The sequence below is a fragment of the Hibiscus syriacus genome, unplaced genomic scaffold (assembly GCF_006381635.1).
Source record: "Hibiscus syriacus cultivar Baekdansim isolate YM2019G1 unplaced genomic scaffold, ASM638163v2 tig00112206_pilon, whole genome shotgun sequence".
In the NCBI taxonomy this organism is placed as follows: domain Eukaryota; kingdom Viridiplantae; phylum Streptophyta; class Magnoliopsida; order Malvales; family Malvaceae; genus Hibiscus; species Hibiscus syriacus.
The window spans coordinates 1,962,095-2,106,273 of NW_024063267.1; the positions used below are offsets into that span (position 1 = coordinate 1,962,095).

Consider the following 144,179-nt stretch of genomic DNA (forward strand, 5'->3'; position numbering starts at 1 on the left):
CCAACAAAATGAGAGCGAAAATGATATGCTCGTAAAGGCTCAAATCTCACCAAATTGTTTCATGCATTGAGCTAATCACATTTCAACCAACAAAGGCATGGAATATCACAAAAGCACAAACTTGATCACAATTCATGCTATTCGCTATCAAGAATATCCTAACCTAAACAATTATGTGTTCCCAAACAAGCATAGCATTCCAAAAATTTTCCACAAGACAAAGACAATCAATGAAATTTTCGACAAATCCAACCAACACATACTAACATCGAAACATAAAGACAAGCAAAAGGGAAATTCAATCCTACAGTCTACTCCCCCTCACTAAAAGCGTTTTACCTCAAAACGAAAAATTAAAGTGAAAGAAAAGGAATAGAGTACTCCTCGGATTTCATGTCGGTTTTGCTAACATGCGTCGTTTTAATGAAACAGTGCACACGACTGAAAAAAATTAGCACTACTCAGTAGTCTCCAAAATTAGCACTATTCGAATCATAATTTTGTAAATCTTCGTTGTTCAAGTTTGAATAAAAAAATTTGATTCCTGTAAATAAAAATAAAATAAAATAAAACATGCTCGATTGAAATGAAAATAAAAATAAAAATTTAACGGAAAAACAATGGGTTGCCTCCCATGAAGCGCTTTTGTTTAACTTCGTTGGCTCGACGACCTGATTCAGACTACAAATTCCGTGACAGATACTTCCACTTCATTCGTTTTTTCCAACTAAGAAATTCTTTATGAGAAATTCAAAAATTCTCAGAAAGATTTCTTCGGATTTTTCCCAAATTAAGAATCTTGTTGAAAAGAATGGCCGTTAAAACATCTTTTTTATCATCCGATTCCTTGCATAAATCATCAACAAAGTTAGATTCATCATCAACAGGTTTAATAACGCCAACAAAATTAATACTATGCACGTTATCCGGATATCTCATTGCTTTATAAAAATCAAATTTTAAGATCTCACCGTCGAACTCCATAGTAAGAATACCGCTTCGAACATCAATTTTTGCATTTGTCATGCTCAGAAAGGGACGACCGAGGAGGATTTGTTGGCTAGCTGAAGTGTAACTCTCGTCTCTTTCAAAGGCTCAGTGGAAATTAAATTATAGATGGAGAGAGGCATTAAGTTGATAGAGGCACTTAGATCGCACATAGCTCGCTTGATTTTAACTTCACCAATTTTACAAGGTATTGAAAACATACATTGGTCTTTATATTTCGGTGGAAGTGGTCGTTGGAAAACTGCTGAGACGTTTGCACCTAAATCCATTTTCTCGACTCTGGTAAACTTCCTTTTAGTCGTACAAAGATTCTTCAAAAACCGGCAATACCTTGGAACTTTCCGAATAACCTCAAGAAGAAGTATATTAACTTTCACCTTCTGAAGAACGTCTAATATTTCCTTTTCCTCGATTTTTCTATCCTTTTTTACTAACCTCGATGGAAAGGGCGGTGGCACGTCATAGGGAGATAGCGTCAGATCGTCTATTTGTTCTTTATCATTCTCTTTCTGGGATCATGCGTCAACTGTTTCTTCTTCTCTTTTGGTGTTCGAAGTTTCTTCTTTCTTCTGGGATCTTGCTCTTACTTCCTTTGGGTTTGGTTGTTCAATAATTGTACAGCTTCAGAGGGTGATGGCGCTAACTTTCTCTATTGGATTCGGCTCAGTTTGTGATGGTAGCCTCATTTATGACTCTAATCTCCCTACGACTTGAGTCAGTTGACTTATCTGTTTGTCCATCTCTTGGAAGTGGGCTTTAGTTCGAGTCTGGAATTTTTCCTGGGATAGTGCTAACCTCTCGAAAATCGATTCTAATGATGACTTATGCGGCTGTTGTGGTGGTGGAGGTCTCGATTGATAGCCTTAATTCGGTCTCAGGTTCTGAGCATAACTGAAGTTCTGATGATCCCTCCATCTTGGGTTGTATGTATTACCGTAAGGATTATAAGCTCTTTGAGGAAGTCCCAGAAAGTTTCCGACTGCGTTAACTTGAGCTGTTGCGTCGTCTTGAATTAGTGGACAACCGTCTGTTGGATGATCAGGTAATGCACATATTCCATATAATCGGTTTTGTCATGTCTTTCCTGCAACAAGAGAGTTTACGACTTCAGTTAACTTGTCTATTTTATTTTCTAAGGAATATGAACTTATCTCATGAACCCTTCGAGAAGGTTCATTGTTTGTGCAAAATTGTTGGGAATTTGTGGCCATCGTCGATATTAAGTCTCTAGCCTCAGTAGGAGTCATATTCACCAAGGCTTCATCGCTGGCAGCGTCGATCATCTTCATTTACAGGGAAGATAATCCTTCATAAAAGTATTGAAGGAGTGTTTGTTCGGTTAACCCATGTTGTGGGCAACTAGAACATAACTTCTTAAACCACTCCCAATAGTCGTAAAGTGACTCTCCATCAAGCTTTTTGATTTCAAGTATTCTCCTTCGTAGTTCACTTACTTTTGCTGCAGGGAAAAACCTGTCAAGAAAAAGACGAGTCATTTGAGCCCATGTAGTAACAGAATTAGGAGGAAGATAAAATAACCACTCCTTAGCCGAAGAAAAAAGAAAAGCTCTAAGTTTTATTTGGTCTTCGGTTACTCCCTGTGGTCTCATGCTGGAGCAGACCATATGAAATTCCTTGAGATGTTTGTGTGGATCTTCGTTCCGCAATCCGCAGAATGTAGGGAGAAGATGAATAAGGCTAGTTTTCAATTGGTACGAAGTTTCACCTTGAGGGAAATCTAAGCAAAAAGGCTCTTGTTCAGTGGGTGTCGCGGCTAACTCACGGATAGTAGGATCGGCAATCAGAATTGTATTAACGGATTCACCTGAGTTTGATTCTTCTTCTGGATTCGTTTGTTATCTCCTTCTTTCCCGAAGTGTCTATGTGTGGAGTCTTCTAGCTTTGGCTTCAATCTTCGGGTAGTACTCCACTAATTCTCCCGGATTAGACCTGGTCATAAATAAAAAAATAAACAAACAATAGTAACTTTGGCGAAGTCCTCAGCAACAACGCCAATTTGACAACTGTCGTTTCGGTGTCAAAATAAATTACTTATTCTCAATCAATAAAGGAAATGCGTAGTGAAGAGAAGTAAGGGTCGATTCCACAGGGACTTAGAAAATTATAAATTTCTATCTGATTTATTTATACCAGGCGTGAAACAGTACAAATGGGGGGATTTTGGTAAGAAAATATTAAAATAATAAAAATGATTAAATAAGTAAAAGCAATTAAAGTAAAAATAAGAAGAGGAAGATTGTGAATAAATACAGTAGAAATAGCCTCAAGCTTCGCTTTGACTCAATTTTCTTATGATCATCGAATAAGATTTTCTCTTCGGGATTCACGTCGGTTACTTTGTCTACAAGGGCTATCCCCGTGACTCTATCTTGTATACCGAATACTCAAGACAATCTTTGATTCCGGCTTCGGTAATTGATTCTAACAATATCATTTATCGTAGATAAATTATCATTTAAGTTCGTGGCATCCGACTCAAATATTCCAATTCGTGTCTGTTGCTATTCCTCCCGGTCAACTTTGGAGAGCCAAACAGATAAGAAAACAGAAATGAACCAACATTCTTGTTTTCTGGATATCTGTTTTTTACTTTTTCTAGGCCGGTTTGGTTCGGCTTTTCCTTATTTCTTTCTAAACCTGCTCTCCACTTTCTTTGGTTTCATCATTCCTATTATTACTTTTACTGTCAAATGACAGAAGGGTACTAGTTATTACACTCAAATTGACCTTTTCTCATTTTCATTTTCTTCTTGCTTTTCCCTGCTCATTTTCTTCTTGGTTAAAACATCTCCCTGGTATGATTTTCCGTACAAAACTATGCATGCATGCATACACAGGTATGATTGATATGTATTATGCATGTGCATGCAAAGCCTGCTATGATTGATAAGTATTATGCATGCAAAGCCTGCTATGATTGATAAGTATTATGTATGCAAAGCCTGCTATGTCTTTACATACTATATTATAATTAAAACCTTGATAACAACATCAATTGAAGCCATTCTTTCAACTGATCTGAATTAAAACACGACAGCACCGTGCCTTGGAACCGTAAGAGCATAAAAAGATGCCGGTCTTGATCGCAGGTTTCCAGGTAAAAAACAATGATGATGAGTTAGATTAGATTTTATTAGATTAGAAAGATCAGAAACAACAATGCGCATGTTGTGGCTAAACAGAACAGATGATAAGAGAAGATTAGAAAGGGATGGGCCTAAACTTCCACGCCTTTGCATGGACTTGCGAGTTGGGGGGGGGGGGGGGGGGTTGTCGCCGGTCCCACTCTCCTGGCTGCGCGTGCTTAGGAGACCTTAATCAATCTTCTTAATTCCCATCATTGTCTTCATATTAATTTGATACATATTAATTTTTAACTTCAAAAGCCTAATTTTATTATTATACAATATATAAATTAAAATTAAATATTTTTATATTCTAAAATATGAACAATTAATCTTGTAAATATGTAAGTGTTATAATCTTATGTGGTCAATAGTAAGTTACAGTAATATAATTATTTACTTTTATTATTTTAGGTATTAAGAATAATATTTCAAAATAAAAATGAAGTGATCTAATGAATTTAAATTTTAATAAATTGAATTTTATGAAAAGTCAATTTTCTTTTATTTGTTGTGTCAATATAATAATTTATATTTTTATATAAGTTTCAACTTAAATTATAGATATAATTTTCTAATTTCAAATTTAATTTGATGATGTTTTGTAAAAAATATTGTGAAATATATAATTATTTACTAATTTTAATTTTAATTTAAACATATTTATCAAAATATGGAATAAAATTTAGCTCATAATTCAAAAATAAATATTTTAATATATCAAAAATATTTAATTTTAATTAATCTAAATTCTAACATATATTTTATAGTAAAAATAAAAAATCTAATTTAATGGATTAAGTAAGAGATAAAAAATTAAAGATTAAAAAAATAAAAGAATTATTTTTAGCTTTTAGCTCACATTATTAACAAATATAACCTAAATAATCTACTATCCTATATAAACTAATATCATTAGGCTTTCTAATTATGGGACTAGTATTTATCAAATTATATTCTTGGACCGTATAATTTTATTTTTAAAAATATTTTTATAGTGTATTTTTTAAATGTGTTTTGTAGAAAATTGTAACCTTAGCCCCTTGAAGAAAGGAATTATTAAATTTATTAAGAATTCCAGTATATAAAATCTTAAAATGATATATAAAAATTCCTTTGCATACTGACAGAAACCATTGAACCAGTGAACAAATCCCTGTCGGTTTCAAACGGTTCAATTCGCCGGGCACATATTTTAAAACAAAATAAATGAAGAAGCGTAACGTCTTTCCAAAGAAAAGTCTGTACAACGGGAGAATTGCAATTAAAAATTGAAAAGAAGGGCACCAAACCAAGCACACCGTCGGGATAAGCGATAGGAAAGTGGTGGGAAAGCACAAGCATCGAATCATAACACTCTCCCATCACCAAAAACGTGCTCCTCTCAACTTCAAATACGTATATAATATATATGGCCTGTATTTTACATTCGATAGTAGGACTAGCAAGCAACAAACGCGGTTTTTAACGACTATCAACCATATGGTGATGCACAAGTCAACCTGGAAAACAAATTAAAAAAACGTGTTACAATTTGACAAATCATGAAATTAAAGGAAATGTTTGTAAGCAGTTATTGGGACACGTGGCTTCTCTATTCAATGCCCTTCTTTTGTCACCTTTCGGTGCATTCTTTTAGTTAATGTAAAATTTCAAAATGTTAAGTGTATGCTCTCGGTGGAAGTACTTTAATTATTTGCCGACACCGACTCTTTGCATTTTCAATGTGCTTAACTATTACTATACTTTTTAATATATTTAATAATTCAAATTAAGTAAATATAATTTTCAATTAAAAGTTAAGATGAAAAGAAGTCTTATTTATCCAAATATCACCATTTAAAAATTAAAAGTGTTTCGATAAACTTTTCTATATGATTTTTATTTTTTATATTTACATTATATCATGATAGATCTATACTATATTCTATTATTGAATTTTATGTAATTAAAATTTAATACAAATTATATTATACTATATTATTAAATCTCATTTAATTAAAATTTAATATTATATGAGATATGATATAATCTAATCTTTATATAAATTTAAGATAGTTAAATAAATAAAAATAAATTAAAAAAATAAAAATTTACATTATATAGATGTATCTCAACTGTAGATATTTGGTATTTGGGTTAAAAGCCCCGTAAAATAAATATTTGGTAATTTGTGATCCATATGTATATCCATTTAACCTCCATAAGCTGTAGAGAGAGGGGAAAGTTACCTCTCCTTGCGCTTTTCCAGAAACCGCTGCAAAGACTTCCTCCGGGCAATTGGTAAATCTGCATAGAAATCCAAGCACAATCACTTACTTCGGCATAGATTTTATAAGATTGGAAATATTAGTAGTTTCCACACGAATTTAGCTAGTTCAACATGCAAAAAAGGAGGAAAGTAAGCAGACACTGACCTTCATCAAGAGTTTCAAGAAGCTGCCGTTGTTGATCGCTTGAAGGAGTTGCCACTTCTGAGTCTATTGATTCAACTTTCTTTGAGACTCCTTCAACTGCGAGTTTTAAGATGCTCTCCGCCTATTCAAAATTTTATAGACACGTTAATGCCATTGATTTTTACGGATAATTAATTTTGTATATTTTTTCAAAGATTTTAAATGAAATGATTCTATACAATGATCATTGTTAAACATACCTTATCACGAGGTAGATTGAAAACGGAGACCGTTCCATTGTAGAAAATGGTCAAGGGAGCTGTTTCAGGACCATTCTCAGATGCAGCCCTGAATAAAAGAGGATTCACACTTTTCACGTCATAAATTCGAAGCTGAAACCCGTTTCATGAAGAACAAGATTATATAGAAATTAAGGAACTCGTTGAGTACCTGGGGGCAGAGTTAAGAAGAGGTAAAGCTGAAAAAAGAGACTGAGTTTCCTTAGGACTCGAAGGGACCGAAGCAGATTTGTTAGACTCAATCTGATCCTGACTCGGCGGGTTCGTCAAACCAGAGGCAATCACTGATTTGATAACCTCCGGATTCATCTTCGAAATGGCGCCTTGAAGACCTATAGAAAATTAATCACAAAAGTTTTTCAAACATTCAAGATTCATCCACCAAGAAAAAAAGAGAGAAGTAGATTTAAACGTACCTCGGAAGCTTCGACGGCGATCGAGGAATTTCTGAAACTGAGATTTGCAGGGGTTCTCTTTCTCCATGCCGAAGAAATCAAGCTCAACGCTAGCTCTCGACATACTGGTTTACTTGAAATGAGAAGACAAATTTTTCTTTTTTGTTCTGTTTATTGGATGAGTGTCGTGAAGAAAACGTTTATAAAAGGCGAGGAAGATGACAAAGTTGAATATGAAGAGGCGGAGAGCGGCAGGAGGGAAAAGGCTATAAATAATAATAATAAAGAAATAGCGACACGACTTCCACGTGCTATATGTGTCACCCTTTAAAGGCCAACCATACGACTGTTATAGCATAGTAAAAAGTGAAAGATTACTTTCCTAAATATCACCAAAAGTAAATTAGTCATTGAATTAATATCATCAATGACACATATTTATACATACATAGACATATATCATATGACAGTGACGTGCCTATGTATATAAATATTTTCTTTAATCATCCTATATGTTTAAAATCATATATCTAAATACTTAAAGAAAACTTATATATAAATAATTTTTCATTTTAGAATCTTACTGTCAAAATATTTTTTTTAGTTGATAAAAAAAAATCTTGAACTTAATTAAACTCATATCAACATGACAATAAAAATAAAATTCAAGATCTCAATCTGATTAAATTCAACATATGTCTTTAATAGCTCCAAAAAATTGTTGGACATGAAATTTTTAAGTTTATATATTCAAACATTGAATTTTAATGTTTAAATATAAATGTTTAAATACTTATTTAATAAGTGATTAAAGAATGTTCGTACACACTATTGTCGCCATTGACCAATTCATATCGTGAATGCCATTCTTTTAGATAACATTCATATAATTTTTCATATATTTTAATTTATTTTTCACATGATAATAATATTATGCATTCAACTCCAAAAGCGGCTTGTTCCATTTATGAATTTTCTTTAAAGAGCTCTTGGTAGAGTACAAGGTTCTTAATCTGACTATTTGACATAACTGACACCAATTTTCTTTAATATTCCCTTTCTGACACCGTTTGACCAATATTTCCCGAAGTAGCACCATTTCTGCTGAGCTGGCGAAAGGCGCGTCCCCGGGGACGCGCTTTACCCGTGTTTTCGTTGAGTTGGATGCCACGTGTGGAAGGCGCATCCCCGAGGACGCGCCTTTCGCCAACTCGACTGCCACGTGTGGAAAGCGCATCCCCGATGACGCACATTCCATTAAATGCCATAAATGCCCCCCATCCGTTTTCCCTAACTACCCCTCCTCCTCCTCTATATAAACCCCTCAACCCTCACTCATTCTTCACACCAAAATCATATTCTCCTCTCTTATATAACTCAAATTCTCCAACTATTTGAGTTTTAAATTTGTTATTAGTGGTAAGAAATTTATTTTTATGTTAGTATTTTTTTAAATAGTTATTATATTTTATATTAATATATTTATGTAAATATTATTTTTTTATTAAAATAATATTTATATAATTATTATTTATTAAGAATTATTAAATTTTTTTTGCTAATTATATTGTTTTGTCTACAGTTATAATGGAAAACGAAATGCTGTTGCGATTGGATATTGATCATATCTCCAGACATTTTAGCGATATTGTAATATTTTTTATAATTAATGTTAATATTTAAATTTATTTTTATTTTAAAGTTATTATGAATTTATATTAATTTTTATTTTTTATAATGTATATTATTTAGGATACTGATCATATTTTAGAGACTTTTATTAAAAATTCACGTATACCGACACCAGAACGTATTTTGCCATATTTGGCTTCTGCTGGGTTCGGGTATATTGCAATAATTATAGGCGGTTGCAAACTCGAACATGTCCTAATTTCTGCACTAATTGAGAGGTGGAGGCCTGAGACACACACTTTTCACATTCCATGTGGAGAGGCCACAATTACATTGGAGGATGTCTCTATGCATATGGGGCTTCCCGTCGACGGAAATATGATGTGTGGTATGGCGGATGGTGATTGGCAATCAATGTGCATTGATTATCTTGGAGCTGCTCCGCCAGAGTTTAATGGAGGTAGAATAACTTTATCTTGGTTGAAAGCTAATTTTGAGGTTTTAAATGAAAATGCTTCAGAGGATCAAGCAAAGGCATGTGCTCGGGCATATATTCTACGAATAATTGGAGGAATATTGATGCCCGACAAATCTCGCAACCAGGTGCATTGTATGTGGTTACGGTATCTGATCGATTTTGATGAAGCTGGAAGATATAGTTGGGGCGTTGCAGTTTTGGCATTTCTCTTTAGAGAAATGTGTCGGGCGACGAATTATAAGAAAACTGCTATCGGTGGATGTCTTCTGCTTCTACAATCATGGGCGTGGTTCCGCATGCCTTTCTTATGCCCGATCGTGAATGAACCATACGTATTCCCCTTATTGTTGAGGTAATTTTCGAACTAAATTTTGATTTAAATATTTTCAATTAAATAGGGTTATATTTAGTTTATATTATAATTCATAGGTGGTCAATGAAAAGAAAGGACCATAAAAGTATACCTACTGGGTTAGAGGAAATTCGTTTACTTATTGATACGAAAGCTGGGTCTGAGGTATGTTTTTAAATTTGTTTAATTATTAATATTTTAATTTAAAATGCTAGATATAATTAGAATATTTTATTTATTTGAATTATATATTTATATTTCAGTTTCAGTGGATACCTTATGCGAGCGATGAAGTGAAAGCTTGCATCCCACCCCACCTTAGTGGGTCATTAGAGGTATGGATATCGGTTATACCTCTTATATGTTATGCTATTATTGAGTGGCATCTAGTCGATCGCGTGCTCCGTCAGTATGGTTGTACGCAATATATTCCTGGAGCACCTAGGAATTTAGACGACGTGCATAACATAGATAGACGAGGAAAGAAAGATGTTAACTGGGTGGTGAGACACAGAGATTGGATTGCGCTTTGGGAGAACCGATATACACTGTTGGCCCCTCGACAATATTACGCTGAAACTGGTCATATGGTTACGGATAACTATATGGACTGGTTTAATGAAAATGGGAAGCCGTTTCTACTTTCGGCGGAAGCATGAGGGGTTAACATTCCTAGGCGCCGAGAAAGACGTCAACCGTCTCAATATCATCGTCCCCCGACGCGTGGACGGAGAGAAGGCGCTACCGGTTCTGCATCAGTCCCACCAAAACATCCTTATTCGTCGATGCCGCAGAGGTACATGCCCAGCCATCCACTTCATATGCCAAGCCCACCAGTTTATATGCCATCTCCGCAGGGTTATATTCCGAGCCCGCAGGGTTATATTCCGAGCCCGCAGGGTTACATTCCTAGCCCGCCAGGTTACATGCCTAGCCCGCAGGGTTTTATACCATATGGAGGTGCATATACGACTATGTTTAATGATCCAGCATATGGTTCATATGCATCTTATTTGGCTGGTGGTGCTTCTCCGCAGACACCTCAATCTCCATCTGGATCACAGACATCGATGCCAATGGTTCCACAGTTTTCACAGTTCCCGGGGAGCGGTGGGATTGTTACTAGCACTCCTCCAGGGTCGTTATTTTATACAGGCCCTTCAGCCCCTTCAGCGTCATCTACACCAAATGAAGAAAATGCTGCTGATGATGATAGTGAAGATGAGGAGACTGAAGAACAAGTTCCACGAAGAAATCCTCCACGAAATAGACAACCACCGCCATGTGGAACTCATTCGAGAAGACGACATCGGTGATCCAGTTGTATTTAATGTTATTTAAATAATTATATTTCAGAATTTTATGTAATTTGGTTATGTTATTTAAATGTTTCATGGTTGTTACATACATATTTTTAATGTTATTTGTTATTAACATTTAACATTAAATGTTTGATAAATGTTTTTAAAATACAAATTATATTATTCGAAATTTAAAATAAAAATAAAAATAATATTATTCGAAATTTAAATTTAAAATATAAATTATAGTATTCGAAATTTAACATTAAATTTCAACTTAATATTCCAATTGTATTCGAAATTAAAAGTTATATTCCAATTATAGTTCACAATACTTAAATTGAAATTAAATTTATCCATACATATGATTTTATCATTAACATATATATTAAAACGTATACATTAAAATCAACTTATGTTGAGTTAATCGATCGACGGAATCGGGCAATAGGGGGTGAATTGGCAATTTATTCAATGTCACATTTCAATGCTCATTCCATACAATTTCAATGTCACAATCAACTTATCACTTCACATTTATTCAATTTATCCATAACATTTTATCTAATTTATTCAAACTTCACATAACGTTTTAATTTAAGTTATTCTTAACTTGCTGAACTTTCAAAAGAAGTTAAATTTTGGTTATAATTTACCTGATTTACTGATATATCTAGTGCCCCCGAGGGACATGAGTGACATAATAGGGCAATGATAACATATTCTCTGACAAAATAATGGAAGGCGCGCCCCCAGGAACGCGCCTTCATGTGAATAGTGAAATAATAGGTACTGATATATCTAGTGTCCCCGAGGGACATGAGTGACATAATAGGGCAATAATAACATATTCTCTGACAAAATAATGGAAGGCGCGCTCCCGGGAACGCGCCTTCATGTGAATAGTGAAATAATAGGTACTGATATATCTAGTGTCCCCGAGGGACATGAGTGACATAATAGGGCAATGATAACATATTCTCTGACAAAATAATGGAAGGCGCGCCCCCGGGAACGCGCCTTCATATGAATAGTAAAATAATAGGTACTGATATATCTAGTGTCCCCGAGGGACATGAGTGACATAATAGGGCAATGATAACATATTCTCTGACAAAATAATGGAAGGCGCCCCCCCCCGGGAACGCGCCTTCATGTGAATAGTACTCCGATTATAGACACTATTATATGCAACATATTATAAACTTTCAAAACAAACTTCAGTTCACAAGCTTTCAAATTCTCAAATTCCCAAACTCTAAATTCTCAAATTCTCTGAAAATGAGTCGTCTTTCTGCTGTTGTTTTGTATGATGGAGAAATTAAGGAAGCTGAAGAGGGGGTTATTTTTGAGTCAGATCATTATATCCCCTTAACCTTGAAGAGAAACATCACAATTGAGGAGTTAATCACAAAAATTTTGTTAAAGATTCGTGTAGCAGGCCAGAGAAGACTATCTTCACTTTAGTACAGATTTCCTACTGAACTTTTTCCGCTCACGTATACATCATTTCAGCTTTCAAACGATGATGATATTTCTATGATGGTTGATGCTCATATGGGGAGTTCACAATCTCTTATTGAAATGTATGCCACTTTTATTGAGGTTCGTGCAACTCGTGGTCTCTCATATTCCTCTCACTTTGGCATTGCATATCAAACTGATCAAGTTGATAACCCGACACAACTGATCTGTAATGATTTCACATCATTAATGGCGGATCCAACGCCAGATACCATGCCATCAAGTTCAATAGGAAGGCATTCATCTGCAACTTCTTATGATCTCAACCCTCGTGGCTTCACCAATAATCCATATGGCAACATCTCTTCTACTTCAAGGGGCAGACATTCATCTGCCAATGTTTTCGACTTACATATGGAAATGCCAACGAGACGACAGTCTATTCACATCCCACATGATACAATGGCCTCAAGTTCAAGGGGAGGACACGCAAGCGGGAACTTATTTGACCTCGACATTAGATTATCGGAGGAACCCTCATCTCCACAAGAAGAACCTCTTCGGGAGCCAGGTGCAGATGGTGCTAAAACGGGATTATTCGTTGAACCTGACTCACCACAGTTTAACGTACATTCTGATGATGACGAGGATGACGTTCCGATAAATACAACACCAGCCGAACTTCCTGCACATATGTATGAGGCTGATTATGATGCAATGTATGAGCCTGAATTTCCAGATCTTCCTGATGTTGGCAACTATGGACTTCAATCATTAGTCAATGACGGTAATTTACATATTGGAATGGAGTTCGCATCGAAGGAGGAAGCAATGATGGCAATAAAGAGTTACAATATTCGTAACTCAGTTAAGTCCCGAGTTGATCGATCTAACACGGAGAAATATGTCTGCTACTGCGTCCAACGTGACAACGGATGTCAATGGATGGTCCGTGTATCAAAGAGGAAGAGGAAGAACAACTTATGGGAACTAACCAGATACAATGGTCCTCATACATGTTGTGCAACATGTATAAACCAGGATCATCCCAACTTGGACTCCAACATTATTTGTCAAGCAATCATGCCCATTGAGAAGCAAAGCTCTCATATAGCTGTTGCAGTGTTGATTTCTGCTATACAGTCATAATATGGGTACACTGTCTCATATAAAAAAGAATGGTTGGCAAAACAGAATGTCATTTGCAAACTTCATGGCGAATGGGATTCCTCTTACAACGAGCTGCCCAGTTGGTTTCATGTTGTGCAAAGACTTAATCCCGGGACAATTGTTGAGTTCGAAACTCAACATCATTACGTGAATGATTGAATGGTTCACGATCGCTGCCAATTTTACCGTGTCTTTTGGACTTACCCTCAGTGTATTAATGCAGTCAAGTACTGTAAACCAGTTGTCCAAATTGATGGTACTTTCTTGTATGAGAAATACAAGCAAGTTTTATTATTGGTTGTGGTTCAAGATGGAAACCGTAATATTCTTCCTGTTGCGTTTGCCCTCGTTCAAGGAGAAGACACTGAGTCTTGGGTTTTTTTTCTTAAAAATTTACGTTTACAAGTTGTCACCAGGGAACGAGTATGCATTATTTCAGACCGAGGAGCCGGGATAAAAGCAGCAATGGACTCTTTGGGTATAATGTATAGACCTCCACATGTTCAACATCGTTATTGTGTCCGTCATATTGCTGCAAACTATTACGGAAAATACAAGAAGAACGATGAACGTCAGTTAGTCGTGCGGATGGGTATGTTACTTTTTCCCAATTTTTCTATCAATTTCTTATTACTTATTTATACTTCATATTAACTATTACATATTCCTAATGGCTTAGGTTATGAACTCTTACCTCAAAGGTTTGAGTCGATGCTACAAGAGCTGTTTGGCAAAAATAAGAAGGGGTGCGAGTACATTATGGACATCAGCAAAGAAATGTGGACAAATGCATATGGCGGGGGGGGGGTATCGCTATGGTCATATGACAACAAACTTGGCTGAAGCAATAAATTCAACCTTAAATGGGGCGCGCCATTTACCAGTCACGGCGTTGGTTAAAACGACTTATTTTCGTTTGGGTCAACTCTTTGCAAAGCTCGGTGGACAAGCTCTTACTTGGATGCAAAACGGACATATTTACCACCCAAGACTAGTAGTTGATTTATAGAAAAAAATGGCTGCATCAAATGGGATGTTAGTTACAAATTTTTCTCGCACCCGTGAATTGTTTCGTGTAACCGAAATGCCACGTCCGCTGCAAGGGATTGAAGCTAACTCTTTCAGAGTTAATCTGCAAGAGAGGTGGTGCGATTGTGGTTTCTTTCAAGCACTCAAATATCCATGCTCTCATGTCATTGCTGCTTGCTCACATTCGCATTTGGACTACAAAAATTATGTTGATCCCGTATACCAACTTTCACAAGTATTCAAGGTATATGAATTTGAGTTTCCGCCCATAGGAAACGAAAGAGACCCAAATGATATTCAAACTTGGCTTACAATTGTACCAGATCCATTGCTATTGAGGGACTCAGGTCGTCCAAAATCTACTATAATACATTGTGATATGGATATTCGGGAGAAGTCAACAGAACAAAAACGATGTGGGCATTGTAGAAACATCGGGCACAATAGAAAAAAATGTCCAGCTCTGTTATCATCATATAACCGTTAACTCTTATGTAATTAATATTGTATTTAAATGAATGTTTTTGTTTCTAATAATTTAATGTTATTGCATTTATATAATTTGTCAATGTATGTACACCTAAATAATTTTTTTTAACTTTTAAATACATAAATATTTTTAATATATTTATTTAATATAATAATTAATATTATTAGTTATAATTTTTTTAAAATATAATAATAATTTCACCTTCTAAGTAGAGAAAAATATTAAATTAAACAAATTAAAAGTTATTAAAAATTTATGTATACGATGACACATTTCATGTTCTGATTGGAGGATTAAATTTATTAAATTAAATTTTCAATAAGACTAATTTCATAAAATATGTAAGTCTTGAAGATTAAATATGTAATTATACTAATTTATTAACTTATGCATCAATATTTTCGTTAAATATTGATATGAGATGACTACATTGATAACATTTAAATAATTAACTGATAAAATTAATAGATCGATAGTCAAAATCAAAAATAATAATATAACCATATGTGTAATATTATAATTTCATACATTTTTCCTATAGCTACAATAAAGTCAAAATTGGTTTTCATATATTGTTATATCATATTAATGTAGATAATTCACTCCACCTTTAACACACATTAACAAAATACATTTGATAATTCTTACATTATAATCGAAACATTTTACATAATATATTATTAATTTATAATAATAATAAAAATAAAATATTTATTATTAAACAAAATACGTGGCAGTCGAGCTGGCGAAAGGCGCGTCCCCGGGGATGCGCCTTCCACACGTGGCATCCAACTCAGCAAAAACACGGGTAAAGCGCGTCCCCGGGGACGCGCCTTTCGCCAGCTCAGCAGAAAGGGTGTTACTTCGGGAAATATTGGTCAAACGGTGTCAGAAAGGGAATATTAAAGAAAATTGGTGCCAGTTATGTCAAATAGCCTCTTAATCTTGGGGTTATGGGATCGAGTCCCACGGAAGGCATTTCATAATTTGGAGGTCTCCTACGAAAACTGCTATTAACTTAACGTTGTGAGCAGCCTACTATCCTACCTCCTCTTACCTCATTACATATGAGAATAAGGGTCAACTAATTATGTTGATTTCTCTCTCATTGGTAATAAGCACATCTTATCTCGTCGTTTCTGACGTTTAAATAATTACATCTGTGATTTCTAAAAGTAAAAAGCATTTTCCAAGTATTTACCATGTAATTAGAAAGGTGATGATGTGCCAAGTCCGGGCCATTGCTTGCATGTGTTTCATTTATTCATCGTGATGGACGTGGACCTAATATGATGTGATTGGAGGATCAAACTGAGATATGCAATTTGTAGCATATTTGACAGCTACTTAAATTACGACTTATAGTAGGCAGGTCCCAACCTTGTTTACACGTTTTCTTTTCTGCTTTGTTTATTTTTCAAATGTTTTAACGTTTCCCACTTTGATAAGTTCTTCTTCCTTAATTCTCATCTAGAAATTACACATTATATCTTAGTCTTGAACTCATATTGTAATATCAATTGAATAAAGATTGTATTTTATTTTATATTCGTAGAAATAATCGATGTTGGAACCCAATCTCGCTCTAAAAGTATATTTAATCAGGCACGAAGGAAATAAATTGTAACGTTTTCGTAATGTTTATCGCTTCAGATTTGTTAGCAGTGTAATTGAACTTTCCTTTATTATTACATTTAATAGAGTGTGCCGCTTCCAATGTTCCATCAAACCAGTGGTTGGTGAACAGCAGTTGAAGCAAATTGGGGTTTCACATTTTACACGTGGGATTAATTAGATTAGATTAGATTTCAACCTAACCCTCAATCCGTTAAAGCATTAGATGCACGCCGCCGGAAACATTGATTGCATCTTTAACTCGGCGCACTCGGGTTAGGTTCAATTATACCGAGGAGCTTAACCCTTGACCCCCAATTTGGTATAACTGTAATTTGATCCTTTCGAATATTATAAAAGTACAATTTGATCATCCAAAAATTATAATTCATATTTGATCAGACGATTCAACTGTGGATCACATCATAATTTTGAGTTAATGATCGGTTGTTTTGATGGAAAAGTGAGGGAAGGAAAATAAATGATCAAATTTTACCATTCGTCCCTACAAGTTGATAAAATTTTATTTTATACTTCTAGATCTCTCATGTGTGGAGACTCGAGAGAATTAAAAAGAAATGAAGGACGTAAATTAAAATTGGTCAAATTAGGGAATTAGGTAAACAAATATAGGTGCATGAAGAGGGCGTACTTTGTAATGGGCAAAGTCAAAGCAAATGGGTAGCCAGGTAAATAGGGTGTAGGACTGTGATTTGGTACAGTGATCATAATTAAAAAAAACCAACGTAAAATTTTATATTAAAATAATTAAATTTATAAAAATTTAAAAAATAAAGATAATTATCAATAAAAAAATTTAAAAAAATTGTTGAAAAATCATTTTTAGACCCACTAGCGTCTACGCAAACAAACAAGTGCTCAAGAATCACGTGCCTAAAACTGCTGAAAATTAAACCAAATCCGCTGCAGGACTAACAATTCAAAGAAGCAGCTCTATCACGTGCCTGTTTGCTTGCCCGCCATTTTTAGACCTCCGTTTATAATTGACAATTCATTTAGAATAATCAAAAGCAATTTAATCTATGATATTATATATTTTTTAAGGATAAACTTGAGAATTGGTCACTTTGGTTGGAATTTATAAACTTTTCTTTTTTGAATTTTAAAAATATAATATTTAATCACTTTCGTTTTGTTTTAATTAAGATATGATCACCGAAAATTAAAGATCGTTAAACCTTTAACGGTGTATTGATGTGACACGATAAATATAAAAAATTAAAATTATATTATTTACACGTAGATAATATGTGGATTATGTGTTTGTTATTTTCTTTTCATATTTGTACAATTTTGCTCACTAAAGTAAAAAAAAAGTTTTGGTCACTTATTTTATTGTTTTATTAAGTTTTGGTCACTTGCGTTATCGATTTATTAAGTTTTGGTCACGTTGAATATCATTTTAATTTTAGACAAAATACTTACTATGAGTCTTTTTGTAAATTTAAATTATTTTAAGGATAACATTAGATTTAGGGTTTGGGTTATAAGAAAATATATAAAAAGAAGTAATGAAGATCCTTAAAAATACAAAGAATTCGCCATTAAAACTTTGAAAAGATTCACCACCACGACCACGCCGCCACCTCGAGCTGAGAAAACAAGAGCTTCTTCAATGGCAGTATTATTGACGAAACAGTACTAGGTTTGCATCTTTGATGCGTTGTCGACCAACGAAATCCCCGTGATTCAAAATATTATCAAGAACATTTAGTCGCATCCGAACGTAATCGACCTTCACGACGTTTATGAAGATTAAACCGATGTTCACTTAGTACTAGAGCGTTCCTTTAGCGATGAGTTGTGCAATCAGGTTATCACAGAAATGAGGTAATCGAAGGTCAGCACAATGACGGTGGTGTGACATATCACGCATGTCGTAGGGGTTAACGGTGATTCATAAAGTGAACATTGTTCATAGGGATCTATAATCAGAAAATTATTTGTTTTTGAGCAAAACAAAGATTTGACATTAAAAATCATGGATTTTGGATAGAGTTTAGTGGATGAATTCACGAATCTAATTATCGGGTTATTTGGATCCATTGATTATGTTTAACCGGAGGCGCTTCCTCAAGGGAAAATCACCACGAATAGTGATATTCAGTTATCGAGTTATTTGAATCCATTGATTTGTCTTCTTATTCCTTGTTGGATTTAGCATTCTGCAACCTCAATCTTTGGAAATTAAATTTTAGTTTGTATTACTGAGATTACACAACTTCATTTTATCTTTAGATTCCTACCCTCATATTTTTCTTTGAACTTGTGGTGTTATTATCTGTTCATTTTATGATTGTTGCGAAGTGACTGTCTTAACATATAAGAAATGTACTTTCGATCATTTTAAAATGAAAGTATATCCCATTAAGTGAAACCCTAAAAATTGACTACACGTAAAATTTAGGAACGAGAGAAAAAGAAATGTTTGTCTATTTAAATTTATCGAGAAAATATCGTTAGAACTTATAAAAGGTCTGATTTCGATTCCTTTAAATAATCGAACCTCCTTCTTCTTTCTAAAAGGATTGGGAATTCGTATTAAATTAATTTTTATTTTTATCATCATTCATGCATTCGAATTAACAATGAATTTTAGAATGAAATAGTAATATTTTTTTACTTCGATTGGAGTAAGAAATGATTATTTTAAGGCATGAGAGGTATTTTCTTCTCGATAGGAAATAATTAAATATTACCATTTTTCGTCCTAAAATTTAAGGAATGTGTTTAAAAAAGGGATCTTAAATTTATTTTATTATTATTTATGCATTTGAATTTGGAATTAATAATGAAATTGTAATATTTCTTTATTTCGATTGGAGTATGAATTGACTGCTTTAAAGCATGAGAGGTCATTTCTTCTCGATAGAAAATAATTAAATATTATTGTATTTCGTCCTGAAATTCAAAGAATATTATTATTTGCAGGGATCTTAAATTAAATTAAACTCGAACTTGTAAGATTCATTGCAAATATAACTAATTAATCGACTAGGTACCTATTTAGGGCGTTGTGGGGGTGCTAATCCTTCCCCACACATAATCGACTCTCGAACTCAGTTTTTGGTATGAAGACCTAAGATATTGTTTTAATAAAATTAATTTTTTTTATTAAATTGACAACTGTTTTGGGTGCCTAATCACACCCTAATCAAATATTGGTGGCGAAACACCAAATTAATTAAGATGAGATTTTTTTAAATAAAAAATAATTTTGTTTTTAAGAAATCGTTTCGACAGCTTGGCGACTCCGTTTGGGACATTTTTTTTAGAGAGTCAAATCGTTAGTCAATTAATTAATTGTCATTGCAATGAAAATTACAAGTTCGTTCTAATTTAGTTTTTGATCCTTTGTTGGTTTAAATAAATTTTATGTTTATAATTTGATTAACCACTAAATACTTGTACTGATTTGTTTGCTAATGTTTTCATATTAAATAAATGTTCAAGATGTTGAGAACTTTGTTTTTTGTTGTTTGTATTGTTTTCGCTTTTTCGCATACACTGCACAACTGCATTTACATAACATGAGCTAAAACCCTACTCCATCCAATTTAAGTAGGAGTGAGAAAATACTCCCTCGTGTGGTTTTCACCTCCGTAAGGGATAGTGGATCGCTTCTAGGGCTCACTCCTTATGGTCCTCGTGATGGTTTTCACCTCCTTATGGACATGAGAAGGTGTGTTCCCTCGAATAGAACTCGATCAGAAAGCCTGGACCAAAATTGAGGGTCTGGCAGCCCAATGGAGCACCCGATAACGACAATTCAAGAACCTTTTACTTTAAATCCGAACCCAGCATATAGTGAACCTAGAACCCGAACCTACGTAGAGTCTAACCTAAACCTTAAGAATCTCATGAGGAGAGTACACAAGGAAAATCTCTTTTGAGTATTTTAATTTTTGTAGTACAATTTTGCTTTCCAGATAAATGTATGAGAACTAGATATCATGTGGTTAGGTTTTTTAAGCATTTGAACTAGATGACATGAGGTTAGAATTTTTATGTTAAACAAATCATGGGGGTAAAAATCATGTTGGGGTAGGATCTTCTAAAGCATGATTAGGTAGCCAGCATGTGAGGGTAGGTTTTATAAACAAGCTATATTATGCTCGATTGATTTCTTTATGATTACTGACTAATTTTCTTTTGCCTTTTTATTTTTTTTCATTTTTGCATTGCACTATTCATTCCATGGTGTTGATCCGTGATCAATGTCCATATAGAAGGCTAATAATATGGAACGAATGGTCCAAAAAGAGGTAGAAGACAATGCATATATTCTGAGATGGTCTGGGTAGTCCTAACTTACCAATGGAGATAACTTACAACCTGGGTATGTGTTAGATTTGATTGGTTACACTCACATCAATTTCTGTCAAAATTATTTGAGCGAGATGAAAGAGATTTAGGGAAGATGGGAAGTAATCGATAAGCAGTTGTTCTATCAGATCTATGATGACATCTCTTATCTTTTAGACGTCTCGATTCACCAAAATTTGTTTAGAACTCTTGCACAGTTCTTGTAACACCCCCAACCCGTACCTGACCCGGATACGAGTATGAGGTGTCACATTGACTTTTCAAACTTTGACTCTTGACAAAATTCAAAGAAAATTTAAAACTTTCATTAAAGTAAAAGCGGTTTAGTTACATAAATTGACCACAATAACCAGAATCAATCAGAGCATATTTAACTAAACCAATTAGTACATGCCAACTATATTCAAAATAACCAAAGTCATTTAAATCCTCTATTTTCTGATCTGAAATTATTTTTGTAAGGGAGATGCTGACTTGTCTTGCTCCTCTTAACCTTTGTTATAGCTTTCCGGAACCTACGTGTGAAACATTCACACGCTAAGTCGATAACTTAGTGAGGCATAAATAAATTGATTATAGTATATCATAACTAATTCCTATTATATACAATTTATGTAATCATGATAAACTATAAAATGCTTCCAAACATAAACGTATATATATATATACATATTGTTTCACAAGAAACACACACACATATCATCATATAATTCTGATAATATATTTCCTAACACACAAAGCATATAAAGCGTATGTAATACATTTATCATTATCTCTTAATAGTTTTATTTTCGTTCTTTATCTTTTAGTCTGATGTCCTTGTACCTATTCTTCTTAACAAAGCTATATACACCTCAACATCATATCACATATATCATTTCTCAACATAAAGATTACAAACAAAGCACATAATATCATACAAGATTCTTTTATATCATCTTCTTTTTTTAGCCCATGTACACTTGTGAGAACTATAGATATGTGAGTCTATAGAGGTTGTGCACTGATGCTGTCACCACAGCTCATATAAATGCACCGAAGTGCCATACAGAATTGCACCTAGCCGCGTAGAAATGCACCGAAGTGCCATATAAGATTGTCCCTAAGGACCACGTAGATAATTCCTTAAGAATCATATACATATGCCAAGGATCAAGTATGTGTCTTAAAAGACCTCACACATGTTCCAAAGAATACATATATGTCCCGAAGGACCGCGTAGACCCTCTACTCTTGGCATGCCAACTATACCCCTAGCTCTCATGACACATAACATGGGTATTATCGTTTATGTCATTTCACATGTTCACATATTCATATTACCTAGGCACGTAGTCTCATAGTTTTTGCATATAGCTCATTATCACATTTTCATATAATCACATAGTTACGTAGTTCACTTACACATAGATCATTTCCATATAATTCACATGTCACATATCTCATGTTCTTGTATTCATATAACATATAATATTTCAAATAACATTACTCAAATTTATCATTTATTCACATAAATCAATTACTCATAGCATTTCCTATAGCATTTATTCACATAGAACATATACACATAGTGCTTCATTTAACAATATTCAATTTATCATTTATTCCCATTGAACATTATCACATAGATCATATACTTATAGTATTTCACATAGAATATATATTTTCATAGCACTAAAATCAAAACAGTGCATTTAAAATACTATTTAGCTAAAACCAAAACATAATACAAACCATTTGATTTAAAAACATTTATTCATGTATAGTATTTCATCTAAACCGTATAATAATGTCATATACTCATATTATCGAATAAATTCAAATGAATATATATCTTATGTTCATTTCAGTGCTTAAATCATATAAACACATAAGTTTTTCTTATGTCATTTATGTTACTTATTCATATAATCTTATTTTATCTCATAGGTAAATGCTACCTAACTTATCTCATTTTCCATTTATACCAGTTTAATCTATTTGTTTAGTTAAATTTTACATAACTCTTATACCATAATTCTACACTTCTTCTCTATAACACTTATCTTATAGTTTGACATCATTATTTATATTCAATTCCCTTCACTAATATATTATTCTATAATCTAATCTTATTTAACTTATCACCCTTCTCATGTAGTCATATAAATCTATTATATTGATTCTTATTATTGATCACATTTACTAGGTAACATGTATGGTCACCTATCATATAACCTATTTCACATTCCCATGTAATCATATAGATCAATCATATTAATTCCTATAACTTATCACATTACATGTATTCACACAAATCATTTAATGCATACTATAATATATATCACATATACCCAAATCAAACATATGCATATGATCATACATTCATGCCTTCTAATATAGGAAGTAGACTTGTCGCAAGTCTTATTTCCATTAAACATCATAAACTAACTTGTATGCACTCACCTGGCCTCACTAGTCAATTCCAATCTTTTATATTTCCCCTTGATCGATCATACTTGTCAATGATTCCGAAACTTGATTAGGCTCTGAATCTACATAATTATACATTTTGAGACAATTATTAGATACATACACCTTGTAATTTGATACTAGCAACTTAAACGAACTTAATAAACCCATATTCACATTAATGCATCGATGCACCTTCAAAATTTATCTTGGTGCATCGGTGCACACTCAAACTGCATCGATGCATTATGGGCATTCGTCGTTCTTCTTTTAAGAGTGCATCGGTACATATTGAATGTGTACCGATGCATCATGCCCAGAAATTATATTCAAGCCCGAAAATCATCAACTCTTCACTCAATTCTTCTATTTTAAGCCCCTAACATGCCATTAAACTCAACTACCACTTTATAAACCAACTTATATCCATATAAGCTATCTTTATCTTTTATATCTCTTCATGATTCTTAAAATTAAGAATCATTCCCAATTTTCCATGTTATCCAAACTTTGATTTAACACTTATAACTTCTTATTCACCCCCTATGACAAGTCAAATTCCATCTCCACATTCATTTATAAATTCTTTTTCAGAAATTCACTTTGAAACTCATTTTCTTTAATCTTTCGTAACTCCTTTATGTTTTGATTTTTAAGCTTCCTTAAGCTTCCTTAAGCTTAGTTATTATCTAATGATCAAAACCCAACCTTTAATTCCACAAATAATCAAGAATTCGTAAAACTCACCTTTTCTCTTGAAGCTCACGGCTGGAGAAGAAGAAGAAAGAAAGAAAGCTCTGGAGAATTTTCTCATTTCCCACGTGCTTATTACCCTTTATAAAGGGAAATAAAATCTTTCCTGAGAAATGACCATAATACCCTTATTACTTCCAAACTTTGTTATTAAATCCAACACCAACATTTTTCATTAAAATCCCTAAACTTTTAATCTTTCTGAGATCGGTCACTAAATTACCAAAAATTCCATTTTGGTCATTTACCCGACTTTTGGGATGTTACAGTTCTGGAACCCCGCCTATAGCTACTCTACTTTTTATCGAGTGGATCTTACAGCTACGATAGAGGATTATCATGCCTTGATTTGTTGTCCGAGATCCCAAGCGGACAAGGTGTACACCAAACCGCCAAACACCCCATCTTTCAAAAAAGAAACTACTTATAAAGACTGTGATGAGTGAAGAATGGGTCGCAAGAAGCATCAAGAAGAAAAAAGATAGTGAATGCACAACCTGGACTGCTCTTAGAGAGGTAATTGATTGTCATCTCGATAAGAGAAAGAAGATAGACATCTTTGCTCTGGGTATTTGTGGGATAGGCATATTCCCAAAGGTCCTGGGGCATGTTGATGTGTCAGTGGTTGATTTATTCGAGAGATAGGATAGACATGTGGATTCTGTTCGAGCTATATTGGCTGAGACATTTCGTTCTTTAAACTCTTGCAGACGAAAGGGATAAGGGCACTTCATGTGTGCGCCCCTATTATTAGTTTGGATCCTTAATCATTTCAAACATGTTGAAAGGGTGCCTGATCGAGTGTTTTAAGAAAGGTTTTTGCCTTTGAAAGATTTCCTTTCCCAAGAATGGCCTGGGGGTTTAACTGAGGAAAAATGGATGGTCATTTTCAAAGATATCCGAGATGGTGACATATTATGGCGCGCTTCGTGGAATATCTTTTCAGACATACTCTATAGGTATGGAGAACGAGATTTGGTTCCTTTGTCAGGCATATGGGGTTCCGTGGGATATGCTCTTTTATTGGTTTCCAAACAGTATGGGTCAAGGAAGTTTATTCCTGTAACTTGGGATTTATCTGGGTCAGAGTTTGTATTCAAAGGAGAGCATTATAAGAGTAAAGTCAAAGGGGTTGTTGATGCATGGAAGAATACTTGTCGAGTAAATCTCTTCACCTTCGACTTGAAACTCTCACAAGAATATGAAGAGTGGAGGAGTAATCGAGTTAATGATAACATCCCGATGGTCAATCCCAAAAATACCCAGCCCATGGAAGAACATTTTAGAGCTGTACCATCTCTGTTAGAATTAGCTAGACATGATTTTGAGGCTAAAAGAAAGCAGTGAAAAGAAACTTTATAAAAGATAGAAGACGATGTGTACCAAAAAGGATTGGAGATTGATATCTAAAAAGGTCGAGCTAACCAAATTGAAAAAGTAGAAAAACAATTCTGATTGGATTTTGATGATCTCTAATTATCATACCAACGAATGGTAAAAAGCTCAGATGGCCGCTAACGCAAGTAAATCAACTGTTTAATGGAGATAATAAGTGGAAAGTTTAAAGAGAGAAGTTGAGGGAAGCAAATAAAAGCTTAAGCAAAGCAGAAATCAGGTGAAATTACTTTCAAAGGAAAATAGTAAATTAGAGCAACAACTACAAGAGAGTCGAGCCCAAAACGAGAAAATGAAAGGTAGGGTTTTAAGTTTAGAGACAACTTTACGATGATACCGAAGTCGAGAAGACAATCCAAGTCGTTGGGAAGGTTAAAAATTGGGGAAGCGTGTGAATGAACTTGGGGTTATGGTTCAAGATTTTTCAGAAAAGGGCAAGTGTACTGCCAATAGTCCCTTATGAATGAGCTATACAGTGGCACTATTGTTGGGAATAGGCTAAGTGGAGAGTTAAACAAAGGGATGACCTCATCCCAAGCTATCTGGAACACGCTCAAAGAGTGGCTCAGTACTTTCATCTTGATTATAAATACTCATTTATAATAAATTAACTTTGCACCTTCAGGTAATGTGATAAGTCCTCAAACTTTATTATCTTGTATAAAACTTGTACTCTTCTTACTTGGCATTAATCCACTTTTGAGAGTCATAACTTTTATGACATGACGAAAGTTGATTAGATCATCTTTCATCATTCTACTGTCATCCTTATTTCTTGTAGAAACATAATAATCTAAAATAATATTTCTCTCATCTCGTGGATATTCCTAATGACACTTGTTCTTTGAGATTGTTGAGTTTGATCTTCCGTAACAATTTCTTTTCTTAATTGGAGAATTGTTCAAAAATAATTTTATTGAGATTCTAGACTCACTTCTTGATTAAAGATATGTATGAACACATGGATATCATCAAAAGTGATATTAAGAATTCAGTTATAATCCAATTCCTCCTCAAAACTAACTCCTTAAACCTTATTTATTCCTCCAAACTCAACATCCTAAAAGATAGTGTTATAGATCTCACCTTAAAAATATTTTTAATTGTGAGATCATAAAACTTATAACCCCTGGACCGCTCAAAATAACCAAAGTAGTTGCTTACCATTTTAGAATTTAATTTCTCCTTATATGTCTCAACTTAGCTTAAAAGAGAATAATCATTTGTGACATATCATTGTCTCTTTTAAGTTGGACCCTTAACAACTTAATTATGATTTTTTTGCCCTTATCTTTATATGCACTTTTCAAGTGAGTACTTTTAGACTTATTATGCTTTAACCTTTATTCCTCTTACCACAATGAAAAATGAGCTCATTTAGAGTTCATTTCTCGCTTTGAGTTGATTAAACTTTATAGGAAGTGATACTGAAAACACAAGAACAAATAATTCTTCAAAAAAAAATTGATCTTAAGTGTCTTAAGTCTTGAAGTAATATGAAACATATACATAATGTATTCCCTCACATTTTCTTAACTCTTATACTTTATAGACATCAAAGTAGTCAAAACTGATGTCATTTAAACCTTATTGTTTTTGGAAAAAATATTTCTCAATTTCATCAAGGAAACCATTAACCTTAGTAATCTTTTCTGATTATGTGCCCTTAAAGGCTTCTAAAATGTTGTGCTTCATGACCATTTGACATATGCAATTTAAACAAATTTCACCTCTCAAAATCCCTTATACCAATTAAGAATGTTATTCCCTTTAGAGGTGGAAATTGTTCTTTCCTTAGCTCAAAGGTTATGTTCATACAACCAAAACTTTATGTAAGTGCATTTACCCATTCTTTCATATTCACTTTTCTAAGTACATTTTTTCATAGACCAGATATTGTGATAGCAATAAATAAATAAATAAAATGAAGATAGAACAAAATATAAATAAAACTGAAGCTCACATCTTAAGTAAACAAATAAATTTAGAATTATGGCTAATTCACATCAGAAGAAACCAAACACTACATTAATATCAGGTCTTTGGATAGTAATATTAACAGTAAATGATACTCTTTTTGTAGTAATCAAACATTGACAATAAGTTATGTCCAAAAAAAGACTAATCTTTGTAGTAATCAATTATTCAACATGATCTAGTGATAATATCACTTGTTAGAACTAAATCATAATAAATATGAAATTAACCAGGATCTAATCATGCCAAATCATCAAGAATAAAATAAAGACTAGATGCAGAAACATGTCTGAATTAATTAATAGGTTGAAATCCTTGAATCTTTCTTTGGTAGTAATATTCCAAGAAGATAGAGTTCCCTTATCTCTAACGAAGATAAGAATAAATACAAGATTGTCTATTTCTTGGGGACCATAACCCTTTATATAACTGATTTTAAAATAAGTTATTGTTTGTACTTATAACCCTGCCCCTCATCAACTAATAAATACAACTTTAATAGTATCTACATTTTTATTTCCATGACTTTATAACATAATTGGTCACTTAATTTATATCATTTTATGATAACAATATATATTATAAATATGTGCTTACAATTATGGATTTTAATCCAACATAGTATCATCATTTGTGCTTCCAAAAAGGATAAAGGCATAAGATCTTTGCCCCGTGCTTTGGTCTGTAATGATCATGTCCACTTCTGGAACACTCTCTGCATCAGAAGGTTTGAGGCGAACCTTCTTGGCGACCTCCTCGATGGTCGGAGGTTCTCAAGATGGAGTAAAAGTTTCAAGATCGAGGGAGGAGGGTTCAGAGCACATTTTATCAATCTATTATTATTGATAGATACATAATGAACATGAAAAATTAACCTATCATGAAACACATAATTTTCTCGTTCTAAAGTAATATGTATTTGCAACATAATGAACATGAAAAATTAACCTATCATGAAACACATAATTTTCTCGTTTACTGTTGCCAGTGGAATAATGTAATGTAAAAAAGTGGGTTCTATCATACACAATTTGTTTATAAATTAAATATTTAAGTTGTTTTATCTTTCGAATTTTATTTAAATTTCTGGTCAAGGATTTTTTATTTATTTTGAATTTTAAATGTGTGTTAAATATTTGGATAATTACATGAAATATTTTTTATGGATTTTGACAAATTACCCTTAATTTTCATCTATAAATTTAAAGTATTCTCTAAATTATTACTCACTCACCAAGTTCTCTTTTATTCCCTTTCATTCTTCTCTTCGCAACCTCTCTTCCTTTCACTTGCAAAGTTTATCCAGCTTTGTTTACTCCGACTAAAGTTCATCCTTTACTTTGAGAAATCATTCCTTCATTTTGGGAAAAGAGCTACATTATAAATCACTTATTCGATGATTTCTTTTGTTAAATTAGGATAAATATAAAATAATATATATTCATAGATAAATTTTCGTCGTTTGTTGTTATCCGTGTTAAAATCTAATTTTGGGTTTTCCGACTATAGTTACTATTTTGTGAATTTTGAGGAAAAGAAAATGTTCTTACCAGTGAATTTTCCGACAATAATAACTGTTAACAGTTTTGGTAATTAAAGTTTTATGCGTACCAGATCAGTTGGCTAGAAGTACAAAAGGTTCATATTTGTATGGATAAAAAATGTATGCAATCGACTAAACTGAAGCCTTCTGACACTAACATTTCGAAGAACGATGCTATAACATTTTTAACATTATCATTCTGTTTGAGTAGGTTTCAGGTTTTATAATTTTTTTTGGGTAAATTACAGATCTGGTCAATTTCATTCGAGTTTTATGAACTTTTAATTCCTCACTATATTCAAAAAAATATAATATTTGGTCACTTTCATTTCGTTTTAATTAAGACGTGGCCATTGAAGGTTAACGGTCGTTAAACCCTCAACGATTTGTTAACGTGATATGGTAAATATATAAAATGATAAACTACATAAATAGTCACTTCCCTTTCATATTGGCACACTTTTGCTCACTAAATTTAAGAAACATAAGTTGTGGTCCTTATGTTATCATTTTATTAAGATTTGGTCACTTACGTTATCGTGTTATTAAGTTTTAGTCACTTGGACGTTGAATGTCATTAGTTTGATGTTGTGACCCGTTAGTAAATTGATTTAATTTTTATTTTAACCCCTACATTTTAGACAAAATATTGATTATGGGTCTTTTTGTAAATTCAAACTAGTTTAGGGATAATATTTCAATTTATCCATTTTCAATATGTTTTCTTCCCAACCCTATTGTTGTTCATCTTCTCCCTATTTCTTCTTTAGACATCTATGCTCCATTGCTCCATTTTCCTTATTTCAAGGACTCATGTTGCATTTCAAGCGTAACATAAGATTTCCAACTTTCGATAACAAATAATAACACCACAAGTTCAGAAAAAAAATGAAAGGGTAGACATCCAGCGATAAAACAAAGTTAGATAATCTGAATTATATAAACTAAAATTCAATTTCCAAATATTAAGATTGCAGAATGCTAAATCCAACAAGGAACAAGAAGACAATTCAATTTACCCAAATAACCTTTCACTCTTTGTGATGATTTTCCCTTGAGAAAGCACCTCGGGTGAAACATAATCAATGGATCCAAATAACCTGATAACTGAATTCGCGAATTCATCCAAAAAACTCAATCCAAAATCCATTGTCTTAAACGTTAAATCTTTATTTTTGATCAATAACAAGCAATTTTCGAATTCTAAATCCATATGAATCACCATTAACTTATGTGATATGGGTTATCTGTCGCACCACTACCATTGCGTCAGCCTCTAAGTACTTCATTTCCGTGACAACCCGATCAAATAATTCATTGTCGGAGCAGAGCTGCAGTACTAAATGAACGTCAGTTTGGTCTTCATAAACATCGTGGAGGTCGATCATGTTCAGATGCGACGAAACGTTCTTGATAATCTTTCGCATCTCGAGGGTTTCTTTGGCCAACAACGCGTCGGAGATGGTAATCCCAAAGCTAATTAAAGCCAAAAGCAGTACATCTGTCAAGTTTAACCTTAATGGGTATTTATAGTTTGAGATAACCTAAAGAAAATAAAATACCTAAAGAAAATAAAACACCTAAATATAATCCTAAGAACATTAAAATACTTAAATCCTAATTAATAGCAATCTAAAATCCTAAATAATAGAGAGATAATTAATCCCAATTAAAATAATAATTCCCAAACATTTAAATTCAATTACAATTCTTAGCTCTAAAGAGTTTTCGTCTGCCCAAACATTTAAATTCAATTACAATTCTTAGCTTTAAAGAGTTTTTGCCCGCCTATTCTTCCTTCTTGTTTCTGCTAACTGGGTCGCTTTCTAGAAGTTATCGTTGACTGGACTGCAGATTCTTCCACGTTGACATCGTCATGCCCAAAGTCATGCTCGTATGTCCATACCCAAATCAGCAATATCAAAGAGATAACACGAAGTAATTAGTAACAAAATAATAACAAAATAAAACATTCATCGATCGTCAATAATGTCGCCATTGAATAAGCTCTAGTTTTCTAGGCTCGAGGCGGTGGCATCGTCATGATGGTGAATTTTTTCAGAGTTTTAATGGCAAATTCTCTATATTTTTCACTATATTTATTACTTTTTTTTTATAAATTTCCTTACCATTGAGAACCCACCTAATTTAACTTCAAATAATTACAACTAATAATAAGAAACAAAAAGACTATTGTAATGGAGCAGAGATGTCGAAAGAATAAGTGAGGAGAAGTTGAGCAATATTAGGAGTTGGGGAGAAAGAATATTAAAAAATGAGTAAATTAAAATGTTGTTCCTAAACTAATTTGAATTTACAAAGACTTATAATTAATATTTTGTACAAAGTTTAGGGGTTAAAATAAAAATTAAACCATTTTACTAATGGGTCACTTCATCAAACTAACGACATTCAACATCCAAGTGACCAAAACTTAATAAAACGATAATGTAAGTGATAAAACTTAATAAAACAATAACGTAAGGGACCAAAACTTATGTTTTTTTAATTGGGTGAGCAAAAGTGTACAAATATGAAAGAAAAGTGACTAAAACTTAATCCACGTATTATCTACGTGAAAATGATGTAATTTTAATTTTATATATTTACTGTGTCACATCAGCAAATTGTTAAAGGTTTAATGATCGTTAGCTTTCAGTTATCATATCTTAATTAAAACGATACGAAAGTGACCAAATATTATATTTTTTAATCCAAGAAAAAATTTACTAAACTCAAACGAAAATGATCTATTATGTAGTTTGCCCTAATATTTTTTGTACTTGAGTTTTGTCGGGCTGTCAACTCAAAAATTGTCAGACACCTACAATTTTGAAGTCGAAAACTTCTAGTTCTCCATTGAATCAACAGAGGGCCGGGGTCACCTCTTAGATAAATGTCGAGAGAAGAACATGTTCTGATGTATAACACGTTCGGCTTAAGGTTGTAAATGAGAACAAATATCTTCTAACTTATTTGAGTTCAATTTGAATAAAATTTAGTTAGAATTTTATTTGAATAAATTCGACTCGAATACTTAACTAATTGAAACGAGTTTCCTACCTGACTCAAAAAGTTATCGAGAAACTCGAAATAAATATTTAAACTTTAATTTATTTAATGAAATTATTAATAATATTAATATTTATGTTATTTTTTATTTAGAAAAATGCAATATAAAATTTTTCATCTACTTAAGATTTAGGTTCAAGCTCGAGTTTAAGTTTAAAATGAGTTAAGTTTAAAAATATTTTGAGTTCAATTTTTTTCGATCTCGAGTTGAACTTCAATTTTTTATTTTGAATTTTAGTCAAATTTTAAGCTGACAAACTTTCGTATCTTGTGGAACTTCAAATTTAATTTTGAATGTAAAGTAAGTTAAACTTTAAAATTTTCAAATCGACTTGAGAATACTCTAAGTTAAATAGTCTCTGATGTTCGGCCACAAGCGCTGCAGAAATGGTTAGCAGTTCCCTTATGAACCGTCTCAAGTCCTTATTTAATGCATCCACAAGTTTGGTTGCCGATTTTCACACGCTGGGTTGAAGTTAGATGACTCATTTATTTTACAAATCAAGTACTAATCATGATAGTATTCTATCCGTTGGATGAGGCTGAACCCGAACCACGAGCCACGAGCCACGAGCCAAACGTGCAGAAACAAACATGTTCTATTACCTTTTTTACATTGAAAGACGTGTGGGTAATCATTGAAAATTCAAATCCTAACTCTAAATCCTTCTGTAATTTTATTTTTTCTCTTATAGTTACACTCTGCTATACTTGTCAGGCAAGCTGTTGAAGACAATGAAATGGTAAAAGAATTTAAGTTTATAAAACAGGTAAAAGGTTGTAGTGCTGCAGAGTTAAACCTACCTGTACCGTTGCCACTGTTAATGCTACTGTGAGAAACATGAACAGAAGATTGGTGGGCTCTGATAATTTCAGAGCTGCATTTAGTTTTGTAGCTACCTACGAGTCATACTAAACGTGCCCATGAGTTTGTGCACCAAACTCCATGCACCCCATTATTACAAACAATGAATTTACTTTTGCAGGAATATACTGGTCTAGTCACCAATGACCAACCAGGAAATTGTTTATGCAAGACATTTCCGGGGGCAAATTTTCTTCGATAATAATGTGGGAAGAATATCATTGTTGATCAAATGGGTATCTGAGAATTTATTTTCATAATTAAGGTGTTTGTTGCAATGTAAAACAAAATATGAGGAGCACTTGATGTCTTCGGGAAGACTTGAGGAACAAACATTAAACTCCTTGCTAATTTTTTTTATTGGCAAGATTTTTTTCTAAATTCTATTAATTTATTTTCTTTGACACGTTGCTTCTTTTACAGGTTTGTATAGATTATAATTTCCAGGAGTCCAACCAATTCCCTTCTTCTTCAATGCTTCTGATCCAACTTCTTTATCATTCAATTCCCCAGAATAACATCATTTTTCCAACATTTTTTCTGGTAGTTACCATAAAGAAGATTTATTGTAGCAGAGGGAATTTCATAAATATTCTTACCTCCCTACCTTTAATCTCTGTTTAACTTGTCCCATGTGCAAACATTTGCAACGCAGTAAATGCATGCATGTATATTTTGCATTGGTCCAGCTAGGCACATGATGAAATCAAACCATCTAAAAATGCCAGTAATTGTCTTTTACTAATACGCTTTAATTTCTTCAGAAAGCGGAAATCTGACATGAAAAAGAAGCATCAAAAAGAAAAAAGAAAAAAGGGGCTCCATTTTCAACTAAAGTGTAAACGTGAAAAGGCCTCCCCACCTTATTGTATAGTAACCAACATCTGTTGTTCTCCTCTGAAGGGTTTCATGCGATGATTTGAGAAAAAAAGAAGATAAATTCTGATGATGGACATGTAAATCAATTAAAGTTGAAGCTAGCTACTACCATTTTAATTCCATCAAAAGATGCAGGCAGAGAAATATTGACGTTCATCAACCTGCAATTAATTTTAGGGCCTTCATATATAGCTGAGAGTACATTTAGGTCAGATCTGAAATAACTTCAAATTTGACAAATTACACTGTTAAACTAATTGCCTGCATCTACTGTCAATTAGTTGCTTATTGCTTGTTTAAGTCTATATCTATTACCAGTCTGGTCCTCCCTGCCTGCTTGTTTTAGCATCAACTGCTCTATCACCGTTTACAATAGCTTACTGAAAGGGCATTTAAAAAGGTTGAACTTTTGCCACTGTACACTTTATTAAGTAGTAGTAGTAGACAGATAGTCTCATTCAGATATTATGTGAAAGAAGTGAATGTTTTAGATCTGAGATAATCAAGTCTTATCTGTTGCAACTACTCATATGAATACGACCGATCTATTATTAATCTTTGTCATGACGATGGGCTAATGATTGTTTCCTACACAACTGCTCTGATCATATTAGGCTCTTTATTGAACCGCTCTTTACTGCTCTTCTTTTTACTGGTTTGATCGATCAAACGAGTCCAGAAAACATGCAAAATGGTTCTGATGAACATGATTCTCTTTTATGAACCGTAATTATTGATTAATTGACTTTATGTTTTGGAAAGCAGGTTGCAATCTGGTGTGCCGGTTCATGTGTTTCATATGACCCTAAAAGGAAGAAAACCAAACAATGATAAGAAACAATCAAACAGGATAAAGGCATTAGATTATTGGGATATTAAAGTTCATTTATGGACTTATCTTCATGAATCTTTCTTTGCACTGGATCCTTGACAGATTGTGATGGATATACCTCGAAATTTTAAATTCTCTTGTCTTATAAATATTTTTTTATTTTCTATTAATGATATATTTTCACTCTAACAATTTTATAAGTTCGTCTCTTCTAATAAGAAATTATGCGGAGTGGTGGATCCAAAATTATTTTTGAAGGTGGACACATATACCTTAATAACATAAAATTTTTATATAAAATGTACACAAATTAAATTTCATGATGAATACAAATTTTAAAATAAATAATAAATTGAAGAAAATTCAAATTTTAAGGTAAGATCGTGCCCACCTAAACTTGTTGTAGGTTCACCACTGACCCAGCGTCCGTCTCTGATGACGGGTATTGCGATACTGAATGTTGATGCCACGTGAAGTTCATCCATGAAATGATCAAGATTCGCATGGTTTTAAACAAACAAAAAACGAAATGCATGTCGACTCCCCATGCAAAGGAGAAGACAAACAAGGAGTTCCCAGTTGTTTTGTCCGAAAAGCATCTTACCTGGGTGTTCAATTTGGAACAATAAAATAATAATAAAAATGAACATGTCACACATAACCAGCCACATTTGGGTGTCATTAGCCAAACCTAATCCACTTTTTAACAGAATCAAACATGAACAGTCCAAATCCCCATCTGCAGCTCAGCCTCTTAAGGTAAACCTTTTAGTAACAATAAATATCAGCAGACCCTTTTTTGTTGTGACAGTTAAGTGTATGGGTGAAGCGTTTATATGGCTAAAAGCTAAAATTATTTTGACCAAATCATGCCCTACGCCCCCATCCTAATTTTTATTTGTAACATATTATAAGAATTCAAACACATTAATTTCACCCACACTTTTTCCTCCCTTTCCCAATGAGGTGAAGAAGATGTTGAAATGTAGGTTTGCAATCAAAGCTCATTCAATTCATTAAATAACATATATATATATATATATATATTCTTTTCTAAATTAATTTTCTCCATTGCCCAGCTGCTTAAGAATTGGAAAAAAATGGGAAAATGATTACGGGCTACTTGTTTGAATACAAGAGACTAGACCCACCAAAATTGACAAAGTTTGGGGCTGTTGCTCGCCATTTTCGACCCCACAATAATTCTAATGTTAGAAGAACGACCAAATCTGTTTTCTCGTATTTGAAAATATAATGAATATAATGAGAATCTATTTACACGATATTTATAATTATTAAATAAATAAAAATCAATGATTGAAATTAAAATTTGCACCTTAATATAAGGAGTGAAAATGGGGGATAATTATAAGTTAAAAAAATTAAATATAATTTCAACTATTGATTTTAACATAATTTTTTATTTTATAATTTATAAATTTATCCTAGCTCTTATATATATATTCAAAGTCATACAAAAATATATTTGCACTGAAAAATAAAGAAGAATTGAAAATACAAAATTAAAAAAGTCTTGTTTAGGTTGGAAGAAATTGAAGGGTTGATGAAGAAATGGTCCCATCCTTTCTTTAAAAAATCGTATTTAATTATCATGTAAAAAGTAACCCTTTTGGTTAATCACGATACAAATATCGAGAGGATATAGTGTCTCTATAGAGTTAAGCTCTTATTAACCAAAGGTCAAACAATTAGTTTAATCACCAAAGAAAGAAAGCGTTCTTTAATCAGTTGTTTTTTTTACAGGGAGACAACTGTCAAACAGGAGAATTCAATACTCAATTCATAGAAATAAGGAAAAGAAATTATAAAAAAAAGGACGGAATAGTCACATGATGTCTGCAACAGTTCCCTCTGTGATGAAAAGACTACTGCTTTGCATTTTTAAGATAACATGTGCAGTGTCAAAATGCCGTCGATCTGTGCTTTTTGGTCGAGACCATGAAGGTGAAGATCTTATATAATTTGATGACTTAAGCTCCACGGTTCAATCATACCCAAATACAAACATCCTCAGACCAAGTTGTAAAAACCTCGCCCTCAAGCTTCTTTTTCTCCTTCCTTCCTTCCTTCCTTCTCTCTCTCTCTCTCTATATATATATATATATATATATTTTCCGTAGAAATTCTCTCAAGTTGAAGGGTTATGTGATGATCAACAACTTGGAAGAAATATTGGCTGGGATCTTCTGCATCAATGGTTTGTATCCGTGAGGAAAAAAATGAATCCTTCCCGTTAATTGATTGTTTTTTTTCTTCTTTGGCTTGCATATTTTCTACATGAAAATCATTTAGGTTAACTTGTGATGTTCTTTTCTGTGTCTTGGGATTGATATATAGTCTCTTTTTTTCTTTCTCTTTTAAAATTTTGAAGCTATATTTTATGAAAAGATCTTCTGGAATGATGAGTGATGATGTTCTAATAGTATCATAGCCTTGGAGATGAACTACTTATTTCAGGTTCTTCAGAAATCGAACATTTCTGAAACAATCTTTTATTCTTATCATAATATTGATTCTTTTCCCACTCAATCTGCACCTAAAATTATTTTATAAAGGACTGGTAAATGATCAATCTCAACTCAAGTCTCGATTAAATTTAGCTCCAGCTTTTCATTGGATTCCAAGCTTTATTTTTTTTTTCATATATACGTACTCAAGTTCATCACCATAAAATATAAATACAAAAGAGCTTTACAGATGACAGTCTCCCATTTTCTGTCTCTTATCCTTATGTTAAATAATCGTACTCATAGAGCTTAGAAATAAATAAGTTCTAGTATTTTTTTTATTAAAAATAAAGATGACATTATAAATTTTTTCATGATTTACTCCTATTTGATATCATAAACTGAAATCCGCTACTTTTTTTCTTACACAATGGCATATTTTTTTGTTGAACAATTTGTTCTGATGTTTAGTTTGTTACCACATAATAGGTTGGAACTATATCATCTTTGGTTAACTTTGTCAACTCCTTTTTTGCAGAAATTATAGGGTGGATTCATTGTCTCTCTTGATTAAGCTTCCGATCAATATGTAAGTCTGACAAGACCTTCTATTCTTCTTTTCATGCTTTAATGCTGTTTCGAATAAATAATGATTTTACAGAGAGATCAGAAGCAGGTCGAATGTCGTGGTTTGTCTAGGTTTAAATTTAGCTGAACAAAACAGCACATTCTGTCATAACCAGAACACGTAAATTCGAAAATACTTTCATTTACAAAGGTGGGTGATGATGTTTATGCAGATGGTTTCCACCCAATAAATGTTGCTGTTAGTTGAAGATGCTTAATAAGTGCGTGCAGTTAAACCCATCACCTAGAAGAAGAAAAAAAGTCCTCACATGCAGTTGAATCATTTTAAAACAATATTGCTAATGTTGGGCATTGCTACTTATTGCATTTTGATTACATATATTATAGTGTTTTTAACACCAGATTTGAACTTGTACACATTGGATACTAATAGGCACTTGAATGGGAGTAGGTAAGTAAACGTTGATTTAAGGTGAATAAAACTACGAACATGGAACCTTTAATTAGGTTTCTACTAATTAATAGGCAGCCTCGAATGGTTTTCACTTATTTGAAGCCATTGGTCGTGTATAATAAACAGAAAGCGATGACAGAAGACATGAAGGAGATGAATGGAGTGGAAAAGAGGGCTGACGGCGAAGTATGTTCCCAGAAGTGGACGAACTTTGACTTGAATGAAGATGCTGTGAGCTATGAGGACGAGGATGAGAATTTTGGGAAGGAGAGTGAAGTTAGTGTTGAAGAGGATGAGATTGAGAAGAGAAGTGAGGGGAGTTGCAGCAATAACATTAATGGAGGCATTAATAATAACGATAGAAGAAGAGTGAGGCAATACGTTAGGTCAAAGCTGCCTCGGCTTCGGTGGACTCCTGATCTTCATCTCTCTTTTGTGCATGCCGTTGAAAGACTCGGTGGACAAGGCAGTCAGTTCTTTCACGCATTGCTTTGTTTCTTAATTTTCTCTTCTTTTTGTCTTTCTGTTCATCTTTTGATTTAATAATTTTTTTTTTCTCAGAAGCAACTCCGAAGTTAGTTCTTCAGTTGATGAACGTGAAGGGACTTAGCATTGCCCATGTAAAGAGTCATTTGCAGGTGCCACAAACACCCACTTTTAATTTTGATTTCTTTTTCAACATTTTCAATTCATCCTTTCTTCTTCTTCTTCTTTTATCTCCATTTTTGTTTTTGTTTCAGATGCATAGAAGTAAGAAGCCTGACGTGACCGGACAAGGTGATTTCTTTTTTCCTTTAACTCATTCGATGATTTATACAGTAAAATTACTTTATATTTTAAGATTTCATATATGTTCATCAAATATTTAGATATATAGCATCGTTCGGTAAGAACAAGATTTAGGCATAATTGATTTAAAAGGAATCAAATTAGTGTGTACCAAAAGAAATAAAATGGTACACGTATCCATTTAAGAGGAAATTAGTATGCTTTTTTTACTTTTTACTTTTTATTACTATATTTTAATAAAAACTAAAACCAATGGTGGGAAGAATTTTTTATTAATTGATCGAGTGATCATTTATGATCGTGTTAGAATAATAGGGCTAATAATATTATTGATTATTTATATTCGTGTTTTGTCAATTTTTCTCGATGATTTCGAAAAATATAATATATGATCATATTTATTTTTATTTAATTAATATATGATTATTTTTACTTTTATTTAATTAAGATGTGATCACTATCGGTTAACTGTGGTTAACAATTAACAAATTAGGTGATTTGACAGTTAAATATTTGCTATAATCACACATTTGATCCGTGTTATTTACATATTCTCTTAATTTAGTTTATTTGTTAATAATATATGATCGTTTTTACTTTTATTTAATTTAATCTTTCAATCGAATGATGCCACGTTTTATTTTAATATATTAATTCTCCATCAACAAGAAGGTGACACATGTCATCCTCTGATTGGAAGAAAACAAAGCAAAACAAATTGGAGGATTAGTTTTATTTTAATTTATTAAAAATATAAATAAATTGAAAGAATATATAAATAATATGAACTAAATGTGTGATTATACCAAAATATTTAATTGTCATATATTAGTTAAAATCGAAAGTGACCATATATTATATTTTTTGAAATTAGTGAATAAAAGTGGACAAAATACAAACATAAGTGATCAATCATTTAGTTAACTATATTCTATCTTATGTAGGTTTTAATTATGTCTTAACAAATATAATATCTCAATATTCAATAAATCCTTTTTACAGTTTTAAGTAAAATGAATCAATTTTGATGATATTCGACTAATAAAGTTTTGAAAATATCGTTTCCTTATATATTTTTTTTCTTCAGTTTTCAGCAAAAGTAATCGATCAATAAAAGGAAGGGAAGAATTTCGGAGCATATTGTTGCAGCAAGCCGCCGCCGTAGGCTCGGGTCCTCGTCAACATTTCAGAATGGAAAATGGTGGAATTGTCTTAGCCGCTGAGTCTCTTGAAAATAACATCACACCGACTCCTCTTTACCAACGGCCACTAGATTTCAAACCCAGCTTTCCCAGGTAACAATGAATTAGATTCATACTAATCTATCAAAAGTTTTATAGAAAATTAACATAAAAAGAATACGGATATATGAATTGTCAGCGATTTAAACTGTATTTGTTTAAATTTAATGATTTTAAACACAAGAATTCATGATAAAACTTAAAATGCATGAGTATTTGACGTATGCAATATTGGTTTTAATCTCATTTTGTTTTAGTAGGCACCACTTACCGCTAAATTCTTTGATAAGCAAAGGTGGAGAAGAACATGGTTTCCCAAAGGCTGCCTTCAACAATGAAGGGCTTGTGCGAATGAGACCCATGAGACCAGGCCGGGTTCTTGGAGAGAAGAGGTGGCATCCTTTCCATATGATCTGTAATAGATTGGAAGTTAAAGGAAAGGACACATATAGACCCAATGAGGCCAACCTGGGAAACAACTACATTGTTGGGCAGTTTCTTTCCAACAAGCTTGATTTCTTGAGCAAAGTTGATGATTATAAATCCGAGTTTGACGCCTCACTTTTGATGAATGTAGTAATCATTGATGAACTTTTATTTTATACATTTAAATTCCATCTTAGAATCTGATATTTTATAAGTTATAAATATTTTTTTTATTATATTTATTTGATATGCAGATGAATCAAGATAAAGTGATGAAGGATATGGAATGGTTACCCGATCTACAGTTAAGATTAAGCCAAAGGTTTGGAATTGATGATGAAAAGAAATCACATTGTAAAGGCTTGCACGAAATTAACACTCAACTTTCACTTTCTTAAGTTTAATGCAAGACACAGTAGAATTGTTCAAAGAAGATATCTTGATCCACAAACATAATCAGTATCTTATCATAAGATCGAGTGGGTGTTAATTAAGGGTCTAACCATGCAAAAAACACCCACAGGAAATTGTGGGTAGTTCCAACTACTTGTCCTTGACTTGTGTGTGTGTGTGTTTTGGATTTATAGAAAGTGTAATTGTTTTTTCATTTGAATTCTTTGTTGTTGAATCAGAAAAGGTACAGACCCTTAGGAAACAGGAAGCTTTGTTATTGACAGTTTGATGAGTGTGTTGTACATATTTTTCATCAAATACCATTCATGCATTTGGTGTCATGTTGATACATGCATGAATATGAACTCCTGTGTGAGAGTATTGGATCTATACCTCTCTTTTTTTTTCCATGTTCGGCTAATACGAGGGATCTTTGGACGGGAAGATCACACGAATTAAGTACTAATGAATTCCTGTGTAACAAAGTGAAACTATGAAATGGCAGATCAAAAGAATACAGAATTAGTACATTCCCTTACGGTAGAGATGAAAATCCGGTGCTACAAAGATTTGAATCGACTTTGATGTAACAATTTCCTCAGCCTGCACTGATGGCTGATCTAAGAAAAAGAAATGAACCACTATACAACAGCAAGAGCTAATGAATTGAGGTAAACAGAACTCGCGGAGGGGAGATGAAAACAAAATGGTAGGCTGCTGCAATATCTTAATCAGCTCTGACCATGTTGAGTTCAAGTATTTGAATGACGCCCCTATTGTTTTTTTAACTTTTGGATTGCTGAGAAAGGTGAGTTACTAGTTCCTATCAAGGACAAAGGTGTAAGTATTTACGAAAAGAAACTCACATCAGGGAAGACAATATACGGGTTAAAGGAATGGTGAATACTGATAACATTACCTCAGAATAGCGGACATGATGGTGATGCAAGTAAGAAGATTTGACGATTGTTTCCCACCTGGTATCAGTTGCAGGTATCTTGTGTTCCTGTTTTTAAGGATTAAAACGAGTGCCATTCTGAGACTTGCAAAATGAATTTATTGATGTAACTGCAGGCGGTGCATGCGAAAGCCAAGACTCCGATGCCCTTTTTGGTAACACAGGAGCATAGTCAGAACCACCCTTGGATTTTCCATCATCTGCTTGACCTCTTAGATAAGGTTTGTGGGAGCGACAGGAATTCATTGACCCTGTTATTTCAATGTCTGGCATGCCACTTGAATCTAAAATATTGAGGCCTTTTATATCTTGAAGAGAAGATTCTATACCAGCATTCAATTCAGTAGCATGGTGTCTGTGGAATTGAAAATTGAACTACCAATTTCTACATACAGTGTTTTCTCAACTGCAGGTCTCTGATAGGGTACTAATTCCAGGGAAGACTTATTGCTATCGGTATACTTAACCAACATACGTGGTTTCAATTTCTCGGCTTCTTTAGACTCAAACTCGTTCTCCGTGCCAACTTTTGCATTCCCAGGGCCACGGATTTGCTCCCATACTGCAACAGGATCCTTCACCTGATCCGAATTCACATCCCAGTTACTGGAAGGTAGAATATCAGCCCTTGTGCAAGAAGAATTTTCAACTATCTTCTGCTCATCACTAGCTAAAAAGGAATGTGCTGAAGAAAGCTGCCTCACAGATAAAAGTGGTGCATTGAAATTTAATTTGCCTTCCTTACACTTCTATAATCGTCAACTTCATTCAACAATTCAAATTTCAAAACACAACCCGGAACAGAGTCCTCTTTCAAGATTATTGTCGTGCCCAAAGAGAAAAAGATGAACATAACTGACAAACATAAATTTTTTTTATCTTTTGCCTTCAACTGTTGCTATCAACCTTAAATTAACCTTTAATCAACATAACCATATTTTGAAGCAAGTGTTTATTGCAGGAAAAAAGATATATGATGCAAAGAGAAAAAGATGTGAGCAGGCGCGTCCAAGAAGATTTTTAAAATATTTTAGACAAAATTATAAAGGTTTAATTATAAAATAAATGAATAAATTATAACACTTTTTACAAATAGATGCCTTAATTATTTTTTAACGATTTTGGAGATAAAATTATCATTTAAAGTGCTCAGGTCGTTAACTGCGTTATTTTCTTTTGTTTAGTGACATGTGTCACAATCTAATAATTTTAAAAATTTATTTATAATTAAAAAAATTAAAATTATATTTAAAAAAAACCATAGAAATTTCAAAATAACCCCAAAACTTTGAAACCTATATTTCAACCTCTAAACCCATGTTGGACGTCGACCTTTTTTGTCGATGAAGCTTCACTCGACCTCACCTCTCCTGGCAACCAAACCCCTATGAAATCGTGACCCACCGATGGTGAATCGACATTTTATACCCCACGAATACCAGGATGAAAATCATTATCCCACATAATTCCGACGGTCAATTGGCGGCAACTACAGCAACGTATGACTAGGACAACGACAACGGTGGTCATGATCGGAAAGGGCAGTGACGAGGAGTTGGGGTTAGGATTTAGGGATTTTAAGCCTTTTTATAATTTAAGAGAACTTAGGATTTTTTTTATTAATATACTAATATTTTTAATTTTTAAAAAATAAATTTAAAAACTTTCTTATTGTGACACGTGTCACTTAACAGAAAAAATTAACATCGTTGACGCCTCAGACATCTAAAGTGATAATATTTGTAATGTTAGACAATGAGATCATTCAAAAAATAGTTTAGGCAAGTGAAAAATGCTATAGTTTGAGCACTTATTTTATATTTAAGCCAACTATAAAATACCAATAAGGGTTGTTCAAGTGGTAAATAACTTGATTCCGTTCAAGTATGTCTCGATTTAAGTCCTTGTGAATGCAGAAAATCCCCATTGGGAGACTCACCCACCAAAGTCAAATGTACAAACCGGGTCGGTCTGGATTAATCAAGGTGAAGCCATGGGAACCTAAAGGACAACCAGAAAAAAAAAACTATGATTCAAGAAATAAGAATTTTTTTGTTTATTAAACACTAAAAAATTGATGTTTTTTTTAAGAAGAATTGATTACAATTAAATTAGATAATAAAAGAGAAAATTAAAAGGTAAAAATATTTTTTTCAAAGTATGGTTCCAAATATTGTAGTCTTATGACATATCACATGGTACACTTATCATCGGTAAAGAATAAGGGAGAGAGGGGTGGGTTGTTTGACATTTTGGGGTGTTCTCAAATGATGGCAAGTGCTCATGGAAGGAGTAAGGATGAAGAAAAGTGAAGGGAGAGAAATGTTGGAGAATGCTGCGCTCTTTCCTCTTTTTGAGCATAGCTCTCTTTGTTGTGCTCCCCAAGACTCGATTCATGTTTGACCCAATACCAGTAGTAGCAGGCACGCAACTATAGAGCCCATCCTTTAAGACCCAAAATGTAAACCTGCTTTTGGGCTTGTTTTAATTCCAAAATGTCTTCAGCTGACACACATTTTTCCTTGCAGATGACGATGTTTTGAGATAACGCTACGAGAAAAGTTAGAAACTTTCAATTTGCTACGATAATATCAATCCATATCAAGATATAAGAAAAGCACTAATTATTGGAGAGGAAGAAATGAATAATTTGTTAATTGCATAACCACCACCGTTACCCGTTATCGGCGCAATATTTATAAAGTTCTATTTTGTCTTTATTAGTGTGGAATCAATTTCAATAAACAAATATAACAAAAGTTTCATGATTAAATTAATAAAGTTGAAGGGTAAGAGAATAATTTTTCCAATAGAAATATGGCATGTTTATCTTAAATGAATGGGGCTAACGATTCAAATTTATTGAATGTCTAAATTCGACTTTAATTATTAGAAACCAACTAAGTATTGGTTGAAGACTTCAAATCAAAAGTGGAGTTCTTGTGACTATGACTAAGAGAAAAAGAAAAAAACAATATGTATTGGGAAATTTCTTCCCAAATTTGTCGGTCATAAGGGGGAATTCAAAGAGGCAGTTTAAGGTCCAATATGACTTTTAAAAGCGTTGAACAAAAGTGTTACAGAAATAAATTTTTAAAAGTATTGAATAAAAGTATAGTTTAAAATTAAAATTTTTAAGATTGTTATTAAAAGGTGAGTTTGAAAAGATAAAATATTTATTATAGACATTATGTTATAAATTAAAAATTCAACACTTATATTATATTTACACTTATATATATATATATATATATCAACTTAAACTATAATAAAAATAAAAAAATATTCTAAGACAACTCATTAATAATATCTTTATATATGAACTATTTTATTAAGAAAAAATATATTATCAATAATTTTTAACATGTGGACATAAAATTATTATGAAATAATAATTTAAATATTTGTTTTTATAAAAATAATATTATAAAAAATATTAGTAATTAAAACAAATTATTAATTAATACATTAACTTTAAGGACGTTAGTATTTAATTATTAAATGTAAATATATAATTGGTTGGATCCATGTAAACAGGTAAAATTATAATTCACTTCCAAACGTAAAGTTAAAACTGAAAAGAAAAATTCTAAGAAATTCTAGTTTTTACGATTGGTTTGAAACCACCGTTTCTACCATAATTTCTTTTTATTTTTTACCAGTTTGTAATTGATTTTACCATCGAAATCATTTTTTTACCTAAAAGTGTTTTTAAAAATCCACGCCAAACTGGGATAAGTTAACCGCACGATTCTAATTTCTCTTTCCCGTTGCGTTCACCGTCTGCTCCGACGGTTCCCGCTTCCGACACCAAAGCCGGCGGAAAGGATCGCAATTTGCTAAAGATTTGGGAGTGCAGAGGATGAGGATGTTTATGGGATACTCAGTTGAAGCAGCAGAAGATCAAGCGTGGCAAGCCATCCTCGGTGACGCCAATTCTTGAACATAAAAACTTCTGCTTTAGTCTATAATTACTTCTATTATTTGATTGATTGAAATGTATATTTTCATGTCATTATCTTTATGCTTTATAGCTATTGTTGGATCTTAAAACAATTGCTTTTTCAGCTTATTTTGGATGAATAGATGGGAACGGAAAGGAAATGGATCTGTTCATCATATTAACTAGTACGTAGAATAGCAAACTAACTGCAAATATTGAAGAGTAATCCCATTTCTAATCTAATCCTGCTTTGCTTTAAAGAAGAAACACAGAAACTTGAGGTAGTTTATGTTTCTATATCCTTAATTAATAATTTATACGTCTAGTTCATCAGACGTAATTGTAGAATAATTGTATATAACTTACAAAGTATCTGAGACCTAACAACCGTTCCACCCACATATATTAAGCTTTACTAAGACGTACGATGACAACAACATATTAGGGTACTACTTCATGCAAAAACCATTACATGAATTAAAGCTGTAGCAGTATCAGCTCTAAACTGAACTTCATACTCCTTTGCCTCCTCATTTTTCTCCTATTAAATCCTTTCCCTTCATCCTGCCATGCTTTGCTTCTTGTCATATTATAATTTCTGCAACTCCAGAATCAGATATATTAAAAGAGATGACACTGTTACTCTCATTGTCTCCGCCCCAAACATTTTGATCCTTCACACAGCAATTTCCAGGCCGGATTATGTAAAGTAAATCATCTACTCTTCAAATTAACAAGTATTAAGTAACTAAGGCTAATTAAAAGAAAATTAATCACTGAAGAAACTATAATATTGTTCATTAATCTACTTTAACTGCAGTATGTAGCTAATATACAGCTATGATTAAGATTTTAGGGGTTATTGATAGATAATCAAAAGATATTTTTCTCTTACATTAATGTAAGTGAATCTCTCATTATATATAGATATAAAAAAATTCTTGTTCGGCATGAAAATGAAAATTGATAGATAATCAAAAGATATTTTATAACTATATATAGTGTTATAAACTCAGTAAATTAATTTTAAAAGAATTTATAGATTGCCCATAAAAAATGACGGTGGTAGAACTCAAACTTGGTCTTACAAACTCAAATTTCTGAATTTAAATCACTTGCATCAACACTCGTTAGCCTAAAATACTTAATTTAAATTTATCAAATAGTTTATTAAATACCAATAATTATATATAATATTTTAATAATATTCATTTAAAAAATAAAAAATCTATCTAACATAAGATAATCTGACTTCTCGAATCATATAATGATAATATAATGAAAAATTACGTAACTACGTGCATTTGTCTCCACAAATCTTTAGTTATTGAAACAACAAAATCCAATCCATTAAATTACATTTTTTCTCAGTAAATATGATTTTATTAAGAATTTAACCAAAGAATCTCAAAATTTAAGTTGCACGTCTCGTAAAAACTTCCATGAATTTATTTGAAGGAAAAGAGTACAACAACAAAAAACTAGGTAAAAACTACCACTTAAACATATATAAACTTGACAATCATCAACCAGAATCAATAAAATATTCTAAAACACCCAACTCAAACCAACAACAAAAGAAACCACTTCAAACACAAAATACCACGAGGAGCGTAGTTCAATACCACACTGGAAAAAAATTACACTAACATCTACTAAATCATGATTGACAAAGATCTTTAATGAGTATAATATTACTTTTTAACTACTAAAATTTTCACAAATATTTATTTTAATCAAAGTGTTAGGAGTATTTAATAATATTTTGCATATACACAGTAAATAAAATATAGATTTTCACATAACTATCTTGTGCCAAACACAACGAAGACCAAGAGACATGTTGAAGGCAATATGGATTTGATCCCTACTTTTTATGTTTAATTGATTTTAAGTTTAAATATGTTTTTAATTAATTTTATTTAACTATCTTTTTAATATAATGTCAGTTTTAAAATAAAGAAAATATAGAATCACTTTTTTTGTTGTGAGAAAAAATATATGCATTTCATCTGTTTCTTTTATTTTTATAAAGCTTATACTTGATAGGTTATTAGTATTTAAATTTATGTATTATTAATGAAACACAAAATTATAACATTCGAGAGTTTGATAAATATACGAATAAATTTTGTACACATTGACTGCATTAAATAAATATCATATTTCCTCAAGCACTAAGAAGTTATCCCGACTCCTCATAGACAAATTTTGATAAACTTCCACGACAAACCCTGATAAAACTTTTATTAGAGTCACACATGCATCAACAAAACCATATATGAATAAATGTATAAACTTCCTTATTGATCGGCACGATCATTCTGACTCAGCTGAAAAAAGGAGCCATCTGAACATTCCAACTTAACAAGCACTTGTTCATATAAGCTGCTAAAATGATCCAAAAATCTAAGAGTACAATGAAAAAAATCTCGCGAACCAACCAGTTATTTTTTAGGTTCCTCGCATCATATTTATTCTTCTCTAATTCCTAGGGACTCTGGTTTGCTATATATGTACTAATTTTTTGTGCTCATTAATACGTATATGGAACTATGCTTTACAAATGAAATAATGATGGAAAACCTGGGTGTAAAATTCTTAAACCTGGTCTTCCTAAGAGAAAAGGTGTTGTATCATATTAGTCTCCGTACTAATCAGAGCAAAGAAAAGACAGAAAGAGTACTAATATTTATTCTGTCTGATATTCCTTATTGGATTCAGTCGAACCCAGAGTCAGTAATGGCAGTAGCTAGCTTTTTAGTTTTTAGAGCTCTTGGTTGTAGATGCACATGTGCATGTACTTACGCACTCTACTCTATTTGCTTCCAGAGGTCAATCTAGTTGGCATTCACGGCATTTAATTTCTTATTTACCTCCATCAACAACACTATTATCTTTTTCCTTTTCCTGCTTAATAATTTAAATATTCCCATCCCAAAACATGTTAAGATCGAAATCCAGATGTGTTATAGAACCAATGTCACAATCAGGACAGAGGGAAGAAAAGAGGATAATGACCATACATATATAATTAGTTAATCGATTTTAATAGTTAAAATTATTATAGTGTTATGCCCCACTGAATTATATATGTTGATGAAAAGCGCATTCCCTAATAAAACACAATTTGATTACACGCCAGGTCAATCTGATTATAAGACAGGTTTACATCATACAAAATAAAAATTCATGAAATTAAGAAAAGAATATATGTAACGTAATGGGAATGCCTTGCCACCACAATCTTTTGATATGCGTTTTCTATTATATATCATTAGTTTATAAAGATGCAATCAAAGAAGAGATACGGTGACGTTTAGATTACTTACTAGAGAAAATCTAGTGCGTATATAAATTGGTTCCATCCCTCCACACAAATACTAACATTTATACTAATTTTGGACCATGTGCTCTATGAGCAATCACTAGTATATATAATATCAACATGGACATTCATTTCATGAGGAGCACAAAATCGAATAGAATCAGAAAATGACCCAAAAAACAAGGGAAAAAGTAAAGAATTGGGTAATATTTTTCTACTATATTTATTTTCTATTTTTGTTTTCTGTGCATGTTATGGGGACAAATAAAGAAAAAGTAGAGGTAATCTTTCTCCTCCAATCAATGGCACGCAATAGTAAGAAATGATCCGCGTGTAAAAATCACTTAGCATACCGTTGCTAGACTGCAAAGCCCCGAGTGTTGGAATTAGGGTTTTGGACGTAAAGGGTTTAGGGTTTTCTTCTACCATGGAAAGAAGATCCCATACTTGGAATACCATGTTCTTTTCGGTTCTGTGGTAGACTATAGTGTTAGTGGCTTCTAGTAAACTAACCAGTTCCAGATATTCAAGCAATCTAGTTTTCTTATTCTTGAAATTTTATATAAGCCGAAATCTATGTACTATTCCTTTTTAGTTAACCTTTATCTGCAGCTAGCTAGATGAACTTGACTAGATTTTTTTTGTGAAAAAAGAGCAACGAATTTTAAATGAAAAGCTAATGATGAGTCTGTATTTATATTAAGTATCAAAGTCAAAGGAAATACCATTTAGGTGAAGAATCGGAAGATCCTAGGCAGCTAGCGAGGCGGAGGAGGGCTGCTGCTTGGAAGATGGAATAGGCTGGTCAACGTTGGGTTGAATTTGAGTCTTCTTCTTCTTTTTCTTCCTGTAAGGAATCCCTCTGGCCTTCGCTTGACAGTCCCTCACTTCACGCAAATAAACCCGGATTGCTCCGTTTCCAAAAGGGTTAGTCTCCAGAGACCCGCCATGCTCTTCATAAGCAGCTCTTAGGCGTCCGATCAGTGCATCAAGGCTCCCCCAGGCTTGCCTTAGTGGACAAGTACAAGGAGCGGGCGGGTCAGGTTGTCCGAAAAAGACGCAACCGCGTAGGTGAACCTTTGTCTTCCCGAACTGATCTAGATATCTGAGGAAATCAAGAACATGGTTGCTGTTGCACTGTGATAGTGCAATCGGTTGTCTCCGGTTCTTCAAATACTGTCCGAAAGTGTTCCAGTCGCGCCGTTTCTGTGACTCGTACCGGCTCAGGGGAGGCGTCGGCTGAGGTTGATTGTGGTGGTTACCGGTGGATCGTGAGGAGCCTTCAGCTGAATCAGTGGCTCTATCAACTGACATGATGATTGAGATTGATCTCGGTTCCAGAGGAATTCTTGGGTGTTTTTAGCAAGAAATGATCATTAAAAAATTTAAAAAAGGAAAAGGTGGACGAATAGGGATAGTGCAGTGGAGAGAAAGATGAAATTCACATCTTTGGGTCTAACTGACGAGACACATTATGGCCCCCCCATGAAGTGCTTGAATTTGTTCCCCTTTTTCTTCTTTTAATTTCTCTCTCCTTCTTTTTCAAAAAAAATAAATAAATTATTGAATGAAATCAGTTCAGTACGTTATACATGATCTCAATATGATCTCGAGAGCCACAAATTTTGTGCTAATGCCATTGTCTCTACCATAAGTGTCGTCATTTTCATTTCATTTATACTAGCAGTTTATTTTCACAAATTAAAAAAAAACTTGGAAAAAATATATCCCAGCAAGAAGTTGGTGGTGTTTGACTTAGTGCGAAGATGAAATTAGAGCGTAGAAGAAATTACCTGATTTCTTTGTTAACCACTAAGATATTATATTCATCACTACTAATAAAATAATAATGACTGATAATACATAAATTAATATTTTAGAGGTATTGCTGATGTTTACATATATCTCCTTAGGTGGTTTTTCAAGATATCGGTTGATATCATGCCCTTGCCTTCATCCCTGTTTCTTAACTTGTGCAAGAATGTCACTGCATTAAGCATGGAAACCGGCTGCCCTTACAACATTGCGTGCAAGTTTTTAGCTTCTCATTTGTCAGTTCTATCCGAAGTTAATAGTTTGGATAGTTCTGATATTTATTGATCTTAAAACCTTATTTATTTTAATATTTTATGAATATTTTCATCATTGAGCAGCAATGATTGCATGTCAGTTTAGTTGAAGATATATTTCAAATGTAAGTTATTGTCCTAAATAACATTTGGAAAGTATCCGCTCCATGTAAACAAATTCCCTGATGCCCTTGAACCAACTAAACTCTTAACAAGTCCCCTATCCATTGAATGCCCGGAAATTGGGGGCGTAATTATAATCTCACGTGGTTAAAATATGTAGAACAAAAAGGAAAACAGATATGATGAAGAATGAGGTAGAAACCCCAATTTATTTGTAAAGGTGGTCAGGTCAGAGAGTGTCCATTCCAACCCTTCTTTTTTTCACAAAAGTGATTTGCGGTATAGGCTATAGTAGTAGTGCAATGATAAAAGCAGCCAAAAGAACATATTTTACTGCAGCAAAGATTTGGGCAACTGTTTTCCATGGCAGTAAAACTTTTAGAACAGCGTCGATGGGTCGGTTTCAGGGTGCATCTGGCGTCTTTGTAAGGTTTAAGGAAAAATACTAGGCCAATTGGCCAAAGGCAATCAATTTCTCAGATGATGACCCACTCACTCCCCTTGCCCAATCGCCATGCACCTTACTCATAAACAACTAATCACCAACTGTGTTCAAACATCTTCAAATTTAAAGTGATTCACTAGTAAACATGACTATCAAATTGGGAATTATATATTTTTGATAACATTGTCTCTAATCTTAAATTTAAATTCTTTCGTTAAAAATATAATGTTCATCATAAATAATAAAATCGTAATGGTAATAAATTATTTAAAATCTGAGAAAGTTGAAGACAGTAGAGCATAATGGCGCCTACTTTTGTATGATAATGAATAAAATCCCACATGTGGGCAGTGGGGACATATGTTTCAAAGAAGGGAAGTGACTTTGAAGGGCAGCCAATAAATGTGGAAATGGCTAGTATCACTTTCCCCCTTCTTCACATTAATACTTCACCTTAGCTAAACCTTGTCTGTTTTGAGGAATTTATTACCCCATCTAACGAGAGACGGATTGGCATTTGACATGATATTAGCAATTGTTATAAGTTGCACATATTCGACAATGGTATGGATGCAATAATTTCCCCAACAAACCTTTTAATTGCCTTAACCTACATTGTGATAAAATATTCCTTTTTTTTTAATTTTAGCAGCCGATCCACGTGAATTGGGGTCCATCTCTTTCTCCAATTGTCTTTGAGTGGTCGATCCTGGGACCCTGATTGCATGCAATCCAAAAGTATATGTTACAAGACAACCCTTAGAATTACTTTTTAATATCTCTCATACTTTCGCCATCAAGTTTTGAGCTCGGGTGTGAATGTAAAAACTAAAAATGGTGGCACATCAGCATCTTAGGGTTTGCATATTTTCTTCCTCCCAATAAGTAGGCCCAATTTAATGTTTTAGGCCACCGGCTAGCCACCTTGTTTGAATCGTCGGACCATGGGGCTTGGCCAACCAAAATGTGTCCATTTAGTGTTTTAGAATACTCATCACGGCCGTGCTTTATCATGGTGTTTTTCCCGAAAAATTACTGGTGACCGGTATATTTACCGATCTAACACCGATCAGATTATATTTCCCGATCTAACACCCTTAGCAGTAAAGCGTGCCCCCTGCACCGCGCTAAATGTTGATTTGGCGCCACGTGAGGTAAGGCGCGCCCCTGAAGCGCGCCTTATGCTGACATGGATACACGTGGGTATAGTGCGGCCCTTGGGGCGCGCCTTATGCCACGTAGAGGTATATCGTGAGGCAGGGGTCGCGCCTTACCTTTAATTCTGAATTATATATAGCGCGGGGCAGGGGTCGCGCCATACCTTTATATAATTATACAAGGCGTGGTGCAGGTACCGCGCCTTGTATAGCGCCTTCGGCTATAAATACCCTTCTCCCCCGTTAAGTTGCTCACATATCTCCTCTCAACTTATAAATTAATACAACAATTTCGTCAACGAGTCAATAATTCTGACAATCTTCTCATATTTGATTTAGAAGTTCGTGTGATTTTTCGTTATAAGGTAATTTTGTTATAATTTTTTTATTATACTTATTGTTTATTATGATTATTTGAAAAAATAGTATACTAATTATTTTCAATTAATTTTTGTGTTTGTAAAATTGGAAAGCGGGAGCATACATCGAAATAGTTTTGCGGTGTAGGTAATAATATAAAATTATATTATTTAAGTTATTTACGTTGATGTGTAAAAATTTTATTGTGTTATATTTTCGTTCATATATTAGTTATTTAATCAGGTTTTTTTTTAGTTTTTTTTGCAGATATAATATTTTCGTACTTTTAAACTCAAAGAATGACGCGACTTTCAGCTATTGTTTATTATGATGGTGAAATTTGAGAAGACGAAACTGGCGTTGTTTTCGTATCAAATGAGCGTGTTAAAATATCATTCAAGAGAAACATAACTCTTGAGGATATAATAACGAAGATTTCGAGGAAGATTCATGATGGAAGTAGTAGAAGAATGTCGTCGTTGCAGTACAGATTCCCAACGTCATTGTTGCCATTAACTTATACATCGTTCGAACTTTCGAACAATGATGATGTTGAAATGAATGATGGTTGAAGCTCAAAGTAATTATTCAGACGCCGATATTGAGATGTATGCACATTTTGTTCAAGTGCGTGCTGTTTGGGGTCAATTATTAAGCTCCCACTATGGGCTGGCTGAACAAGTTGATCAAGTTGACAGCCCGACTATAGTAATATGTAATGATTTTAATGCCATAATGGGGAGACATTCATCCGCAACTCCTTACGATATGTACCGAGGTGGGTCAACGAATAATCTGTATGGAAACACTGTGTCCAGTTCAAGGGGAAGACATTCATCTACAAATTTCTTTGACCATATGGAGATGCCATCGACGCAACCATCTATGCAGTTTCCATTTGACACGATGGCTTCAAGCTCTAGGGGGAGGCATTCGACTGCGAGCTTTTTCGATCTCAATGTCGATATGCCTTCTAGATCAAGGGGAAGGCGTGCAAGTAGTAGTTTCTTCGACCTAAATATGGAGCGCATGGAGGAACCATCATCTCCACCAGAAGAACCGCTTTGTGAGCCTGGTGCGAATGGTGCTGAGACTGGACTATTCATTCACCCAATCAATGCTTCAAGATTTGCGGGCGAAGAACAAGGAAGGATACGATTACATCAGCCTCATCGATAAAAAAAATGTGGACGAACGCATATGATGGTGGATATTGATATGGACACATGACGACCAACTTGGCAGAGGCAATCAATTCAACCTTAAAGGGTGCATGTCCTTACCAGTAGCGGCTTTGGTAAAGACTATATATTTTCGTTTGGGGGTGCTTTTTGCGAAGCTCGGGGGACAAGCTCAAACCTGGATGTAAGGCGGTCACGTCTATCACCCTAAATTAGTTGTAGATCCACAAAAAAAATTCTACATCAAATGGAATATTTGTAACAAGCTTCTCTAGAAGGCATGAAATGTTATGTGTCACAGAGTTGTCATGACCTCTTCAAGGGATTGAAGCTGTGTCGTTAAGAGTAAATCTAAGGGACAGAACGTGGGACTGCGGGTTTTTTCAAGCTCTGAAGTATCCATGCTCTCATGCGATAGCAGCTTGCTCGCATACACGTCAAAACTATAACCATTTTGTGGATCCCGTAGACCTACTATCTGAAGTTTTTAAGGTATAAGAATTTGAGTTTCCCCCATAGGTAATGACAAAGACTCTGATAAGGTTCAATATTGGCTTCCGATTGTACCAAATCCGAGTTTATTGAGGTAGCGTGGTCGTCAAAAATCCAATCGAATTCATTGCGATATGGATATTCGAGAAAGATCTAGACAAGACAGAAGATGTGAGCATTGTAGAAACCCAGGACACACTAGAAAAACATGTCCACTTTTGTTGCCATCAAGTAACAATTGATGAGAAAATGATGTATTTGTTTATCAAATAATAATTCTTGTACTTTAATTTGCATTTACTTCAAGTTAATGGCATTCGATAATCGCTTATGAAGATTAAAAAAATGATAAAGTAATACGAGATTGGACGTTTGCGTTATATGTGATTATAATAAAAGAGATAATAAGTAGATAATAAGTGACAAACTTAAGAAAGTTATCGAACACAATCATTAAATTTTATCAAACTGATAACAATTTGGTATTTCAAAATAATTTTAAATACAACAAACTTACAATAAGTATTAAATGGTAAATGATAACCAAATTAAAATAACTGATATTAAATGATAATAAACAAAATTAACTGAAATACATTAAAAAAAGTCCAACAAATTTAACAAAATAAAGTAAGTATTAAATGAGAAATAATAAAAATTTTCAATTAAAAAGTCCAATAAACTAAATACAAATATAATAAAAAAAATCTATCGATGCCTGTGACGCGAATGTGTTCCGCAGGGCGGAGGCTGTCGGTCTCGAGAAAGATTTCTTTGTATCACTGGTTGTGACTCCTCGCTGTCATCATTATCACCATCGTCATCGTCGTCGTCATCGTCGTCGTCGTCGTCGTCCTGAGTAGGTATATTAGGTTGATGAGGAGCTGATGACGATGAAGCACCTCCATAGAATAAGGACCCTGGAGGTAGGGGTGTGCATTATCGGATATCGGATATTATCTGATCCGAATTTTCAGATATCCGAAAATTTCGGATACCTAAAGTAATGATCCGTATCCGATCCGAAAAATCGGATATCCGAAAATTCGGATATCCGAAAATTCGGATATCCGAAATTTCATATCGGATATCCAAATATCCAGATCCGAATCTGATTTTTTTTTTTGCAAAAAAATAGTTTTATGATCGTCAGATTCCATTTGATCAAACGACCAAGAATTCATGATTCGTAGTAAACCAAGAACTTTAATCACTGAGTGAACCTAGCTGATATAATAATACTTAATGGTTGAACCTTATTCCTCTTATTTGTGTTTGAGGAATCAATTAGAGATGGAGAAAAGTGAAGATAATGGAAGCGCAGAAGAGAAGCAAAGAGGATCCATTTGTGGGTATAATTCACTTCAACACCTCTTGAGCGAAAATCTCAACCCTCAACTCTACCATGTTTCTTTCTTTCTCAATCTTTTCTTTTCTTCGTTTATGGGTTTTAATTTAGTTTTCTTGACTTTCTTGACCTAGTTTGGTTTTTTTTCTTCATAATATTGTTATTGAAAAGTAGATTTAATTATGAAAGACGATGAATTGTGGGTTTGATTGGATCAAATATATGTTGAGCATCAGGAAATCACAATTAGAATTGTCTAGTTTGACTATTTTGTTACTATGGTTTTGCCACCCAAATGATCTTTGAATTGGTCCTTAGAATTTGAAAACATTTTGTCTACTGACCTTATTAAAAATCAAAATCTAGTCATCTTATTGTAGATGAAAGTAACAATCTTTGGAATATTGTGTTGAATATATGATTTATTTTCAGGAAGTCAGCTGCTTCTGGGGATGAATTGTGGAAAAGCACTCGAAACCATTGTTATACCTGAATCAGCTAAAGCCCTCTCTTCAAAACATGATTTTCCAGGCTAATAATATAGTCCAAACAGCTCTGGGCTAATAATATAGCCCAAATTTTTTCGGATTTTGATATAATCCGAAATTGGATTTTGATCGATCCGTATCTGATCCTAAAATCCAAAAAAAAAAATCGGATACCCGATCCGAACTATCCAAAAATTGAAAAATGGATCGGATATCCGAATTTTCAGATCGGATCAACGGATCAGCGGATTGGATCGGTCGGATCGGGTTTTTTTGCACACCCCTACTTGGAGGTGTATGACTGACTATCCCACCGGCCTGCGAAAACTGGGAAAACTCATAAAACCCAGACATCACTGAGTGTGAAAACTGTACATGAGGTGTCTGTGTTGCGGCATGGGTGATGAGGTTAAACCCACCAAATATCTAGTATATGAACCCCAAGTCAGATCTACAAACATAAACCCATAATAGCCTCCAGGAGGGGTCATCTGTGAAGGTGGTGGCGGCGGGGTCATAAAACCAAGTGAAGGCGATGGCGACGGCATCTGGTAATGGAAAGGCGATGATGGAATCATACATGGCTACGGTGGCTGCTGTGAAGGTCCTGCTGGTGCAGTTGAGGATGAACCAGAAGCACCTACTCTCCGTCCAAGAGTCGGGGGACGATGGTGCTGTGTCGGTGAACGTCTCTATCGATGTCGCGGAAAGGTCTGCCCTCGTACATCCTCGGGAAGCAGAAACAGTTTCCTGTTATTGTTGAACCACTCATAATAACCGTCAGCAACCATCAAGAGGTCAAGTAAAATGGGCTCTCTACGGGGAAGACTCCGATGTCGATCCTCTCACAACACGACCCACTCATGATGCCTCACCAACCAATCTGTATCTGTCTTGCCGCGTCTATCTGTGCTATGCAACTCGTCCATATTGCGAGGTGCTTCCGGAATTGGTTGAAAACAACCAAATTGTCGGAGCACGCGATCAGTGGAGTGCTACTCGACGGTCGCATAACAGATCAAGAGGACCATCGCCATCCAAACATCTGATGCTCTCCTCAACTCAGGTGGGATCACCGCCCTCAGATCATCAGTAGAATATTGCACCCATTCTAACTAAAACAAATATATATAATTTTTATCAAAAGAATAATCTAATTATATAACTATAATCTAAAATCGATTTTTAAACATTAAAATGCATACACGTGTGCTAGCATTTTGATCGATGAACACCCTAATTTTTTTCTAAATCATCAGGTAGCTCCTGATGATTTTTCCTATCAGTAAACCACCTATTCGAGGAAAAAAAATTATTATACGTTGTATAAAATGATTAATATACGAAATCAGTTTTACAATTACCTCAATAGTAGTGGAAATATGAACGGGTTCTTGACAACGGGACATAAAAAGGGCAATCAATACCATACCCAAGACTGCAGCAGCAAGAGACATCCACCGATAGCATTACGCCTGTAGTTAGTGGCTCAGCACATTTCTCTGTACAGGAAAGCCAAAACTGCCGAGCCCCAACTGAGTGATCCAACCAGATAAAAGTCGCCAAGGTGTCCCAACCACATGCAGTGAACTTGGTTGTGCGATTTGTCCGGCATCAACAACCCTCCTATCAGCTGCAGTATGCATGCCCGTGCATACATTTTAAATTCATCCTCAGACGCGTCCTCACTCAAATCACGAAAATTGGCATCTAACCAATTTAACGGTATCCGACCACCGTTAAAATTTTCCGGGACACGACCTAGATTATCCCGACACAAAGCAGTCCAGGAACCTTGCGCGATCCCTGATATCACATCTCCATCCACCGGAAGCCCCAGGTGCATAAAAACATCCTCAAGTGTAATCGTGCATCTCCGCACGAGATATGGAATGTGTGGGTCTCCGGCCTCCACCGCTCTACTAAGGCAGAAATCAGGTCTGGCTCTATCTTATAGTGACCCTGATATCTACCTATGTAACCGAATCCAGCATCTACTAAATACGGCAAGACACGACTAAGTATCACTAACTTAAGATTCCTAATAAAATGATCTAATACACGGTCCTTCTCCTAAAATTAAATAATTACATAAATTAATTCTTAATCTAATAATCATGAATTAAATAAATCAATAAATTATTACTAATAATTTAAATTAAATTAAAACATTAAAATGTTATCGTATCAGTAAAGTGTCGAGATATATGATTTGCATCCAAAGGAAGTAGACCGTCTGCCATGTTATATCTGCAAAAAAATTAAATAAATTAAATACTTAAATAAATTAAATACAAAATATTAAAATATAATAAAATATACCTTAGAAGAGATTATAAGAGAAGTTGAGAGAAGTTGAGAGAAATTGAGAGAATTTGGTGTGATGAAAGTGATTGAGGATAGGGGTTTTTATAGGGAGGATTGGGGTGTGAAACGTCGGGGGTATGGGGGTAATTATTGGTATAGCGCGGGGTAGGGGGCGCGCATTCCTGACTCGTGTCAGATTCACAGGTAAGGCGTGGCCCCTGCCGTGCCTTATGTGTAATTACACACCAACCCCGCGCTTTACACACGTGTATTTATGTCAGCATAAGGCGCGCTTCAGGGGGTGCACCTTACCCCACGTGGCGCCAAATCAACATATAGCGCGGTGCAGGGGACGCGCTTTACTGCTAAGTGTGTTAGATCGGAAAATATAGTCTGACCGGTGTTAGATCGGTAAATATACCGGTCACCGGTGATTTTTCAGGAAAAACGCCCTTTATCATTTCCTTGCTAAAAAATTATAGTCATAACCTCGTTTCTAGTCACTGATTTAAGCATCTCTGATTTTGCAGGAGTTCTTCATATACCTGAATAGATCCTTCAGTAACATTTTCATCAGTTTTTCCTACAAGATTCTTACAAAAACCTATAACCTCTTCAGAAATATTCTTGAAAGAGTATAGTCTCACACCGTTTGCATCATAAAGACAATTAATTATTCAAATTTTATTCCTAACAACAACCAACAACAACAACAACAATAAAACCCTATTCCCATATGCAATGGGGTAAGGGAGAGGTAGGGTAATAGGCTGCCCCCAACGTCAGGTTGAGAGCAGCTTCCGTGGAAGACCTCTGACAGTCAGAAAATTAAAAATAAAGATAAAATACAATGCATGTATAAATAAATAAATAAATAATTAAATACATAGTTGAACAATCTTCATATGCGCGTCTGTAATGAGTTTGGATCGAATTTATGATAGAATTGATATGCTGGAGTTATTTTATTTTTTATATTTTCTTATGTTATACATTTTAGATTTATTAAAAGCACTATACCTCTTTCCTCTAAAGCCTCTCATTTCCTTTCTATTCAAATAAAATTAAAATTATATTTAGAATTTGTAAAAAAAATATAATAGGGTAAATTATACTATTTGTCATTTTTATTTTTATTTTTTTAATTTTAATCACTTATATTATTAATTTACCACGTAATGATTATTTAAAGGTTAACTTTTATTATATGATGACGTGATATGTTAATAAAATTTTTAATTTTAGATTTAATTTTTAAATTCTAGATAAAATATTAATTTAATATATTTATAATAATTTTATTAAAATTCTATAAGAACTCTAACCACCATCTTTGATTTTATAATTTTCGTTTCTCCGATTAAATTCTCTAATCGAAAACAATCCCATAGCATAAACACATTCTTTATGATGTTTAAGTAACCATATAAATTTTTTTGGATCAGTTGAATAGACTCAATATAAACTAGAATATAAAATTAAGGAGGCGAAAAAGATGATCAGAGACACCATAATAATGACAATAAAGGATATGGCTATATATATTTTTTATAGAATTATAAAAAATATTAATTTTATATTTTATCTAAAAACTATATCTCAAATTATAAATTAACATATTTCTAATAATGTGTCACATATTTAATATAACGAGAGTTTATTTTTTAGTGATCACTTTATCATAATCAACAATATAAGTGACTGACGTGTAATGTTTGAAAGTTGAGTAGTCGAAATCAGAAATAGTAAAATACATACGGCCACCGATGTAATTTATCCAATACAATGATCAACGGCGTACTTGCTATGGTTGTATTATTTCACCTTGGGTTAATACTTAAGACTTACTAATACTACAAAATCCAGGCAAGATTATGTTATTATTAACTAAATAACTAACACTTTGTTTGAAATAACAGTAATGGAGGTAAATACAGTTATTAATTTCCTATTAATCTAAAATAAATAGATAAAAGATTTAGTTCCAAATCCAAAATGTGATGGTCCCCACGTTCTTCCCAGTGCAGCCCAAAAATAAATATATCACTATCCTGTAATTTCACCCACTTACTTAGCTACCCTCTTCCCAATTAATTTCCTTTGGGAATGGAAGGTCAATTGCGTCTTTTCCTTCGACAAAAGGTTTTCTTGGTAAAGGGAATGGCTTGCAGTGTTGGCAATGTTCTCCGCGTCTTCTTCTTCCCTTTCTGTTTCGGCAGTTAGTTAAGCTGCTCCAATCTCTTCACCTACTCTTTCTCCCTCTTTGGCAAATACCAAAATACATTACTTTAAATATTAATTTATTAATTTTATTGATTTGCCTTCTTATATTTACTTCATTTAAAGTAGTTGCATTATCATTTATGTATTTGCCACTGCTGTGTGCACAACTCTTCTTCTCTTTCCTTTTTCCCCTTTTTTCTCTCTTTGGATTTTTGAGAGCAAAAACCGAGAATGCCTTTGGTTAGAGCTCAAGTGAGGAATGAATACGGGCTTGGTCTGCCGGAGCTTTACAAGGAAGCTAATAGAGAAGATCCAAAAGCTGTTCTCGACGGCGTCGCCGTCGCCGGCCTCGTCGGGATATTGCGCCAGCTAGGCGATCTTGCGGAGTACGTTTATGCTTTTATTCGTTTTATTGGCTTTACGATATCTCTGGCTTGTTACGCGACAAGGAAGTTGAAGGAATTAATAGAAATTGGAAGCCATAGAGTCTGACAATCATGTTCATGTGTACAAAATTCGTTTTATTAGCACAAAATTCGTTTTATTGGCTTTACGATACATCCGCTTCTTCATTTTAGGAATGACAATCATGTTCATGAAATGTATTTGTGATGTGCATGTGTACATTGTTTTTCTTTGCAATCAGATTTTGTGCTAGTGGCCCAGGATCGTGCTTAAAGAGATATTCTGATCCGACCTTCTTTAAGAGAGCATCAGGTAGCCCCATCGAAGAAGATGCCGAAAAATTGCCAAGAGATAAGAGGACTCGTAAGAGTAAGGTATCATATAATTTATTCTTAATCATCCAGGCAGAGAAACAGTTCTGAGTCAATATTTGCATTTGCTTTCAGTTGACTCTGTTTGGGTTAATATTTATTAAATAGTCTTAATCTTTAGTGGAATAAAATTCTTCACTCCACAAATACTTGCTATGAATTTGTCTCTGGGACTTCTATGATATGGAGGTACACTTTGTATAAGTACAAGAGATGACCAGCTCAGTTGGTAGAGCACAAGGTTTTTAACCTTGAGGTTGTGGGATCGAGTCCACGGAGGGCATTTCATAATTTGGAGCTTTTCTACGGAAGCTGCTCTCAACCTGGTGTTGGGGGCAGCCTACTATCTTACCTCCCTTTACCCCATTATATATGGGAACAAGGGACAACCACTTTGTATAAGTACAACCTTTCAGGATCATGTTGCAACTGAATAAGCTATTTGTCCTTTAATTTGGAATAATTTCTGAATTAAGTTTTTCAAAAATGTACAGAAAAAAAGATCGTCCCACAGGAATGACAAACTATCACGCGGTGCATCATTTTCAAGTCACAGTGTCAGGTAATACATATGTATGTATATGCATATAAAATGCATATATGCACTCACTTTCATGTCGGCAAGCACATGGACATAAAAACACAAACATATAGACATTTAGGTATTTTATTGTGTTGGATACAGTTTCATTTAATTGAACTTTACAAACCTGACTTCGCAGAATGCATGGACGGACTTCCTCTCAAAATGCATCTACAGTTGACATGTCACTGAGATCTGATGTGGGAGAGCATTCAGGTTCTTGTGATTCAAGAACTGGGTCTGGATATATTGAATGTGCTTTCAATCTTGGTTCATCCCTGCTCCCTGAGGAACTGGAACCCAAGGAACTGCCCACTAGGTTGATGCAAGAAACAGATACCCCTGGCTCCAATTTTCCTGTCGAACAAAGTCAGGATCTTGATGATAATTTTTCATGTAGTTCATCACAAGAGAAGATTGTCCCTGGCGCTTCTTGTGTATCATGGGATGAAAAGGCAGAACTAGTGGAGTCCAAAGCAGGAAATTGGGATATCGATGAAGTTCCAAAGATGAATTTTGATGTAGATGTGCCGGAAATTCGAGCTGCAAATCTTGAAAATGGTGTCCAAATGGATATACCTTTCAATGACGTGGATGCTCCTCAATCAAGCACTATTGAGAATCAAAATGATGAAATTGAAAGTGAACCAGACAATTACTTGGATGCACTGAACACAATAGAGTCGGAGTCTGAAAATGATACTGAGTACCATAGAAAACAGGAAGTGGAACTTTGTTCTGAAAAAGATGTTGAGTGCCAAACAAAATGGGGAGCGGGACGGACTGAAGATGCTGACATTGTTAGTAATGAGAATAGAGAAGATGAAATTCAGGTGGTAACGGATGATAATGCAGACCATAATCCATCTGTAATTGAATTGCCTGCCTCATCCGCTATTATTTCAAACAATGGGAACTCCCAGTGTTTTCCTGATCCAGTACCCTCTGAGAATTTTTCCCGTGAACAGATACCTCACATCTCAGGCAAGTCTTCTGATACTGGTCATTCATCAAGTGATGATTTAGGCATGGGTGATGAATTTCACAATGGCTCACAAGCAGAATCTGTCATCAGTGATCCATCCCCCTCCTCTGGCTCTACAGTTTCTGATATGCATGATCCAGCCAGTGATATGATCATAACCAGTATCAATGGCTCTCAACACTCCCAGACTGAATTTTTTGTTGTTCATCCAGTTGGGTTCTGGACAAATGGTGGCCTTCTGGGACTTCAGCCATCAAAACCTCCTGATTTTGCTGTATCAACTGGAGGTCAAGGTTCTGCAGCTAAAACTAGTGAGGCATTTGGTCCTCCAAATCAAATTCTGATGCCTTCGCATGATGGATCCAAAGGAAATTCAGGTACAGTGGTTGAGAATGCAGAATTTAATGAGAAGGTTCCAGGTTTATGTAGTGAGAAAACATCCCATATGATAGCTGATTTTGATGCCAACCTCGAAAAACCTGTAAATTCTCATTGTAATGATAGTCCTGATAGTTTGAATGGTGTTGGCTTGAGCGTAAACACTTCATTGCCACACGGAAACAAGCACCCAGTCAATTCTAATATCAAGTCTACATCTATTGAATTTGATGAGGAGAATGATGGCAACTCAACTAGGATGTTTGGACTTGGCCATAAATTACTTGTAAATGGTTTTAGCAGAAAGATGTCGATTGGCCATGATGATGAACCTGAACCTGCAACTTCTACAAAAGCTGGGGTATTGAAGCCGAAGAATGGGCAGAGGGGCTTATCATATCAGAAAATTCCGCAAACAACTATTAATGAGCAAATTGGGAACGGTTCTCCAGTAAATTCACTTACTTCTTCTCCACCACTTGAACATATGCAAATATCTTTCAACCCTATAGATGGATTTGAGACTTCTAAACTCAAATTGCAATTTCCTGATGGGAATCATTATCATGAAAACATTAGAGACATGTTTCCTTCATTTCAGTTGGTCCCTGTGCCTGCTATTCCAGCACATGATGTTGCTTCGGACTCTGATGATGATACGTTCTGCAGATCATCTCCTTGTATGTCTGATGATTGCCTTAGTCATTGCTCTGAGTCAAATTCTGAGCAGTGGGAGTCTGGTGAAACACCTGAAAGCAAGGACCCTGAGCTGTATGATGCATTAAGCAGATTGTCATCAATGGAATCTGTTTCAAGCTGTTTACAAGATGGGGAACCAGCTAATAGTGGTGGCATCCGTGTTAATGAGGGAAATAAAACTATAGTTCCTGGGTCTGGTGCAGAACCGTCACTATCTGTGTCACTTGATCTCCCAAGTTTTGATATCATTAACCCTATACTACATGATGAATCCAAAAGCAATTCTGATCAGAAGAACCTAATTATGCAAAATACAACGGAGCACAAACCAGTGTCTCCACCTCCTCCTCCTGCACAGTGGGGGGTTTCAAAACCCTGCTTCAATGAGGCAGAAGAAAGGCAACATGCTTTATCACAGTCACTTAGACATGATTTTGATCTGAAACTTTTGGGATCATTTGCCTCTCAGAAGCCTGACCCCCCTCCATTTAATCAACAACAAAGGAATGATGAGGCAATTGCATTAAAGCCTGAGAAGAAGGTACTTTGATAACGTTGACATTTTTTTTAAAATAAATGGTGTGAAGTGGAAATGGCTGCATACAAATCGTAAAAAAATGATGAATGTGGCAGGTGGGCCAAGAGAATTTGAGTGGACAGAAAGAGGCAAATCAGCTCACTGGTGGCCGGGGGATGGATGAAAAGGAAGATTTCTTGCATCAGATCAGAACTAAAGTGAGTAGTCATTTCTTTCTTGTTATGTTGCTATCCATCATTCAAATGAATACTGGTCCATAATTTTGACATACCTCTACAAATGTGAATTTCACTGCTTGAATAAACAATTTCTTTGATCAAAATCTGAAAAGAAAGCAAAACAGTAAATACCTATGCAAATACTAAAAATATCATCGAGCCCTTCATGGCTTATTTTTCAGTACATTTCAAGTTTAACAACTATAATGTCATATGGACTTCTTTTAAAAAAAAAAAAAGATTTTCCCACCTCTTTTCCTTCTTATTGTCAGTGTGTGTAGTTTGAGCATTTATGTTCCTCTTTGATTATGAATATTTTGATGAGAAAATCGCCTCAGTGACCAAAAAAAAGTTATAATATACGATTTTAACCAACTTTTTTTTGGATTTGCCAAAATGACCAACAAAATCGCAACGCGAAATAAAAATCGCAACGCGATCCCCAGAATCGCAAATCAGTTTCCAGAATCGCAAATCAGTTTCCAAAATCGCAACGCGATTCTTGAAAATCGCGATGCGATAGTACAAATTCGCATTGCGATTTTCCATAATCGCAACGCGAATATGAAAATCGCAACGCGAACACATAAATCGCAACGCGTATCCGTAAATCGCAACGTGTATCCGTAAATCGCAACGCGTATGGGTAAATCGCAATGCGTATCCGTATATCGCAACGCGTATCCGTAAATCGCAACGATAATACATAAAATCGCAACGCGTATCCGTAAATCGCAACGCGATATTTAAAGCGCCATTATAATCGCTACGCGTATTTTATTTTCAAATTACAAAAAGAATATTAAGACAAAATCCCGTAATCGCAACTCATAACCTAAAACCTAAAATCACAACTCAGTCCCATCTCCATCTCTCACTCTCTACGGCGAAGAAATCCGTCCCCATCTCCGAAGATTTCCGTCCCCATCTCCGGCGAAATCCCTCACAACCATTCACGGTCAGAAATCCCTCACAATATTCAGAAATGGAAAATCAACCTCCGAGGGTTAGTTTTTTTAATTATTTTTATTTTGAAATGTTTGCATTATTGTAGGTTTTTCATATTGAAACTGATGATAAGTTTACTGGTCATTTCAATAATAGATTAACCATTTCACTTAGATTTCATTTCGCGTTACGATTCTGTCGTTGCGATTTTCATTTCGCGTTGCTATTCTCTCGTTGCGATTTTCAAGTTAGTATTTGTCTTTGTCTTTGTTCTGTCTTTTGGTTGAAGTAATGCAATCCATTCAAGTTTCAATTTGCAGAAGAGTCGCAACGAGATAAATGAAAATCGCAACGAGAGAATGACTGTCGCAACGAGAGAATCGCAACGCGAAATGAAAATCGCAACGCGAAACCAAAATCGCATTGCGATTTTCATTTCGCGTTGCGATTCTCTCGTTGCGATTTTCATTTCGCGTTGCGATTCTCTCGTTGCGATTGTCATCTCGCGTTGCGATTCTCTCGTTGCGATTTTCATTTCAACCAAAAGACAAAACAGTGTTGCAAATTTTAGTTTTAAGAATAAACTACTACTTTTTATGTTTATTGTTTTTGGTATATCTTCACAGTGTAGTTTTTGGTATATCTAACTTGGTATGTTTATTGTTTTTGTAGAAATTTTTTTCGGCTCAATTGACCTTGAGAAATAAAGTCAGCCTGGCCACTACAATTGCAAAGAAGCTTTCACCTGCTCAAAGACAATTGTTTGAGGAAACCTGCTTCGGGCCATGGCTGAGAGTACAGCATCCGGGTGGAGATGCTAATTTGACCCATTTGTGGCTTCAGACCATGACATCAAATCTACCCGACAGTATACAACGTGGTGAGGAAGAGATATGGTTTCATTTTCCACCAGCGTATACTTGCTTTGGGCGGAAGGAGTTCTGCTTAATCACTGGTCTACGATTCGGACACGATGATGTAGGCCGGTACACTCGTCATATCGCCCGCCCATCATGGTTATCCCGGGTTTTTCCGGATGAGTCAATGGAGAAGCCGAACCTACATGTTGACGACCTGAAGAAATTATTTAATAAGAAAGCTGGTTTCACTCGGATGGAAGACGTCGATGTTGTCCGAGTATGCCTTCTACTACTTGTGTATGCCGGCTTTTTAGGCAGAGAGGCCAGACAACCTATTCATCGGGAGCTAATAATATTGGTAGAGGACCTGAATGCATGGAATCTGTTTCCGTGGGGTTCGTATATATGGAAAGCTACCTGGACTAAGTTGTCGTCTGCCTTTGATGACCGCAAAAGTTTGCGGGGCGATGGGTCCAAATACACTTTGTCAGGCTTTGTTTGGGCCTTTAAGGTAAGAATTTCTATATAATGTTTCTAAAATTATAATTAATTATTTAACAATTACTAATTTTGTTATTATATTGTTTGTAGATTTGGATATTCGAGGCTTTCCCCAGCATGCGTACATATGCAATAAAAACGTCAAATGATATTCCCAGGGCTATTTCCTGGAAGAGGAAAACTCTGTTGGATTGGGAAGACTTAATACCATATGCCACAATAAATAATGTAAGTTAACACAAATACTTTCATATAATATATAAACAAGTTATTAATAGTAGACGTTTAACTTTGTTTGAGTTTTTATATTTTAGGAGGCCAACATTCCATTACAAAGACTGACACCCACGGAGGAAGAGCTTGCCACTGATTGGTGGCAAGCTAGTCAGAATTTTTTTGATGGCACGGATGATGAGCTTGCGATTCTCTCGTTGCGATTTTCATTTCGCATTGCGATTTTCATTTCGCATTGCGATTCTCTCGTTGCGATTTTCATTTCCGCATTGCGATTTTCATGTTGGGATTTTCATTTCGCGTTGCGATTGTATTTTCCGTGTTGCGATAGTCAAATGCATGCCTAATAGTGATAACAACTGAATAACAAGAGTTGGTTAAGTCAAAATGGTTGGCCTGAGTCATTAATTCAACTGAAAATGTTAAAAGTTCACACATAAAATCCACATAATACAACGTTTGCATTTAAAAATCACCTAAGTTAACAGTCTCAAAAGGTGAAGCCAATCGTGATTGGGATTTTAAAGATGATTGCCTTTTGCTTGACACCATATGAGCTTTGGATTTTGATGAGGATCCATAATTTGGTAGAGGAAAAGATGATTTTGATGGCACTGGTGATCCACATGTCAACCTTGTATGACCACTTTCCTTGCACCGACTACATGTCGATCTCTTCTTCTCTTCACCCTTAGACGGTATACGATCGTGACTTTTTGGTCGGCCAGGTAGCCTTCTGTCCATGGCTGGTGGCAAAACTGTTTGTAAGTCATCTGGTATGTCCCACTCAGAAGGATGTGGAATAGGGTAGACAATCTCGGCATAAGTCTGTCGATAAACTTCTGTAGTGTAGCAATCCATAGCGTATGCGCTTGAATCATCTTGGTTTAAATGAAGAGCAACTTTTATAACATGGCCACACGGATAACCAGATGTTTGCCATTTCATACAACTACACGTCTTTGCATTTAGATCGACTAGCCCATTTAAGTTATTATCCAGTACTTGAAACAAAGTGTTTGAACATGGTTCAACTCTCCATGACGTTGACTTCACAACACGTTTCGTTATCTTTTTTTCAGTCCATGGTGTAACACGATGTTCCAATGTTCCTGTAAATTTAAATAAACAATACTTAGTAAAATATATAAATATGATAAGTTACGAATTCAAAGAAATAATACCTGCATGGTTTCTTTTCTTGTAGTACCACTGTTGAATAGAGGCTCGAAAAAACTCCATTAACATAGTAATGGGTAATTTCCGGGAATGACGACTTAGAGCGTTGATTGATTCTGCACTATTAGACGTCATGAAACCATATCTTGCTCCAAGTTGATGTACTCTTGACCATCTTTCAAACCCGACATCTTCTAGTGTTTGAGCACACTGAGGCAAAACACGTCTTAAACAATTTATATGCTTATTGAAATCCACTTCCCGATAAGCTTTTACAGCCTTCCAGTATGTCCATTTGTGCTTTTTTATACCAGCAGACCTTGATTTTAGATTTCTATACAAATGAACACCACAAAGTCCATGAAAAGCATCTGGGAAACACCTTCTAACAGCGTTGTCAATTGAGTTTGCCCTATCGGATATGATTGTCAGATTGCTAATAGGACCTATGCAATCCCTAAGATGCCCCATAAACCATGTCCATGAATCAGAGGTTTCAGATTTGCCAACCCCGTAAGCTATTGGCAATATCCCATTGTTAGCATCCATGGCTACTGCTAATAAGTTTACTCCAAGGTATCGACCTTTCAAATGTGCTCCGTCAACTATAATAACTGGGCGCATGCAAGTAATAAACGAACGAATCTACAAAATAATATACACAAGAAATATAATCATTTAAATGTGAAATGCATGTAACTAACAAAAATGAGTCAACAAAATTATATTGATTTACTAACCGTAGCACCAATGGCGATAAACAGCAACTCAAAGCGTCCATCTCTATCTGTTTTGATATGAGTTACCGACCCAGGATTTTTCAGCTTTAAATTGTGACAATAAGCCGGCAGTTGGGCAAACGATGCTTCTGGCGACCCCCTCAACAATTCCAAGGCATAACATTTGGCTCTCCAAGCTTGAGAATATGATATACTAATCTTGAACCGAGCATTCATGTCAGTCATAATTTCATGTCCCCGATATACCCTGCCATTCAAAAACATTAACTCAGCCAGAAAACCACCCAACACCTTTTGTTTGCCTGTCTATGGTGAGAAAAAACTTGGGTTCTTGAACATGTATGTTTATCAATAAAAGTCCTAACTTGAAACATTTTGCAATCTTTTATTCTCTTTGCAATCATACGCCACGTACAGTTTTTGTCAATCATACACCTTGTTTCGAAACGATCTTTGCTTGATTTGTTAACTTTTAGTTGATAGCCATCTTCCACACATTTCGTATATAAAGCTATCTTCAAGTCTTCCTTTGTATCAAAACAATCATCTTTCTTGATACGAATAACTTTTGTGTAACAATCAACTGCTTTCTTTATCAACTCTTCTTCCGGTATCTGAAGTAATTCTGGCATATTCCAGTTATACGCCCGTGGCATTTTCTTTTCTTCGGGGACTTTTTCTTCTTCTTTTTCTTCTTCAGGATTATATGAATTACAGAATGGATGTTCAACATGTTCATTCACAGTCGTAACTTCCTCCTCATTATCATCAACATTACATTCTTCGGCAACGGCTGTTTCATCATCAAAATTCGGGTATTGACCAATATCAATATCATTACACGCATGGTCTGTTTCTTCTTCTGAAACATCATCAAAATCCGTGTATTGACCAATATCAAAGTCCGGATATTGACCAAGACCAAATTTCGAATACTGACTAGTACTCACAATTTTTTCTGTTGGCTCATCATCGTCTAACTGGTCAATACGAAAACCGGAATTTGGTGCTGAAAGTTGATTGGGATTTGGATTAGAGAAAGGTTGTGGGTTTTGAGAAAAACTTAGTTGATTACTACCCGCTACTGACCCAACAATACTACTTCTAGGTTCAACAACATACAATGTAACATCATCTTGTGAAACATTAATGTAAGCAATGAATCGTTCAACATCTTCATTGTCGGTTAACAAATAAACTTTACCATTTCTCTGATAAGATAGCCTAAATCCACTTAGGGGCTCTAAATTCAATTTATTTGAAACACGTAGCATTAGAGTTTCATAAGTTAACTTTTGTAAAGACAATTTTAGTTGAAGATTCATGGGTAAAGGCATATATTGTAAAACACCATGAACATTATCCCATGACCCTCCAAAACACAAATCTATCCAAACATGATCAACATTAGATGATTTCATGGTTGTAAATTAATTTACTAAACAGACGAGCTGCGAAACTAAAACCTGTTGCCGGATTGGGAAGGATGTCGTTGGATATAGGAACGGATGTCGCCGGAGAGAGTGATAGATGGAGATGGAATGAGTTGCGATTTAGGGATTTAGTTTATGATTTCAGTGTTATATACCCAAAATTTCAGTGTTGTGATTTACAGATTCTCGTTGCGATTTACGGATTATCGTTGCGATTTACAGATTCTCGTTGCGATTTACGGATTATCGTTGCGATTTACGGATACGCGTTGCGATTTACGGATTATCGTTGCGATTTACGGATACGCGTTGCGATTTACGGATACGCATTGCGATTTACGGATACGCGTTGCGATTTACGGATACACGTTGCGGTTTACGGATACGCGTTGCGATTTACGGATACGCGTTGCGATATACGGATACGCATTGCGATTTACCCATACGCGTTGCGATTTACGGATACACGTTGCGATTTACGGATACGCGTTGCGATTTATGTGTTCGCGTTGCGATTTTCATATTCGCGTTGCGATTATGGAAAATCGCAATGCGAATTTGTACTATCGCATTGCGATTTTCAAGAATCGCGTTGCGATTTTAGAAACTGATTTGCGATTCTGGGGATCGCGTTGCGATTTTTATTTCGCGTTGCGAATTTGTTGGTCATTTTGGCAAATCCAAAAAAAGTTGGTTAAAATCGTATATTATAACTTTTTTTTGGTCACTGAGGCGATTTTCTCTATTTTGATTCTTCTATGAGATCGTCATGTTGTGGAATGTGGATCTTGTTTCGTTTTTTCAATTATTTGTCACCCAAATTTAAATGCGTGTTCTCATTTATATTCTGTAGAGTTGATGGCTTTTGTGATAAAATGATGGGAGTATACTTCATTCACTTGCTTTCTTTTCAGTCTTTCAACCTAAGGCCCACAGTCACTGCAAGACCAAATGTTATTTCTGGTCCCACTACAAATGTCAAAGTCACCGCAATTTTGCAGAAAGCAAATGCAATCCGCCAGGTCTCCAATTGTTCCTCTTTCACTTTTTCCTCTTAATTCCCCCCCCCCCTCGTTCTCGTATGAATGGCAACCAGATTAACACTTCTGAAATTTGTTCAGGCTGTTGGGAGTGACGAAGACTACGATAACTGGAGTGACAATTAATTAATATGGATGCAAAAGATAATCCGAAGTTCTCCCAGTCTCAGGTTTTCAAATTTGGGTGAGGCTGTTTGATGTGTATAATCCTTGTTTCTTCTTGTAATTAGCTACTAGAGCTCATCTTGTTTCGTATAAGTGATTACTTTCATCTGATTCTCGAATAGTTAATGATTTGAACAGGTATTTAGTTGAATCATGGTGTAAAATAATTTACAGCATTGAGGCAATGACTCATGCATGATGATATGGTAGTCGATCGAGTTGTGTTTTCCATTTTTGGGGGGAGTTCTTTTTAACAAACTCCACCCGTGCTCGCAGTTCTCGGTTGTATTTTCGTCTTCAAGGCTACCACTACTGAAACTAGCTTCGACTTTGGCAACGTTGATTAGGAGTATGTTTATTGAAATGAAGAAGGAAAATCAAAGACATACAAAAATAAGAAGGGATTGAGAATGAAGAAGAAGGTTCAAAGAACCAAAGATAACCGCGGGAGATTGAAGCGCCAGATAAGGACCAGATTCAATGTTCCAGCAGCAGCAGTTACCAAGGCTGAAACATTCAAACGAGAGTTCATTTTTATAGCCCCGGTTTGGCCCAGGGAGTAATCACTGAAAGTTTGACCCCAAAGCAGGCCAACTTGGTATAACATGTGGCATAACAACTGTTGGTAGTGCTCAATCTCACATAATATTAGAAACACTATTAGGAATATGTATTTATAGTATAGAATTCTCACTTCCTTGTTGAGTGAAAGAGAACAAGGGGGATTCTCGCGTACCGTCGCCGTCCGTCTCGTCACGGCACGGCTCGGCTCGGTTGAACAATGATGCAATTAACCTAGATTATTTTTGAGTCAGGTTTATCTAGACGTTTCATCTGTTACAAAAGAAGAGATTTAATCTTGAAATTTTATAGACGATTTTAATCATATTTCTAGCCTATAAATAGAAAGCTATATTCAGCTTTTCAACTCACTCTCAAACATTCACAATTCACTTACAAAAGTGTTTTCTACAGTTCTCTCTGTGAGTTTTCTCTGAGTGCTTTCCAATCAGAAGAGCAATACCACCAGCAGTTTACTCCGGTTTCGGGTGTACGGAATTCGGAGCGACCGTGTTAATCTCGGGGGACGGTCCGCCTACTACAACGATTACACACATCGGGACGAATTCGTTTTTAAAGAAGTGGTTTTTGCCACGACACGGTTTACGAATTTGTTCCTTTTAATTACTGTTTATATTTTCAGTCAGTACTAATGGTGTAGTTTTACAGTTCATATATCCAACAACAACCACAACCACTAATTCTATTAAACTTGAAACCGCACCAAAAAACCTCATGCATAATAACTTGAATCAGCACCTCTCAACATTCACCTCACTTTCTTAGCCCTCCAACAAAAACAAAAATTAAACACACTGCATAGACATCACATTCAAACCTTGTCGCAGCTCTTAAAAATGAGTAGCCACCAGAGGTTTTGTAAAAATATCTGTCACTTGGAACTGAGCTGACACATAGTTAAACCCCCAACAGGTGATTGACCATATTTTCACGAACAAAATGGGCATCTAGATTTACATGTTTAACTTTGGCATACATAGCAGGATTAGTTGCCATTGCAATTGTGTTGGTGTTATCACACTAGATACTTGGGACCTGAGGCAGAGTAATTATCTGTTGACGAAAACGGGTAAAGAAAACAAAAGAACACGAGAATTTTACGAGGTTCGACAATGTGCTTACGTCCTCGGTGCCTAGGCGGCGCTAGAAGTTTTATTCAATGATATTTTAGGTCTAGGTTACATCTCTATTTATAATAGAAAACCCTGGTACATAATTACAAAATCAACCATGTATCGTATCGCGGGGCGCAGCCCCCAACCCACATAATTCGTAACCCCACAACGAGACTTACTGGTATATTTATGAGCCATACCTAACAAATCTCCACCTTGGTGAATATCCTGCCCCTTGGAAATTCAATGTGGGTTGGGTTACCTTGCTTCTTTAACAACTCGAAACATTCAACAAGTCCAAGCAATGCTTGAACTTGTTTGTCGTAACTGGCTTGGTGAACATATCAGCGGCATTCTCATCAGTATGTACCTTCTGAAACAAAACCTCTCCAGATGCAACCAACTCTCTGATCTTGTGAAACCTTACATCAATATGTTTAGTTCTAGCACGATACACATGATTCTTAGCCAAGTGAATAGCACTTTGATTATCACAAAGCAACTGAACTCCACCTTGTTGAACACCCAACTCTTTCACTAAACCAGTAAGCCATAAAGCTTCTTTTGCAGCTTCAGCCGCTGCCATGTACTCAACTTCAGTTGTAGATAGAGCCACAACAGATTGAACAGTAGACTTCCAACAAATAGGCCCTCCACCAAGAGTAAAGACATACCCTGTCGTAGATCTTCTATTATCCAAGTCACCTGCATAGTCTGAATCCACATATCCTACAACCAAAGGATTATCCCGCTGACTCCCAAAAACAATTCCATGTCCCACAGTACCCTTTAAGTACCGAAAGATCCACTTGACTGCTTCCCAATGTTGCTTACCAGGTTTAGACATGTACTTACAAACTTGACTAACAGCATGAGCTAAATCAGGACGAGTACATACCATCGCACACATCAAGCAGCCAACATCATTAGAATACGAAACCTTTGCCATATATTCAGCTTCCTTATCTGTCTTAGGACACTGTTCTGATGAGAGCTTAAAGTGATTCGCCAATGGAGTGCTAACTGGTTTCGCGCTGCTCATCGCAAACCTTTCTAGCATTTTCTCAACATAACCCCGTTGAGATAGCCGCAGTTTCCTTGAGTCTCTGTCCCTGTAAATTTCCATTCCAAGAATTTTCTTTACAGTACCTAAATCTTTCATATCAAATTCCTGACTCAATAAAATTTTCAAACCGATAACATCATCCATGTTCTTCGCAGCAATCAACATATCATCAACATACAGTAATAGAAATATAAAAGAACCATCATCAAGGCTCTTAACATAGACACAATAATCATACTCACATCGGTTGTAGCCAATCTTGATCATATAGGAGTCAAACCGTTTATACCACTGTCTCGGAGACTGTTTCAACCCGTACAAAGATTTCTTCAATCTGCAAACTAAATGCTCGTTTCCAGGTTGAGTGAAACCTTCAGGTTGCCGCATGTAGATCTGCTCCTCTAAATCACCATGCAAAAAAGCAGTTTTAATATCCATCTGCTCTAAATGCAAATCCCAACTAGCCACCAATGCAAGTACTGCTCGGATTAAAGTGTGTCTGACCACAGAAGAAAAGATTTCATCATAATCAACTCCTTTCTACTGTAAAAAACCCTTCGCTACCAAACGAGCCTTGAACTTCTCCCCCTCTTTTTCTGTTACTGTTGGTTTCTTCTTATACACCTATTTGCAACCAATCGGCTTCTTACCCTCAGGAAGGGGAACTAACTCCCATGTGCGATTGTGATTCAAAGACTCCATCTCCTCAACCATGGCTGCCATCCACTTGTCATTTTCCTGACTAGTAACGGTATCATGAAAAGTAACCGGATCATCACTGCTAACAATAAGTGCAAAAGATATCAAGTCTTCAAAACCCAATATGTTCGGAGGCTTTATATTCGTCCGTCTCACCCTGTCTCTGGCGAGACTATAATCCTGCAAATCATCCGTAGTGGAACCACCAGAAGTCGGTTGAGAAGTTTCTGGTTTCTCAACTGGAAACTGCTCGAAATCCACCACTGTCGTGTCTTGCTTCTGCTGCAACATGGACTATTCATCAAAAACGACATCTCTATTAATCACAACTTTCTTCGCAACTGGATCCCAGAACTTGAATCCTTTGACACCTTTCTTGTAACCCAGAAAAATGCACTCCTTCGATTTTGCATCAAGTTTGGATCTCTCATCAGCAGGTACATGCACATAAGCAGGACAACCAAAAATCCGTAAGTTATCAAAACTAACATCATGACCAGTCCATACCTCTTCTGTAACTTTCCCAGCCAGCGATGCCCTTGGCGATCTGTTGATAAGGTAACACGCCATGTTAACAGCCTCAGCCCAGAAGTGTTTGGGAAGCCCCGCATTCAATCGCAAGCATCTGGCTCTTTCATTCAACGACCTGTTCATTCGTTCCGCAACAACATTTTGTTGTGGTGTCTTGCGTACTGTAAAATGCCTCTGAATCCCATGCTCCTTACAGAATTGTAGGAACTGTGAATCTGTGTACTCCGTACCATTGTCAGACCGCAAACACTTGATTTTTCGTCCTGTTTGGTTTTCTACCTCAGCTTTTCACAGCTTGAACTTCTCAAAAACTTCAGATTTCTGTTTCAAAAAATACACCCAAACTTTCCATGAAAAATCATCAATAAAAATAACATAGTACCTAGATCCACCCAAAGACGATGTCGTGGAAGGCCCCCATACATCAGAATGCACATAATCAAGAATCCCTTGAGTTGTGTGCTTCGCAGTCTTAAAACGGACTTTAGTCTGTTTACCAAGAACACAATACTTGCAAAAATCGAGCTTACAGCTTTTGACACCATGCAACAAGTTTCTCTTGTGTAATTCTGCCATACCACGTTCACTAAGATGAGCAAGACGCATATGCCACAATTTTGTCGTATCATCACAGAACTCAACAGAGTGAACTCCACCTGCAAAGGTACTCCCTAACAATCTGTAGATATTCCCTGCAGTCATCTTGCCTTTCATCACAGTCAATGCTCTTTTAACAATCCGAATGGTTTCCCTATCCTCGTCAGCCTTAGGGATAAAACCATTCTTGTGCAAAGTGCCCAAGGAAATCAAATTCTTCTTCAAGTCTGGGATATGTCGAACACCACTCAACGTCCGAACTGAGCCATCGTGCATCTTAATTTTGACATCACCAATACCAACAATATTGCAACATCGATCATCACCCAAATAAACCGAACCAGAATTAACCGACCTGTATGTCGAAAACAATTCCCTATTTGGCGTGATGTGATAAGAACATCCAGAATCAAGAATCCAAGCATCCGTCAATTGTGTCGTTGAAATAGAAAGCATATTACCCTCACTGTAATCAGAATTATCATCCTCGACCACGTTCACAGACTTGGATGAGCCATCACGCTTCTCATCAGTCTGCGTTTTTAACATCAATTTGATGAAACTGCCACCCACAAGTCACAGCAACAGAAAATAATAAATTCAGAGTAACAAATCGGACATATGGACTAAATGTGTCAACGAAATCAAACCCCGAAACTTGGGAGAACTCTTTCACCACAAGACATGCTTGTATCGGTTTACCGTCCCATCAACATTGTATTTGACTCAAAAGAGCTATTTGCACCCGACTGCTTTTTGATCGAACGACAGAGACACCAACTCCCATGTGTCATTATCCATTAAGGCCTTATACTTAGCTTCCACTGCTGCTCGCCACTAGCGATGGAAATGAGACTCGTACCCGACGGGTTCTGATCCGACCCGATTCGATCAGGTTAATTTTTTTTTATAAATTTGGGTTCAAGTCGGATTGGTTTTTAATTAAAATATTCAAGTTCGGTTCGGAGTCGGATTTAGGTTAAAAATACCTTACTAGACCCGATCCGGGTACTTAATGTAATATTTTATTTTTATTTTTTTTAATTTTTTTTACTTTCCCTTTGTAATCTTATCTCCTTGATCGACGATTGTATTTGTAACAGAAGTGCAAAACAGTCTGAAACTCTGAATAGTCCTAAATTTACCCTAATTCCTTTTCAATTTTCTCACAAATTCTTACCCATCTCTTGCTAAAGATTCAGTCTTACAATTTTCGATTCATTATCGGCCATCAAAAAGCCTCAATTTTCTTCAGCAGTTCACTCTTTCATTGGTTTTTCCTCTAGAGTCAATACCCAGACAACAAGTCAACAAAACTTAAGAGTAGAACTTTAATTTTTAGTAAGGTAGATACTTCTTTTCATGATTTTTGGCTTTGTTGATTTTGCATATGTGAAAATATGCTATTTATCGAACCCATAAACTGCTATGGAGATTGGAGAACATGTTATCTTGTTTTAGTGATTTTCTTTTGATTTAATATTATAATATTTGTTTAGTTTACTGATTAAAGTTTAAAAGCATGAAACCATTGATTAGTCTATTGTAATTTTTGTTCTTAAACTAACTAATTAGTTCTACCAAATTAATCAAAGAGTAAAGATTACAAAACAGTAAGTATTTAATTTTATTACTTGTGCATTTTCGTTCCCAAAATATATGTATTTAAACATTACAATTCCAGAAAATATACTTTTGAGAGAGAAAGAGAGTTGTCTAAACAGTAGGCTAAAAATTAAAGAATTAATAAGTTCAACAATTGAACTCCCTTAACAGGTTGAACTTCCTGTGATTGTGAATACCAAATTGCTTTTATTAATTAATTGTACACTTTTACTTTACTTTTTCCAGTTCATTTTGTAAATGAGTTTGATTCTTTAAACTCTCATTTTACTTTTCACAAAAGATTACATGTTGTTTTTATTATAATTTGTTTATTTTCTTGTGTTTTCATTTTTTTCAATATGTATTTTTTATTCTTTGAAATGAAAAATTAAATTAGAACGGGTCAGATCAGATTTTCAAGCTATAAATCTGGTCGGATTTCGGATGGAAGAGTTATTTTTCTCGGGTCGGGTCGGGTGGACAAAAAACCCGACACGACCCATGCCCATCTCTACTCGCCACTGCTTATCTTGGAGAGCAACCTGCACATTTGAAGGAATTTCATTCTTCATTGTATTGAAAATTTTGGTCTTATGAACACTAGCCTTACTACGTGTGTCCATTGGATGAGCATTGCTCTGTTGAACAACAATCGAATGTTCAGGAACCAAAGACGTTTGCAGCTGAACACCACTCCCAGCAGCAGTTGAAGAAGAAATAGCACTCACAACCTTGCTGGTCATTCACCATTTTAGCATGAGCATCCCACGACTGTTGCTCCATTGAAACATGAGCCAAAGTCGAGTTACTAGAATCTCCATGATCAGCAGCAGACTGCTCAACAACCAAGTCAGCACCTTGATGAGCCTCCTCAATCTGCACATGAATCTTGTTGTCCACAACAGGGAAAGGAACAACCCAATCCATTTGCATGGCTTCTTTGCGGATGTTAGGCGTCGATTCAACTGAAGAAAAAGGGAAAACTTTTTCATTAAATTTCACACTTCTCAAAGTATAAACACAACCATCAGAATCAATATACTGATACTCATGATGTGTTGCTGGTGAATACCCAAAGAACACAAGGCTTTATATCTGAAATCAAATTTATACTTGTTGTGTGGTCTTAAGCACGGAAAACACTGACACCCAAATACTTTGAGAAAATTATAGTCTAGAGTCTAGACATTTGTCATACAGCTTTTGAAACGGTGATGCCCCTTTATTGGCTTCATTGGATAACATGTTAATCAAATAAACAGCTGTGAGAACTGCATATGACCGATACTTAAATGAAAAAAATGATTAAGCTAGCAAGGTCAGAGCAGTATCAATGATGTGCCGGTGTTTACGCTCGACAAAACCATTTTGTTGCGAGGCATGAGGGCATGTGACATTGTGCTGGATGCCTGCAAGAGCAAGGTGCTGTTCAAGAGCTCGAAATTCTCCACGCCCATCGGTCTGCAGGGCTACAATATAAGTTCGAAACTAATTTTCACCATAGCCTGAAAGAGAATAAAAGCTCGAGAAACCTCAGATTTATTATGCAACAGATAAACTCACCAATTCCTGCTGTTTATATTAACAAATGACACTGATGAGCGTTTTTAATTTCTCTTTTTACTTGTTAATTTTCCTATTTTATGACTTTATCGCTGCTGATTGGGATTGTATTTCATTAATTTTGTGTGCAGTGACTTGTTTACTATAATTGGCAGAAAAAGGGCGCAATATGTATTTTTTTATTTCCTGGTTGTGGTTGGAGATATGGGCACGACGCTAGACACGACGTGGATCTGACGTGACATTTTTTAGAAGGAGGAAGGTTCTGGAAGCAGCTTAGTTAGCACAATGTGGAGAAATATTTTAGGAACTTAGTTTTAAAATTTGAATTTGAAACGTTTGAATTATCTTTGGAAATTTAAGATTATTTTCATTTTGAATTTCTTGTTATTTTTAGGGGTTTAGAAGCCTATAAATACCCTTATCAGGGTAAGGCTTACACACATCCTTTAGCTTGAATAAAGTTCCTTTAGCTTGAATAAAGTTCCTTTTATTTTCATTTACGCTTTTATCGTTTTCTCAAAATATGCTAAGTATGGTTTCCACAATGCTTAACTAATTCTTTATTAGCCAAGAGCTAGCGATGACTCAATTACATATGTGAGAATTGAAAAGCACTAAAATACCTTCGAGGTACATTCTCGATTTTTTGTTTTATTAGTTTGGCAATCGATCTTACTTACGAAATTAAAACACTTTCATTTCAAAAAGTTGACTTTGGTCTGAATGTTGTTTTAATTTATAGTTGGGAGGAAGGATCGGCCTTTCCAGTACTTAATTCTATTTGTTCTAACGACAATAATTGTGGTTAGTCCATTCAAGAATCGGCTTTCGAAGAGTGACTTGGGAAGATCGGTTACTAAAGAGAAAGACAAGTTACATTGGGTTGGGCCTTGTAGACTATAATCGACATGAATCTCGAAGTAAAAATCATTTCGATGATCAAACATAATTGAAACAAAGCTAACTCGAGGCGATTTTCTTATTGATATTTTTAATCTTTATTTTACTGCTTTCTTCCATTCTACTTGAATTTTTAATTCTTTATTTCTACTATATCTCTCAATCGTAAACCCTTTTTTTCGTTACATCTTCCTAGATTGAAATCAATAAGAAATTGCATAAAATTACTAAGTCCTCGTGGATCGACCATTTTCTCCATTCTACTACTAATTTTGTTTATTTTATTTGAGATGAGGATTTAGTTTATTTTGACTAGTAAAACGACGCTTGTCAAAATTGGTGCCATTGTTGGGGACTTCGGTAAATTACTGATCTATTTTCTTGTTTTTGATTTTATGACTAGGGGCAATCCGGGAGATTTAATAGAACTTGACTCAAAGATCGAAACGAAAGCTCACCCAAGACCAAACACTTCGATGAAAGAAACAACAAAGAGAACAAAGCAAGCAACAATCAAATCTAGAATCTACTTCCGAAATGCCATCTCTTACTCAATCCTACGAAGTATCAGTACATGACGCCACTCCAACTGCACTAGTCGCAGTCCCTAAACTTAAACTAGAACCGATGGCACATCGAATGATTAGAGAGATAGTTGTAGCTCCAGCTGTACAACAACCACTCTGTATCGCTTTTACTAATGGCGAGACCCCTTATCAACTCAAGACGGGATTAATTCATCTCCTTCCCATATTCAACGATCTTCCCAGTGAGAGTCCGCATAGACATCTCGCAGAATTTCACATGGTCTTTTCCAGTATGAAGCCCAAGAGAGTTTCCGATGATCAAATCAAACTAAGAGCATTTCCTTTTTCTTAGTCGGACCGGTTAAAGAATGATTATTTTATTTACCACTAAATTCCATTACTACCTGGGCTGATTTATCACGTGCTTTTCTTGATAGATTTTTTTTTCTAGTGGCGAAGGCAAGCAAGCTAAGGAGAAGTATTTTGGGAATTCGACAAGACGAAGGAGAGACCCTTTACGATTATTGGGAAAGATTCAAAAAGTTATGCGCCAGTTGTCCGCAACATGGTTTATTCGAACAAACACTCCTTCAATATTTTTATAAAGGAATGCTTCCGGTGGAGAAGAAAAGTGTAGATGCCGCTAGTGGCGGCGCTCTAATCAACATGACATCAGATACAACAAGAAATTTAATCTCAACAGTGACAACTAATTCATAGCAATTCAGATCATCGGGTGAACCCAACCGACGTGTTCACGAAGTAAGTTCTGTTTCGATTGAAAGTAAATTGGATAAATTAATTGACATAATTAATTTACTTGTTTCAGGAAAGATTGGAGCCACAAAAGTTTGTGGAATTTGTAAAATACCGGATCATTCGACAGATTATTGCCCAATGTTACAAGATGATTATGGAGCACAAGTCAACACCGTAAGCAACTTTTTGGGACCTCCCTAGAGGGCTTATAACCCGTATGACAAAACCTTCAAACCAGGATGGAGAGATCATCCGAACATGAGTTACATAAACCATCAAAGAATTAACCCAATTAATCAACTGAGACCTCCTCCTTTTCCCACCCAAACGCCACAAAAATCATTCCTTGAAACAATTGTTGAAAAATTGGCCTTGTCCAAAAAGAAATTCCAAACTCAAACACAATCCCACTTTCAAGAACTCGACAAGCAAGTAAGCCAATTGGCTCAAACAGTTCGTCGCTTGGAATCTCAAGGCCGATTACCTTCGCAAACCTAAATAAATTTGAGGGAGAATGTCAATGCAATAACTCTCCAAAGTGGTATCGTTATTTCACCTGAGATCCTAGAGGAGAATAGTACATCACCGGAAAAGAATAAAGAAGCAGAGTGATTGAATTGTGCGGGGGTTCCCGAGCCCCCGACAATTCCAACATAAGATTTTCATAATGTTGGCGGAGTTACTCTCCAGCCTCCGCCGAAACAGAAGTGTTGGGAATAGAATCATATGGTACTTCAAAAGATGGTTGTTCCACAGGTAAGGTCAATCTACCACGCTTAGGATATATCAGTCAGTCCTCAAGAACCACTAGAGAGGCAACTTGCTTATAAGAATGGATCACTCGTGTCGATGGCACAGGGTGAATCACCGTCGAGGAAGTAGCATTAATAACATCATAAGCATCTGGTGTTGAGGTTACCAGAATTGGAGGCAGGTTAGGCAAGTGGAGGCAAAAGCGCCATCAGAAGATACCATAGAAGGTGAGGAACGAGCGGGACCCGAGATAGGAGGGCCGACCTGAACGCAATTTTTTTAAAAAAAAATTCATCCCGATCGGGTCGGAACCCGTCGGATGCGGATGAAATTGTCATCCCTAGGTGAAAACAGAACACATTTATCCGAACAAAAGCGGTTTGCATGATCCATGCAAAAAGAAACTATTCTTCATCCATTACCCCAACCGGCCATGGCACATTATGAGAACGGACAACCAATATCTGAGAGGGAATATTCGACCAATGCATGACCGGTAGTTGAAACCAAGAACCAGAACCAAATGACGTACAAGATAAAGGAATAGTGCACTACTAGAAGCAGAAGCGTACACCACAGGAAGTGAAAATTAACTGAGAACCAGGATCTGAACCGGAGGACAGAAGAAACCACTGGTAGCCGTGACACTCAATCGGCATGGGAGGGCCGAGAGAGATTTTTTTGGATTGAAAAAAGAATCTTGATGAAGATGTGGCTTTTAATGCATAATTCTAACTAAACAATAATTTTTTTTGCATTTAACAATAAATTGAAACGTGGTTTTTAGTTATTTTATATAATTACCATATATTTAATCTTTGTAACTGATTCACGTTATAATTATGCAAAATCTCAGTACATTAAATATTTGTATGGTTGGGTAATTGCTTGGTCATAATTACGTAGCATATATCATGGCACCAAAACAGAGACATCCCCTGTTTCAGGAACTGTCGACTGCTAAGGGCTTTCTGAACTAACAAAAAATTCCCAGGAACATAGGAGGATCATTGTTGAAGAATCTGTCTTTTAAGATGTACCATAAAGAATCAAATGAAAAATGATGATGCAGTTATTTTAGTAGTTAAGTATTTTGCAGGGGAAATGAAACCATTAATGAATCTCTGTATATTGAACTCTTGCCCCTTTAAGAAAGCTGTTGGAAGCGTAGATGGGCTCTCGACAATTTATAACTCAAAATTTTTATTTATAAAAAACAAAATATTTTACAAAGACACTACCTCATTATTGCAGTATGCAATAATAACTGCGGCTAGTTTACAAATTCAATCTCACTATTTTAAATTTTATTAAACTCTCTCAATTCTCTCTATTTTTTTCTCTCGTATATTTTTCTTTTTCTCACTACTCACTCTTTTCCTCACTTGTATATTGCATATAACTTCCATACATTACATATATATAGTTGTAATAAACCGACATGAATTTACTTCTAGATTACGTATTTTGTAATCGGTTGCCAACTCAATTTGCTACTACCGTACACGTTGATAAGCTTCCTTGCCGTGATAAAATTATATGTCCATTTTCTTTTAATTGCTGCCACGTCTATCTTTGAAAAAACTTTGCATGTGATACTGTCAAATTTGTTGCTGCCGACACTTTGGTTTGTTTTCCACATTGCCACGTTGCCTTCCGTCTTTAATTTGCTCCACATAATTTCAAAAGAGTTTGACTTCCAACACTCCCCTTAAACTCGACTTTCTATTCTGAACTTTTTTTTGAGTCGATTGAATATATCTGCTCTCAATGATTTTGTGAAAATATCTGCTAGTTGATCTTCAGTTCTGCAGTAAATTAGCTCCACATTTTTGTTCTTCACATGCTCTCGTATAAAATGATACTTTGTATCAATATGCTTGCTTCGGCTATGAGAGATTGGATTCTTGGCAAGGAAAATTGTAGACTTGTTGTCGACATAAATTGTAATTGGTTCTTCTTGTGCCAAATTTAGCTCGTTCAAAATATTCTTTAACCACATTGCTTGACAAGTACACGCTGCTGCGGCTATGTATTCTGCTTCACATATTGAAAGAGCTACCGTTTGTTTCTTCTTTGATGACCATGAAAATACTGCAGAGCCGATATGAAAGAGATATCCAGTTGTGCTTTTTCGATCATCTAAGTCTCCCCCATAATCACTATCAGAATAACCAACCAGCTTCGAATTTTTCGATCGCGTGTAGAATAAGCCATGACCTGTTGTACCTTTGACATATCTGAGGATTCTTTTTGTTGCAATCCAATGATCTTGTTTCGGATTCTCCATGAATCTGCTTACCAATCCCACAACGTATGTTATGTCTGGTCGTGTGATAGTCAGATACCTTAGACTTACAACGATGCTTTTAAACAACGTTGGATTCACTTGCTCTCTTGTTGAATTCACACTTAATTTGACTCATGGTTCTGCTGGAGTGGCTACCGGGTTGCAATCTTCCATTATGAATTTTCTTAAAATTTCTTCTGCATACTTCTTTTGTGATATAAATATTCCTTCTTGCATTTGCATCACTTCAACTCCAAGGAAGTATGGCATTTCTCCAATATCTGTCATTTCAAATTCTTTAGTCATAGCTTTCTTAAAATCATTGAGCATACCTGGATTATTTCCTATGAAAATCATGTCATCCACATATAAGCACACGATCATGATATCACCGTCTTCATTTTTCTTTGTGTATAAGGCATGCTCATATGGACTCTTCATGAACCCGTTTCTCTGGAAATATTCATCAATTCTCGTGTTCCATGCTCTCGGGGCTTGCTTCAGACCATATAGAGCTTTCTTCAATCGATAAACTTTATCTTCATGTCCCTTTTTAATGTATCCAGGTGGCTGCTCAATATAAACTTCTTCTTCTAGGTAGCCATTTAGAAACGCTGACTTCACATCCATTTGATAAATTTTCCATCCTTTTTGTGTTGCGACTGCTGTGAGAAGTCTGATGGTCTCGATCCTTGCTACTGGAGCAAACACTTCATCATAGTCTATTCTTTGTCTTTGCTTATAGCCTTTGACAACTAGCCTCGCTTTGTGTTTGTCGACCTTTCCTTCTTTATTGGTCTTTGTCTTGTAAACCCATTTTACTCCAATTGGGTTATGGCCTTCTGGTTGTCTTGTTAGCTCCCATATATCATTTCTTTCTATTGATGCAATTTCTTCATCCATTGCATTCCTCCATTTGTCATCTTCAACCGCTTCTTCGTATGTTATTGGATCACTGTTCACAAGTAACAGAAAAGTGAAACATTATTTAGTTCATAATCGTTGTACCTTTCTAGCATTCTTCTATCTCTTGTGGATCTTCGAACTTCTGTAGGAGGTGCTTCAGGATCTTCTATTATGTTACTGGCATCACTGCTGCTGCTTGACGACGATGGTACATTTTGTTGAGGACCTTGATCATCAACTTGTTCATCTTGATTGATAAGATCATCATCTTTAAAAAATAGTCCTTCAACTTTCTTTTCCTCTTTACTCCACCTCCAATAGTCTGCTTCATCGAACTCGACAACTCTTGAAATTATTATCTTCTTTGTAAGAGGATTATATAATCTGCAAGCTTTGCTCCTTTCATCATAGCCAATGAAAATACATTTTTCTCCTCTGTCATCAAGCTTCTTTCTGGTCTGTTCAGGAACGTGGGCATATGCGATGCATCCAAAAATCTTGAGGTGTCCAACTCCTGGTTTCTGTCCATTCCATGCTTTGTTTAGCGTCATATACTTCACGCTTTTTGTTGGACATCTGTTCAATAGGTAAACTACACATCGAACTGCTTCAGCCCAGAAATTTCTCGGTAGTTGCTTGCCTTTTATCATGCTTCTTGCCATGTCCAGGATTGTGTTGTTCTTTCTTTATGCAACTCCATTTTGTTATGGCGTGTATCTGGCTGTCTGCTGATGGGTGATGTCATGCTCTTTGCAGAATTCTTCAAATAACTTTGATGTATATTCGCCTCCTCTATCTGATCTGAGTATATTCAAATATTGTCCGCTTTATTTTTCCGCCATTGCTTTGAATTCTTTCAATTTTTCCAGCGCTTCTGACTTTTCTTTGAAGATGTAAATCCAACATTTCCTACTAAAATCATCAATAAAAGTTAGGTAGTACCTGTTACCACCAAATGATGGTATGTCAAAAGGACCGGCTATATCTGTGTGTACTATCTCCAGCGGTCTTCGGGCATGCCAGGATCTACCAACTTCAAAGCTTTGTCTATGTTGTTTTCCTTTGATGCAAGCCTCACATAATTGATTTGGAGGGTTGATCTCTGGTAGTCCTTTCACCATGTTTGTTTTTGATAACAGCTTCAAACCAGAAAATCCAAGATGTTCATATTTTATATGCCATAGCCATGAATCATCTTTGATCGCGGTCTTCATGCACTTGACTTCTCCCGACTCGATATCAATTGTAAAGAAACGATTTCGAGTCATATCAGCTTGGGCTATCAATTCTCCTTCTTTATTTTTGATGGCAAGCGAACGGTTCTTCATCTGCACTTCATATCCTTTTTCCAGGAGTTGACCAAGACTGATGATATTTCTTTTCAAAGCAGGTACATAATAAACATCTGAAATATATTTCTTTTCTCCATTTCTCTGAGTAATCATGACTTCGCCTTTTTCTTTTATTTCTGAGTGCGAGTCATCTCCGAACGTTACTCGTCCATGGACTGTTTCATCTAATTTCACAAACAGTTCCCTTTGACCACACATTTGGTTACTGACACAATTATCAAGATACCAAATATTTTTCTTGAATTCTTCATTTCCTTTAGAAGTGAGGAATACGTGAGATTTTTTAATTTTTTCTTCTTCATCTGCTGCTACGTTATTTTTTTCTTCTTGTTTAGGAGCAGATCTACAGTCATAACTATAATGACCATACTTATTGCAATTATAACATTGTACCTGGAATTTACTTCCTTGTTGATATCTGCCCCTACCTCGGCTTTTGAATCCTCGTCCACGACCTGATGTTGGATTGATTTCATACATTTGATCGGTTCCATATAATCGACCACTACGTCCACGAATTCCTCGTCCACCTCTGTATCTTCCACGATAACCGCCATGATTTCCTCGACCTCGTGTGTAGCTGCTGATAGCTTCTCCTTCGTTGACATTCATCTTGCTTTGTAGAGCTTGCTCCAAATTTTTTGAATCTTCATTTTGTTTTATTTTATGCTCATGGGCTTGAAGTGAACCCACAAGCTCATCGATCGATATCTGAGATAAATCTTTTGATTCTTCGATTGTCACAACCACGTAATCGAATTTTCTTGTTAATGACCGTAAATTTTTTTCCATCACTCTAACATCGTCGAGTGATTCACCATTTCTTTTCATTTCATTTACGACCGCTTTCACATGTCTAATATAAGTCTAATATAATCATCGATGGTTTCTGTATTTTTCATTTTTAACATCTCAAACTCAGCTCTGAGAGTTTGTAAGCGTACATTCTTTGCTTTTTCGGCACCTTGTAGAGATTTTTGTAAAATCTCATACGCTTGTTTTGCGATCTTCGCATCAGAAATTTTTTCAAAGGTAGATTCGTCTACTCTTTGAAAAATAAAGAACAACGCTCTTTTATCTTTTTTCCGGGATTCCTTCAATATATTCTTTTCTTCATTGGCCAGGGTTGCTTCTGCTGTTGCATTTTCATGTTCAGTGTAACCATCCTCGATGATATCCCAACAATCTTGGGAGCCTAATAACGCCTTCATTTGAATGCTCCAATTTCCGTAATTCGTCTTTGTCAATCTCGAGATTTGTGGTTGAATTATGTTGACAATCTTCTCCACCACGTTAAACTCGAATCAAACTTTGAGGTCACTAGTTGGAAATGTAAATGGACTCTCTGTAATTTATAACTCAAATTTTTTATTTATACGAAACAAAATATTTTACAAAAACATTACCTCAATATTACAATACCATAATATTAACTGCGGCTAATTTACAAACTCAACTTTACTATTTTAAGCTTCGCTAAACTCTCTCAATTCTCTCGTATATTTTTCTTTTTCTCACTACTCACTCTTTTCTTCACTTGTATATTGCATATAACTTCCATACATTACATATATATAGTTGTAATAAACCGACATGAAATTGCTTCTAGATTAAGTATTTTGTAATCGGTTGCCAACTCAATTTGCTATTACCGTACACGTTAATAAGCTTCCTTGCCGTGATAAAATTCCTTTTAATTGCTGCCACGTCTATCTTTGAAAAAACTTTGCATGTGATACTGCCAAATTTGTTGCTGCCGACACTTTGATTTGTTTTCCACATTGCCACGTTGCCTTCCATCTTTAATTTGCTCCACATAATTCCAAAAGAGTTTGACTTCCAACAAAAGCAACCGTGACCGTTTTCGTTTAAAATGCCGGTGATATATATACGACTAGAAAAATCCAAGGAAAGTACAGAACAATAACATCGGAGCAATATGTATGTTGCTTTGTTTTTTTTATAGCTTTTCATGAAAAGCTGATAAGCACATAAACATTTCCTCCCTGAGGGTGGCTAAGTGGTCCTCTGAAATACTGAAAGAGGACCATATATGCGGCAATAGTATACAGTGTGTTTATCTTCAAGCAGTTGGATAAGAGGCTTCCATTGCAATACCGCAAAGACCTTCTTTGGGATCAATATCTCTTTCCATTCTGATGTACCCATCCTAACCCCAGCTGGTGCCCCATGAATTCTTCACCAGCCAATACTTGGTCCCACCATCCTCTTGTCCATAGCCAACTACTGTAACCCCGTGGTCTAGGTAGGTGGTGCATTCTCCGGTGAAGACACCACTTTTGTAGTGTTGGAAGTCAGCCCCACCAGCATCAATGGCAACTGAAACTGGCTGATTGGCCACGGCTTTTCATAGTGCTGACTCACTGTTTGAAGGTATAATGGTATATCTTCGTAACCGGTGATCTTGGCTGCATGGTTGGCAGATTCTTTCTTGTTGCAGCTTCCATCAACTCCTTCGTAGGGGTACTTTGTTTCGGTAGTACTTTGTTTGAAATAATAAATTCAAATGCATCATCCTTGAGACCACCGTTGCAACCTTGGTCTTCGTCATTGTCATCACAATCAACCAACTCCTGCTCTGATAGTGAGATCAATGTACCGGTTTTGAGCTTGGTAATCCCTTCCATGGCTGCCACAGCTGAGAACGCCCAGCAACATCCTATATGATCCGAACCGAAAGAAAAATTAGCATTGTGGAATCATAATTATTTCAATTTCTTTACAAATTCATATGCATACCACATTGGCCTTGGTCCTTGATGCCTGTCACAGCTCCTATCTTTCTCCAATCCATGCTAGATGGAATTGCAGTAACATTTTCATACCTGAAAGAAGATTTTTTGGAAGCTGGAATATTGTTGGAAGATCGCATTTTATAACCATTTCGCATGGCTTTAAACTCTTCATTGGTCAAGTCTGTGAATTCATTAACACCTAACTTGTACTTTTTTTCTGGTATCAGCATTCTGGGATTTGATGTACTTCACGTTTTCCATGAATATTTGGTAACGTTTATCCTTCTCTGTTTCATCCTGATAAACTCGACTATAGCTAAACAAGCAGCGATGGGGCAAGTTAGCGTACCGAGGTCGGCTAATTGTGATTGTATAAACTCTCCAACCTGGGACAATCACTCTGATTTAAACTCCCATGTTTGCGTGCTAAGCAAAGAGTAGTCTCTTGTCCTCTTCCACTCTATAAATTAATTGTGCCAGTGCCAGTGCCAGTGCCAGTGCCAGTGCCAAGGGGAATATTTATTCTCATAGTGAAGCCTCCTCTTTATCTTATCAAAGTTGGACTTAGCAAGCTGGGCCCGTTGTTTTAAGCAAAAATATTCGAGAAAGCTCTGGACTGGATCTTGTGTATGATTTTTTTTTCAATGCCTTGTCCAATTCATTGCCCCATAGGCGATGCACCTTCAACTTACCAAAACAAGTTTTTATATATCATATATTTAAATTATTAATATGATAACTTACGATAAAATTATGTTTTAATAATGAAAATATTATTTTTAACTTTGTTTTATGGTTTATATTTAAAAAAATTATTTTTCTTTTCAACAATTGTTTCATTAATATTCAAATATGAATTTTCAAGTCGAATTGAGCGACTTTAATGGTAAAAGAATTATTGTTATTCCTTGAGATCTCGAGTTCAAGCACCATAAATGTCTGGGGTGTTAGTTAAAGAAATATTTATTTATTGGTTATAAATTTTAATCAAATATAAGTCATTTATTTATTTAAATCTAATGGCTATAAGATTAGTGTAAAACTTATTTGTTTTACATAGGGTAGATGGAACTGTGAAACCTACCAATATATATGTGTGTGTGGCTATGATCCAATTACAGTGTAAAATTAAATTTTTTTACACCATTTTAAGATCATTGGAGGAGGGAAAATTAAAGGTTGAAATTAATAGTAGAAAAATGAGAAGATATTCATTGAAAATAATAAGAAATTAATCTCATCTTTTGATTTTACATTATGTATAAATGGATCCTAACCCCTCTCTCTCTATATAAAAGAATTCCTAGTAAATTATGAAATATATATATGTGGCATGTCTATCTTTGTGATAAGTGATAAGTTTATTTGATCACATGTCAGCATATATTATATTAAAATTAGATGTGAGTCCCACTATTTTTAATAAACATTTTAACTTTTTCTTATACCTTGCATAATAAGTTAATTAAGATAATTTTTAACAATTATGATTAGAATTAGAGTTAACATGGATACAATAGTTTAAGAAAGATGTATCAAATTCCTTGTTGCCTGTCCAAGAGCTCAAATTCCTTGTATTTAAACAAGATATATCACTATCGCCACGAAACACTTCTATGTGGACGTGGCTTGATCTGAGCTGTTGAGTTTGGTCAGTGAAGATATGGACGGCGAAGAAGAGATCGTGGGGAAGTCAAAGAAGGATCCGCTGGCGGCGGCGGCTTTGGTTAGGACGTGGGATGGGCATGGCGGGCTGTCTTGAGCGAGTGTCGAATTCCCTTTTTTTTTGGTTCGTCTGCAGCTTAAAACGGTCCCTAATGTCCACCTTAAAAAATTTTAAACTTGATAATGCTGCCTAACTTTTGAATTATATAAGTTGTTGATAACAATAGTCATAACACTATTGTTTAGGGTTGGAAATTTTAAATATTCTAATTCAGCATGCACGTGCATAATAATCCCTCCAGTTCTTTTACAAATACACATATTAATCAAGTATAATTTATTTAATTTGTTCTTAAGAAGAAACAGTATGTTATTAGAAGTCGTAAATGCTGAACGATTCTGCACAAACGGATCAAGACGAAAATCATGGTGATGGAGGTGTCTTTTGGATGCTCCGAATGGCTGTTTCAAGAAGAAGGAACACGAAGGGTTAATCCAGAAGACAAGAAAAGGCCCCCTTTAGCAAAATTTAACCACGAACAGGAGAAACTACCCCAGAGGCCAGTTTTGCACTACTTTGACTTATTTTAAGAGGTAAGTGGAGTAGTGGGGTTCTGATTTTCGTCTTTGATAATTTTCTACATCGATCCCAGTTGCTTTCTATCAACCACTACGGGTGTATATAATATGATATAATTTGGATTTATCTATTTTGTTCATAACAAATATGCTCATTGTTTGTAGTTGACCTTTATTTCCCTTTTTTTTATTTGTTGATAGAACGTTTCATTGATTTGTTCTTTTGCATGATGTAAGAAACTTGTCAAGAAAAAAAGCAGCAGTTGCTTTGAAAAATGATAAATACTAACACAAACTCTAATTGTAAAAAAGAAAAAGATAAATTAGGTGTTTAATATCTAAAATAAAACAAAAAATAAACGTTAAGAATGATTTAAAAAAAATAAAACTTTAAATACTAAAATGGATCAAAACCGATAATTTAGTTACTAAATGCGTAATTTGCCAAGAAAAACAACCGCTTTGAAAGGAGTACATATATACCCGTCCATAAATAAAATTGTTACACATAAATAAAAATATATTTAAATTTATCTTTTTAAATAATATTTTATCATTTGATTCATTAATAAATAATAAGGGTTAGGATTCGCTTACACTTAGGGTAAAATTTTTAGTTTCATATGAGAAAAATTAAATAATGAGATTAATTCCTTATTTTTTTTTCAATGAATATTTTCACATTTCTTATTGTGAATTTTAACCTTTGATTTTCCTCGTCCAACTATCGTAAAAAGTGTAATTAAATTTTTTACCCTAAATATAATTGAATCTTGTCCCATTAATAAAATTAGGGTTAACTACACGAATGATCACTTATGTTTGTGTTTTGTCTACTTTTGGTCGCTGATTTCAAAAACATAAGATATGATCACTTTCATTTTCATTTAATTAATATATGGTCATTTTAGTTTTTATTTAATTAAAATGTGGTAATCACGGATTAAATGCTACTAACGTTTAATAAAATATGTGATGTGATAATTGGTATAATAATAGATTTGATATATGTTATTTACATATTCTCTCAATTTAGTCATACTTTTAAATACATTTTAACATAAAATATATATTTTAAATAAAAAAAAAATATTTTAAAATTAAGTTAATAATAAAATATATTTAATAACTTAATATAAAAATATTTTGTAAGTTAATATATATAAAATATTATAAATTTAAGTATTTATACAATAAGATACAAAATATATAAATCATGTTATTTACTTTAGGCCAATCAATGGTTTTGGCATAATGGTTGAATACATGTTTGTTTCCTAAGTGGCCGGGTTTTGATTTTTTTCCCCAAATTTCTTTTAACTAGAGGGTGACATATGTCACTATTTTGATTGGTGGAAATAAATATATTAAATTCTAAACTAAAAATTTTAGGATTTTGAAGAACTTATTAGAATTTTTTTTAAATTCTTGGGGCCAATGTCCCCTAACCTTTTTATGGTCGGCTCTTGATCGATATAAAAAATCTATTATGAAAATTTAAAATGATCATTTTAAATAGAGATGGAAAAGTGCAATTAATTATAAAAAATAAATAAATGAGAGTATGTTGATGAATTTATATGAAAAAAATACTTTTTTTTATAGTGTGAAAAGTGAATTTGGGTAAATATAGTTGTTTTGTCTCCTCGTATCCTATTTATATAACCCCAATTAGATGTTGAAGAAATCTCATTCTGTTTTCTGCTTTCTTAACAAATAAGAGTTTCTCTCTTCATCTGTTATTGAATCCCACTTCCCTGCTACATGGATTCCTTTGACTTGTTTGTCTGCTCCCTTTCGAATATTCACTGACAGCTTTGTTTTTCAACGTCTCAAAACGAATCGAACCCCGAGGAAATGCATGATCAAGAAGAAAATGTGGATGTTTTCTTGTTAGTCATTTCATCAGCTTAATTATCTCCCTAGAACTTGCGTAATGGAAGCTATCATCATAACAGCCACAGCACTGATCAACACCAACTGCAAGAAAGTCGTTAACCAACAGAACTTCTCTCTGCAAAAGCTCTCCTTCTGGTTCGCTCCCACCACACGTCCACCTGGTCTTCTCTCTTTCACTTCTGGCTCGTAAAATCTAGGCAACAAAAATAAGTTTTTTTTTTCGTTTCGTGCTTTTGTATGGCTGTTTACTCTTTCAACAACTTTTCATCTGGGAATTGTTACTATAGTATCTTTGATCCATTTTCGCATGATTTGGGACCATACAATGGAAGCTCCCTTGGCGGGTCTTTGTCAGTGTCGGTGTCACAGTCCTTGGTTTTGGATAGTGAGAAAGGAGAGCTGGTGAAGGCGCCGTTGAAAGTAGGGAAGAAAAAGGTTCCGGAAGAGAAGATTATAGCGGCTTTGAAGAGTCACAGCGAGGCAGAGAGGAGGAGGAGAGAGAGAATCAATGCTCATCTCGATACACTCCGCACCCTCTTGCCCTGCAGACAAAAGGTATACTATAATTGATTTGACAACTCTCAGTACAATTTGATGTTAAATTTTGGTTTGTCATCGACATACGATAAAATATAATTCAGTTCACGAAAATTTTGTTGGGATCAGAGGGATCTGAGTTAGCTGTTAGCTTGCAGACTGTATCTTGTTTTGATTACCAAGTTTCCTGGAACTGAAACATTTTGTGAACCTAGAGAGGTTGCTTATGATAACATTAACTTTATGCATTATGCCATTAATTACAGAGTTGTTATAATATTGGCCAGCTTGAATGCCATTTTTGCATTTATAGGAAAACAAAATGAAGTTGTGAAGTCATGAAACCGAGTACTTAATGTTAAAATGTGAAATCTCTTATTGCAAATCATGTAACGCTCATTTATGTAATCCTAGAGTATCTTTCTGGTTCCAATTTCAAAGCTTCTGCTATATTTTCTTAAGAATTGTATTTAATTTCAAACAAAATCAATCATGAAAGCTTGTTTCCGGGTGTTATCTGCATTACCATATAAAATTGATCACAACAAAGTTGCAATGTAGATAAGAGAGAGTGATTAATTATCACCGATAAAACCCTTGTCTCCTTGTTTAATTTTCAATCTCAATAACTTGGCTGATATATTCGTGTTAATTTACAATTAATATACTCATTAGATAATCTGTTGACATAGCTTTATACAATATTATTTTTGCTGTCAAATCTTAGAGTTTGTCGGTTGGACGGTATCTATAGATTCAAAAGTGATGACGATGATAATAATCGGATATAGGTGGGACAATGCAACAGCTGTTCCTCAATATATCCGCTGCTGCTTATTTATTTGTTATAATATATAATTACTGTATGTGACATAAGTAGCAGATTATATTATATTTTGAATGTCAGCAAGAATTCGACATCTATATTGCATGTGTATTTTTGGCTCTTCTTATTTCTCATATTTATTTCAGTAATTAACTGAAGTAATTAAAGTGTACATCGAAGTAACTTTCTGAATCAAACCAAGTATATATTTTTTTAGCTGACAGCAATGTTCCGATTGCTGAATTGTAGATGGATAAAGCGACATTACTTGGTGAAGTGATTAAGCAATTGAAAGAACTGAGGAATAATGCGACTGAAGCCAGCAAAGGGTTAGTTGTTCCGATGGACGACGACGAGGTGAGCGTTGAACCATGTAATATCGACGCCGCCGATGGGGTGGTTTGTTTCAAAGCATCGATCTGTTGTGATTATAGACCTCAAATTATGACTGACCTACGGCAAGCACTCGACGCACTTCCCTTTCAAATTAAGATTGTCAAATCAGAAATATCGACGTTGGGAGGTCGGTTGAAGAATGATTTTGTTTTCACAGCCGGCTGCACACGTAGTAGCAGTGTTAAACATGTCGTTGATGACGACGGTGATAATGCCGATGCATGGAGTTTTATCGCATGTTCAATTCGGCAGGCCCTGGATTCTGTCCTGGAGAAGGCTTCTACTTCACTGGAATTCGCCCCATTGTTGGCATTCCCGAACAAGAGGCGAAGGATCTCTTACACTGATTCCTAAAGCTATTCTTCATGTTCCAAAAAGGATTAGCCTTCTTTCGTTTTGTGTTAACGGGTGTGCGAAACTGTTATTTCTGCTACATATGTTTGTATGATATGTGCAAATGTTGGTTTGAAATCAATACTAAAACTTTAATGAAACGTGTAATTTGATCCTAAAGACTAGAACATTTCTGATGGTTTGTAATAAATCGTATTATTCTATGTATGTAAACCCTTATAATATTAATTTTTGAAAGCTCTTGAATAAACTAAAATTCTATATAAAGTTTAACTGAATTGGAATTCGGAGTCAATTGAAGAATCATTAGTATTTTTTTTTGTTAACCAGTGTTGTAATGGAAATTTTCAGTTTAATATATTATATCAATGCTTCGTACCCACACACACATACATATACATACATATATATATATATATATATATATATATATATATATATAAGACATGATCCAATTATGCTGAATAAAACTTTTTTAGTTTTATAACTTTTTAGAACCATTAAATTAGAGAAATTAAAGACTGAGATTAATAGTAGAAAATGAGAACATATTTAGTGAAAAAAAAACTAGAGTTAATCTCAGCCTTTGATTTTTCTCAATCCAACAATCCCAATTTTTTTATTCACATAGTGATTTACAATTGGTAGCATATAGTAACGAAAATTATTTATATTATTAATTAATTTTTGTAAGACTTAGGGGGTGTTTGTTTGGCTTTGAATGGAACCATTCAGCGCGTTTGTTTCTCACCTCTTAATGATTTAGTGCTGACTGATTTAGCAAAACAGTGTTGAATGATTCAACACAGAAGTACATTCTGAATGATTCAAAGCCATTATCAATCAGCATGTCACATTCAGAGCTAATTCATACAGAGCCTCTGAATCATTCAATATTTGAATCATTCAACGCTTAATCATTCTGAAGTAAATAACAACCCCTTATTTTTTATTCTACATTGTAGGAAAATAAGTTTGGTACTAAAGGTGGACGAATAAAGCTCTTCGACATGACACATACAAAATATAATGGCACTCCTATAATTGATGAAGCTGGAGAAATTATAGTACATTTATTGGACACAAGATTTGAATTATGTTATATTTATATCTATAGTATGCTATTTTTATTTAAAATAATGATTGGATTGATTATTAGAAAAAATTGAGGGATAAAAGGGCGGAGAATGAAGCTACGACTTCAAGTCATTATATTGTTAATGCAGATGAGATCGAAAATTAAGTTATTAATGAAGTTTTGGGTCCCGAAAGATATGGTTGGGTTCGCTTTCAAGGATCATTTGTTACCCCAACCAAATATTTTAGATCAAGTTCTCAGTACATGTCATCACACAGTCAGTCTTCCCAATCAGAAGTTAGTCGTTTAAAACAACAATTGACTCAAATAGATGAAAAATTTACTTAAATGAAAGCCGAAATTGACGCGAGGAAAACAAAGAGAGAAGCATCATATCAGAAAAAATATGAATACTTACAAAATTAACTTCAAGCTATGATTCAGATGATATGACAAAATCAACCCCAAAGTCCACCATCTTAGGTGTAATATATATTCTAGTTAACAATGGTGAACTAAATTATATTTCACTTTAATGTAAACTTTGATTTATTATTATGGATTTCAAGTTTATTGAATAATGCTACATGTTAAAATTTTAAATTTGGGTAATAAAAGAGCAGAAAACGACATTTGAAAAATCATTTTTAATTAACAGCGTTTATATAATAAAACGCCACTAAATACATAATCAATACCGGTATTTGTAAAACAAAACGAGACTAAAGTTCAAGATCTTTTATGGTTTTTATATAGAAAACGTCACTATATACTAGTCAATAACGGCATTTTATATTCACAAGTACAAATACATGTCACAACATTTAGCGACGTTTTTGGGAACAAACGTCACTAAAGAAAAGATAAATAGCAGCGTTTGACGTTCACAAATGTCGCAAACTTTTACGGTGTTTGTTTTAACTGTGCTTTTTGCGGCGTTTCTTTTTGCGCCAAAAGGGTTTTTAACGGCGCATAAAAACCCGTTTTGTTGTAGTGAAAGGTGAGTTTTACACAATATAAGTGGATCTTCTCTCTCTCTAGTTTGTGCTTAAATATCACAGGTTAACTGTATAGACGCACGTAATTATAAAAAAATTAGTTCATATTTTAATTTTTTTATGCCATGTTTTTACGTATAGATCGCATATGTATTAGAACAATCACATCTCTTGAAAATTCTAAATTTCCATAGATGTTTTATTTGTATTTTATATTAATGTTATAATTTCATGACTCTAAAATTTTATGTTATAATTTTACACCCATAAAATTTTAATATAAATTATAAAAATTTACCTCCTAACATAAACTAATATATCATTATAAGAAATATTTGTTTTATTAAGGGAAAAATCCTTAACATGTGAAGGAGTGCTGGTATATAGTTTTTAAGTCTAAATCTATGTTGAGTGTCTATTTTATTAAAATTTAAACTTAACATAATATATTTTTACTAATGGTGAACTATTTTGAAATTAGTAATGTAAGCATTTTAACATGTTTATGTATATACTCAATATGTATAATGATTAGTTCAGTTTCATGCATTAATGAAAATCATGATAAGTAACAGTAATTATGACCCTGGTATAAGTTATGAAATAATAATAATAACAGTAATGAATATATTCATTTACACAATTATATTAATATTTTTTATTTCTGTTAAAATTTAAAAATATATTTAAAAGTATGCAATTACATTGCGTGCAATTTTACACGATTACAACATGATCAATTTCTCAACGGTACTCTTTCAGTTCCGTAAAGAAGAATAAATCAAGAAAAAAGAAGACGAAGAAAGGAGGTATAAGAAGGAAAACTCTTGGGAAGAACAAGCTGAGATAGAGATTGCAAACGGAAATCGCAGGCAAAAATTGGAATCGGAAAAGAAAAAGTGAAAGCATGGCAAAAGAAGGGAGTGAATCCATACTTCAATTCACGCCACTTCAGAGTTCTGTCGACGAAGGATTTTGGCACCGATTATCTTTTCTGAAGCTCAACAAGTTTGGCATCGACGATTCACCTATTCTTATCTCCGGTACTACTCCCCCCCCCCCCAAAAAAAATCCCTACCCATTTTCGTTCTTTAAGTAAGAAATAAACTTCTCACTCTTAATTCTCTAAAAAATCTGATTCATTTGGCTAAATTTTCTTTTTTGTCTTCTTGAATTCATTACAATTAATTACTGATTGAACTGGGTTAATCCAAGTTTCTGTTGTTAGAGGTCGCAATTAATGCAAAAGGTTTTCAATTTGGAACCCTTGAGTGTAGATTTGGCGTTTTATGGTCCAAATTCGTTATCTTTTTTCCCTTCAGGTTTCTATGCACCGTGCTCCCACCCTCAAGTATCCAATCATTTAACCCTTCTTGCTGAATCCCTGCCTTCTGATTCAAATGATGAATCAGCAGCGCCGCCTATTATTAGGAGTAATCGGAATAGGTGCTCCGTTCCGGGTATTCTTTACAATACAAATACAATGGAAAGTTTCCAGGCTTTGGATAAACAAGGCCTGCTCAAGGCAGAAGCGATGAAGGTAAAACAGTTTGAATTGTCTACTAAGGACGGGCTATAGAGTGTGTTATGCAGTTGGTTTAATTCAATTGAAATTTTGGTTGAGAAGTTATTGTTGTATGTCAATTACTCTTAGATTTGGGAGGATATTCATAGTGGGAAAGCTGTGGAGGATTGTGCGGCATTGTCAAGGTTCCTTCTTATCTCATTTGCAGACCTGAAAAAATGGAACTTTCATTATTGGTTTGCTTTCCCTGCTCTCGCATTTGATCCTCCTGCTACCTTGGTTGATTTGAGGCCAGCTTCTCAGTGGTTCACCTTGGAAGAGGTTCTTAGAATGTGGTTAACATTTGCAAATTGTTGGATTATCGCATCTTTTTGAATGCTCAAAGGATTCTATTTGTTACCTTTTTACATGCAGGCAGAATCCGTGTCAGCAGCATGTAATGGATGGCGGAATTCAAGTGCAACAGCTGGTAGCCTTTCTTCTGTTGCAAGTTCTCTACTTCTTTTTATCTTACTGCATTGAAATTCAAATGTGATTATGTTCCTTTTTTTTCTTTATCCATAATTTTATGCCCTTCCCAGCCTGATTTATGACTCTACTGCAGATGTTCCATTCTTTTTTGTTAGTATTGGTTCTGATTCAAGTGCTGCTGCCAGGCATCTTAAGGATTTGGAAGCTTGTCAGCATGATGTTCAAAAGGTCTGTCTACCTTGCTCTTCATGAGTTTTTGGGATATGTATTTGTTTATATGATGTATGATGTCAATAGGCTAAAAGTGAAAAATCTTGGACATCTCTTTCTCAAAGCTTTCACATGTGTTATTGGCAGTTACTATTTGCATTTTATGACCCATGTCATCTACTGAACAATCCTGGCTGGCCTCTCCGCAACTTCCTTGCACTTATTTCTTCCAGATGGAATCTGAAAACTGTTCGCTTTTTGTGCTATAGAGAGAATCGGGGTTTTGCTGATTTGAATTTGTCACTTGTTGGTGAAGCCTTGGTTTCAGTTCAACCAGGTAGAGTGGCACAATTTTGGGTAACAACTTATTTTTAGGATCAACTTTTAGCTGTTCTAATATTATGAATTCATTCTACACTATCTTTCTTGACCTACAACATCTCTTTAGGATGGAGAGAACGACAATGTGTGCCCAATGCTGTAGGATGGGAATTCAACAAGGGGAGAAAAATACCGAGGTGTATTAACCTTGCTAAATCTATGGATTCAACTAGGTAATTTATTTTCTTTTTCTTTTTTGATATTGTCACCTTATTAGGCATTGTAGTAATATTTATTTATCTGCCAGTGAGGCATTGGCTTAATGGGAGGGTTGAGTATCTGGAAACCTTGACATCCTAGGTTCAAGTCCTACCATGTTTAAATACTATGGGTTCAATTCCAAATTTATTATAGAGTTTGAGTCCCACCATCTGTGGGCATTGTCCAGATTTATTCTGGTTTAGGTATGAATATATATTCCTATCATCAATCCAATTGTACATTGTCATGATTGATTCCTGTTGTAGTTATTACTTATAACTTCAAAAAGAAAAGCATTATTTATTTTACTAAAAGCATTTTGAGATCTTTCCCACTGTTTTCCCACAGGCTAGCCATATCTGCTGCAGACTTAAACTTGAAACTAATGAGATGGCGTGCTTTGCCATCCCTTAACTTAGACATCTTGTTTTCTCTTAAGTGCCTTCTCCTTGGAGCAGGTACCCTTGGATGTCAGGTTGCTAGAATGCTTATGGTATGTATTGAGAAAGCTGCAATCCCAATTTTGGATAATATTTCATATCTCTTGAGACTGAAGACTGTGTGTTGTAGGCTTGGGGTGTCCGCAAGATTACACTACTTGATAATGGCAGGGTGGCCATGTCTAATCCATTGAGGCAGTCGCTATATACATTGGACAACTGCCTCAATGGTGGTGATTTTAAAGCCACAGCAGCAGTGAGAAGCCTACAACGAATATTTCCAGCAGTGGTAATTCATTTTATTTTAGGCCTATAATACAAAGTCAACACAGAAAAATCTATCCATTTCCTCTCACCATTTATCTTATGATTTGTTTCTTAGGAAGCAGAAGGCGTTGTTATGGCCATTCCTATGCCTGGACATCCAGTATCCAGACAAGAGGAGAAAAGTGTGCTTGAAGATTGTAAACGACTCAATGATTTGATTGATTCTCATGATGTAATTTTCTTGTTGACTGATACTAGAGAGAGTCGATGGCTCCCTACACTTCTCTGTGCCAACACTAACAAGGTTCATCTCTTTTATTCATATATTAATTGCTTTGATATTTGGCGCTGTGTTGTGGCATCATGGATCAGGATTTGTAAAGATCTGTTACCGGATTTGAGTCATTTGATGATGGCATGTTTTCCTTATTCTTTCTCATTATGCAGATAGCCATCACTGCAGCTCTCGGATTTGACAGTTTCTTGGTTATGCGCCATGGACCTGGTCCTGTTAACCCCAACCCTAACTTGAAAGCTGAAACGGAAACTTCTTTAGCCGCTGGCATAGACAACCTTGTCCTAACAAATACAGATGGATGGCATAGATTGGGTTGCTACTTCTGTAATGATGTGGTTGCCCCAACGGATGTAATTTTCCAGAGTTTCTAGAATTCAATAATTCTATTATAGGAATTTTATGTATGTCCAGCTTAACCATTTATCAATTATTGTTTGTGCAGTCAACTTCAAACCGCACGTTGGATCAGCAGTGCACTGTTACGCGTCCTGGGCTTGCACCTATTGCTTCTGCACTGGCAGTTGAACTTTTAGTGGGCATATTGCATCACCCTAATGGGTAAATCCTTGGAACTATACGAAGAAAGTCTTTTTCATTGAAGTTTCTTTGGAGATTTAACAAGCCTAAAAGTTCTCATGAACTAATCAGAAGTCTAGATTGTTTAATTAACCGCCCAATTGTATGTGCAGGATATTTGCTGAAGCTGAGATTGCCAACTCCAATAGTGGGGGGAACTTTGAGCTACCTCTGGGTATTTTACCCCATCAGATTCGAGGTTCCCTTCCCCACTTTCAACAGATGACCCTTGTGGGCCACTCCTCAAACAGTTGCACAGCATGTTGCAGCACTGTAAGCTTGGCGTTTTTATAATTATAGTTCTTTAAACTTGATTTAGCTTTCGGTTTAGTTGAAAATTGGAATAAATTTATGTAAGTTCCGTTATTTCGTTGTCTTAGTTTTGCATTCTGACTATGATGAACAATCCTCTTTAGGTTGTGTCAGAGTACCGCAACAGAGGGATGGAATTCTTACTCCAAGCAATTAACCATCCAACCTATCTGGAGGATCTTACTGGACTAACCGAGTTGATGAGATCGGCAAATGCTTTTCAACTAGACTGGGATGATGAAATCGAGGCCGCTGATGATGAATGTGTCGAACTATGAAGTATGAAGAGGTGGGTTGTACTTTTACAGTTTTATTGCAGTTAGTTCTTTTGTAATACCTTGTTAATTGTATAATAACAAACCAGGGACAAAAACATTGTCAAAATACCCATCACTCTTTTCTTTTATTTTCTTTGTGGGTATAATCACCCTATATTCTTTTATCTAATCATCTACCATGAATCGTGAATTTCTAACCCCACAAACAGACTCTTTGTTCACAAGCAAAGGTTGAATTCATAGTCTTGGTTGATTGAGCATTCTCTCTTTTTGTGATTGTGCAGTGACTTTGATAGACTCGACATTCAAACAAGACAGCAATTTTTTTAATGTCGGAAAATGACTGCTGAACTATTTTGATTTGTTTGCTTCGGTTTTCTGGTTCTGTGATTGTGCAGTGAACTATTCTAGAACCAACAACAACAAAATTTGAAGTAATTTGGTTGAAGACAAAGCTAGCCCCATCATACTCATTCATTCTCTAGCTATTAAAGTTACTTTGCATTGCAAAATATAAATGTTCATTCGGTGAATTGACAAAGAGCTTCAGTTTAAATATTGTGGAAAGAATAAACTGGTGAAATGTCTCATCAACTTCGGGTAGATGTTTTTAGATTGAAACTCAACAACCTTTTCTTCTTTGGTACCTGGAAAAGTGTAAACATTTTCTTGTTTCCATACCAAAGATGTGAAGAAGGGCAGCATTTCTGTCCTCTGGCTTAAGTTGAAATTTCTCGGGTCTTTTAAAAACCAGTAATCTGTGCTAAAATAAGATGACCAACTTAACATGGCAGTGTAATGCTTCACCCACCATCCCATAGACTCTTACCTCTTTTACTTCAAAGATTCATGTAATTTATTTTTCAAGAATTCCCACCATGCGAATAATTAATATTTGATTGTTTCTTGGGAATCTCGAGTTGAAGCCAGAAGAAGAAAATAAAGCCAATAACCACTCAAATAAGATCGGAGCTTTTGAAGTTTCGAGTTCTTGGATTCTCAAAAGACATGCGAAAAGGACTAAGCTTACATGGAGTGACTTTTACACTTTTGGTTTGTGTCCAAAAAGGATTTAATTCAAGATAATAGATACTTTGCTCCATGTTTGTACATTGTGGGTGATATAATCTTCCAATAAACTTCTCTACCCTTTACTAATGAGTAATGCTATTTTGGTTGAGCGCATTAATTTTGAAGCTTATGTTTAATACATGAGTGGGATATGTCCATTACTCCATTATAGACTTGGATTAAGCTTATTTTGCAATTGCTTCCTGCCATGTGCACTACTTGAAGACTGACACCTACGTTTTTCAGCTTATGAGATCTGTTATCAGTCGTTCAAGTGCACTGAAAAGTTCCAGCAGATATAGTTGGACCTAAAGCATCATTCTTTTTACGAGTTCGTAAACATGAAAAGGTCTTTTAGCAGTACATATAATTTTTAAGGGACTTTCTTATAAAACAAGTGCTTTAACAGTAGACAAACCTGATAAAGATGGAAAGATTTGAACATTCTTCATACATCCACTAACGCATAGCAGCATATGGAGAAATTAAAAACGATCGCTGGCTTTCTTATATAACATGTTATGTTCGTGTTGCAGTTAAAAACAATTGGAGTTCACTAACCATTTTGAGATTGAAGATGAGTTGTGGTACACCTCATAGAAGCACCAGAGCCATACGTTTTCCAGTTAAATTCTAAATGCTACTGCGAAGTGAAAAGCCAATAGGATGGTTGGGGGATAGTGGAATCTGACGTCATAATTTCTACGCCGTCGGAAGAACCCCATCATGCACATTAATTCACCCAAAGCATTAAGAGATAAAAAGGAAGCGATGGAGGCAGAGAGAGGTCAACTTTGGTGTTTCTTAGCCTAAAGTGATGCAATAACAAGTCTTTGTGCTCCGCACATTCTTTACCAAATTGCTATAATTTCAGGGTCTATAAATAATTGAAGTAGTTTGCTACTACATATTAACATATCAATGAGAAATAGGATTACTGTTCCATGCATGAAAATTTTGTTAAAAGTTTCAAAGTTTGGCAACCAATTTTGGAAAATATTTTTTCAAAGTTTGGTAAATGTTTTTTTGAAAAATGTTTTTCAAAGTTTGGTAAAATTTTGGTAGATGTTTGTTGAAAATAGGAATGGGTAAATTCACTTTAGTCATTGCACTTTAGGGTATTTTCAAAGATTAGTCCCTAAGTTTCTACTATAAATACCCTTACCCATTTAGCTTCAAAATCATCCCAAAACATTTATTTCTTCCTATACTAGAGAGCTTTCTTGTGAGTAGTGAGTGTTTTGTAAACACCTGTAAATTTTCTCTCTTAGTAAAAGATCTGCAGCAGCCTGGAGACGTAAGCACAATTGGCTGAACTCCGTTATCAATTTTCGGGTATTATTTTTCCGCTTTCATTTCGCATTCTCACTAATCTGGTTATAGGGAAATTACTTGTACTCGGTTTATTTTCCTAACAACTGGTATCAGAGCTTTTGGTTGTGAATTTTGTCAAATTTTCTGCGAGGTTACTATTCATTACTATTCACGTGAATAGTGAATTTCGTGAATAGTGAAATTCGGTCGGCGATACGAGTTTGTCGACGGTGGTGTTCTAATACACGGTGATTCGCAAGAATTGTCAGAAACGATCCAAACGAAGCCAGATTCGAGTGGGAGCGATGACTGCAGACGAAGGGAATGTGAAAATTGAAAAGTTCGATGGTGTTGACTTTGGCTTTTGGAAGATGCAGATTGAAGATTTTTTGTACCAGAAAAATCTATATCAACCTCTCTCAGGAAAGCAACCAGAGGGCATGAAGGATGAAGATTGGGCTCTTCTCGACAGACAAGCCCTCGGAGTTATTCGACTGACATTATCCCGCAATGTTGCTTTTAACATAGCAAAGGAAAAGACCACGGCGGGTCTTATGGCGGCTCTCTCCAGTATGTACGAGAAGCCATCGGCCTCAAACAAAGTTCATTTGATGAGGCGATTATTCAATTTGCGGATGGCGGAAGGGGTATCGGTGGCACAACACCTAAATGAACTCAACACAATCACAACCCAGTTGAGTTCAGTGGAAATTGAGTTCGATGATGAAGTTCGAGCTTTAATTCTCTTATCATCTCTACTAGACAGTTGGAATGCTACTGTTACAGCAGTCAGTAGTTCGTCGGGAAACAGCAAATTAAAATTCGACGATGTTCGGGATCTGGTATTGAGTGAAGAAATTAAACGAAGAGAATCGGGTGAAGCATCAACCTCCTCAGCCTTGCACATGGAGTCTAGAGGGAGAACTTCAGAAAGAAATTCAAATCGTGGCAGATCAAAATCCAGAAGGGGCAAATCAAGAACAGGAAATAAAGATTTTACCTGTTATAATTGCGGCAAGAAGGGTCACTTCAAAAGAGATTGTTGAGCACCGAAGAAAAATACCGGCGCACAGGAATCTGCCAACATGACGGAGGAGACAGGTGATGCCATGATTTTAAGCGTCAACAGTCCGATTGAATCATGGATCTTGGATTCAGGGGCATCTTTTCACTCCACCCCATGCCGAGAAATCATAGAGAACTATGTCAGTGGTGATTTTGGGAAGGTTCATCTAGCTGATGATGAAACCTTGAAGATCGTCGGAAAAGGAGACATCCGACTAAAGCTGCCAAACCAGACCACCTGGAAGCTGACAGGAGTGAGACATATTCCTGGCCTCAAAAGAAATCTGATTTCTGTTGGACAGCTTGATGGAGAAGGATATAGTACAACTTTTTCAGGCTGTGAATGGAAGATTACCAAAGGAGCACTCGTCATTGCTCGTGGTAAGAAGACCGGTACTCTCTATGTAACCTCCAATTTAGAGAATATCATTGCAGTAGCAGATGCTGATGGAAAATCAAACCTATGTCACCAAAGGCTCGGCCATATGAGCGAGAAAGGAATGAAGATACTTCTGTCAAAAGGGAAGCTGCCGGATCTAAAGAATGTAGATGTCGGACTATGCGAGGATTGCATCTTTGGAAAACAAAAGAAAGTCAGTTTTACAAAGATTGGCAAGACTCCCAAGGCAGAAAGGTTAGAATTGGTTCATACTGATGATGGGGACCATCCCCTGTTCCATCTCTTGCAGGCTCACTATATTATGTCACCTTCATCGATGATTCAACAAGGAATGTGTGGGTTTATTTTCTGAAGAAGAAATCAGAAGTCTTTGATACCTTCAGAAAATGGAAGGCCATGGTGGAAAATGAGACTAGTTTGAAAGTCAAGCGGTTGAGGTCTGACAATGGAGGAGAGTACAGAGACAGTAGTTTCAGAGATTTCTGCGCAAACAATGGGATCAAGATGGAGACAACAGTTCCCATAACACCGCAGCAGAATGGCGTAGCAGAGCGCATGAACAGAACTCTGAATGAACGTGCCAGAAGCATGAGGATACATGCCGGATTGCCCAAATTTCTATGGGCTGAAGCTATCAACACTGCAGCTTACTTGATCAACCGTGGGCCCTCAGTTCCTTTGGATGGCGGAATACCAGAGGAAGCTTGGAGCAAGAAAGAAATAAACCTTTCATACTTAAGAGTGTTTGGTTGTATTTCTTATGTACACATAAACTCTGCTGAAAGAAGTAAACTTGATGCCAAGTCCAACAAATGCGTCTTTGTTGGTTACGGTGGTGATGAGTTCGGTTACCGGTTTTGGGACTACGAAAATCGAAAGATCATCAGAAGCAGAGACGTCATTTTCAATGAAAATGTGATGTACAAAGATAGGTCAACCGCAGAATCAAGTAATACCGAAGCTGAAACAAAGGAATTTGCTGAGTTCGAGGATATTTCTAGAAATGATGTTCAGATCAATCCTGAAGCAGTTCAAGAAGAACCACACACGCCAGAACTGAGACGCTCCTCCAGAATTCCTAAACCAACCCAACGGTATTCGCCTTCTTTGCACTATTTGTTGCTGACTGACAATGGTGAACCAGAGTGCTATGATGAAGCAATGCATGTGGAGGATTCAGTCAAGTGGGAGTCTTCCATGAAAGATGAGATGGACTCGCTTATGTCAAATCAGACGTGGGAATTAGCTGAATTACCACCAGGCAAGAAAGCGTTCCATAACAAGTGGATTTACAGGATCAAAGAAGAACATGATGGGAGAAAACGCTACAAAGCAAGATTGGTTGTCAAAGGTTTTCAGCAAAAAGAAGGTATTGACTACAATGAAATTTTCTCTCCAGTCGTAAAATTGTCTACAATCAGACTGGTGTTGAAAATTGTAGCTGCGGAGAATTTACATCTCGAGCAGTTGGATGTAAAGACAGCTTTCCTTCATGGTGATTTGGAGGAAGAGATCTATATGAGGCAGCCAGAAGACTTCATAGAGGCAGGCAAGAAAAACCTGGTATGCAGGTTGAAGAAGAGCTTGTATGGTTTAAAACAAGCTCCTAGACAGTGGTACAAGAAGTTCGATAGTTTCATGAGTAGCAGTGGTTTTACCAGATGCCAAGCAGATCATTGTTGCTACATCAAGAGGTTCGACAATAGTTTCATTATTTTATTGTTGTACGTTGATGACATGCTCGTTGCAAGCTCAAACATGCAAGAGATCATAAACTTGAAGCAAAAATTGTCGAAGCAGTTTGCTATGAAGGATCTGGGCGCTGCAAAGCAGATTCTTGGGATGAGGATCAAGAGAGACACAAAGTCGGGGACTTTGATGTTATCGCAGGTTGAGTACATCAACAAAGTACTCTCCAGGTTCAACATGCAAGATGCTAAACCAGTAAGTACACCTTTAGGTGTTCATTTTAGACTCTCCAAAGACCAATCACCAAAGACGGAGGAAGAACGTGCACACATGGTGAAGGTGCCGTATGCCTCAGCAATTGGAAGTCTGATGTATGCCATGGTTTGTACCAGACCAGATATTGCTCATGCAGTGGGAGCTGTTAGCAGGTACATGAATAATCCGGGCAAGGTACACTGGGAAGCAGTCAAATGGATCTTCAGATATCTTCGGGGTACCACAAACAAAGCACTTTGTTTCAAAGGTGGAGATATGATACTGACAGGCTATGTAGATGCTGACTTAGCTGGAAATGTCGACATCAGAAGGAGCACTACAGGGTATGTCTATACTCTAGGAGGAACTGCAGTGAGTTGGGTTTCTCAACTACAGAAGATAGTTGCTCTCTCCACAACTGAAGCAGAATATGTCGCTGTTACGGAAGCCAGCAAGGAGATGGTTTGGCTCCAAAGTTTCTTGGAAGAGTTAGGCAAGAAACAAGAAAACAATATCTTGTATTGCGACAGTCAAAGTGCTATCCATCTAGCAAAGAATCCGTCTTTTCATTCCAGGACAAAGCACATACAATTGAGATATCATTTTATCCGGTCTCTTCTGGAAGTTGGGATTTTGAAACTTGAAAAGATTAGTGGAGCTCAAAATCCGGCAGACATGTTGACAAAGACGGTGACTATGGACAAACTGAAGTTGTGTTCAGCTTCAGTTGGCATGCTAGAATAACAAGACCAGACATGCTGCTGCATTGATCGAGGTGTGAAGATATATTAAAATCAGTCTTCAAGTGGGAGATTGTTAAAAGTTTCAAAGTTTGGCAACCAACTTTGGAAAATGTTTTTTCAAAGTTTGGTAAATGTTTCTTTGAAAAATGTTTTTCAAAGTTTGGTAAAATTTTGGTAGATGTTTGTTGAAAATAGGAATGGGTAAATTCACTTTAGTCATTGCACTTTAGGGTATTTTCAAAGATTAGTCCCTAAGTTTCTACTATAAATACCCTTACCCATTTAGCTTCAAAATCATCCCAAAACATTTCTTTCTTCCTATACTAGAGAGCTTTCTTGTGAGTAGTGAGTGTTTTGTAAACACATGTAAATTTTCTCTCTTAGTAAAAGATCTGCAGCAGCCCGGAGACGTAAGCACAATTGGCTGAACTCCGTTATCAATTTTCGGGTATTATTTTTCCGCTTTCATTTCGCATTCTCACTAATCTGGTTATAGGGAAATTACTTGTACTCGGTTTATTTTCCTAACAAATTTGTATGTCGAGACATATTCTAATTTATTCAAATAACATAAATCGAATCGGTAATTAATATTAATTCAAAAAGGAAAAGCAAGTTGATAAATATCTTTATATTCGTATGCATGTATAGTGAACCTAAAGTCGCACATGTGATGATTGTGGCCATGGACAGCCAGAAGAAATGAAAACCTAATTAATTAATTGAGGTGAGATTAGGTAAGCAATTAACTTGTGAGCATGCATGTTGTACCCAATATCTTGATTTGCTAAAATTGTCGATTTGGAACTAATGTTCGTACCTTCGTAGCCAGCCACTCATTTCTGCTACGAGAGCCACAATGCCACGCATTAATTGAAAGAGACAAAGAATACGTGATTAAGAGAATCGGGATTGTTTATTTTCTATAGGATCGATCAGGGTTAGTTGCATAGTCAAATCCCAAAACCAACCATGCATATGAAATTATCAAATTCATCGATACAGATGATCTGATATTCTTTTGCAGTAGTTGAGATTTAAAACCTTTTTTTTATTTGAAACACTTCTTCTTCTATTTTTTTTTGGTTGCCTTCCGATTCCAGATTAATTTGGACCGACCCCGGTTGTACATCTGGTTTTGGTGGGTGAGTCTTCCAACGGAAATTTTCTACATACATAAGGAATCGAACTTGATATCTTGCTTAAGCGATATCAAGCTGCTTACCACTTGAATCAACCCGTTAATAAAACCCTGATTCTTAACACGGGGTTTATACAAAATATAATATGTTAGCCTGCTGTTATGGCTGGGAGCATCTACGCTCATTGCCCGCTGTTCCCACATGCCATCAATATTGCCTCGCATCAAAACCCAGAGTAAGTTTCAGCCTAAATTATCTTATTCTTCATCAAACTATCAACATTTTTCTATGTTGGCCATCAATGTTCACTAATATTATATTTTTGTATATTATGTTAAGTTTGTGTTTTCACAAAGATGGCGATGTAGATGATACAATAATAATTTTAGTATTTAAAATTCATTCTATCACTTTAGTTCTAATACCAAAATAATTTAATAAATTAAAATCTCTATATTTATAAGTTATATCAATTTAGTCCTTAAACGCATAACCATCACCATCCTCTCTTGGCCACTACATATTTACAAAAATTCTAGATGAAGAATGTAATACCCAAATTTTAGACTGCTATGTTGAGATGCGATACTCGCTTAATAATTTCAACAAAAACCGATTTTTATCGAAATTCAATTCTCAGAATGAACCAAATGTTATTGTTCTTGTCGTTCTCTCTACTCATCGTCACCACCTCCGCGGCGGGATGGTGATACTTCCACAACTCACATCACATTTCTCGTTGAGACATATCATCACCATTGGAGGCTTAGGACCTTACTTGAAAAGCTGGAAAAAAGAAAAGAGGTGCAGGAAAAATATGCGGATGTTACGGTGATCAGAATTAGGGTGACACATGAGTAAAAACTCGTGAATTTCGCACCGTATTTGTCCCAATTGAGTCTGGGATGAGTATAAATTTAACGGGTAGTGGACGAGTGTGGATGTAACAAGTCATACCCGTAATAGACAATAGGTAGGTGATGGCTTTTAGACTTTACTCGCCTCGTGTCCGCTTGCCCCACATCCACCCGTCCACTAACTACCCATCATATAAATTTAATTTGGAATATTATAAATCTAGGTATAATTTTAGAGACTATTTTGTAAATCTTAAGATTTTCTAGGAGATGCCATGTAATTTAACTAAATGTTAGGTATAAACATTTTTAGAATGAAAAACGTCGTTTCTCCTATCTCAAATTGGTGGGTTTGGACGGATCAGACTGATACAGAATAAGTGGTGGGTATCCAGTTAGATAGTGGATGTGGGGTGGATTTGAAAATATATCGCATAGACAAATATGAATTTAAAAATTTTACCCGTCATAGGTTATGGGCAAATGGTGAATACAAAATTATTAGGTAGATACATAGACAAAAGAAGGGATACTCGCACCCGCCCTGTCTGTTTACTATCCCTAATCAAAATGACGTCTTCAAGATTTGAGCGATTAAGAGTTTATGATGAAGTGGAGAAAAGTTGTGACGACGAAGCGGAGAAAATATCACATCTTTAAATTAGGTTATCGTACAATTGAATTTTAATATCAGAAAAAATAAATTGACTTTGAAGATGATTATTTTTTCTAAAAAATCCAATGTAATGAATTAAAAAGGAAGGTCAAGATGAGATTGCTAATAAAATTTAAAGTTAAAAAATGACGACGACGGATAATAATATTCAATACGGTGGGATATCGTAAATTCTTAGGTTAAATTAAAGAAAGAGATAAAAAAAGAAAAAAGAATTTATAATTTTTGAGGAGTTATAATTATTGTTATATAAATTATTTATTTTTGTTAAATTATAGTAATTATAATATAGTATTTGTTTTAAAAATTTTAATTTTTTTTATAATGAATGTTTAATTACTCTACATATGTCTACTACATATATTTGAACCTAAAATATTTAAAAATAATTACTATTATTTTAACTACGGAGATAATTTAATTTATGCATTTATAATTACTTTTTAACTACTCATAAAAATTATAACTGTAATTTTATTAAAAAAATCGATAATTAAAATAATAAAAACGATTAATAATTTATTGTCCAATAAAGTAGTTTACTTTTATTCTTAAAACTTGAAAAGTTAGAATTTAATGTTGGCTCAAAATCTATGGTTATTTATTTTGAAAGCAGGAGGGACTTTCTGAGAATGCACCAGATACTGACAAAATGCGTAGGCTTAATAGGATCTATCAGCACATTAAACTGTTAACAAAATAAAACACAAATGATGCACTGAAATCTTGTTGTCTTAAATTACGTTTGTCAGGGCTTAGGAAGGTTAAAGAGGCAACGACGCTGTTTCCTTTGCATGTCACTTATGCTCACCTCCCTACCTTTTCTGATTGAGAAATGAGAACCCTTTCTCTCTCGTCTCTTACCCATCCTTATATATTCTCTTCTCTCCTTTCTGATCTATATAAAAGAACAGAAAAAACAAAATTAAATCCCAGGTTTTAGACTTTTCGCAGTAGTTTATATAAACAATGAACCCACTTCTTTGAATTTCCCTTCTCCAACCATGTCTCCCTCTCAAACTCAGAGCATGTCTTCCACTTCATCTTCTATTTGGCTACTTTCTAGTAGGAAGCTTAAGTTCTTTGCTAGAATCAGAAGGTTTTTGCAATCCGAATCAGCAAATAAGCGATGTGTGTCATCATCATCTGATCATACAAACAAGCTATTAGTTAAAAGCAATACTGATGAAGAGGAAGATCGAGTTGTTATAGAGAAAACCGAGAGTGAACTCGACGGTTCGATGGCGTTGCAAAAATGGGTCAAGAGACTTCACTTTGGGAGCTGGGAAGAGAGAGAGATGGCTGCTATGGCCATTGGTAAACTCGCTAAAGAAGACGTTAAGGAAAGGAAGTTGATGGCAGAGCTCGGTGTTATAAATATGCTTGTGTCCATGGTGGCTACTGAGGTGGCTGGCCGCCGTTTAGCCGCCGTCAAGGCATTGATCGAGCTTGCTGACTTTACGTAAGTTTCACTGTTTTCTCACTATTCATGTTAATTTCTTTTTCTTTTGATATTTCGTGTCAATTGATCCTGTCAGCTTTCAAAGTTTTTAGCCGGTTGAAAACAATTCATATTGATGGACATTCTAACATAATCATAAACGATTTTTAACATAAGCATAAATGGTTGAATTAGGATAGAGACTTGATAAGGAGAAAGGGCCCCTGTTGCTGTCCTGCAAGTTGTAGTTTATTTATTTTTGCTTCATAAAAGGATACTGCGATGAAAAAGATATTGTTCACAAGGCTGCTCGAAATTCAGCATTTTTAAGCCTAGTTTAAAATAATGGAGCTCTGTTTCTTGGAACTATCCCATGGTACAGTTCGTAAGGACAGGGAAAAGAGGTCCCCAATGGTTGATGAAATAATCTATAAAATTAGTTGCTGGGATTACAGTATGAGCTTCAGTGCTATACTATCACATTTTCAAAATGTTAAGAAGACAGAATTGTTCTAGGTCCACATGAAAATTAAATATTAGTGATAATGTTTATGAACAAACTTCCCCAATTGGATTAAAGAAAGTGATTTTAGGTGGGGTCTCCTGGCTAAAATATTTGACCTTCTAAGGTCACAGTAATGATGGATGATATTGGCCTAAATCTCTCTAATCAACTGCCCTACAGGCTGTAACATTTTGATAATCATAGGCTCTGAATCTGCTGCACTTCCTTCTTAATATATGGTAATTGATAATAGTCCTTTGGCTTTAAGTACTGTCTGGTGAGGTGTCAAACCCTTCCATGGAACTTTCACATGTCACTTAATGGAAGTGAAATGAAATTTACAGATTCGGAAGCATTTTACTGTCATTAAGAAAATGATTCTAGTGATCCTGAAATCCTGCTTCCGCAAGGTACGGCGGCTGTCCACCGTCCACCGGGCTCCCCTGGTGGTAGGAGTTGGAAGAGCAATAATGATGTTACAAAACAGACAAGGACTGTCTCCAAAATAAATAATTGAGAAAATAATAATAAGTATTTGTTGACCTTCACCTTGCCTACCTCATCTTTAAATCTCTGATTCTCCTTTACTTTTCTGTTTTATTTTATTTACCAGTTGGTTCAGCTCCCACATTTTTTTTGACTTGCAGAGATTCTTATTCCTATTCTATGCAATAATAGAGCACGCTTGGGTTATCATCTTATCTACCCCATACAATTATTATTCAACTGCAATTTCGATTTCATTGTTGACTTTAAAAGTTCTGGGTTGATTCTGCTATTGTCAAAACTTAAGGTAGATCAAAAGTCTTAATCACTTTGTTTTTTTTGCTTCAGAAACAATGCACTAATGCTAGAAGCTGGAATATTATCAAAGTTGCCGAAGGACATTGATGTTGTAGACGACCAAACGAGGCATGAATTTGCACAACTGTTATTATTATTATCTTCGATATCAAACACCCATTTCTCTCTAGCTAAAACGGAGGTTATCCAGTTTCTCATCGGCATTCTTGAGTCGGCTTCCGGCATTCAAACTAAAGAGATCTGTTTAGGTGTTGTTTGTAACCTGTCTGCTGTGTTTGAAAATGCTGGGCCTTTGGTATCTAATGGAGTTGTAGACACTGTTTTGAAGCTATCTTCATTCAAAGAACATTCAGAGAAAGGCCTTGCAGCACTAGGTCACTTGGTGCTGACTTTGATGGGAAAAAAGGCTATGGAAGATAGTTCGATGGTACCAGAGAGCTTCATTGAGATTCTAACATGGGAGGACAAACAGAAATGTCAAGAATTATCATCCTATATTCTGATGATTTTAGCTCATCAAAGCTCCGCTCAAAGGTATAAAATGTCCAAGGCAGGAATAGTTCCGGTACTTCTGGAAGTGTCTTTATTAGGAAGCCCTTTAGCTCAGAAGAGAGCAATGAAATTGTTACAATGGTTCAAAGATGAAAGGCAAGCAAAGATGGGGCCTCATTCTGGACCACAAACAGGAAGGGTTGTCATGGGTTCGCCTCTGCATCCAAGGGAGGCTCAGGAAGGAAAGAAAATGATGAAGAATCTGGTGAAGCAAAGTCTTCATAAGAATTTGGAGATGATCACCCGACGAGCAAATGCTGCCGGGGATTCTTCAAATCTCAAGTCATTGGTCCTCAGCACAAGCTCTAAGAGCTTGCCTTACTAAAACGTTTCATATAATTAATAATTATTGTAAATGATGGGAAAGAAAGATAATGAAGGTTATTTCCCAGTATATATGGATGAACTCATTGCTTGTTCTGTGCAACCTTCCCAGCCCTAACCACCAGGCCTCGCTTTTTTCCCATTCCCCAGCCGATTGTTTGAACTCAAATCCCTCCCCAAAAATACATTCATGAATTATTTGTTAGCATCAAGTATCTCCCTTTCTCGATTAAAAGAAAGAAACATCGGCAGCCAAGTTTGATTTCTATGTTGTGAATTTAGGATAACCTTAAATTCAAAGATGTAATACTAATCTTCTTGAACTCTAGCTCCAAATAGAAACTAATCCCGTTGAAAGACTCGGTAAAGTATCTAGCTGATGAAGTCCAAATTAGTTGGAGGGATATTGTGATTGCTTGGAGAGGAACAGTGGAGACCCTGGAATGGATCGATGATGTTGAATTTCACTTGGTTTCGCCAGACAAAATTTTCGGTGTTCCTTGTGATGCTAAAGTGCATGACGGCTGGTACTCCATCTACACCTCGGCAGACGCACGATCTCTCTATAACAAAACCAGCGCCAGAGACCAGGTGAGCACTACCATAACAATGTTCCGCTACTAATCTGGTATAGATATCTTTTTTTTTTCTATAGAAAATAAGATTTGTCTATGTTTTTGGCTGTTGATATTTTAGGTTCTTAACGAGATTATGAGACTTGGAGCAAGACAAGAACGAGGAAATAAGCATCGATCGGGCACAGCTTAGGTGCATCCCTCTCTACTCTGAACGCCGTCGACATAGTTTCCAATGATATAACAAGCATAAAACCCAGGCAGGCCAGGCCTCGCCTGTCACAGCCTTTTTATTCGCTAGTCCTCGAGTAGGTGACTCGGGGTTCAAGACGAATGTTACAGGGTTGAGTGACCTTCGAGCGTTACGCGACAGAAATGCTGTAAATGTTGTCCCCAACTATCCGTTGATAGGATACTGGGATGTGGGAGAAGAAGTGGCTATTGACACCCGTAAATAAAAGTACTTGAGGGGATCTGGGAACTTGTTAAATTGGCATGATTTGGAAGGTTATTTACATGGGGTGGCAGGAACACAAGGGAGTCATGGAGGGTTTGACTTGGTGATTAGTCGTGATATAGCTCTCCTAAACAAATCCATCAATGGATTAAAGGATGAATACTTAGTCCCAGTTTCATGGAAGATTGAGAAAAACAAAGGTATGGTCCAGCAGGAGGATGGTTCTTGGAAATTAATGGATCCTGCAAGTCAAGACGATGATTCACACTTCTAACAAATATCGTACTGTTAGATGACAAACTGTCGAGAATAAAATAAACTTTTGCTTAAGGTAGTTAGAGTTATTGAATGATCGAACCATATGATCGACAATATATTACTTGAGCGCATGGATGTATGAATTTATATAAAAGAAAATTATGCTTTCAAATTAATTCTAAATTTTATAAGCACAAATCGAATTATCTTAAAGGTTTCAACTTTGAGCATTAGTGTTTACAACAGTGATGATTGAAGTTCATGTTAAATGATTGAGAATATTTATAATATATATATTATATTTTATAATCACCTTAAGTTAATAAAAAAAAATCAATTTTTACAAAATTGATATTTTAGACCAACCTATCAAATCTGTCCACGGTTTTCTTTGGAATTTATAAATAAAGAATAATTGATGTGGTATTAACACAATATAAATTTTCCGAAATTAACGATTTATATATATATAATATTTAGGGTAAATTATGCATTTAGTACCTAAATTATCAATTTTAATGTTACCGTTAAAATTTTAGTTTTGTTTTATTTTAGTACATCGTTCAAAATGTAACGTTAAGTTTTGAAAAGATTGAAAGTTTAGGTACTAAAACAGACCAAAACTAATAGTTTAAGTACTAAACATGTTAAATTTTTTAATAGCGGAATACTAAAATGAAATGAAAACTAAACATTAGGTATGATTTTGAAAAAATTGAAAGTTTAGATACTAAAACGGAATGCGTAATTTACCCTAACAATTTTTGTTGTTTACCAACTTTATACTGATTGATGGGGATTTAGACAAGAAAAAATAACGCAACAGAAAATTATTATATTAAATAACCGCGAACAGAACAGAAATGCTTCGAAAAACAATCAAATAAGCAATATTCAATGCCAAAGGCCTCTGTTAACAAATTTAACATGCTCTAAAGTAAAGATTAAATTGATGGGAGCTGTTTGGTCTGCTTCTAACAGACAACACAATTTTATTCTCCATTTTGTCATCATTCAGCTCTTTTTGGCTCACAATAGTTTATTTACAAAGTACAAAGAAGTAACAAGATTGATAAAAGCTGTCATCCAGGCCAAGCAATTTCTTTCCATCCATCTTTATTCAAGCTTATGGTGTTTGTCTTTCCCTAACCATTTCAGACTACTGAGGATTTGGAGGCCGGCTGTTAGCAGAGGAAACTCTAGATCCCCATTCCAGCAGCTCTTTGCTGGTGTCGTCTTTGTGTGCAAAAACTTCAATGAAACATAGTGACTCTTTCTTTTCTCCAGTTGCTGTAGCTATGGCTTCTTTTAGTTCATCCTCTGTCCTCACCTACATTTAACAATAGGAGCTTTAATCTAAGCATGCCAATGAGGAGCTCGGCATCGACTGTGGATGCATCTAATTATTTGAAAAATGACACTATTATATGTGAAAGGAAACTTCTGATCAACATTAGTTTATGTTAAACATCCTTTGATATTTACTAACCTTGGCTGTCCAGCATTTGCCTTCACCATTGTGGATGGCATCAACAAGGGCAGTGTAATTCCAGTTCTTGATAACGTTATAAGGCCCGTCATGAATCTCAACTTCAATTGTATAACCTCCGTTATTGATGAGAAATATGATGCTTCTTTGCCCACATCGGATCATTGTTGAAATATCTTGAGCAGTCACCTGAATAATTTATTGAAACAAAAGTATTATTTACTTACCACATTCTTTACCCTGTTCGAATATATATTATATATAGAGAGAGGGGAAACTTTAAATGTGTCATTGAAGTTCTAAATGAAAATCATGTGGCTCACCTGGAAACTGCCATCACCAATGCAAGCAATCACACGTTTGTGTTTAGCAGCCTGAGCATATCCAAGTGTGGCACCAACCGACCAACCAATGGATCCATACTGCATCTGGAATTCATAACTTCAAGCAATAAAGATAAACATTTAGACACAGCAAAATGAACATATACTATTCTTGCTCAAAACTTAAAGAAATGCGACATTTAGGATGATCTTGCTTACCCGCAGTTCTCTGGAAGATGGAGCTTCTGACAGTTGAACCATGAGTCTCCAGTTTCAGCAATAACTGCAGAGTCTCCGCTTAGCATCTCCTGTTAAACAAGATCAGCCAATGAATGAGAAAAATCAGGTAAATGAAAAAAAAAAAAACAAGAATCAAATGAAGTGTCCACATCCGGTTATGCATTTGTAAGTCTAAACGATTTGCATTATGCTCTTACAGATATAATTAGAGGCTGAAATTAAAGCAGTAATGGCCACAAGGCATGTCATACACACTGAAGTGTGCAAGCTAACCATAATAATTATTTCATATATTGGCTTTGCAGGCAACTAAATGGAAGAAAATGCCACATGCTCATTCCTTCAATAAATCTTTATTATAAGCCACAATATTGTAGAGGATAATTACAAACCATATAACCTCGGTGGTACCTGAATGTGCTTAAAGAGAACATTGACTCTCAGGGGCTCATCATTCCCATGCTTCAAAGGCATGCCTGGGGGGACAAAGATCCGCCGGTAGTTCTCCACAGCAGTGGTATTTCTCCTCAGTTTCTTTGCCAATGCACTTAAGAAGTCAGCCATGAAAACCCAACCAAAAGAAGGACCATTGCCTATCGTCACACGATTAGGTTGCACAATGATTGCTTTCTCCTTCTTGATCAACAAAGAGTAGCCTACAGAGCTATAATCATTGAAGATTGGGCCAACAAAAACATAGGCATCAGCAGATTCCACTATTTCCCCGCAAAAGCTGGTGCTAACAGCACCCCAATATGTTCCAATAAAGTGCGGATGGTGTTCGGGCACCAATCCCTTGCCTGAGGGCATTACAGCAATGGGATACCCAGAGGCATCTGCAAGGTCTACAAAGGCTTCTTGTGCCTTTGCAACCCTTAATTTGGGTCCACCCACAATAACAGGCTTCACAGCTTTGTTCAGAAAATTAGCAGTAGCTTCCACAGCTGCTTCTAATCCTAGTTGATTGCTTACGCTGCATACAATTGTAAAGAATCAGCAACACAAGCATGTAACTTGGTTCCATGCATTTATAGCAACTCTCACCGAATTATGAAATGAATGAAATGTATAACAAGCAATGCAAGGAAAAACTAATCTTTTACCAGTAAAGTGATGTAAGAAAAAATAAGTCAGAGAAAAACTTTACACTGGAGCAAGAAAGAAGGGCACTGGCTCTCTAGAAAATGTTGGGTGAGGAATTCCAGGCAAATTACAGCTGATACTAATGTAAACGGGCTTGCTTTCCTTCAAAGCTGTCGATATGGCAGTATCAAGAAGCTCGTGTGCATCATCCACGTTGTTCACCACTGCCTGTCATATCAGATCACCGCCAAATTAAACATAAATACTGATAATACACATAAAAATCTGCAAAAAAAAAAGATATATTCATTATGAATGTGAAGAAAGGATTTTCTTTTAACTTACTTGGGCACAAGTGACAGCTTGGAAACACCTTAGTTCTTGGGTAAAATCTGGCAATCCAATAGTATGATGCAAGATCCGGTTGGTCCCGTAGTCATTAGTGTTAGGGCCTCCAACTATGCAGATGACGGGCAAATTCTCACTGTAAGCTCCGGCAATAGCGTTAATCACGCTGAGGCCACCAACAGTGAAAGTGACGACGCAGGCTCCCACGCCCTTAGCACGCGCATAGCCATCGGCTGCATATCCGGCGTTAAGCTCGTTGCAGCATCCTACTAAGTTTAGCTCAGGTTCTGCTATTAGATGATCCAACAGAGTCAAGTTGAAGTCACCAGGAACTGAGAACACGTCTTTCACACCGATCTCCACGAGCCGCCTTGCCAGGTGGCACCCCAGGGTGCCACTCGAGGCATCTCCGCGGACCGGGGGGTGTAAGGAACTGGGATGAGCTGTTGAACCGATTTTATTACCGGCTTCCATGCAGTAAAAAAGTTTCTGTAGTGAAAGGAAGAGTTGGGAACTATACAAAAATGAGAGTGATGATCAGAAACTAGTGAAAGTGAATTATAATTGGTGGGTTTTTAAGGTTTTGGATGTCTTAATAAATGCTTTGTAAATAGAAAGTGGGTTCTGATTAACAATGGGCTGGTTTTCAAGTGGCGGCCATTATTGGAGAAGTCATATGATCATGGGCGGGGCTTGCAAAGCATGATTAAGTGAAAACCAGGTTTAGGTTTATCTGGTGCATAATAATTAGCGGTATAGCTGTCGGTTTAGAAGGGGAGTATTGATTATTTTAGGATTTTGAGTGGGAATACTTTGGGACATGTGCATGTCTGGAATCAATGGCTGCTTACGGAAAGGGACCACTAGATTGGAAAACAGGAGCACTGCTTTTCCATTACGCTTGGCTCTTCTCTGGTTTCTGCATTCATGCACATTCTTAGACTTGTAATTGCTTCAAAAAGTTGCACTTTTTTTTAAATTTTAATTGAAAACTCCGGTGTTGAGCAGTTGTTGAATGTTTTGGCCTACCAATATTTGACTCAGCCATTTCAACCTTCGAAGCTTCCGATAACCAGATGTCTCATTCAATGCGTTATTAACTTGTAAAACCCAAAATTCATTTTGAGAATCCAACTAAAACTATTTTTGATCTCTCTGAAATAATATATAGAGTGATATTCTTATAATTTTAGGTAATATTTTTTAATTATAAAATAATACCGTACAAGTAGATTAGAACTTTCAAACCGACAATTTTATATAAATAGGATTTTTATTATTTATGTAAATATAATTTTAAAAATCATTTAAGAAAATAACTTCTTTTTGATAAAAACATGTCATGTTAGTCATGCTTTTTATAAGATGTATTTATAAGGCACATTTTTTTATGATATAATATATATAGTTGTTTAGGCCATCATCAAAAATAAAAGAAATAAAAAAGTTATATGAATTTTTATCTAAATGGAAGAAAAGTATACACATACATACACGAGTTGGGTTGAATGCGATGAATGATTTATTTTGTTATTATGTTGTTGCTAATTACTCCATGTTATCTAGTTGATATTTGTTGATTTAGGTTGTTTATGTTCAATTCTATGCATGACTCTATTTTTTTTAAATATCATTTAATGGGCGAGTTTTGTGGTTTTTTTATTTTCTGAAATCAAGGCTGGACACATGAGCATGACTTTGAGCATGATGATGTCGACGTGACAGAATCTACAATCTAATCAGCGATAATTTCTAGAAAGCTACTCAATCAGCAGAATCAAGAGGAAGGATGGACAGACGAAAACTCTTTAGGAATTAAGAATTGTAATTGAATTTAAATGTTTAGAAATTATTATTTTAATTAAAAATTATCTATCTATTATTTAGGATTTTAAATTGCTATTAATTAGCATTTAAGTATTGAAGAACAAAAACCAAACGAAAGTGCATGTGAGCGAAAAAGACTGAGAGGTGAATGTGTTGTTTGGGATTTCATTATATTTGATCATATGTTGGAAAATCTTTAACCACAAGGATTAAACGAAGAAATTATTTTATGCCATTTATACAAAATAATTCCAGCTTTGTTGGTGACTTTCAACAATGATACTAAGTTCATCTTAGTAGTATTTGTCAACTATGCATTTCTAACCCCATTTTTTTCTCACAAGCATTCCATCGAACATCTATGCTTCACCTGAGATGATTTGTATCTAACATTACACCTTGAATCGTTGATGGTCTCGATAGTCCCTTGGTCAGGTCTTCTCTCAATGGACCCTTATTCAAGTCAGCACCTCCACATAATTCAAAGTTAGATTAGAATTTCACATGCATCCCCGACTAAAAAATTACGCTGGAAATGAGAAGAGAGAAGCGAAAAAGGAAATTCGAGATCAAAAAGGAATTTGGGGTTTAGGATGAAATTGAAGATTGTGTTGCAAGTTTTAAAAGTTGGGGAAACTAAATGCAAGCGCCTGAAAAGTTCAGTGACCATATTGCAAACGTACTAACGACAGTGTAACGGCGTCAAACGGTCGGTTAAGTCGGGGACCATATTACAAACGGACTAAATGTTGGAGGGCTGTATTGCAAGTTTTAAAAGTTGGGGGACCTAAATAAAAGCTTTAGAAAAGTTAAGTGACCATTACTATACTTTACCCTAAATTTATTTATTTATTAACAAATATGAAGCAAGAAGCATGTGCAACTGGGGAAGCTAGCTGCTCGTTGGACATTATCCCCCTCAAAAGACTTACAAATCCATATTAAGATGTTTTATTTATTATTCATTGCTGTGTATTAATCGGTCAAGGAAAAAGCCATTATATTGTGCAATGTTTGACCAAATTCATCTGATTATTTCTTAGATTAAACTACAGCCTCTGATTGTTAATCTCACAGGTTTTGACATAAAGTGTGATGGTCTCGTCTCTCTTTTTTGCTGTAATTTTCTTTTTCCTTGCGAATATTAATGCCAATTCATTGAGCTTCAAATTATCACGCCTATTTCAACAATTCTTTTTTAATTTTAGAGCTACCTCTTTATTTTTGTTAGACTTTTTTCCTTAAAAAAAATCAAACAAAAATATAGTTTTGTATTTAAATCATATCTCAATTCTCATTTGAATATTTAGAGTTAACCCATAAAAACTCTATACCTAGAAGTCAATTAATAACATGTTATGTATGGATTTGTATATATCATAGACAATATCTTCTGTCATATGTCATGTTTTTATTGGTTGAAATTATTAATTCTTGCTTTCCGAGTTCTGTTATGAAGAGTATCTTCATGGAATGGCTTTTGAAGTATAAACACAGATAAAGATACGCATTATCAGAGAGGATAAAAATTGAAATGAATGGAATAAATATAATGAAGAAATGGAAACCGAAATAAATTCTAACAAGGGATCTTAGAGGTGAACCACTTCATGACCAGAACTGGAGCCTTGATCAAACCAAGTGCAAACTCTACTAGGATGGTCACGCACAAGCAACACGGGCAGATGCATGTCAATACCAACCTGCCATCATCACAACAAAAATAAAAACAACCCATCAAATCGATTTTGTATTCAAGAATGTAACAAATCTGAAAAGAGAAGAAGACGAATAGACTAACCCTACAATCCAGACAACTATGCCGACTATGGAGATGAGGAGCGATAGAAAAGCAAAGGGCAAACCCAACAGCAAGCCTAAGGGCCTGCACTCGCAATCATCGCCACAGCAGAAACACATATTCGTTTCTTCTTCCTAACACTAACTTTGTTTTGCAGTTTTCTTGCTTCTGATATAACTGTAACCCCCTAGACCCGGCCTATGCGTTTCGACTAAGTCTAGTGGATCACATTATAATTATTAAAGACATTTTTCGCAACCGTTATTCCATCAATATAAAATCACATTATAAAAACATGAAATTATAAACAATTTATACTATCAAAATCCAACTCGTAAATATAGTACAAATAAATAATAATTTAATTTATAACATGTCTTCAAATTCAAAATCACAATAAACCGAGCAGTAGTAGCAAAAGTGTTATCATTATAAAATCCGATATTTTAAAATAAGGTCCATGTCACCAAAATAAAGTAAACTTGCCAGATAAAAACATTACAATCTGATTTACTTCAAGAGATATGTTGATCCTCCAAGTGCTCGAACCAAGGTATCTACCCAACAGTATCTGAAAGGGGAAAACATTTTCAAAAGGTGAGCTAGGCTCAGTGTGTCCCAACATTTCCATAAAATCACAATAGGTACAAATCATAGTCTAGTAATCTCACAAATTCGTAAAAGAGTTTAATTTTTTTAAAATCATAGTTTAAACCCTTTTCTGGTACACCATCAGTAGTTCCCAAAATTATTTTCCATATAGCTTACTTTATGCACATAGCAAAAAGAAAGCCGACTTAAGGATAGGCTCTGAAGCTTGTATCCTTAAGCCCAAGTCAATAAGTCCATATAGCTTACCCTAAGCACACAGCAAAGGAAAGCCGACCTAATGAAACATCTTGGGGCCCTCAAGAGTCACATTAGGCCCAGTTAGCTTGATCAGAGCTATTCCATCGTATTTCAATTCCAAAATTCAATTGCACCGTGACATAAACTCCATAAATCCAAAAACATAGTAATCATATACCATTTCAAAACAAAAATTAGATAGCAGCCATATTCCATAAATTGTCACATTAAATTGGTGCATCCATAAAACAATAGCCAATGAATTCGGTGTACCACGTATTAAAACCAATAAAACAGTTCAATAACAAGTAGGGAACACACCTCGACAATAGATTCAAATAACAAATCTACTGATTGCTGGTTTCACCACGCTCTGCTACAATTTTCGAACGGGTGAATACTGGCACACGTGGTTTAACTGATCTAGAAGAGCTGGGTCGAGCTGTCGAACGATCCGGAGAGTCTCTTGTACCTTCAAACAATAATATTTATCAGTCTCCAATCCTATTCAATTGTTCAAAGCTAAACTTCTTAAGTATATACGCATTTTTCGGGTTTGACTATCAATTTGAGGTATTTCGAGTCTGAATTTGGCCAAACGGATTACGGAATCGGAATCAGGGCGTCGAAAACATAAAGTATGACTTTTCGAAAATTCAAATTCTTGGTCAAAGTCAAAGTCAACCACTTTGACCGTAGATTTGGAGACCTTCGGATTCGAATTTGACAAAACGGACCACGGAAACGGATTCGGCACGTCAAAAACTATCATGATAGGTATACTCGGAAAATATTAACGGTCGTTTAATGCTCGGCATAAGCCATTTTAAGTTTTGGTCAAAGAAAGTCAACGGTCAACGGTTAACGGTCAACGGTCGGGTCGGGTCGGGTCAACGGTCGGGTCGGGTCGGGTCAACGGTCGGGTCGGGTCGGGTCAACGGTCGGGTCGGGTCAACGGTCGGGTCGGGTCAGACCGGTCAAACCGGTTCAGACCGGTCAAACCGGTTCGAACCGGTTGAAACCGGTCAAACCGGTCAGAACCGGTTGAAAACCGGTTAAACCGGTTTCCAGCAGCCACTCGCCCTGCGGCGGCGCGTGTGGCGCGTGAGGCGTCCTCCGGGGCCCTAAAAATCCCGGAAAAATTTCTAAAAATTATTTTGAGCGATTTCAAGATACTTACAACGATCGGTTCAAATTTTTGAACGGCGGAGAGCTCGATTTCAAATCGGCCGAATCTTTGACTGCACCACCTCCCCACGCGCCGCCGTCTACGGCGGACAAGGTTGACACCGGTGAACTCGGAACGGCACAAGGAACACGATGGTGCGGGAGGTGTCGTAAACAGAGCAACGATCAGCGGTGAATTTAAGATTTTCTCGGCGATAGAGCTAACAAAACCGTCGCTACTTTGACTGGAAATTCCCGACGTTTGGCCGCGTTTCGCTTCAATTAATTTGAAGGTTTTGCTCCTCGCTCGATGATGAACACAACGGTGGTTTCAAAACAACGATCGGAATTCGGACGGCGTCGGAATCGAGTTTGGAAGTTGTGTGCGTGAGGAAGAATTTCTCAATTGTTTTCTGTTTTGAAAACAGAAAACCATTCATATGTTTATATGAAATTTTCTGCCGACACTAAAAGGAGTAATGCAGGGCTTGGTCCCTGAATTTCCTTTAACTTCTAAAATGGCCTACAATTTTGAAAACTTTCGATTTAATCCTCAAATTTTTGCCAAATTACTTAATTAAATTTTTTTTTCTCTAAATTTTATTTCGGGTTGTTACAATTCTCCCCCTCTACAAGAAATTTCGTCCTCGAAATTTACCTTATGAGAATAGTTGAGGAAACTGAGCCTCCATTGACTCCAATGTCTCCCAAGTAGCTTCTGAGGGGCCTCGATTACTCCATTGAACTTTGACCATTGGAATTCGCCTATTCCGAAGAACTCGTTCATCTCTCTCCAAGATCTGAATGGGCTCCTCTTCATATGGCAAATCAGGTCTCAGCTCTACTTCTTCAACCTGAATAATGTGACCTGGATCTGGACGGTATCTCCTCAACATTGATACATGAAAGACATCATGAATACGACTTAGCTCAGAAGGCAACTCAAGCTGATATGCAACAGGTCCTACCCTCTTCAAGATACGAAATGGTCCAATAAATCTTGGACTCAATTTACCCTTACGCCCGAATCTTAATACTTTCTTCCAGGGTGAAACTTTCAAAAAGACCCGATCTCCCACTTCAAACTGTATATCCTTCCTTCTTTGATCTGCATAAGATTTCTGCCTATCAAATGCCTCTTTCAGACGGTCACGGATTAATCTGATTGTGTCCTCCGTCTCTCGCACTAACTCAGGTCCCAACGTTTTCCTATCACGCAACTCAGTCCAACAGATCGGAGTGCGACATTTACGCCCATATAGTGCTTCATAGGGTGCCATACGAATACTGGTCTGATAACTGTTATTGTAAGCAAATTCAGCCAACGGCAAAAAGTTCTCCCAACTACCATGAAAATCGATTACGCAACCCCGCAACATATCCTCCAAAATCTGAATTACTCTCTCAGATTGACCATCAGTTTGTGGATGAAAGGATGTACTATAATCCAATCTTGTTCCCAAAGCCGTATGTAACGCCTTCCAAAATCTCGAAGTAAATCTCGGATCTCGATCAGAAATAATAGACAATGGAACACCATGCAATCTGACAATCTCTGAAATATACAATCTTGCCAGCTTATCCAAAGTATAATTTACTCGCACAGGAATGAAGTGAGCTGACTTTGTAAGTCTGTCAACAATCACCCAAACAAAATCTTTTTTCAAAGGAGTCATAGGCAAGCCAGTAACAAAATCCATAGTAATACGCTCCCACTTCCATTCAGGAATCTTGATAGGCTGTAACAAACCTGATGGATGTTGATGTTCTGCCTTAACTTGCTGACAAGTCAAACACCTAGCCACAAAGTCAGATATTTCTTTCTTCATACCAATCCAATAATACCTCTCTCTCAAATTCCGGTACATCTTATCTCCTCCGGGGTGCATAGCATATGGACTACTATGAGCCTCGGTAAGGATAGTCTGCCTCAACTCAACATCATCAGGCACACAATATCTACCTTTAAAGCATAAAACTTCATCCTGATCAATTGCGTAATCTGTGTTTGTCCCCTGCTCTACTTGCTCAAAGATGGAAAGCAAGGAGCTATCAAGGGGCTGCTTAGCTTTGATCTCATCAACCAAGGTCGACTTAACTTGCAATTCTGCTAACAAAGTGCCATCGTCATATAAATTCATCTTAGCCATTAACGACCTCAACTATGATACCATCTTTCGACTCAAAGCATCCGCTACAATGTTAGCTTTACCAGGGTGGTAATCAATCACGCAATCATAATCCTTTAGGAGCTCTAACCAGCGACGCTGTCTCAAATTAAGTTCCTTCTGGGTCAGAAGATACTTTAAGCTCTTATGATCTGTGAAAATGTAACACTTCTCTCCATAAAGATAGTGTCTCCAAATCTTCAAGGCAAAAATTACTGCTGCCAACTCTAAATCATGAGTAGGATAGTTACTCTCATGCGGCCACAGCTGACGGGATGCATAAGCCACCACCTTACTTTCCTGCATTAAAACACAACCAAGTCCTGAATGTGAAGCATCACTATACACTGTAAAATCCTTTCCGGACTCCGGTTGAATCAACACAGGTGCTTGAGTCAAAACCGCCTTTAATTTCTCAAAGCTCTCCTGTTGTGCCTCACCCCAGTCAAACAGCACATTCTTCCTTAACAACTTTGTCAAAGGAGAAGCAATGATCGAGAAGCCCTCAACAAAACGTCGATAATAACCAGCCAAGCCCAAGAAACTGCGGATTTCAGATACGTTCTTAGGTCGTTTCCAATTCATAATGGCCTCTATCTTGCTGGGATCAACCTGAACACCTCGCGCAGAAATAATATGCCCCAGAAATGACACTTCTTGAAGCCAAAACTCACACTTGCTTAGTTTGGCATATAGACGATGCTCTCTCAAAGTCCGCAGAACGATCTTCAAATGCTCGTCATGCTCTGCCTCAGTACGAGAGTATATCAGAATATCGTCAATGAAGACCACCACAAATTGATCCAAATATGGTCGGAACACCCGATTCATCAAATCCATAAAAGCTGCAGGAGCGTTCGTCAAACCAAAATGCATCACTAAAAATTCATAATGACCATATCTAGTGCGAATGGCCGTTTTTGCAACATCAGATCCTTTAACTTTCAATTGATAATACCCCGAACGAAGATCAATCTTAGAGAATACAGTAGCTCCTCGCAATTGATCAAATAAGTCATCAATCCTGGGTAATGGGTATTTATTCTTGACCGTCATCTTGTTCAATTTCCGATAGTCAATACATAATCTTAGCGACCCATCCTTCTTTTTCACGAATAGAACTGGAGCTCCCCATGGTGAAGTACTATGTCGGATAAATCCTCGATCGAATAATTCTTGCAATTGGACTTTCAACTCCTTAAGTTCCTTTGGAGCCATACGATAAGGTGCCATAGAAATAGGTGAAGATCCTGGATAAGTCTCAATCTCGAACTCTACCTCTCTATCAGGAGGTAACCCAGGCAACTCCTCCGGAAAAACATCAGGAAACTCGCTAACTGTACGAATCTTCTCGATCGTGGACAATGCACCTTTGGTGTTCAAAATACAAGCAATGAAGGTCTCATATCCCTTCCGGATCATACGATCAATTTCCATCACTGAAACTATGTTGGAGAGATAACCACGCCGTTCACCAATTAACACAACAGTCCGACCATCTGAAGTCTTCAGAGTAGCCCGCTTGTATTCGCAATCCAGATTTACCTTGTGTTTATTCAACCAATCCATTCCAAGAATTAGATCGAACTCCTCTAAAGGAAGCTCCATAAGATCAGCGAGAAAAATTTCTCCCTGAACCTCGAGAGGACAACGTCGGAATACTTTATTCACTAATACCGCTTGTCCTACTGGACTTGTAACTGTAACAGTATTTTCAGTGTTCTCGATCGGAATCTAAAGGTTTCGAGATACTGAGCTCGATACATAGGAGTGAGTGGAACCATTGTCCAATAATGCAAAGTATGGGGTAGAATAAATAGTAAATGTACCTGCAATAACCTCAGGCTCATCTCTGTCATCACGACGTCTAGTTACATAAACCAAAGCTGGTTGTCTAGCCTCAGAAGCTGTTGGCCCTCTATTTTGCTGAGGTCGGGCTCTACTGTCTGTCCTGGACGCTGATCCTCGAGTCTTTCCTTGACTACGATCTCTAATTGGGGTCTGTACTGTAGTCTGCGAACGCACAGGAGTTTGGGTAGTGGTCTGCTCAAACGAAACTAACTGAGGACAATCCCTCCGATAATGACCACTAGATCCACACTGATAGCAAAGACCCATCTTCTTACGACACTCTCCTGAGTGTTGTTTACCACAATACTCACAAAGGGGCCCATTATAATACGACGAGGAACCGCCTCGACTGACAGCTAAAGGTGAGGATGCTGCAGGCCTGAAACGTATATTGCTTCTATGAGGGGCTGAAGTACGAGTCCTCTTTCCGGACTGTGCTGATGACTCCATCGGGCCTGAAAATTTCTTAGATCGATCTTGATCAACACGCTCTCTACCAGAAGCTAAAAACTCCACCTCTTCCGCATCTTTGGCTCTGCCCACCAGCACATCAAATATCTCATCCTGATGGGTTACAACTTGCCTACGCAGCTCGTATCTGAGTCCAAGGGCAAATTTACGACATCGATCTCTCTCCGTAGGTACCATACTGAATCCATACTTCAGCAATTTCAGGAACTCGATCTCATATTCAGAAACAGTCATGTCTCCCTGAACCAGGTCTTGAAACTGTTGTCGTCTCTGAGCTAAGTAGCGCTCTCCCAGAAAACGGCTCCGAAAGCGATCCTTAAAGAAATTCCAGGTCAAACGATCGGTAGGAACACTACTGGTCACTGACTCCCACCAAGTGTAGGCATTGCCATCTAACATCGCCACAGCACCCTGATATCTCTTAATTGAGTCCAAACCCAACTGATCCATGCGTCTCTCTGTATCCTGGAGCCAATCCTCAGCTTCAGTAGGAGCTCCACCTATCTGTCCCCCAAAAGTTCTAACTCCATTGGCAATCAAAGTCTGCGAAATAGGAACCTCAGATACAACACCAGTAGCTCTGACTGCTCCCTGTATTAACTGCAGAAATTGTCTACCAAAATTCTCATCCAAAGCAACTCCGGTAGACTCTAACTCAATATCGGTCGCTCCTATTATCGGTGTAGTCATGCCAATACCAGCGGCAGGAGGCAGATCCGTTGGGGTCGTAGGAGCATGATCACCTATCGGAGGTGGGGGATCTACCCGTATCTCATCGATCGGATCTGCGAATCTAGCCACTCGACCTCGTCCACGGCTAGTTCGACGACTACGTCTAGCACTCATTTTGATGGATCTCAAGTTTACTACAGAAGATAAAACTTAGGGTTAGATAAGCACTTGGAGTCTCAAACATAGTTAAAATCTTAATAACTTTGTGACATGGCCTTAGTAACTCGTTTTGTAAAATATTTCAAAACCGTATTTTCAATGTGGACTCATACACAGTCCGAGGGTTAAAAACCAAAAGCTCTGATACCAATAAATGTAACCCCCTAGACCCGGCCTATGCGTTTCGACTAAGTCTAGTGGATCACATTATAATTATTAAAGACATTTTTCGCAACCGTTATTCCATCAATATAAAATCACATTATAAAAACATGAAATTATAAACAATTTATACTATCAAAATCCAACTCGTAAATATAGTACAAATAAATAATAATTTAATTTATAACATGTCTTCAAATTCAAAATCACAATAAACCGAGCAGTAGTAGCAAAAGTGTTATCATTATAAAATCCGATATTTTAAAATAAGGTCCATGTCACCAAAATAAAGTAAACTTGCCAGATAAAAACATTACAATCTGATTTACTTCAAGAGATATGTTGATCCTCCAAGTGCTCGAACCAAGGTATCTACCCAACAGTATCTGAAAGGGGAAAACATTTTCAAAAGGTGAGCTAGGCTCAGTGTGTCCCAACATTTCCATAAAATCACAATAGGTACAAATCATAGTCCAGTAATCTCACAAATTCGTAAAAGAGTTTAATTTTTTTAAAATCATAGTTTAAACCCTTTTCTGGTACACCATCAGTAGTTCCCAAAATTATTTTCCATATAGCTTACTTTATGCACATAGCAAAAAGAAAGCCGACTTAAGGATAGGCTCTGAAGCTTGTATCCTTAAGCCCAAGTCAATAAGTCCATATAGCTTACCCTAAGCACACAGCAAAGGAAAGCCGACCTAATGAAACATCTTGGGGCCCTCAAGAGTCACATTAGGCCCAGTTAGCTTGATCAGAGCTATTCCATCGTATTTCAATTCCAAAATTCAATTGCACCGTGACATAAACTCCATAAATCCAAAAACATAGTAATCATATACCATTTCAAAACAAAAATTAGATAGCAGCCATATTCCATAAATTGTCACATTAAATTGGTGCATCCATAAAACAATAGCCAATGAATTTGGTGTACCACGTATTAAAACCAATAAAACAGTTCAATAACAAGTAGGGAACACACCTCGACAATAGATTCAAATAACAAATCTACTGATTGCTGGTTTCACCACGCTCTGCTACAATTTTCGAACGGGTGAATACTGGCACACGTGGTTTAACTGATCTAGAAGAGCTGGGTCGAGCTGTCGAACGATCCGGAGAGTCTCTTGTACCTTCAAACAATAATATTTATCAGTCTCCAATCCTATTCAATTGTTCAAAGCTAAACTTCTTAAGTATATACGCATTTTTCGGGTTTGACTATCAATTTGAGGTATTTCGAGTCTGAATTTGGCCAAACGGATTACGGAATCGGAATCAGGGCGTCGAAAAACATAAAGTATGACTTTTCGAAAATTCAAATTCTTGGTCAAAGTCAAAGTCAACCACTTTGACCGTAGATTTGGAGAACTTCGGATTCGAATTTGACAAAACGGACCACGGAAACGGATTCGGCACGTCGAAAACTATCAGGATAGGTATACTCGGAAAATATTAACGGTCGTTTAATGCTCGGTCAAAGCCATTTTAAGTTTTGGTCAAAGAAAGTCAACGGTCAACGGTCAACGGTCGGGTCGGGTCGGGTCAACGGTCGGGTCGGGTCGGGTCAACGGTCGGGTCGGGTCAACGGTCGGGTCGGGTCAGACCGGTCAAACCGGTTCAGACCGGTCAAACCGGTTCGAACCGGTTGAAACCGGTCAAACCGGTCAGAACCGGTTGAAAACCGGTTAAACCGGTTTCCAGAAGCCACTCGCCCTGCGGCGGCGCGTGTGGCGCGTGAGGCGTCCTCCGGGGCCCTAAAAATCCCGGAAAAATTTCTAAAAATTATTTTGAGCGATTTCAAGATACTTACAACGATCGGTTCAAATTTTTGAACGGCGGAGAGCTCGATTTCAAATCGGCCGAATCTTTGACTGCACCACCTCCCCACGCTCCGCCGTCTACGGCGGACAAGGTTGACACCGGTGAACTCGGAACGGCACAAGGAACACGATGGTGCGGGAGGTGTCGTAAACAGAGCAACGATCAGCGGTGAATTTAAGATTTTCTCGGCGATAGAGCTAACAAAACCGTCGCTACTTTGACTGGAAATTCTCGACGTTTGGCCGCGTTTCGCTTCAATTAATTTGAAGGTTTTGCTCCTCGCTCGATGATGAACACAACGGTGGTTTCAAAACAACGATCGGAATTCGGACGGCGTCGGAATCGAGTTTGAAAGTTGTGTGCGTGAGGAAGAATTTCTCAATTGTTTTCTGTTTTGAAAACAGAAAACCATTCATATGTTTATATGAAATTTTCTGCCGACACTAAAAGGAGTAATGCAGGGCTTGGTCCCTGAATTTCCTTTAACTTCTAAAATGGCCTACAATTTTGAAAACTTTCGATTTAATCCTCAAATTTTTGCCAAATTACTTAATTAAATTTTTTTTTCTCTAAATTTTATTCCGGGTTGTTACAATAACAATGTTTGACGAAGTAGAACAAGAAAGAAGACAAGCAAGGCTATATATTAACTAATTAAGTTCAGAATTATGTGCCGTTTACTGTATGCCAATCCACAATTTTTGAAAGGGAAGGATGACCAACCAATACCAAATCTCCACCTGATTTGTCTACTCTTTATATGAACCTGTGATTAACCTACTCTTTGTTTCTTCGGGGTCACGTTATAACCAAAAAGAGCAACGCCAAATTTCCAGTCGTATCTTGAATTGTCCGCATATGTAGCTGTTGTTATTCTTCAGCTGACAACAAAAATTAGTATTCTCTTGCTCAGAACAGAAACTAGTGGGTTGAAATAACTGGAACTACTATAATTAATCCGACCACGCTTTTCGTCTAAACTTGGTATTTTTGAATAAATAATAGTGGAATTGAAGTATTCATCATAGTTTTTGTTAATTAAATCTATTGTTTTATGTTGAAAAAATAAAATTAAAAATATATTAGAAAATTTTAACAAAATTGAAATCCAGAGTTTATATCTTATTCAACCACTTGCTTCTTGTAAAAAGGTCAATTAAGTCGAAAATGAGTAGGCCTAGGAAATGATTTAAGGCTGCTGTAAAATTTGCTTTCAAACAAAACTCGATGGGTTAATTTCTGGTAATATGGGCTTCATCTACCATTCCTCAGTTTGGGCTGGACTACGCGGCCTAGCAAAGACAGAAGAATATCCCACTAGTCTCCAGATAGATGCCATCTCAAGGATTGAATTTAATTTCCATGCAGCAGTTTTACAATCTCAGTTACATGTTTCTGAAGATCACTAGTGATTAGTACAAGCAATCAAGGACCTACATGGCAGTGGGACAAAACCTGAAATAGCTTTAGGAAGATGGAACATTATAAACCACCATCATTCCCCACCCAACTGCAGGCAGTATCTTTTAAAATCCCTCTTACCTTCATCATCTCCCTCAACTCACTCACACCATCCCATTTTCCAGCAGCCGCCCAAGTATTTGACAACGCAACAAATGCCCCTAGCATGCTCTAAGCATTTACCTTAAAAAGTTTGTCAGCAGCTATGCTAGCCAGGGATATCGCGTTTACCACGATTGCGGCCATAGCGGGCGCTATTGCGGATATAGCGGGTATATCGGAACTCAGCGCTACCGCTATTTCGCGGGCGCTATCGCGGGCGAGGAACGCTATTTAAAACCCTGATGCTAGCCATTTGTACATCACCATGCAGCCTGCAAGAACTAAGCAAAGCTGTCCAAACATCAGAATTGGGCTTCTCGGGCATCTCCATTACAAGTTCCCGTGCCAAATCTAAACGCCCTGCGCGTCCCAGAAGGTCAACCATGCAGGCATTGTGCTCCATCTTTGGTTTTATTGAGTAACTTCTCTCCATACTTTCAAAGAGATCACGGCCTTTGGCAAGTAAGCCGGCATGTCCACAAGCAGAGAGGGCGCTAAGTAACGTAACATCATTTGGTTTGACACAACAATCTTGCATCACATAGAACAGCTTGAGCGCTTCATTGGGGTTCCCATTCTTCCCATATCCATCAATCATTGAGGTCCATGTGAAAACATTCTTTTCCGGCATGTAGTCAAAAACTCTTCGGGCATCCTCAATTCTTCCACATTTTGCATGCATGTCAACAAGTGCTCTCGCAATCTTTATGTCCATAAAGAACTCTGTCTTCATTATTTGACCTTGAACTTGTTGACCTATCTCAACTGCTGATAAAACAGAACAAACACCAATTATACTCACAAATGTCGAAATATTAGGCCTGAAATTCAACCGTTGCATATCAACAAAAATCTTGATTCCTTTCTTAGCAGTTTCAACTGATTTACTGTAACCTTCAATCACTGCATTGAAACTACCACATCTTTTTCATCTGTTCTATTAAACACATATTCAGCCTCCTCCACCGATCCATTGTTCATATATCCGGTGATCAACGCAGTTGAGCAAACCACATTCTTGTCCAACATTATATCAAAAATAGTCCTCGCATATTGAACCTTTCCACTCTTCACGTACGAATCAACCAGCGCTGTCGAAAGCACTTCATCAGGCTCCACATCCAATTTCAGCATCTGGGCATGGGCCATCCTTCCTAAAAACCGCGGTTACATCACCCTACTACTCCCACAAACAGAAGCAGAAGCAGAAGCCTTTAAAATCATCGAAAATGTGAAACCATCAGGCTTTTCACTAGAATAAACCATTCTATTGACCAAACCAAGTGACTCCATAACATTGCCATGTTTAAGATACCCGCCAATCAAGTAATTGTATGCGGACAAAGTCTGCTGCGGCAATCATCGAACATTTGGCTGGCATATTCCAACCGCCTAGTTTTTAAATACAATATAAGGAGTTTGATGGAAATATTCTTATTGGGTGAAAACCCAGATTTTATAACGTGGGCATGAATCTTTTGGCCATGGAAAGGGTATCTGAGTTAATGAAATGTTGAATAGCGATGGAGAGAGTTGTGGAGTTTGGGTTAGAGAGATAGCTTTGGTTATTTGTCGGCAAAGTATTATTACGCCGGATCAGGAAGGTTTGATAGTTGGGTAATAAAAAATGGACCTCCCATTTTTCATTTTCACATTTGATCATTATTACAGCATCAGCTGCTTTATATCATTTATTCACATCAGGTGCCTGATAATAGTTTATTAAGTAAATCCTATATTATTAACTTTTTCACATTACATGGCTTTTGATAGCATATATTTTTATTTATATGTCATGCATGCTCAATAAATTAATAAATAAATTTTATATTTACTTGGTCAATCATATGTAAGTTTTATTTTCAATTAATCATTGTATTTGATTTATTGATCGATTAATCTAGATTGGTGTTACAGAGGTGAGAGCGACTCTTCCAATCTAATTTGTTTCATTTGCAAACGTCAGAGTTCAAACTCTGACCTTTCTTAAGGAATCTACTTCCCCATCCCACTAGACCAGCAAGTTGTCGGTATTCGTATATAGTTTTTAGTTATATTTTTAAGTGAATAAATTTTATTTTATTGAAAAAATCAATAATAATATGAATCGTACTAAATTCAACAGATTGAATTGATTAATTTTATAAGTTGCATCTTTCAGTTATATTTCAACAGAAATAAAAAAGAAAAAGCTTGCGTCTTCAATTATTCGAACTTGGTACAAGTTCTGGCAACAACTTAATACAATGTATATATAGCTTGCCAAGTAGCTAGTTTCTCAGCTATATATTATCCGCATGCATGAGAAATGTTCTGTGATGAACATGAACAAATCTCTATAATGGAAGTTTTGCAATTCTTACAGCTAGAAATTATACTGAAAAATAATAGAGCTATTACCTTACCCACAATTTCCCTTCTAGTGCTGAGGTATTGGGCAATGCCCGCGGTTGATGAAGCTAACTAAAACTCGTCATGTATAGGGTCCGGTCCCCCTGGTGAAATTCTTGATTCATCCACCAATACCCTCCCACGCTTCATTGCAGACAAATCATAGCCTGCCAATGCTTTTATAATGGATTGGCTATCGATCCTTTTCTGCATTGTCCTACGCCCACCACAACCCCTTGCTTCTACAATATTGTTAAACGCATTTCCTGATAAAATTAGAGAGATGAGCAGGGAAGCCTGGATGATGGTTGAATTTTGCATTGCTGATATATGCCCGAATCTACTGAAATCCGGTGAAACTGGTTACTGGTAGTAGCAGAATGGATGGCAGTGGTATTTTATAGTAACATGATCCATTTGCAATATATAGTAGGAAATGCATTTGCGAACTTCCAGAACTTCACAGATCAGGAAATACTAGTCAAGTTGACAAATCCTAAGGGATATTTGTTTATGTTATCTCCATTACTAGATAATTTAAATACCCCACAAATTGCATAAAGGCGGAAGCATTTGTCTCTGGTCCCCACATGAGCATATTATTTTTATGTCTATATATGAGCTCGATCATTCACTTCCCACTGAAAGTTGCCTGCACAGTCGTCATCGATATCGTCTCTTTAATATCCGAGTAGGACGGGGCATGAGCTTAAACATACAAAACGCCAACAAAGTTCAGCAAAATGTAAAGAAGATATAAAATCCTATAACTACGAGACAAGAAATGGACAAATACTGCCAAAATTCCATTGAAGTCGTTCTTGCATTTGATTTTTGTCTTATGTTCATCCCAAAGTGAGTGACTCTGAGAAACGAATGCTTCTTTGAGCACTTTACATGTTAGGACATAGTGTCCTACTGTGTATATAAATATATAAAATATGTAACGTACACAGCACCTATTTGATTCCCAATTAAGTTATTTTTGTTGCTAATCCAACTTGAATTGCTGTAGGTCCTTTGGATTTTGGTTCGACGTTGACTCGTAACTTTTTTGTCCACTTAGTTTTAATCTTTTTATATCTTTGTAATCACTTCAAAAGAATTTGATTTCTTCTAATTTCTTTTTCTCATTGATAAAGATCCTTGGAACCTTATAATCGTTTTTGTCAACGGACAACTTAATGATGTTTCAGTTTTCGTCTTTCTAAATTCCCAATCAAAAAACATAACATATTATAGAGTACGCTTGATAGATAGATAAATAGATACATAATTCTGGTTTTATGTCTAAGGGTTTTCTTTGTTTTTGTTACAGTTTTTCGTCCTTATTCTTAAACCTTCAAAATGATTACTAATAAAAGTTTAAGTAGATAAACTAAGCTAAAAAATCGTTTTTTTTTTCAAGTTTTGAAACCTCGACAAAAACCCATTTCCATTGTTGGTGTGTTGTTAGAATTATCAAAGATGGGGTTACAAGTTAAAGAAGTCCATGAGCTTTAGAACATTTATTAGTAATCATGTGATTGAAACTTAATTTAAATTGTGAAACGTAGTTTCAAGTAATGTTGATGAACGTAATGAGAAAAGCAACAAAAAAAGTAAGGTTTTGTAATCATGTTGTTTCTTAAAACAGGGTTGAAGGTCTGAAATCATTCAACTGTTAAGAAAATATTGTCCAATGACCAGGTTAGTGCTGCATGTAAATTCACATCATATATATGCCATATTCATATATTTATCACCATAATATCCTAAGTTGTATTTCACTTGTGTTCCTTTTTGGGGTTTTCATTTTTCTACCAAAACTTGATTGATTTCTACCGGAATCTTGGAGTTTATTAATAGATGATGTGATAGTCGGTAGAATCTGAATGTAAAAACCGGAACATTCTCATTCATATCTGCGAAAGATATTACAAGCATACGTAAACAACATAAAACCAAACATTTGATGTTTATTGTCCTTCTTTCAATTGGAATCCCCATTTTTTATGCTCCAGGCTTTAAGAAGGAGATATGAACTCTGTTCCCACAACAAAATAAAGAACTTAGTTATTTTCGATGATGGTGCGGGTCTGGTCCCCCTGGACTTGTTCTCTCGGGATGTACATACTTGTTTCTCTTAGCTTCTTCGTTGAGGTACCGTCTCAAGGCCTCTATGGGTTGTTTTACATTCGTCTTTTCTACCAAGGGGCGACCCTCAGAGCCTGCAAGCAAAAGTAATATCAAGGTGATCACGCATACCAAACACCTAGAGATAGACATTGTTGCTTTGACGTATGGAAAGTTTATAGGCTTTCCACATTTATATACCTTCATTACAAAGTGGACGAGGGGATTGTTAATCAATCACTCGACTGTAAATTGTCATCTGACAGGTAAAGGAGAGTTGAAATCATGTTGGAATAACATTTACTTTGGCTTCTTGTGAGTTTGTGGAATCTTAAAACTCAATTTTTGTCTACTACTGAGTCTGGTTTACAAGGTTTGCAACTTCACAATCCCACATGGATAACTCGAGAATACGTCACTTGCATGTTAGGCAAGGCCATTCACGCGGCTTCCATGGAGGATTATTAGTGGACAAATCACACCGACTAGTGACGGATGATAATATAAAAAAGCTTAATAAAAACTAACTTTTCATTAAACCAATTCCTTGAGGCAATTACGTAGAAAGCCCTACATTAAGTGTCAGATTAATGTAGGCAACGATCATTTCGGATAATCAGGGATTTTGCCTTTAGTTTTAGCTTTTTACCGTCATTGGTGACACAACCGGGGTTGGAAAGTTGCTGAGTACGTTAGCCAGTTTACTCCTATCTGACGAGGAACGTTAGAATCCCAGTAGACAGTCAAGTTAGGCGTGGACTTCTTTTTAAAAAGAAAATTACTTTCCTAACATGTACCAGCCCTCATGTGGTTGCTATTCGTTGTGATTATTATTAACTTCAGAGGTGACGCAAATTAAACAAAACAACTGACTAATTTGTGACTAGCAATGAGTTGTCCATTAAGAGTATCAACAAATGCAGACTTTTAGTTTTGGATTCTTTTGATTCACCAATCCGCATCGTAACTTCCACTTAATAAAATGCACGCCCGAGTATATTTCTCCAGGAATTTGAATTAGACCCAACAGCATCTCACATCTCCTTTTCGTTAATAGCCACATGGTAGAGTAAAGACAAGGAATTTTTGGCCTTAATCAATGTCCAATACTTGGGACGAGCTTCAGATTTTGTCTATATTTGATTTTCTCAAAAGCTACCAAACAAAACTGAGCCATTGTTTCTTGTCCTTATATTCCGTTCCACTGTTTGTATTCTTAATATTTCTAGCCACACACAAGAGCATGGATGAAGCTGTAAACAATTAAACATTTAAACGATCTTTTTCCATAAAAACATGTAATGCTTTTACCGTTGCAGATCAATGGGGAATCAATATTTCGTAACAAGCTTGAAGTAAAATTAAAAGACATAAACGGTGTTTGATTCAAGCATACACAGTTCACTTGGAGGATCCTGCAAACCGTGTACTGTAACTCATGCTGGTTTCATGTTAGGGTAAGATAGGTGTTTTTAACTCTTCTTTCTTCTATATATTTGGAGGATTATATCATGTACCTATGTCGAAATATAAATAAATAAAAGGCTGTAAGAAACAAAATAATATCTTCTCAGGGTAAAGAAGGATATCATTTTGTATCGTATCCATTATATGAAAGCACCAATTCCATTGAACAATATTAGTTGACTTTATTTTATCATGTACCTATGTCGAAATATAAATAAATAAAAGGCTGTAAGAAATAAAATAATACCGTCTCAGGGTAAAGAAGGATATCATTCCGTATCGTATCCATTCTATCGAAGCACCAATTCCAGTTAACAATATAAGTTGTTCACTTTAAAAGCGGTGTATGAGTTCAATGAATCACAAAGAATAAGGTTGAACCTTTGTCACACCCCAAGATGGTTTCTTTTATTCTCTCTCTCAACTAAGCTTTTGTGGGTTCCTTTTTGCTCTGTTTTGCTGCCAACCGCACCGTCGTATGCATCACCGCTGGTACCGTTGTGTTGGGTTCGTCGTCGTCGTTCATCCGGTACCCTCGATTCGTCGGTTGCCGTTTCCGTTAGCATAAGGTAAGGAGGTGTAGTTTCGGGTTTTCAAGAAAACCCAATTCTATCGTTCACCGCCACAAACCAACCCTGGTAAGTAATTCCCCGTGCTTAGAAATAAAATTCTAAAATTTTTTGTAGCAAATCAGTCACCGGAAACATCTTCACGCGCCCCCACGTGTCGCCGTACGCGTGTGGGAATGCGTCGGCCGGTTTTAATTCTTTAACTGGTTGAACCGATTGACTCTTGGATCGAACTGGCTTGACTGGTTGACCGACCCGACCCATTGACTTTGACCAACCCAACTCATTGACTTTGACCGTTGACCGTTAACTTTTTTGAAGATCTCTATCCTGACGTTTTTTGACATCCTGAGCCTATTTTTGTAGTCCGTTTTGCCAAATTCTAACTCAGAAATCATGTTTTTGCATATTTTATTACTTTACAGTATAGTTATGTTGAGTAAATTCTGAAATTTATGAACTTAATATCTGATATTATATTTTGAAGGTGGTCACATATCTCTGTACCGTTCTCCAATAAGTCCGATTCACCTATGCTCAACTCTGTTCAACTTTGGACATTCGATTCGAGACACTCGTGAGTGTTATTAATAAAATTACAAGTTTATTTCCATTAATTAAGTACTACTTCTGTTCTTTTAAATTAATATATATATTATCATTAGGTTTTCATTCCACAGAACCTAGTAATGTTGTTCGTGGGAATTATAAAGCTTAGCCGGTATAGGTTAACTGGTATAGGTGTGTTTTTTTATGACCCGTTTGGTACATTTAACATTTTATGCTATTATGTCGCTTGATGATATTTGTACATATGTTCTTATTCTTATTGCGTTTATTTTTTATATGTTTGATTTCTATTGAACGTTGCATCACATTGAGTTTGTATATTGATGCATTTTTTATTATGCATGGGATCCTCTACATAGGGCAATCCTTGTCTTGTTTCTACATGGGATCCTCTATAGAGGGCATAATCCTCATCATGATTCTGCATGAGACTATGTTCCTCATTCTGATTCTGCATGAGATTATATCCTCGTCATGATTCTACATGAGATTATATCCCTGTCCTGATTCTCCACGAGATTATATCTCTGTCTTGTTTCTGCATGGGATTGTATCCCCGTCTTGTTTCTGCATGGGATTGTATCCCCTTCCTATTTTTGTTTAAGATTCTCTTCGGTGGGCTAGATCCCCATCATGAT

General features: G+C 35.8%; 8 protein-coding genes, 1 long non-coding RNA gene and 4 pseudogenes across 10 annotated transcripts; 6 read left to right on the forward strand and 7 right to left on the reverse strand.

Annotated features, from left to right (window-relative positions):
• Positions 1-5,622: 5,622 nt before the first annotated feature.
• Positions 5,623-7,437, reverse strand: LOC120175385 (protein TIFY 9-like). The gene is made up of 6 exons (XM_039182013.1): positions 7,266-7,437; positions 7,001-7,181; positions 6,811-6,898; positions 6,572-6,692; positions 6,386-6,443; positions 5,623-5,656 (listed from the first exon to the last, which is right to left on the reverse strand). The coding sequence occupies exons 1-6, from the start codon at positions 7,366-7,368 to the stop codon at positions 5,629-5,631; spliced, it is 579 nt and encodes a 192-aa protein (XP_039037944.1). The 5' UTR covers positions 7,369-7,437; the 3' UTR covers positions 5,623-5,628.
• Positions 7,438-36,858: 29,421 nt separating this feature from the next.
• On the forward strand, positions 36,859-41,287 carry LOC120175461 (transcription activator GLK1-like). Its single transcript, XM_039182090.1, has 8 exons — positions 36,859-37,106; positions 37,895-37,945; positions 38,525-38,867; positions 38,960-39,036; positions 39,139-39,175; positions 40,275-40,482; positions 40,689-41,001; positions 41,109-41,287. Exons 3-8 carry the CDS (start codon positions 38,531-38,533, stop codon positions 41,250-41,252), a joined length of 1,116 nt encoding a protein of 371 aa, XP_039038021.1. The 5' UTR covers positions 36,859-37,106; positions 37,895-37,945; positions 38,525-38,530; the 3' UTR covers positions 41,253-41,287.
• A 739-nt stretch (positions 41,288-42,026) lies between these two features.
• Positions 42,027-42,259, reverse strand: LOC120175599. Its single transcript, XR_005521262.1, has 2 exons — positions 42,167-42,259; positions 42,027-42,070 (listed from the first exon to the last, which is right to left on the reverse strand). It is a non-coding gene; the product is annotated as an uncharacterized LOC120175599 (long non-coding RNA).
• A 4,165-nt stretch (positions 42,260-46,424) lies between these two features.
• Positions 46,425-50,948, reverse strand: LOC120175666 (protein LIGHT-DEPENDENT SHORT HYPOCOTYLS 10-like). Its single transcript, XM_039182269.1, has 2 exons — positions 50,202-50,948; positions 46,425-46,746 (listed from the first exon to the last, which is right to left on the reverse strand). Exon 1 carries the CDS (start codon positions 50,788-50,790, stop codon positions 50,227-50,229), a length of 564 nt encoding a protein of 187 aa, XP_039038200.1. The 5' UTR covers positions 50,791-50,948; the 3' UTR covers positions 46,425-46,746; positions 50,202-50,226.
• A 10,635-nt stretch (positions 50,949-61,583) lies between these two features.
• LOC120175667 lies at positions 61,584-84,410 on the forward strand (annotated as a pseudogene).
• Positions 84,411-90,262: 5,852 nt separating this feature from the next.
• On the reverse strand, positions 90,263-91,479 carry LOC120175543 (annotated as a pseudogene).
• Positions 91,480-94,896: 3,417 nt separating this feature from the next.
• Positions 94,897-97,323, forward strand: LOC120175467 (putative transcription factor bHLH107). The gene is made up of 2 exons (XM_039182096.1): positions 94,897-95,648; positions 96,706-97,323. The coding sequence occupies exons 1-2, from the start codon at positions 95,331-95,333 to the stop codon at positions 97,204-97,206; spliced, it is 819 nt and encodes a 272-aa protein (XP_039038027.1). The 5' UTR covers positions 94,897-95,330; the 3' UTR covers positions 97,207-97,323.
• LOC120175463 (ubiquitin-like modifier-activating enzyme atg7) lies at positions 96,189-104,580 on the forward strand. 2 transcript variants are annotated; one of them, XM_039182093.1, is made up of 16 exons: positions 96,189-96,201; positions 100,124-100,325; positions 100,605-100,822; positions 100,937-101,128; positions 101,222-101,276; positions 101,412-101,506; positions 101,636-101,825; positions 101,937-102,042; positions 102,419-102,563; positions 102,641-102,799; positions 102,893-103,081; positions 103,225-103,425; positions 103,518-103,633; positions 103,765-103,924; positions 104,068-104,252; positions 104,526-104,580. In XM_039182093.1, the coding sequence occupies exons 2-15, from the start codon at positions 100,190-100,192 to the stop codon at positions 104,239-104,241; spliced, it is 2,136 nt and encodes a 711-aa protein (XP_039038024.1). In that variant the 5' UTR covers positions 96,189-96,201; positions 100,124-100,189; the 3' UTR covers positions 104,242-104,252; positions 104,526-104,580. The 2 variants fall into 2 exon arrangements, with proteins under 2 accessions (XP_039038024.1, XP_039038023.1); XM_039182092.1 differs by lacking the exon at positions 104,526-104,580 and having other exon boundaries at positions 104,068-104,369.
• A 9,574-nt stretch (positions 104,581-114,154) lies between these two features.
• On the forward strand, positions 114,155-117,151 carry LOC120175466 (U-box domain-containing protein 7-like). Its single transcript, XM_039182095.1, has 2 exons — positions 114,155-114,915; positions 116,234-117,151. Exons 1-2 carry the CDS (start codon positions 114,458-114,460, stop codon positions 117,078-117,080), a joined length of 1,305 nt encoding a protein of 434 aa, XP_039038026.1. The 5' UTR covers positions 114,155-114,457; the 3' UTR covers positions 117,081-117,151.
• On the forward strand, positions 117,114-118,545 carry LOC120175544 (annotated as a pseudogene).
• A 786-nt stretch (positions 118,546-119,331) lies between these two features.
• On the reverse strand, positions 119,332-122,437 carry LOC120175465 (pyruvate decarboxylase 1-like). Its single transcript, XM_039182094.1, has 7 exons — positions 121,850-122,437; positions 121,569-121,732; positions 120,833-121,394; positions 120,401-120,489; positions 120,182-120,299; positions 119,859-120,047; positions 119,332-119,699 (listed from the first exon to the last, which is right to left on the reverse strand). Exons 1-7 carry the CDS (start codon positions 122,324-122,326, stop codon positions 119,529-119,531), a joined length of 1,770 nt encoding a protein of 589 aa, XP_039038025.1. The 5' UTR covers positions 122,327-122,437; the 3' UTR covers positions 119,332-119,528.
• Positions 122,438-125,204: 2,767 nt separating this feature from the next.
• On the reverse strand, positions 125,205-125,652 carry LOC120175468 (signaling peptide TAXIMIN 1-like). Its single transcript, XM_039182097.1, has 2 exons — positions 125,481-125,652; positions 125,205-125,382 (listed from the first exon to the last, which is right to left on the reverse strand). Exons 1-2 carry the CDS (start codon positions 125,597-125,599, stop codon positions 125,259-125,261), a joined length of 243 nt encoding a protein of 80 aa, XP_039038028.1. The 5' UTR covers positions 125,600-125,652; the 3' UTR covers positions 125,205-125,258.
• Positions 125,653-136,308: 10,656 nt separating this feature from the next.
• Positions 136,309-138,092, reverse strand: LOC120175546 (annotated as a pseudogene).
• Positions 138,093-144,179: the final 6,087 nt, after the last annotated feature.

Excerpts from the sequence above, each read along its gene's own strand:
- LOC120175385 (XM_039182013.1), bottom strand. The coding sequence starts at position 7,368 with ATGTCGAGAGCTAGCGTTGAGCTTGATTTCTTCGGCATGGAGAAAGAG. Across the intron at positions 6,444-6,571 it reads TCTTGAAACTCTTGATGAAG|ATTTACCAATTGCCCGGAGG; the intron begins GTCAGTGTCTGC and ends ATTTCTATGCAG. Across the intron at positions 5,657-6,385 it reads CTGGAAAAGCGCAAGGAGAG|GTTGACTTGTGCATCACCAT; the intron begins GTAACTTTCCCC and ends TTTGTTTTCCAG.
- LOC120175461 (XM_039182090.1), top strand. The coding sequence starts at position 38,531 with ATGACAGAAGACATGAAGGAGATGAATGGAGTGGAAAAGAGGGCTGAC. Across the intron at positions 39,037-39,138 it reads ATGTAAAGAGTCATTTGCAG|ATGCATAGAAGTAAGAAGCC; the intron begins GTGCCACAAACA and ends TTTTTGTTTCAG. Across the intron at positions 39,176-40,274 it reads GCCTGACGTGACCGGACAAG|TTTTCAGCAAAAGTAATCGA; the intron begins GTGATTTCTTTT and ends TTTTTTCTTCAG.
- LOC120175666 (XM_039182269.1), bottom strand. The coding sequence starts at position 50,790 with ATGTCAGTTGATAGAGCCACTGATTCAGCTGAAGGCTCCTCACGATCC.
- LOC120175467 (XM_039182096.1), top strand. The coding sequence starts at position 95,331 with ATGGCTGTTTACTCTTTCAACAACTTTTCATCTGGGAATTGTTACTAT. Across the intron at positions 95,649-96,705 it reads TCTTGCCCTGCAGACAAAAG|ATGGATAAAGCGACATTACT; the intron begins GTATACTATAAT and ends GCTGAATTGTAG.
- LOC120175463 (XM_039182093.1), top strand. The coding sequence starts at position 100,190 with ATGGCAAAAGAAGGGAGTGAATCCATACTTCAATTCACGCCACTTCAG. Across the intron at positions 102,043-102,418 it reads AAATCTATGGATTCAACTAG|GCTAGCCATATCTGCTGCAG; the intron begins GTAATTTATTTT and ends GTTTTCCCACAG. Across the intron at positions 103,426-103,517 it reads ATGTGGTTGCCCCAACGGAT|TCAACTTCAAACCGCACGTT; the intron begins GTAATTTTCCAG and ends TTGTTTGTGCAG.
- LOC120175466 (XM_039182095.1), top strand. The coding sequence starts at position 114,458 with ATGTCTCCCTCTCAAACTCAGAGCATGTCTTCCACTTCATCTTCTATT. Across the intron at positions 114,916-116,233 it reads ATCGAGCTTGCTGACTTTAC|AAACAATGCACTAATGCTAG; the intron begins GTAAGTTTCACT and ends TTTTTGCTTCAG.
- LOC120175465 (XM_039182094.1), bottom strand. The coding sequence starts at position 122,326 with ATGGAAGCCGGTAATAAAATCGGTTCAACAGCTCATCCCAGTTCCTTA. Across the intron at positions 120,300-120,400 it reads CATCTTCCAGAGAACTGCGG|TTATGAATTCCAGATGCAGT; the intron begins GTAAGCAAGATC and ends TATTGCTTGAAG. Across the intron at positions 120,048-120,181 it reads TTGGTGATGGCAGTTTCCAG|GTGACTGCTCAAGATATTTC; the intron begins GTGAGCCACATG and ends TAAATTATTCAG.
- LOC120175468 (XM_039182097.1), bottom strand. The coding sequence starts at position 125,599 with ATGTGTTTCTGCTGTGGCGATGATTGCGAGTGCAGGCCCTTAGGCTTG. Across the intron at positions 125,383-125,480 it reads ATAGTTGTCTGGATTGTAGG|GTTGGTATTGACATGCATCT; the intron begins GTTAGTCTATTC and ends TGATGATGGCAG.